The following is a 108,370-nucleotide window of genomic DNA, read 5'->3' on the forward strand; positions in this document are numbered from 1 at the left end:
CTTCCTTGAGTAATGTGCTTACAAACAATTGCTTTGAAACCATAACTCCTGTGAAGTTTTAGGGACCCGATCTGCTCCTTTACTGACAAAAATGTGAAAATTGGAATATTTACAGGACCATCAAGAGAGTTGAAATTCATTAGCATGAAATTCACATCAAATGCAAGGAGAAAACTGAAATAAATGTACTCAGAAGTTTCTGAGCTCTCAGTAAAAGCCAAGACATTCAACACACGGCTTGCGCAGGATGCGCCGTTAGCAGAGATGGGCCACTTCATCAGCTGCTGTATCATAGCAGATATGATGAGCTGGCTCATTATTCTTGCTAAATTATGCATGCTGGATTGGGGAGGGGGAGGGCTGGGGGGGTCAGGAGTGAAGTCAGAAATTCTTCCAGTTCATCATGTGCCAGATCACTGGGAAAGCTTCAGTAGCTCCTGCTGGCAGCAAGCAGTGCACAGACTGTGCAGGCAGGCGTTCCCTTGCACAGATATTTCCCTTTCACCTGCGATTGCCCTGCTGCTAACAGTAGGGATGGATCAGAACCACTAGCAAGCTGGAGAAAGTCCTCTGTATTAATCCCACATTATCACAGTGATCCAGAGTTGCCTGGCTTGATCAGAAATGAGCAAATGCTTTGGGGCCCACCACAGCAGGATTCCTCCCTCCAAGCAGCAGGATTGCTGCCTGCACCCAGCTGGGCACAAGTGGGAGGAGGACTGAATTCTCCTGTCATTTAGCATCTTCACATCAAAGTGTGTGAAGAAAAGGCACACAGGAAGGCTGGGCTGGCTCCTCCTCTGCACAGCCATAGTGGAGTGTCAGGAAAGCTTCAAAGATGTGTGCTGGAGGGAAAAACACAAAAACCACATATATTTTATACATATATATGGTGTTGCTCTGACTTATAAAAATGCATAAGGACTCAAACCCTTGAAACAGCCTGACAGACAGGCTCTCGCTTCCCAGCCACCCCTAGCTTCATGCTGAGGGCTGCAGAGATTGTCTTACCGAGCTGGATAATCCAGTTCCTCTGAAGACCAGCCCAAAATAGATTTCAGGGCATTTGCTTATTTTATTTCATATGCAAGCCCATCTCACAATGGAAATTCTTCCTTTTGGAGATACTTATCTGGTGGCTGGGTGTTTAGTCTTAAAAGCACTGAGTCCCAGAGGAGCTGTTCCCAAAGGTCTGGGATGCAGTGGCTCCCGGCAGACCACCCAGCAGAGGCAGGCGCCCCAGGTGCCATGAGCAGGCTGGGTGGCCAGCCACAGGAGCTGCTGGAATGCCATTTGGTGACTTCCCATCCCTTTTCCCAGCCCCACACGGTGCTGGCACACTGGGTTTGCAAGCAGGCCTGGGCAGCACAGCTACGGAAGGTGCTGGCAGAGGTGGAGCCACCAGCACCTGGCAAAGCAGTCCCACACCCCGGGCTGCTGGCACAGCAGGGATGGCCATGGATCACCTGGCAGCAGGAGCTCACTCAGGCCCTGGGAATCCTGCCAGCAGCCCCAGGAGCTCTGCTCATCCCCTGGGCACCTGGGGCAGCAGCTAAGTGCTCCTTATCAGTGCTGGGAAGATACAGCAGGATGAGAGCAGAATAACAAAAGCCCTGAGACGTGATTTATGGAGAAAAAAAATAAACTTAGTATTAGTTTCCAATGGCATTTAAGTTTGAGAGGCCAGCCAAAATGTCTTTTCTTTTTTTACAAAAAAAATCTACTTCACTGAAATACTCTTTCCTACAGGGACTTCTCTGTGTTGTGCTTAGACAGTGTTATAACGATAAACAGGCATCCTTGCCTTAAGGGACTGGAGATACTGCCAAAGCAGGCAACATTTTAAACCTACAATAACCTTTCACTAATTGCAGAAGTCAAGCCAGACAGCCCAAACAGGCACAGAGCTGGGAGAGCACTTCAACGAAGAGTGACACAGCATGGGCTTTTACCCAGGCACTGCTGCCAGCTGGCTTACAGAGAAACTTTACATCACCCTATAGCCCAGAGCAAGGCCCTGTGGCTGGGAGGAGACCTGGGCTCCCTTCAGGGGCCATGCAGCAGCCCTGAGGTGAGACCACAGCACAAAGTCCAGCCCACACCAAGGCTTCCTTCCCAAAGCCTTTATGGGGCTGTGTACCAAGGCCCTTTCACCTGGCTTACATACTAGAGTGGCTCAGGGAGTTAATTTTAAACCGAGTCAATTTTTAGAGTTATTGTTTATGAGCCAAGAGGATTTAATTTGAAATCCTACATAGTTGTTTTTTTTTTTGTTTTTTGGGGTTTTTTTTAATTAAATTGAGAGCAGCCTTCCCCCAGCCTGGTCCACAACACTTTCCCTGGAGATGCTCAATTGAAAGGATCTGGAACTCATCACCATACCATCTGCCTCTCTCTGAGAGGTGATCAATCATCCTGAAAGTTTAAACACCCACAGTGCCTAATCTATTACAGTGTTCAAATCCACCTATTTTAAACAGTGAAAGGGAGGACATGCTGTCCCCTCATGGCACAGCAGTCAAGCCCCAGCTTCCATGCCTGCCAAGCTGTAAAACCCCAATGTTTCCTAGTTTTGCAGTTAGTACTAAGAGAGGGAACCTTCTTAGGATAGACAGGCAGACAGAGATGGAGAGCTGTGTGTGACACCACCCTGTAACAGGGCTGCAGGAGCAGTGCATCCTAACACACGGGCCAGAGGAGGGCTGGGCACTCCCCAAACCTGCCTTCCTTCTGCCCACATGCAGAAACTTTGCCTGGGAGTAAAGAGCAAAACCAGTGCCTCACCCTACCATGATCAGCTTTGGAGGTGCACGAAGGGCTCCTTCTCCATAGGACACAGGTAAATTCAGAAGTCAGTGGAAACCAAACAGGTATTGATGGCTCCACTCCACTCTGCTAGGAGCAGGTACAAGGCTGGGCCAGACCTACAACACAGCTTTATCCATCCCAAAAGAACAGTGGTCAATCTACAGAAAAAGTGCATGGAAACTCATGTTCCTTGTGCTGTCTGCAAGCTTTGGTCTTGCCCAATGTGGGTGTCTTGGTCCACACGGAATCACTGCCTGAGAATAGGAGTGGCCCCCAGTGCTAGTGAGGTTGGCTTTGCTCTGCCCTGTGTGACTCAGGGCACAGGCTGGGTGTTGCCAATGAAGGTGGCAGAGGCCACAGTTCTGGTCCCCTTGGGTCCCCCTGTCCTGCACAGCCCTTTGTGTCTGAGAGGCATCACTGGCCTGTCGTGGTGGGGCTGTACAGAGACCAAGGGACCCAAAGGAGCTTGCCAGGAGAGCAACAGCCAGCCTTTTAATCTTGCTGGCACCTCTGTCAATAGCAACACATTGCTTCTATGGTTTGAACTGGGGACACACCATGCAAGCCATCAGTGCAGGCACTGCTGTGTGAAACACTGGGGGAAATGGCACAAAGCATTTACTATCATGTCTGTTCCTAGCAGATGAGTAGGCAGACTATTAACAGAGATCAGTTGAATGTAGAACCTCCTATAACAACCCCAGATGACACATGCTGTCATCATTGGCTTAGAACAAGTCCTGATCAAAAAGTCACTGTTTGTCCAGATTGGCAACAAATTGTTTGTTTTCTTAAACAAGAACACCAGGTAGTCCACACGTTCATGATTCATTCTTCACCACGAAGATCTCCACCCCTAGTTTGTCTAACAGACAGTTACTTATTGACCTGCTAAAACCTATTCCTTAGCTTACCTGGAGACACCAGCCAGCTTCATTGTGCCGATCTTCATCTACAAGGAGAAACAGCTGGAGCACCTGAGGGTTCTGCTCATCACTTCACAGTTCAAGCTCCTGGATGTGGCTGTCCCATGTTGGAAATGAGCTGTAGCTATGCAGGCTGCAATTCTAGAAAACAGATGGAGGTTCAAAAAAGCCCCCCAAAGTTGTCTCAGTTGGATCTTAATAGGAAAGGAAGTAATTTATGGTAATGTTGTGGAGTGCATATGCAGTATCTAAAAGAGGGGTGAAAAATAATTCAGGCACACTTACAGACAAGCCTTCCCTGACTCCATTGAGCCTTGTTAAGATAGGGACAAAAGAAGAAAATGGAGTGGCCAGGGGAGGAAGTAGAATAAAGTTGAAATATATAAGGATTTTCTGGATGAGTATGTGATTTAGGGGAAATTTAGGCATTGAAATTTTGTACTAAAACATCCTGGGTTTTCAGTGCAGATGTCCAAGAGACACCTGCACATTGAGCAATTGTCAGAGGGACACCAAGCCATCTCCAAAGAGGCCACAATAGGCACCACAGGATTTGTGAAAACAGAATAAATATGACAGATGCCCTACATTTATAGATTAAAAGAGAAATTTCCCTGACAAGCTCTGAGCCCAAGTCAATTGTGCTGTGCTGCTGTATGCTGACTACAGGGCAACCGAGGCATGAAATGCAGTGTCCATCCCAGACCTTTTGAGCCTCCATCCAGCTGAGGTTCTCTCTGTCCTGGCCATTAGACAGACCAGACTGTAACAGGGATGGATCCAAACCTGGGTGTGACCCCCACTTCAGAGCCACTTCACCTGCCAGAGCATTGCTGGGTAGAAAAGCATTTTCAAAAACACTCACCTGAGTAATAACTCATTGTCACTGGGAGCCAAAGGTGGCAAATGTCCCTGTGCCACTGACAGGCAGCCCTGCTATTCTCAGTTAGTAATGATATGGACAGCCCACAAGACCTGCTGCCTCTCAGGACTTCAACCACAGACCCATGGAACTTGTCTAGGAGACAGTTTTCCTGAAGAAGAGGGCTTTCTTAAGCTAACAAAGCCACATGAGGATTGGCCAATACTGATAATTAAAAACTATGGCAAATGATCCCAAAATTAAAAATACAGTTAAAGCGTGTGCTTTGGGAAAGAGCACAAAGGGCCAAAATTTAATTTTCCTTAAGTCAGCATATAAAACCATTGGCTACTGAGTGAAACACAGTGATGCCCACTGAGACTTCTCTGGAAAAGAGAGGGAGAAGAATGTATTCAAGATGTAAGACAAGTAGTGTGAGCTAAGTTGTTTTAATTCTCTCCTTCCCCATCCCCAGGTTTCACTCCAGTGTCACTCACATTGCTGGGTTTTTACCAACGTCTACATCTGACACATTTTCAAAGCCCAGAAGTGAACAGCATTCAAAACACAGTGCAAGCTGCTTGATAACAGCTTTCCAGTATTTATACAAGCAACCTCGGGGCTTTGAAAACATCTCAAAGCCCCCGTGTCCCACAGAGGCCCTCCATCACAGGCGTGAGCTCTGGGTTTGGCCCGCAGCACAGGAAAAGCCTGCACTGGTGAAGCAGAGGTGAGTCAGATGTGACTGAACATCTGGTCATCGTCAGCGTGGAGAGCAGCGCTCCAAGGTGGGCGTTGGTGGTGCTGGCCCTGAACTGCTGCCATCTCTTACAAAATGGACAAGCTTGTCCTGTGCAAGGCTGTTTGCTGGATTCTGTTGCTGTTTCCATCAGTTCCCTTTCCCAACGCCCATGCTGCAGGAGAAGCAGTGATCACATCCAGCAGACACCTCCCCAGACACCCAGTACAGACCTGGCTCTGTCAGCAGCAGTGGCACTGCCATGCACCCCGTAGGAACAGCTCCACCTCAGGCTGGGAATCCTCTGCTGCTGATCCTGGGCCAGTCCAGGCTGTTTGCAGCACTCTCAGATCAGCTCCATGGGATTAAAAAGAATACCTAGCTCCAATCACAGTGATAGGCTTATGGAGTTTGCAATTATAAAGAAAATGTAGGCCAGCAATTGCATGTTTGACTCTGGCAGCAGGGACTCCCTCTCACCCCTTGAAACGCAGCCATTTTTGTCAGAGGTGCCTTCTTTGAGGCAGTCACGCTGGAAAATCGTTGGCCAGAAATGTGTGAATTAATCAGGAACTCTGTGAGTAACAGGAAGGGAGGTCTCACAACCAGATGAGTGCTGCCTCGTCACTTGGGCTGTGGGGCTCCATGGAAAATGGGAAAAGCATTATTCATCCTGGCACTCACCAGGGGTGCACATGCTCCCTGCAAGGCTGGGGGGGATGGTGTCCACCTCTGGGATGTGTCTGGGCAGTGCCCATGCTGGGGACACTGTGAATACTGCCATGGGCCAAATGGGGAACAGGAGTTGTACTCATGCTGTGTCACCACACATTCCCAATGCACGTAGGAAGCGGAGATTTCTCTTCCTTGGAGAGAGAGAGAGAGAGATTATTTATTGCAGCTGCATGGGGTGACATCCCCAAAACCCAGCTGTTCTCAATAAGACAGCAGCCCTGCCAGTGGGCAGTGCTTATGTGTCCTGTCGTGGTCTCCAGGCCAGCTCAGCCTGTGTCAACATTGCTCCAGAGCAGAGAGCCCCATGTGGCACTGGATTCCTCAGCTGTGGAGAGGCTGTAGATCCCAGCAGAGCCCTCCATCAGACCTCTCTGAGGGACTGCATGGTGCAGGTCCCACTACCTCACACAGACCAGAAGAGCCAACCATACTGAAACCCCTCAGAGGAGAGGCACTGGCTCCCCTGTGTCTCTGAAGAGCCTTGCTGTGCCCATCAGGGTCCTTCCCACACTTTGTACTGAGCCTGAAGGGATTCAGAGCAGAAATACTTGAGCACACACTTTCCTGAATCAAGGTCACAGCTCCAGATTGTTTCTCTGTGTTCAAACAACCAGGTTAATAAATCAAAATAAGTTCTCAGAAGAGTCTTTTTCAAAAAGGATTAAAAACATCAGGGTTTTGCCAGAAATAGGAGGCTCAGATACAGGGTTTGACCCCTCTTCTGCTGAACACACAGAAAACATCTGCCTGGCCAAGCAAAACTAAGGAGTAAACTGGATCAAGATGATTCTGACCATGTTTGTGGGCTCTGAAATCCTTTCTTCAGTTGGAAAATAAAGCTAATTCATATGCAAGTGTTATAAAGTTGGGATATGCATCAATTTATAGGGGGGGGTTTTATGCCTATAAAAGCAATCTACCAAGTGTTTAAAAGAGCACAAGACAGAGAATAGAAGCATTTCCACAGCACAGTGTGAGGCTCTCCATTGTTTGTAGGTTAGATTTAATGCACAAATACAATAAAAAGGAAGTCATGCTGACAAAATACCAAGTTTATCACTGTTCAGCACTAGACACTAAAATTCCAGTATTCACCCATCCCAGAGCAACGTCACCAGCAAGTCACAGCCCCTTGAAATGCAGAACATCACAAACATAGGAAAAGACTCAGTTTTTGCCAAGAGAAGTCACACTGACAAAAGAACATTGGGGCTTGGCTGATTTAGGCAAAGAAGTCACCTATACCAAATCCCAGTTAAACCAGGTATCTCCACCCAAGGTTCTCTACACGTTTCCCTTTGGCCCAAGTTGCTGAATATCCCATAAAATTTGATTTAGCGGTATTGACCTCACACTCTCTGAACATGGGCTAAGAGAAACAGTATTTGTTTACCTTCTGCATAACGCAGATTATATCCCAGAGGATTTACACTGATATCTCATTTCACATTTCCATGACTCGCTGTGAGCTGCCTGCCTACACGGATGGCCCATTCCGGGGCAGATCCCACTGCTCTCCCGGGAGCTCCTCCGCCCCGCCGGCAGCAGCTGCTGGCTGCTGCTGCTGACAGCAGAGGCTTCTGAAAGGTGACGGGCTAAATTCGGTTGTTGTTGCTGAGATTGAGCCACTGAGATCTTATCACCCTGGGAAACACTCTGGGAAGAGATTTAAGCAAACACGGACACACAAAGCCGAGCAGAACATTAGAGCTAAAACTGCACCCGTTAGAAAAACACAGCAATGCCTCATCTTTGACTAAACACAACCTGCAGCGATGTCCTTGGCTCCTAAGTCCTACGGAGGAGGGATGGCCTGACTACCAGCTAGACCAGCAGTGGGCGTGGGTAAGAGAGAAAGCGTGGCTTCAGGCTATCACTGACAGCTCCTAATTTGAGTGATTGTTTACACAACCCACGATCTCCTGAGAGCAGCAGTACTCTGGACTCACCTTTCTTTTGGTACCGTGATGACACAGGCTAAGCCACACTGAAATGGTATGAGGTACTCCCATGTTTTAACTGGAACACTATCATAAGTTTTTAGTTCTTGGCTTGCATTACTCAGTCAGGAGCACTTCTTACAGCACTGGGACACCTTCCAGGCATAACATCTACCAAAGGCACTGAGTATGTCCTAGTTTTTCTCAGAAAACAGCCTAGAGCAAAATGACTACAATTCAGCAAGTGCAGAAGAGAACCAGCAGTGAGGAGGTCAAATACTAATTAAAACCAAACTGGGAAAAGAGCAAACCAAAACTGCCTAATCTATGACCCCAGGAGAAAATTATTGCAAGCAACAAACAAAATCAATTTCAGTCATGCTTTGCAGAACCAGCAGTACATAACTCTGCAGGGCAACACATGAGCAGGGGCAGCCTTGGTATTTCCAAGGCCCAGCACTGCCAGACCAGCATCTGTTTTCTGTCACTGACAGGAGCCTGGGAATGAGCACTCCCCACCTGCACACTGAGAAGGGAACCGACAGGTGGATGTGGGGCTTCCTCAGCACCAGAGCACCTGAAGGATGAGGCAAACCTACTGCAGGTGTGTGACTTCTGAAAGGTAGCACCAACCACTGGCTGAGTGACCTAAACCCACGGGAGACGAGCCCAGCAAAGATACCTTAGGATCTACCCCCTGGAACCCAGGGCACTGCACAGCACACAAGTGGAACTGTGCACCTTCACTGGAAGTGAAGCGCAGTGGAAACTGAATGCTGTTAAGAACTTCATTTCCAAGCACAATCAATGCAAAGTAGGACCGTCCTATCCCCAGGATCTTCCAGCACCCTGTAGTAGTAAGCGCCTCCAAAGACAGGGGAGGAAAAAAAGGACAATAGTAGTTCAATTAATATAAACACTCATTAATTATTTCTGTCCCCACTATGCACATCCCTCCAAGATATCCCGTTGTCTGTGAATGCCCAGATTCACCAAGAAGTGCCTTAACTTTAGTCTAGCTGGCCTCTCAACTCCTACTTCAGATGGAAGGAAGGGAAGATGCACTGAATAGCTCATCACTCCTCCAAGCAAGAAGAACGATGTCTTCACTGTCATCCAAAAGCCCCTTCTCCTCCTACAGGTGCTAAGGCTTCCCTCCCTTCCACCCACCACTGACCAGCCTCCACAGAGCCATTCTCAGCAGCCAGCATCTCCAGTTAAAGGCATCATCATTATTTCAGCACATCCCTGACAAAGAGGAATTCTAAAAACTGAAACAGGGAGTGATGGTGCAGCATAAGAAAACAGAGAATCCAGCCTGAGTACCTGAGATCACTGCAGTTTGTATGTATGCCATACCTCAGCATTCATCCTCTTCCTACTTGTTCTCATCTTTCTTTCTAAACAATAATGTTTTGGGTTGTTTTTTTTTTTTTTTTAAATATCAGATAGGGTTCCAACCTCTGGATGCCTGTTCAGGTGTAAAGCCTTGGCACGCTGTTGAATTTCTATTAAGCCAGCTCATTACTGCTGAACAAGATCTGTGAATTGGCTATTATTCAAAGAAGTCACTTATCAAGGCTATGCCCAACAAAAACAAACTGTTAGTGCAAAGTTTTGAAGTGTATGAAAGAAGGATTAAGGAAGAAGGATGTTGTTACATTTAATCTGTACGATTAGGAGATGAGAGATCTGGTTTTTATTAAAGGGAGTCTCCCTGTGATGTTAGGCAAGCTGTACAAAATCCCTGTTTTTTCATTTCCGTCTGAATAAAACGAGAATAATAGTATTTTCCTATCCAGTGGAGAGGTTTAGATCACTTCAGCCCTAATGCTCACATTGCCGACCACCAAACTGTCTGTGAAGCGTGAGGTGAAAGAAAAAACAACTCAGCCAACCACATCTGATTGACTGAATTTTTAAACTCAAATGAATTGACTTTCATCCAACTTCCAAAACCCAAACCAACTACACACGATTAGGCTAAGAATAAGCATGAGAAATGACACTCCACGGGGTAATTTTCTGGAGAGGCGGGAAGCCCCGGGAGAGGGGCTGGGGACGAGAGCGGCTCCTCAGCCGTGACCGGGCGGCTGCGCCTGTGACAATCTCATTAATTTTGTGCGGCAGGGGCGGCTGGAGCCGGGGCTCGCTCCTCATCCCGCCGGCTCCCAGCTCCTGCCCTCACCCCACGGGCCCGATGGCTTCCACGGCATTAAACTGCAGCTATGCACCCGAGCCCTCCGCAGCCCCGCGGAGGTCACCGGTTTTCGTCCTGTCTCTTCGGAGCAGGCTGGTGCATTGCATCCTTCCCAGCAACAGGAGTGGCTGTGCAGTCTCCATGCTGGGGAAAGGCCATGCTCAGAACCGAGCTCTGTGAGCTGCAGGTGTGCAGGGGCTGGGCACACCTGGGCTGAGAGGGGACGCGGTTGCTCCTCTGACACCTTGGTGGACCAAAGGGCAATTGCATCCAGGGCTTCATTTCCCACATTTCTGGGGAAATTGCTGTGCTGCCTCCTACATGTTTTGAAAAGGATGCTGCACTGAGCGATGCTGCCTCCAGAGCCTGATCCTGTGCTCCACTCTGACACGGCGCAGCTGGAACTGCCAGCCACCGCTGTGAGAAATGGCTTTCAATCATGAAAAGGAAAAAAAAGAAAAGAAAAATTCACTTCAAGCTTGGAAAAGCTTTGTAGTAAATTTTCAATGTTTCTCCCACACAATCTTTGCATCAGCAAGGTTATTATTATTATTATCACAATTTAAGATTACAGGCAAATAGCTTTTAGAACATACAACAGGCAACTGCTTCCAAAAAGCATCCAAAATGTTGATGTTAAAAGGGGCTGCTGCATGCCCAAAACGTCTCCTTTCCCATTACTATCAGCAACCCTGTGCAATCCTCCATAAAGTAAAACCACATGCTGGAGCATTAATGATAATGGATGGACAGGCTGAGGCTGCCAACGTGCATTGCTAGGTGTAGGTCAAGCAAGACAGAGCACAAAACAGACACAGATAGGAGAAATGCTCTCAAATAATCACCCTCCAAGCAGTAACCGTGTGTTGAATCAAAACCATGATAGATTCCCTTGCAAACAAATCCTACCCAGAAGAACAACTGAGAAATGCAGACAAGTCCCTAGGTGGCCAGCACTGCCATCTTCACCCACCTCTCAGAGGCCCAGGATCTCCATGGTGGGTGTGGAGGGAAGAGATCTCCATTCAACCTTTGCATTCAACTTGCAAAGTATTTTCATTGTCAACACAGCTTCCCTCACAAACAACTCAAACACAGATTCTGATGACGAGCCTGGTCTGAAGCTTGTCATTGCTCCTGCCATAAAAGCACAGCAGAACACAGAAAACACAGGAGTCCCTCAAATCTCACAGCTACACCGGAATCAAGAAAAGCTCCAATTAGACCTGGAAAAAAATCCCATCCTGCTCTGCTTTTGCTAAATTGTGTGCAATCCAGCTGCAGCAAGTCCCAGGGGCACCTTGCCAGGCCAGAGCTGTGGCAGCCCAGGGATGCAGCAGCCCCCACCCTCCCTGGGGATCACAGCCATGGAAGCACCACCTTGCCGGCTCACCATGGATGGCTTGAGTCACCAGGGGGATGGAAGTGGTCCCCACGCTTCAAAAGGCTCCAAAACATGCTCTCACGAATCAAACAGCTGAAAATAAAACCCAGCAGCCAGATAAGTGGGGCAAGGGCTGTGAATCTGCAAGACATTAGAAGAAAGTGTTTTATGGGTTTTCCTTCCTTCCTCTCCTCCCTGTTGTTTTTTGGCTAAAGGCTTAAGGTTGTCTCCGGGACACAGCTTTCTCCATCCCCCGTGAGCTGAAGTGACCCAGCTTGTGCTGGCAGGCTGGCTGGTACTGCAAGGGGCTGCCGGCCTGACCTCAGCCCCTGGCCTGGCAGCTCCCACTCTGAAACCTGAATCCCAGGAGCTCCCAGTGCTGTGAGTGCTGCCTCTCGGGTCACACTGGCTGCTGCTGGGTTTGTGTGTGCTGCACTCCCCCCGGCAGATTCAGCAGAGGCAGGCTGTGCCAACAGTACCTGGGGACAATGACAAGTGGCAGGAGCTGTTCCTCAAGGCCAGCCTGCCCTGCTGCATGGAGAGGGACCAACTCCAGCCCCTGGTATGTCCTCCTGCCCCCACCCTGCTCCTGGCAACCTGTCCACCTGAGCCTGCCTGCCAAGTTACTGCACCTCTGACACCCACACACCTCCTGGTCCTACCTCCTGCTCCCATTGATGCCTTGGCAGCAATTCCCTTTTTCCAAACTAAACCTAGGAACCAAACACAACACGGATGGAGCATGAGGGTGCTTCAGGATGCCCATGTCACAGCACCTGCCTTACTGATGCCAGCAAACTACAAATCAAATGAACCTCTTTGAACAAGAGATGCCTCGAAGCACAGACTGAGGGATCCCCTGTGTGGGGAGGCACAGGGATGGTACAAGGTCAGGGTTGTTCACAGCTGAGTTTCATGGCAAGCAGAGCAAGAGAGAGAAAGCTCTTGGTGCTGATGAAGGCAAGCAAAGCCAGCACACTGACACAGGAAGAATTAAATGCTGGGGAGGCTTCTGGCCTGTCATCGCTTAGAACTTGTAAACACAACAGTGGTTATTACCAGAGCTGAACAATGAGACTGGAAAACAGAAGTCTCCACTGAGGCAATTGCTGAATTAAAGCAGCTATAAGAAGTAAAAGATTTGCTCTTCCCTACCAGAAGGCTTGGATTCCCATGGTACCTGTCTGGTCTCAACTGCTTTAACACCTTGTGCCATGTGCTGCAGGATGAGGTGGCTGAGCAGCTCAAGTGGGTGTCAGAGAGCTGCACCTAAGGGTGGCCAAACTTCCAAGTTTGTGAGAAATCTAAGTGTCCTGAAATCTGGTTTCACTCCAACTTGCAAAAAAAGCTAACACTTGTGAAATTTCTCATGACACTGAATGACTTTCCCATCTAAAAAGAATATCTGGTAAACATCAGCATGAGGCATTTCTGCAATCAGCTGTTCTCTCCACAAAGCCCAGTAGCTCTGAATTAAAACAAGATGAGAAAACCACAGTTAAATTCTCAGGGAAACTCTGCTCTCATCCTACCCCTTCCTCTGGGGACCCAGCTCACACAGACTGCCTGGAAACCCTCATAGCCTGTCTTAGGTTGGGTTTGTAGATTTTGGGGAGCTGGACTGCAGAGCCAGGAGCCCAGTGCCTTCCTCAGTGTGAAACCACTGAACCTGCAAGTGAAACCAGCTGGTGGCCAAACCACCCCACCAAGGCCAGTGGCGACCCAGTAGGACCCTCAGTGAAGCCCAGGGAGTGTCACTGTACATCTGCTCCACCAAGACACTTCTGGTGGTGGCAGAACCAGCCTGATAAGTCACCTTCCAACAACTCGCTTCTGGAGAGTGCAGCAGCAGCTCGAAGAGCTGGCTGGACTGGCAGGAGGCCACGTAGGTCACACAACACCCACTATGCCCAGTGGACAAGGAAACTCCTAGGGAAGTGGAGTATCAGTGCCATGAAATGATGCATTTCATCTAAGCACAAGGTTTCATAACACCCATTTATTCATCCCAGTTATGTGCACCCACCCCAGTGACCATTTCCAGCTTCCAGACCAGTGCATCCAAAGGAAGCTGCTCTTGGTGCTGTTCCTAGCACATGTGGTCATCCTGAGAGGATGCTTCTAACTAACACAGCCAACAAATAAGGGAGGGACAGGAACACAACCAAGATCTGCTTGCTTAGTTCTGCTGCCAGACTGGAAATAAAACTTCCAGCCACTGAAATAGCCAAAACACGTTCCCTTTGTACTCACTGCACACTCAGAATTACCGCTTTTGTGTTATCCTGGGAGTTTCCTTTAATATAATCTCCTTTTTCTGTTGTTTTAATTGTGAATCCCTGGAGCATTTAAAGCCAATTCTGGTAAAGCAAAAGCAAAACCACAAACCACACTTCCACTCCAAATATCCACTCATAAAGCTTCAGGTTCAAAAAGCAACAAGGGGACAGGATGGCTCAGGTGCCCCCCCAACACCTGTGAGTGAATTGCTCCCACAGTCACTGCTGCCTTGCTAGGAGGAGGGGGCAGCTGAGAAAGGATCAGGGATGAGCATTTATGGCCCGGGCTCCCAAACCGGGCACTCCTATGAGTGTGGCAGATCCAGTTGGAGGCTGATGACAGCCCTCCTGTGTCTGCAGCCTCTGACCAGGCAGCACCACACCCACCAGGGACAATCCCAGCTCCCAGCACAGCGACACAAGGGCACAAGGGACACAGTGTTAGAAGGACTGGGAGGCTTTGGATGCCTCATCATCCCTCCATCTCTCACACCACTCCCAAGGAGGCAAACTTAAGGCAAGAGTATGAGGAGGGACTTTCTCCTCTTTCTCCCCACCAAGGTGCTGAAACCCAGTGAGGCCAACGGGGGGGGGGGGTTACCTCAGAGCAAGGGACATCTTTCATCTCCAGTCAGTTGTCAGGGTATTTCAAATCCTATCTTTCAGGTTTGGGAACTGAGGATCAGTCTTCACCAGCTGTGGCAGCTAAGAGCCCCAGCAGCTCCTGCTTGTGCCCTGTGAGGCATCTGCTGATGCTGAGATGCTCCTGGAGATGATCCCAATTAAAGAAGTGAGGCTGACACAATTTCAGCTGCACGAGGGAGATGAGAAAATGAACAGTGTCACTGAGTGTCTGCAGGAGCAAATTTACAAACCTAATCACCTCCCAGCATAGCCAGACTGCCAGTGCCTGAAGAAGGGTGATAGGGGAGAAGAAAGCTTTTGGGACTCTTAAAGAATATAAATTCACCCTAATAGGAATTGGATCTGTCCCTGCCTGTAATCAACAGCAGAACTTAGATCCTGAACTGGAATATTAATACAAGTGTTCAATGGGAGATGAAAACCTCTCAAAACGTCCCTCAAATGATGAGAATTAAACATCAGAAGCACAGCACAGCAAACTGCAATGCAGTTGTGCTGTCGGGAGGAGTCTGCTGAAAGGGGAGGTTGAGAAATTCCATGGAAGATATGACTGCCTCCTGGTAGTGCCCAGGACAACACATCCATTCTGACTGCTTCCTGGCACACTGATTTTTCATTCCAGATACCCTCCAAACTTGGGTGTGATCCCTGTTTCTCTTTAAAAAACAGGATAACTGAATTTTTAGTCCAGGTTGATCAGGTGCATCCTCTGGGCTCCTCTGTGCCTAAAGAAGACCAATACATGGGAACAGGAAAGAACCTGTTATTGTAACATCTGCTGTATTTTGTTATTCTGCATTACTGCTGTTATGGTTTGGGGGGTGGGGAGTATCTCTTGACACTTCAGTGAGGTACTAAGTATTTGGGGTGTTCAGTTTAGGATATTGCATTGCAAAAGAGCAGCTTTTCCTTAAAATAAAGTTGATAGGGAACAGCTAACACTGAGAAGGGCACAGTTCCAGGACAGAGCTTGCTGCTGAAGCCCAGGCTGCAGGCACACCTTCCTCTGGCAGAAGAGGGGCCTGACAGAGTGATCACCCCGAGGAACATACTCCAGGTGGCAGGCAGCTCTTGCAAAAGGCATTTTTGTTCTCTCACATTCGGTTTCCCTCCATGGTGTGTTTGGCCACAGGGGTTACAAAGCAGCAGAGACCTCCAGCACACCGAGGCACTGCAGGGTGGGACAGAGCCCACAGCCAGCAGGCACTTGGCCAAATGGAAGCCCATCATACCCCAGGTTCCACCCCGAGGCCCAAGTGGGGCACTCAGGCCATTCCTGTGCATCCTACCCCATCCTCAGGAAGCTTCTCCTGCCAAGGCCCTCTCCCATCTTCCCTGCTGTCCACAAGCAAGCAACACTCTGAGACAGGGGTGTGTCTTCCACACTTACCACATCAGGCCCCTGAAGACTGAAGGAAGAATGAGTTTTCACTTCCCTGAGGACAAAAGAAAGGTGCTGGCAAGCCTTGCAGGAAAACACTGTCTTGAGAAGGGGACAAAGCAGAGCTCCAGCAGGAACATGCACAGGTTGGGCAGCTCCATACCAGCTAAGCCCCCAGCCCTGACATGTGCATGCTCCACTCCTGCATGTCCCAACCCAGGTGCTCTGTCAGACTGGCATGACTAATATTTGGAGGTTTACTCGGCAAAATCCAGCAGCAAGACCTTACATCTTCACCACACAGGCCCAAACAGCTGCTGCAAAGCCGAGTCTGTGTTCAGGAGGTGCCAGGAGGGTGCCAGGGAGTTCCAGGCTGCAGAGGCCTTCCTCCCCTGAGCAGTGTCAGCAGCACCACAAGCAAAAGGGGCTGCTCAGAATTCTCCTGATTTCCAGCCCACACAGAATGATGGGAGGGGAAGAGAAGGATGTGTGCCACACATACAGGGTGCCACAGGGCGACCCCAGACCCTCTGTGTCCCTCTCACAGCCCAGACCTCTCCTTTGGCTTCACTTTGGCTTCAGCAGAAATTTCCTGTTCCTCAGAGAAAAGCAAAACCTCAGGGCCTTTGAGCTTCGTAATTCACTTCGCAAGCGAGGCACAGAGAGAGACAGACATGACCTAGAATGCTCGGTATCTCCTCCTGCTCTGCCCTGTCAAAGCAAAGGTCCCACTCCTCACCCCACTCCCTGCCCTGCTCCATCACGCCTCTCCTAGAGTGATCATTCAGTGCTCAACTACTGAAGAAAAGGGAGAATTCATAGCATTTTTTAGCAAAACATCTTTGTTGCAAGCTTGTCAGTACCATATCAACTCTTCTTACACACAGCAGATGCACAGTAACAACTGCACATGACATTGCAGAGCATCAGTGACTGAGGCTGCCAAAAAACAGTAAAATACATTAAGAAGAACTCTATTTTCCCCTGTCACTTACATGACAGATCTCCTTAATTAACTACTTTGCTGTCAGAGAAAATTAATGAATGAGAGAGAAATGGGCTTTCTTTGTTATTAGTACCTCTATTGCTTTCTAATCTATCAGGTTAATTTCGTGTTAAGGAAAGTGAGGATTAAAAGCCCCAGTTGCTGGAAGGGTGGGGCCAGGGACTGAAGCTCCGTAAGGAGCTAGACCACGGCTGGGCTTAGAGATCTGATGCTGCAGAAAGGCAAAGCCTGGGGAGAGCAGTGCAGAGGGACCTGTGGCTGGGGTTGGCAGGCAGCTCCCATCTTTCTGTCGGGGCAGTGGAGCCATAGAGGCATCATCGCCCAGCCGGTGGGGACTGCTCGGGCCGTGCAGGGCAGGAGGTGAGGGGCAGACTGACGCTGGGACTGAGCTGAAAGGGGGACGAAGACAGCAGCTGCCGCCTGCCCGCAGTCCCCGTGCACCCTGAGCTGCTGCTCCCGAGGGGGCGACAGGGACACACGGCTGGGGGAGGAGGGTGACAGAGACACACCGCCGGGGAGGAGGGTGACGGGGACCCGCGGGAGGAAAGATGCCGGCGGAGCTGGTGCCACAGGGACGGGCGGGACCAGCCCCGCAGCCCCCGCACCCCGGGACCCCGCCCAGCGCAGCCGCGACACGCGGGGACAACAGAATCCCAACAAACCTAACTATAATAACAACAACAATAATAACACCAAAAATAACAATAGCAACAATAATCTGGCAAACTCTGCAATGACCAAGAGGTGACGGGACAATAGAGGAAGTGACCATCGCTGCTCCAGCCCTGCACAGGTGAGCAGTGGGCCCCGATTGCACAGCCTGTGCAGGGGCTGGAGCTGCCACACTCGTCTTCAGCAAACGAGACAATTTCTGGTTTGCGCTCCTGTTACAAACACAAGATTTCTGAAACGCGTGTTTTCCTCTATCAAGCAGCTGCAAAGCTTTGTACTGGGTACAGAGCACGGCACCAGCACAGGTGAAGAGAAGCAAACTCCCGCCCCAGACCCACCAGTGTAAATCTGGGAAGCTCAGCTGTCCTCATAGGACTGCCTTAGGATTTACCAAAGCATTAATGAAAGCTGAAATTGGCCCAGAATTCAGGAAAGAAGAGTGCTTTCAGCATTTTCTTCCCCGAAAGAATCAAGTTTGCCAGCTTCTCTTTAACAAGAGAGGCTGAGCCTGTGATCTCACTGACCATGCCAGTGGTTTCCTGGGTGCCTGCCTGCACCACGGCACCGTGCCAGGAGTGGGGAGCAAGGGAGCACCCCCTGCCTTTGTGCTCGTATCCAGGCATGAGGGAGTGCTCCCGCTGCTCCTGGGCAACTCATCCCTCAGAAATACCACTGTGCTTGCTTCAGCGGAGACAAAAGACACAATTTCTGTTGCCAGGGGCTAAACAACAAAAAAACCCCCCACCAAACCAACAGCAGTCACCTCTTCAGGCTGTGTTAAAGTGACCCCAGAGCAAGTTCTCCTGCTTCTTCTGACCCCCACTGCTCATGACTCCATCCCTCAGCACACACCCTGCTCCTGCAAGAACAGATTTCCTGCCTCCACCACCCAGACTGTGCCAGTGACCCAGTGACCCTTGTCAAACTCCCTCTTCAGTTTCCCACCAAGGCTGTTTTCCCCAATGTGCTTTGCTGGGACCAGCACACAGGATGGGAAGCCCTGGCTGAGCTTGCTGCCAGCCTTGCCAGCCCCACACACCTCATGCATTCACTCCCTCTGGCTGCTTACCAGGAAGCTCCTCTCAGGGTGTGTGGAACACAGACCTTCAGCAGATCCTGCCAACCTGTGCTCCTTATTAGACTGTTTTTAAAAGCCTGAAAGAAATGGCACAGTGTGCAAGGAAGAAGGATAAAATAGAGGCTGCAGAGATATAAACGGTCTGGAAAATGTGAATCTTTGCTTTCCACTACTGAAGCCATCCATGGAGAAATGTGCCCTCTGACCCAATACACCTTGCACACCTGCCTGTGTCATAGAGAATTTGTACTAGATATATCCTGTGCTTAAAATACATAGATTTTACACACTACCTGTTAAAAGCAATATTTTCAGAGCCATTCTCCATTGACTTGAAGCCCTTTTCCACGACCTGCTGCAGGCAGGTGAAACTTGTCCCTTTTTTTTTCCAAATAATGAAGCATTTCCCCCAGGCTAGATACTGACCTTCTATCCCTTTCTTTTAGGTAAAATAAGATTTATGATAAATACTCTCACTCAAGTACCTTTGGCATGAGAGAGTAGAGAGAAGGCCATGAAATCTCTCTTTAAAGCTGTTTCTCCCACTTCTGGCTTTATTCCCAAGTTCATGATTATCCCATCCATGCCCACTGCAGGCCTGTAACCTCGTGTTTGAAGAGCACTGCCCTGCTCTGATCCCCCTCCTCTCCCCATGTGCCTCCAGCCCACCCTTGCACACACCACAGCAGGCCCAGGGATCCAGCCCCTGCAAGCTCCTCTTTGCTGCTTCCCCACTGACCAGACATTTTCTCCAGCTCTGAAAAGACCTGGCTGAGTTTCTAGTGTGCTAGGAAAGATTAAATAATCACCCTTGTAGATATAAAATAGCACAGTATGAGTCATTAAAAAGTCCACAATTTTTGCAGAGCTTGTGAAAACCTGGGGGATGTTTGTAGGTGTCCAGTGGATGAATTGTCCTGTTGTGAAGGTTTTGGCCCCCAAATTGAAGGATTCATGAGTATCACTTGGCAGGATAGCACCAGCTGGGAGGGCCCAGAGCAGGGACTGCCCTATACCCCCAGCAGAATTCAGGTATCTTTAAGGGAGAAAATACCTCTTTGTGGTACTCTTTGGACGGTAAGTATCATCAGATGTGGCTTTTCTTTGAATAATTTCACTCCTCCTTCATATTCTTCCCATCTCTTTCCCTCTGAGATTTATTTAATCCTACTTGAGAAAGAAAACTGATCAAGATGGGAGTTATTTCAGCATCTGTTGATGCTGAATCATGACTACATTTCTCCCGTCCTTTTTACTCTCGAGCATTTAGCAATTCCCTCCAAGACTCTTAACTTCTCTTGTCTTTTGTTAATTAAAACCCAGCTAGGATTGCCTGCTAATTGCACTCTGGTTTAACAAAGCCTGGCCCGTTGCTGTGTTTATTTTAAGTGTCATATGAATAGGCAACAGCAGATTTTACTGGCGCTTCTCTTCAAGTGTGTGGTTTTTTGCATGTACTGTGCCGAGTTGGGAAAGAGGCCTCACAAGAAATATTTTTCTTGAGAAATATTTAAAAGAACATTCTTATGTTTCAAAGCTTGCATAAAATTGACAGCACTGATAGATTTTAAATACCAACAGTAGGGGAAACAAGAAGGAACACAAAGGAAAACCAGCATAAGCCCTGTGACCATGCCACAACCTTGTTCCAGTACATCCTGGCAAGGGATGGTGAGTCCCCACGGCTGGGGGCATCCAGCTGCCTGGGCAGCTCAGGCAAGCTGCACCTTCAAAAACCGTCTGAAGATGTCACTGTCTATTTTTTAGCATCTTAGAACAGCTGTAGGAGTCATATGGCTTATTCCTGTTCATTGCACAACATACCCATCACCTAGTGTGCATTAGAAAAACCAAACCAAAACAACAACTTTCTGTAAACAGTGTTATTTTTCCTGCAGCCTCCTTAGCACCTCTCCATGGAAAGTTAGTGTCTGCCTCGGTGACCGCATTACTGAGGTGTCACAGCTACAGAGGGACAACCTGAGCAGCAGCAGCCACAGGACATCCAAAAGTGCTCTGCTGTCCTTTGGGAAGGATGAGTCCATCTGGCACGTTTGGTTTCAGTCATATAAAGAATTCCTCCTCGTCGTCCTCTGCTGGGTGTGCGGGGCTGGCCCGCGGTGTCTGCGAGTGGCAGCCCGGAGCTCCGTGCGCCGCTGCTTTGCTCCTTCGCAGCAGCCGGGTCCCGTCCTGGGCGGGCAGGGCAGCGCTGGCCCCCGCCCCGGCCCCGGGGGATGGCGGCTCCAGGAGGCTGCTCCGCAGGGCCCTGGGGAAGTGGCTCAGCGGGCAGCGGCTGCTGCTGGGGTTCCCCACGGCGAGCCCGGTGTCCACGTCGGTCTCCGTTCCGCGATGCCGGCGGCTCTCCGGGAGAGAAGCCTGCAGCCTCCCGCCCGCCTGCCTGCGCAGCGATGGCGCTTCCCACCACGGCCGGGCTGCTGCGACACCAGGAGGAGAGCAGGAGTGCCTCTGGAGGTCACTGCTGGCTTGCTCAGAGGCAAGGGCTCCACCTGGGTCAGATTTTGTTTTACTCTTCAGAGCTCTGACCTCCCGGCTCCTCCGCCCAGCATTATCCTGCTTTACATGGAGAGGGGCTGGGATACAGTCCTGCGGGATTTTTCCACTGCCTGTACTATTACACTGCTGGGAAAGCCCGATGCTTGTTTCAAGGGTCTTGGAGCTGTTTGGAACCTGTTGAAAATTAGAGAGAACCCAGTTAACACACAGTTTTAGCTTGACCAGTGATGATGCTCTCGCCCAGCTTCACTGTGCTGAGGTCACCTGCAGCCTGAGTCAGTACACCTGGGGAAGGCCTTGCCGAAGTAGGTTGTGAATACAAAAGATCCACATGCATTCCAGGGAAACCTGGATAAACACCTGGAAAGGAGAGCCACTGCCAGTTACCACAATGGGCTTCAGGGGGGAATGTCAACTCCACGTGGAGTCTACAAGCAGAGCCTTGGATTCAGTTTGCAACGTGGCAGAAAGTCGGGGCAGGGGGGTAAATTGCAGGTACTTAGAATAAAGATTTACAGCTGAAGAGCTGCAAAATAAAGCACTAGGCTGTCAGCCTGCTGAGTGGAGCTTGGACACAAGATATATCCTCAAGTTCAAGTGGATTACGCCTTCCTTTGCGAGAAGCACAGTGCAGCATGGTCACATCCCCAAAAAAGCTTCCAAATTTCCTACCAGTGAATTAATGTACATCTGACAGCTCAAAGACCTTGTATCTACAGCAGGAAGAACCACACAGTAATTTAGGAAGGGACTTTTGGAGGTCACCTGGGCCAGTCCCCTGCTCCAGGTAGGACCAACTTCAAAGCTATGTGAAGATACCCAGGGCCTTGACCAGTCCGAGAGGGTGCAAACCAGTTTATAAAATTGATACTGAGTGAGGCAGCAAGGGCTGCTCTGAGATTAGTGTTCAGAGCAGCATAAAAATAGGCTGAACCGAGTAATTAACTTTATCTGTAACGATTTCTGTAAGGAAAAAGAACAGGATGGGCAAATAATCTAAAATCCAAATTATAAGAAAAAAAAAAAACAGAGGTGGGAGGGGTTGTTACAATGGAAAGAAAGCACACTGAACTAAACTGCCATTCTGCTCACGTGTATACTTCTCACTACATGTCATCTCAGCACTGACTTTGTCTTTTTTAAAATTTGTATTCATATAACCGCTGAACTGCACACTTGAACAGAAAAGGCCGAGATTTCCTAGGACACATCTCTTTGTCACTCTTGCCCAACTGCAACTCACTTGTGAGCTCACAGCCTCTATTGCAGGCGGTGCTGTATCAACATTACACTTACAAAACTTCTGGTTTTGGATGCCAAAAAGCAGCTTTGAAAAACATTTAAACAGCAATGACTTATCAGAAAAAGATTAGGCTGCTACAATCATTTGTTTGAGGCAGAGCAGGGAAGATGTTAAGCTAGTGTACCCTAGAAAGCATTAATAATCTCCATTTCAGGCAAGCAGTAATGATGTTAATTTAACAGTACAAAAACACTCCAAGGATCAGTGCTTATATTTATCAACAGCATCACAGCACTGGCAGACTCCGATTACTGCATTCACAAATTCAAAAGAAAACATGAACAAACAAAATCGTAATTTCCATTTTGAACCAGTCCTGCTTTCCTTGGAAAAACGTAGGTAAATCCCCTCCTCTGAGAGCACCACAGACACATACCTTGAGCAGAATTGTATTTCCTTCATAGTCCTGTGTTTGCCACCTGGTGCTGCTGATGGGAACACACGGGTTGGGCAGGAGGGGCACCAGCTGCCCGATTTCTTGTACCTTGAACTGCAAGGCTGACGAGTCCCTGGGCTCAGCAGCCACCCCGATGGGCAGCTGCTTCAGGCACAGCTGCACGGCCACGTGTGGGGTGGCGTGCAGCACGAAGACACAGAAAGTGGTTTTCTGCAGAGTGGCTTCTTTCTGGAGGATCATCTCGTAGAGCCTCACTGCATCCTCATAGTTATCAAAGCTGCAGTAGAGGGTGATGCGCAGGATTTCGGGGCCGCAGTGCACCCGCCTGATGCCCCACACGGGCAGCTGCTCATCCAGGCCATAGAAGTCCTGGTGGGCTGGGGCATAGCGAGGGCTTTGCCCGTTAGCAAACTGGGCATGCTGGTACCGCCAGGGTGGGCGCTGGAATTGCTCATGGACCTGGACAATCCGTTCTTCTCCCAAGTCCTCGTGCAGAAAAAGGAGGACAGATATTCCAGGAAAGCTGCAGCTCCTCTTGCAGTATCTCTCATAGTATTTCAGTGGAGGAATCCGCTCAGACACCAGGAAAAGGCGAATGTCCAGGCAGAGCCACTCCAAAAGCCGATCCAGAGTTTGCTGCAGAAGAAATGTGTGTCCCAAATGGGTGAGGAGATGCACAGTCATCAGAGACTCTGCTCCATCATCCATTGCAAAGACTCCTGGCAAAAAATTAAAACAGACAAATTGGTGCCTTCCTTCTACTCTTGTGGCCTCAGGAACACAAGGTGTACTCTGAGACTTGAACAGAATGAGTTCAGACTCCTGCAGGCTGTGCAGTAGCCTGATGAAACACGTGGGTAAGCACAGTGAACGTGCAGAGCTGGCAGGTGGAGAATGACAAGGCTTTAAGCAAGCAGTCCCAGGTCACATCCCAGCAGAGCTCGGCTCAGGGCTCATTCCCAGCTCTGGAGCTCTGGTCACTGAGTACGTGCAATCCAAGTGTCCAGACTCAGCTCTGTGTCCTCCTGCTCCTGTCGTTCATGACACAGGACAGCAGAGATGCACAGCATTGGAACACAAGCAGCGATCTTCCAGGATGAGGTGATGCTCACTTGTCTCTCGGCAGTGGAAGCCGTGGCCGCTTTGGACCCAGCCGAGTCCCACCAGTGCAATCACTGCCTTTTGCAAAGCCCATGTAGCACTCATGGCTGAAACCCTCAGCAAGTTTTCTTCTAGTCAGCAGGCTGGCTTTGGCTCATTGTAAAAAGCCTGTGATCTCTGGGAGTCCCACCCTTCTGGGGCACACAGATAAGCTATTCTGTGAAAACAAGGAAGGAAAACAGAATAACAAAAGAAAAACCCCAGCCATGTGAACACAACAGATAACAATAAGGGCAGATATAAATCAGGAAAGAGGAGCTTTGGGAAAAAACCTCGACTCCTAGTTACACCCTTCACAACACAGGTAGCTTGCTGCCTAATTGGAAACCAGGTCCTGGGTACTGTAGCCCATAAAAGCTGGCTTTCCATTTTCAGTGCCCTCTTTGCTTCTTTTTCCTCCTTTATTTTTTTTTTTTCCTGAGATACCCATGTCATCAGCAGCCTTAAGCAAAGTCCAAGGGTTTTTTTTCCTTGCTCCTTGGCTTTACATATTAGTACTTAGCTTAGCTTACTTCATAAGCTACAATAGGAGTGCTGAAAATACACCTCTTTCCAGGTCTCTTCTAGTGTCTGGACAATAAATCACACTGACCCTTCATCTCCCTATTTGCAGCCCAGGAGCAACACAATACAGGTCAAGCCAAACCCACTTCCTATACAGAACTGCCCCCACTGCAGCCAGTATGTAAATCAAAACTGGGGCCTCTGGTGGTCTGTCCAGCTCCATCTAATTGAGAGCAGCACACCTCTCTCTGCTGACATACCAACTTCCCTCTCAAACAGCCAAGCACACAAACCAGTGGTTTACTGTGCAGAAATCCCAGCATTAGTAAGTGTGTTATTCATAACTCTGAACTATTTTTTTAATATGACCCAAACTTCGTAAGTAAAATCTCCAAGGTCTAAAAGTACAAGCAGCAGTGCCTTGGTTTCGTTTAGGGAGATCCCTCTCACTGGTAGAAACTCACATTCATTCTTTAAAAGCTATGCTGGCACCTATGTACAATAAAAATTTAAAAGACTGTCTAGAAAATGAGGAAAAAATTATTTTGCACCCACCTGCAACACTTTGAGCAAGTAACAACTGCTGTTGGGAGGGAGACAAAAACAAAATCCAGCCTTCAGACAATTGCAGGAAGAAAGTGAAGAGTGCAAGTGCTTAAAACATTAAAATGCTCTAGATGAGCTCTGAACAACACAATTTCACTAAAATATGGAAAAGGAAATGATTCATCAACTCCTTGCTACAGGGCAGGGGCAGACAGTCATCTGCCTTCCTGCTTGTGAAGAACAGGGGGATTTTGTCTGTACAGGAAAACCCTGAAACTGAGCAAGTTCATCAGGGCTCAGTTTGTAGCTGGAAGCAGCTCCCATGACAGGTTCCCCTATTCCCACCCCAGGTGAGCACTCCTCGGGCTGCTACTGCACCACAGCCCCAGTGCCTGCTCCCACTCCCCCTTCTCCCTAGGAGCAGGACCCCCACTCCTGCACCTGCAAACTGCTCCCTCTCAGGGCAGTGAAGAGGGAGTGGGGGGACAAGCACTGCTTTCCTTGTGCAGTGCCATCACTGCTGGCTTGGGCAGCTCTCGGCCCCACTCCTGCTCCAATCTGCTGGGTAAAATCCCATGGGCAGCTGCAGCAGTGCGGTGAAGGTGACAGAGGACTGGGTATGCAAATTCCTGCAGAGCAGCCATAGAGAGTAAGGGCTGGTTAGGGAATGATGCAGAAACCTTGGCCCTCTCCAGTTCCTGCTGTGGCCAGTGGGAGCCAAATTGTTTCCCAGATGGGCAGGTGCTTGCTCCAGAGACTGCTGAAGGTGACCAGCATCTATCCTGGTTTTATAACTGCCAAAAACCTGAGCCTTACTCACAAAAAGGGTTAAATCCTTAACCCTCCGCCATGTATTTCTTTTGTGCTTGCTGGGGTGGGACAGGGAAACAATCTCAGCTCTGAAACTCTACCTAATGAAACTGCCTGGAGAACAATTTTAGGCCTGGTTCTCAGCTCTCCAGCAGCTCCAGGTCAGGAGCATGAGATGAGCTGAAGCTCAGCCTTTGCCTGACCCTCTCCCTCAGAGGAGGGGAGCCCCACCACCCAGCCTGAGCACCTCTGCTCCTCTTCCACTTGCTTTGACAACTAAATATCCTTGGGGAAGGGCTCAAACCAGGCTCCTCAGCCTCAGACAAGGGTATCCTCATGCCCTCACTTGGTCCCCAGTTTATTGCCCCCCCCCCCCCCCACCCCCAGCCTTGGAATAAAGCCTGGGTGCCATGGACCTCACTGCTGCAGCCTGGTGAGTTCAGACCCTTCATCCACAGCTCATCTCAGGTGGAAAAGGGATGGCTGCCACGAGAACAAAGTGCTGGCTTTTGCTGGATCTCCTAAGAAAAGCAAAGTGCTCATTTCATTCCGATCCCTGAATGGAATGAGTCCTTGCCCTCCTCTCTGCTTCCCCTTCCCCCAGCTTTCCAGTCTGGCTGCCAAACGGAAAAGCACATTTTTCATAGTGACCTAATGAACACAACAAGAAAGATTTCTTCAGGAGATTAGAAAAATAGCAGTTCAATCTTATGTGAAAAGTCACTTTGCTGAGGGGAGGAGGGGCAGGTAATTCTGATATGGCACTCAAAAAAATTGGGGCCCCATTCCCACATGGCAGTGACTGGTAACACAGCAGAACTTACAGGAAGCTGCTGGGGCACTCCAGCTGTGTGTAAGAGCAAGTCAAAGATGAATATTTGTATCTGGCACTAATACATACACTGGTAAGCCCTGCACAAATTAAAGTCCAAATGTGAACAACTAATAAACACTTTATGATGTGAAGCCTCAGAGAATACTGTCTGCTGTATGTCTAAAATCCTACAGTGGAAAGGTACAGCAAAATAATTAAAAATTCCTTTTCATAATGAATTCCTGAGTTGTGCCTAGTCCTCTCCACTGCTCAGAGCCCTTTGCTTCAGCTGACACCACCAAAACTGATGATGCATCACAGGATTTAAAAGTTCATAGAAACATCTGTAAGGAAGGTCCTTTACAAGGATTATTAGAACATAATTAACTTGAGAGAGGCTGAGTATGTATTACCTAAGCACCTTGGGAGAAGGCCTCATTAAATACATGACTCAGGCTTCCTAATTTCTTTTAAAAACTTTTTTTTTCTTTTTTTGTTTTACACCAATCTGAAGCTCTGCCTATAACAAGGACAAAACTACTAAATTAACCTGCTAGGTGACAGTTATATATAGCATATACAGTACTGAGATAAAAATCAAGATTAAGGCCTTACTTGAATACAAAAGTCTTTTCGGAGTTTGGCTTCAAAACCCATGACTCCAATTCATCACTGCTTTTGAAGAAGCCAAAGACCCAATGACCAAAAGAGCAAAAACCCATCTAACCTACTGCATTTATTTAAGTGGACTTCTCTCCCAAACGATTCTTGTTTCTTCTTTTTAGCCAGCTATCAAAAAGTAAGCATCCAGCAAGGGTCTGTCAGCAGGCAGAAAATACAGAGAGCTCCACCATACACTGTGAGTCAGGATCCGAGCACATACACACACAAGGAGAAGGAAACAAGAACACAGCCGTAAAGACCAGAGGGAGCTGTCTCAGGCTGCAGCCTGTCCTACCTGGCAGAGCTTCTGTAGCGCTGCCCTGGGCTCTGCTGGAGCCGCAGCTCAGCCTGGCAGCACCGCGGCTTCAGGTCCTCCCAGAGACTCCAGCTCCTGCCGGGAGGAACACCTCGCCTGGAGGCGCACGGACAAGGGAGAGCTTAAAGGCTCACAGGAGATAAAATGTAAAGTGAGAGGGGTTCCTCCTGACACTGAGCCACGGCTCCCGGGGGAACAGGGATCCTCGTGGCACTACGGCACACGCTGCAGAGGGACACCCAGGATTAAACCACATCTTCCCTGTGCACCTGGTGATTACAGTAACTAGAGTACAGCAAAGTTATCCTCAGGTGACACAGGCTTTGGGGCAAGGGCAAGGCTGAGAGAGGAGCAATGAGACACAGAGATTAGTGTCCTAGTAGTAACAAGTATGTTGTAAAAAGGCAATGTGTGTCCTTGGCTGGTTTTTATATTCGTCTCCCACCAAACATGGGCTATGTGTCCTCAGCCAGTTATGGGACACTTGCAGATAGTTCCATTCTTCCTCATTTTTCAGTTTGTCTAAAATATTTAAAAAAAAAAAACCAACCAAAACACTCTATGCACCCAAACCAAGATCCACTAAAAATAATGAGCCAATCGCAGGTCATAGCAGAAACAAGTATTCAATAAAAAAAGTGAGATCACAGAATCATAGAATGGGTCAGATTGGAAGGGACCACTGTGGGGAATCTGCTCCAATCTCCCTGCTCAGGCAGCATCATCCCAGAGCATACATGGCACAGGATTGTGTCCAGACGATTGTTCTGGAATATCTCCAGTGAGGGAGACTCCACACCCTGTCAGGACAACCTGATCCAGTGCTCAGAGGAAATTCTTCCTCACATTCAGGTGGAACTTCCTGGGCATCAGTTTCTGCCATTGTCTCTTGTCCTATTGCTTCACACCACAGAGCAGAGCCCAGTCCATTCCCTTGACACCCTTCCTTCAGTCTTTTATAGATACTGATTAGATCCCCTCTCAGCCTTCTGGAGACTGAACAAGCCCAACCTTCTCAGCCTTTCCTGTGGTGACTTGACTTCAAAGAGCCAACATTCAGCACTGACCCAAGATGGCATCTTTGGGATCCCTCTGCCCACATCCCCAGTGTCAGTCCACTTCCACAGAGGTCAGAGTGGGACAAGGGGGAAGTCAGCCTGCCTATGTGTGAATTTAAGTGCCCAGCTTAAGGGACTCATTTCTGAAAGATTCAACCCAGCAATTTTTATATAAATTACACCTCAATTAAAAACCTTCCAGAAAAAGAAAACAGGCAGATCCAAACAAACCCAAGACTTGCAGGAAGCAGCAAAGTGTTTGTTTAATCAGCTTACATTTGGCATTGTTGAAGGCAACTCAAAGCAGACTTCTTGGAAGGCCAGCAGCAGAGCCGGCCGTGACTGCACCCTGCCGGGCGCTAATAAGAGCGAGTCCCCAGGAGATGGTGACCTTGCCAGCGAGGCCAAGCTCCAGCTTAAGGAACAAGTCAGACCCACGCAGTGTGAAGGCTTCTAATTACTCCCTTTCCTGAAGACAACCTTCCTGAGATACAGAATAATACACCCCAACTTCTAATTAAAAAAAAGTGTTGATCCCACATTATGCTGGAATTGAAGATTTGCATAATTAAGTTGATACCAAATGCTGTGACAGACAAGCTGCAGGAGATTATTAGTCTCTTCTTTAACAGAATTTCAAAAGAAGCAAGATCCAAACAGCCAACAAATATTAGCAGAAGTGGTTCTCAAGGTCTAGGAAACTCAGGCATTATTTGGATTTGGGGCGTATGCTGGTAACTTTGCAAAGGAAAATCTGCACATGAACTCAAAAGCCATAGTAAGGCACCACCAGGCTCTGATGTGGCATCACTTTGAGGACTTCAGGAGTTCTTATTGTGAATTTTTCCTCCCAAGAACAGGATTGCTAAAGTTATGAATGCTATTCATAAACAGGGGCTGGAAGCACTTTATCCAACTTCTATACAACTGAAAAATCAGAGTTCATTATCAAATTTCATCACTCAAAGAACATGAAACATGCACAGGAAATACCCTGTTTCCAAGATTTCCAGTAATACTCATTTTGGGAGGGCAAAATCCCTCCCTGATTTCCACAATACCTGTTTCCTTATACAAGTAACAACCAGTGAGCCCAGGTCCTGTCATATCACATAACTGGACATCAGCTTCTGGAACAACAGAGCTCAAGGCACCAGGATTTTAGCCTAGACAGTTGTTAGTATTTTTCTGTTCACTTCTTGAAACCCACTCCAAGTTCAGGATGTGCAAGACTCTCAGTACATGCTAAATCTCATAAGTCACTCCAATGGTGCCACACTTATCTAAAGAAGTGGTTACAGTAAGGGAGAAATAAATAATAAATAATAAACATAACAAATATATGTGTCACTGCAAACTAATCCACATCCTTCTGTGGCCTGTGGAAATCTCAAAGTTTTTTCAGCTTCTAAGAAACATATTCAAGAAATAAAATCTGGCATTATAACTTAAAAAGATGATGTCCCATGACTACATTAAAAAGTCGTGATTTTCAGATTCAATTTGCAGATCTAACAGTGTTTTGTTTCATCATCTGGTGCTGTGTATGTAACTCTCAGTCCTCATTCACCTCAAACATTTTATGCTACATGGGAAGTTGCTTTTCCTGTCACTCCATGCTATTCCAAAACACAGTCTCAAAAGTTTTGAGACACAACCTGCAGGAACACCTTGTTAAAGACGCTACTGGGTGCTTAACATAGCTTCAGTCAAGGAAAGGAGAAGAAAGGAAAGGGGGAGAAAGAAAAGGGAAAGGGAAAAAGAAAGACTGGGAAGCCCTGTGAGACCAGAAGGCAGGTGAGGTCACTGCCCGGGACACGCCCGGCTCGGCTGCCCCGGCTCCCGCCTTCGGATGTTCAGAGCAGGTCTGTACTGCACACTCCGCATCCCCAGTAGTACACGTTTCTTGCTGGCAGTCCCCCACGATGCCCCGAAGCTACCAGCACAGGTTAACGTCTATACGTAGTGAATACAAGTTACTAACCTCGCATTTTGCACCCTCTGCCCCATAAAGCTCAGCACAATCTCAGAACAAGTTTTGCTCCAGCCCTCCGTTGCTCTCCCGAGATGCAGCTGCCTCCCCGCAAGGCAGCCGGCATGATGACAGCCAACAGCCCTGTGGAGCAAACACACCTCACTCGGCTACGTAGACATTTCTCCCCTGAGCATGCACCACATCCTGCACCACCTTTGCTTCAGCTTCAGCTTCTGACAGACCAAACATCACTGCTCTGACAGGATTTGAAGAATACAGCACACAAATGAAGTGAACCGCAGCAGCACGATGTTCACACAGGAGGAAGAGAGTAGCTCTAAGATCGGAGGGTTCCGCTGCATCTGTTGTATCTGGGATAAAAGTTAAGTTTTGAACCGCAGGAGAAAGAATAATTAACAAAACATCACTGATGTATGTTCAAATGTTATTTCTTTTCCTACCCATAAACTCTGTGTTCATCTCAGTGCTACTGAATGCATTAGCTCCCATGGACTTACTCCCCAGGAAAGCTCCAGTTTTGAAGAAAGGAAGAGCAGAAAGGAGGTTGTTTATACAGTTGACACACACTAATGCCAGCACAAAAAGCACTGTCCTGGGGCAAGAGGTCCAGCCATGTCCATACTGTTACACCAAACATGAACCACAGCTGAAAGATTCAGAATATTAAATGCAGTTTGTGGGCACAATATATGAACACTTCCTTGCACAGTGAAGGACAGAAAAGTAGGTGAACTATTGTCCTGTACTTTTATCCAGCTTTCAGTTGGATGGATATATAAGTTCTGCATCTTACAATCTTTTCATATGACACATTCCAGAGGACAAAGGAGCCATTAAAACTCACACTTCAGACTGAGCACAATGGTTATTACATTTACTGTCCAATGTATCAAAATGAGTATCAACAGAAACTCAACTTTGGCCCAGACACACACAAGATGATGCCTGTTACCAGCTGTGCACACTACTGAGTCCAGTTCTAGGCTGCCAAACCCTTGCCCTAAAGCACAGGGCTCTCTGGAAGGGGGAGCTCAGGATCAGAGCCCAGCTCACTGCTAAGCATCATGAGGAACAACGCAGAGCCAAAGGGTTTGATTGAGCTATGGAGGTTCTGGAGGTTCTGGCCAGTTTTGGACATGCAGAGGCCATAAGCAGTTCCAGTTTTTGCTACTTTTGAAAAGATGGGAACTCCATCTCTGTGCAAGCTTATCCCCAAAATTATCCATTATGACAGGCTCTATTACTGTGTGTGTATATATATATATATATATATGAAAGTGCCACCCATCAGGTACTATACAATTTGATTGCAATACATGTAAATAAAAATACTTCAGTCATCCAGCACATTTAGTGCAAGGCTTCTGTTTCCACAGGCAAAGTAAATCTGACACCAGTGGCTCATTCTCAATGAGCAGTGGCAAGGACAACAAATAGTGCTGCCTTGGAAGCTTTAGGGTTGACAGAGCAGTTTGTCCTTGGAAAAAGGGGTGAGGAAAGACATTGCATTCAGGAGTAGCTTAGCATCACAGATTTGGTCTGCTTGGCATTCATTTATTCTGTAGCCAGTGGGAAAATTGTATGGACTAATTCTAGGAGACACAAAGAGTAAATCAAAGCTGTAAAGGTAGCTAACATGGAAAAGAGCAAGAACTGCACCAGGGATCCATAGGATTATATTTGTTATGATGGTAAATGAGGCATACTCTCAATCCTTTTAAATAAACTTGTGTACAGGGAAAGTACATGCCTACACATCTTCAAACAGCTATAAAACTCAAACCCTACTTTTAATTTAAAAAATTCCAAAGTATTAAACTCCATGTTTACTAAGTCCTGTTACTGCATTTAGCTGCACATTAATGCAAACAAACCAAACTTATTAATTGCACTCACACATTTAACTACAATCCTACAAATGAAATTTTAACAAAATTACAAAGAAGCTTTAAGTAGAAATTGAGAAAGAGAAATGAAATTAGATAAGGCACAGCAGAATTCTACTATAGATCGTAAATGGAATCCCATTAACGTACAAATGTGTAAACATCAAACTCACCTTACGCAGTGTTCTAGTGATGTCTTGTTCTCTCTGACAAAATTTTTCATAGTCTCCATTTTTCAATCCTCTACCTCACTGTTCAATGGTAAAGGGCATATTTTAAAAATCTGACTTCAGCAGAAATCCCTTCCTGAATAGTGTCTTCAAAATTCTAGTAAAATGGAAAATATGCTCTTAATATTTGCTACTGAAGATAGCCATCACCGCCTGCTGTTCTTCTGGCAAAAACTCTTGCCCACATAGCTTTTAAAAACACACTTTTCAACACCTAACTATACAGTCATTCATGTAACACTCAGCCTCAGAGCTTCCAAAAGCCACCAGAAGAAAGAAACTTCAGATGATGCACAACAGAAGTACAGAGGCAAAGCAAAGGACAAAGACCTCCTGTCCCAAATCACAACACTCATGGCTCTGTAGACTTCACAGGTAAAAGGACTTGAACCCATTTCTCCCAGCAAAGCACATGGGAAAGCATTAACACGCAGTATCACAACATTCATGCTAATAAAGAGTAAGTTATGCATAAAAGAAAACCTTCATACTGGTACATGGAAGAGCGATTTATATTTTGAGAAAGATGTTTCTGATGACTTTGAACAAAATCAAACCTCCAAATCAGCTCCAGCCTGTATTTAGTACTGTTGTATGGCTAAACAATAACCACATTTCTACTGAAGATTTGCATACACTGTGCAGAGACAGAGGTGCTTTAGTAACAGCCAGCAAACACCTTTTCAGAAGGACCAGTGGCCCAGCTCATTTCTCTTGGGGCTGAATTCTTGATGGACAAGGGCAAGAAAGTTCTTCAGCCACCACCGCCTTCTGCTGATTCAAAAAACTACTGTGTGTGTGTGTAGGTGTGTTGGGGGTGTGCAGTAAATTTAAAGCTTCATTTAAAAAAGCTTCCAAATAGTCAAGCTAAAATCTCATCCTAATTCCAGTCCCTCTCTTTAGAAGATAGATCCTACGCTCTTGAACAATAGCCAGGATTTGTAGCCTAACAGGCTGGAGAGAGATGAAAGTGTGGACACGTTATGAGAAATACTCTCCAGTCACAGTGGACCATTGCACCAGTACCATGCACTTGTTCAGTACAGCCCATCGAGAACTGCTATGGCAGAACTGAAATGCTCTACAACTGAGCTTTTTTTTTTTGCTTCAGTTCCAGCTCTACATATTGGAAAGCCCATCCCAACTATATTTTTCAAGATCTATGGGTGACAGTAATGTGAACCAAGACAAAAATACTGTCTTGAATTAAAGCAGAAAGATAGTTATGGCCAGGAAACCAGGGAATATATGTACTGGAATGCCAGAAATATGGTTTAATAAAAACTGCAGTACAATGCACACTCAAAAATTTCTAACTGTGAGAAGAATGATGCCACCAAAGTGCTATTTTTAATCTATTTTTGCAGCATACTGTCAAGAAGAAAAAAGTTCCAGGGTAAGAACTAAAAATTTCATTACAGTAACAATTTTTTATTGCATGTTTAAAATGCATTTTTAAAAACAAATAGTGCATGCTGACTTCACTTTAATCTCCTGAAATATGCACTTATGATGGGGAGCCCTGGGGCTCCAGATCCATCTATGATGTTTATTAACAAAATATAATCCCAGTACATTTCCCCAGGGGACAGTATTTAGTTCCAAAAGATTGTCAACCCTGTACTCTAACACACTTGAGTTAGTTGTTTGTGTACACTAAGTCCATTTATTTTAAATTTATTTTGTCTACATTTAGTGAAATAAAAACATCGCCCTGTACAATCCACCATCAGCAGTGAGTACAACAGCAAAAATTATTATACAGTTTATACACACTAAAATCTTGTCCTTTTTCCTATAAAGAAACCAGAACAAACCTAATCAATATAGAGTTTAATTTAGAAGAACTCAAATTACAGAAGGGAAAGCCAAAATTATTACGGTCTTTTCTGAGCCCCCAGAAGTTCCTGATTCATGTTGTTGGAACAGTGAGTGCAACTGGAAGAGTGGAACATGCTCAAGTTGTCTTCTCGGGTCTTCAAAAAATTATTAGCAAGTATTTAAATTAAACATGTCTAGTTAAAGAAACATTTGAAGCAGAGCAAGATAAGTGGGAATTTTGCCTTACCACTTGTGGTTTCTTTTAAACCCAACTTATACAATGCGCGAAGTGCTAAGCAACACTACAGAAACACATTTACATCAACACTGAAGATCTGGGGAAATGAAATTCCAACAAATTTATTTTTTTAAATGAGCTGTATTTTCTAAAGTCATTTTTATTTCTCTGTTTTCATACAGTATTGAAAACAAACGCGGCACATTCACATTTCCCGAAGAATTGTAAGGATGATCTCTACAGGGATAACGTTGAAAAGCCTGAAGCTCAATTAATTCATGTCAAAAACTCTCAAAAGGAGTAAAAGGCTTGATCTGAATGGTCTAGAACATGTATTGTAATTTAATAGAGAAGATGGTCGTCTTAATATTAATGATTTAAAAGAACTTCCCAGTTCATGCGAAGAGTATAGTCCAAGAATAAATCAAATTTTCTGAACGCATTTTATGCTACGTAAGTGTATACTTTGCGATCCTCAGGTGTTCGTGCCAAATATTCTCTCTCAATAAGTCCTTCAATACGCTTTTTAATAACAACTGGACTTGGTAAGAATCGGGCCTTCAGCTGCTGAGTTACCTAAAACAAAATAAAACCCGACAATATAAGATCACAGCACAAGTAAGATCTTGAAGCATCCTAACAGAACACAACAAACAGAAAAATGTATTAAGACAGAGATGGTGACAACTATGAAGCATAAAAAGCAGCCTGCAGGCTTCTGACCATCCCTCCACTTGCTTGCTCATGTTGGGGTATGATTCAAAGCTCTACAGAGGCATGGTCACAACCTGAGATTGCTCCCAATTTCACAGCTCTAAGGGAGTTCAGGAGTGCAAAACGTGTAACGTCCTGGAGCTGTGTGAGCTTAGGAGTGAAGAGCAGCAGGACTGTTTGTCTGCTAAGAACTCAAATCTCTCAAACCTGGACCCAAGAGTCAGTAACAAGATCAAAGCAGAAAATAATGTTAAGCACAGTGGTTTGCTTTTCAAGGAATTTAACATCATAACAGCACTAAAAGTAGGAAGGAAAATTAGATATCCTGTGAGTACATCCTAAAGTGAAGGGTAAGGATTTAGGTGTGTCTTCAGACAGGGAGAAAAGAATGGATGGGTTAAATACAGCATCCCTCAAAAGCCTTTCAGCATCATGTTAGCGAGAGCTGTGTAACTTTGATGAGTTACTAGCAAAAGCAACCTCTGTACAAGCATACCTCTGCTACTAGCACGTTGTGTTGCATCTTCTTTCTAGATTTCATTATCCGAACTATAGCAGCTTCTATCTCATGTTTTCTGTCATCATCTACCTTCTGCCTTGTTTCTTTCCTTTCTGGATCAGATTCTCCTTGTTTGGCAGCAACTTAAAGAAAATGGAGAATGTAAATAATGTTAGCAAAATTAACAATTATTTCATTGTGTGTTAGCTTCACTATTTATTTCATCTAGACATCAAGTTATATTTTTGTGAGTTTTGACATTCTCAAAGTCGATGTTTTTTTTTAAATGAAAACCAGCTACAAGAACATATTAACACTTTCTGGTATATTTTGATAGCAACTGACAAGATAACAAACTGTTATTTAATTACTACTATGTTAAAATTTGAACAGTACTCAAATCTGCTTACAGGCACAAGCACCAGCACTTCCATAAGCTAATGAAGTGGTATTATACACTTCGCTTCCCTTATTTGTTCAGCCCAAATCATTGCCCAAAACCATTATAAGCTACCTGGTACTTGAAAATGGCTGTTGTATCATGGGCTAAAAACATCACTCATTTCACAGCAGTACAGCAACTTATGAGGCAATTTTCCTATTTCTGAATCAATCAGTAGCTTATTTTTCATTTTATTATTTAATTTGAATTTTATTTTTCTTTCAGTATTTCCTGTAAGAGATAATTACAAATTTTGTAAAGTAAAAGGCTTAACTGACTTCCACATTTTTCTTGGTATTTGAATTTTCATTTTGATGCAACTAATCATCAAAAAAAAAAAAATCTCTCTTCCTTTCACTTCTATGGACATCAAACCTGTAAAAGATAATTTGAAAGTTTTAAGGCAGTTTTGGGACTGCAAGAGAGTAGAATATAAAGCTCACTTACCCGTCTGAATCTTGACTCTGTGTAGTTTAGATGTGAACTGATCATTCACTGTAAATATATGACCATTTTCTATTTCTTTTGATTTAGGCTCTTTTGTGAGAACACGTTGTGTTGGTTTGCCACATGCAAGGGACTGTAGGGCTCTAACCAGTTCTCTTTCGGGGATATCAGTTTCTTGTTGAATTTCCTAAAGAAGAATACTTAGTTAGCTTATGGCTGTGGCACAAGTATCACCTGCTGCAAACAACATCAGGGACTGCTTAAAAAAGTAATACTGTGACAGTTGTGGCACTTGAAGGGTAAGAACTCATTCAGCAGCAAGGTCTCAGTTGGTACTGTGCAAAATGATCCACCTGGGTCAGTGCACAGACAGTGAATTCTGTCAAATGAACAACGCCATAAGCTGAAAGGAGAAGAATGAATAATCAGCTGTTCCATTTCCCTGCAATTTCTGAGAGGGCTGAAAGGATTTGTTAACTGTTTCCGAGGTTTGTTGAACAGGGTGAAACCAAACCTTCTGACTAACTCAGTATGGAAAACATCCATGACGTTCATGACCATTCCTGACCAAGAGCTGCACAAATGCTTTTGCATTCAGCCATGCTGTTGAAAAGAAGATCTTTACAAATAGAGCAAACAATGTCTGGTTTCACTGTAGCATAGAAATACTCTAGATTCATCATACTTCCTTTCTAAATAACTCAACTTATTTACAGCCCAGATGCCTTTCGCTAGGACTTCTCCAGGTGAAATACAAAAAGACCCCATTATAGTGCAGCAAACATACGAACTTTGAAGACTGTTTGTAAAAACATGTACATAACCTGGTGCACCTCTGTCAGTGTTCTTAAGAGTCAGCTGAGAAATGGATGTTAGGCAAGTCACCAGTGGTCATGAGCTAGTAAATAAATTACACTGGATGCAGAATGATGCTTTAATATGCTCTAGGAGGCCAACTATGTTGCTCTCTCAGACCTAAAGTGTTTACTGAGCTCCCATTCAGTAAAAGTTCATTTTTCCTCATCTCTTTTCTTCCTTTTTCTAGCCTGAGGAAACTGCAGACACTTCTGATTTCACATTCCCATTCAGACTCTTGAGGGACTCATAGCTGCTAAAGAGAAAAAACAAACCTCGCAGACATGCAGCTGTCCACAAGAGCAAATACTGTCTCAGCTTTCCCAGCTTTGGTTCCAAGGGCAGTATCAAGCCCTTACACTGTCCCCATAAATTCCTGATTCTCATGGCACACAAGTCCATGTGATGACCTTAAGTTAAAAAGAGCAGTAACAACTCCAAGTGATCAAAATGCTAAGATCCGTAAAGAACTATAAAGAACTTTTAACAAGTTCTTTAAAGAGTGACCAGAAAAATCAAACTAAATTCTATCAGATAATGTTATTTCTTGAGTATACTCAAGAATTTTTTTTCTAAATTTTCTAAATCAACCCAGAAAAAACAGCCACTTTTCTGTTGTCATCCACCACGGAAAACATGCAATAAAAATAATTTCTCTGTGATGCCAAGGCTCAGACAAAATAGGCATTATTTTTCAACTCGACCAAACACTACACACAGAGTGTTGACTCTGAAACTGTTTTTGACATAAGGTCAAGTTAACTGGAACGAGGTAAAAAGAATAAAATCACTAAGTCCAAAATTTTAAAAATTCAGAATTTTTGGTACCTCCTGCTTAGAGGTGATTTGGAAATACTAAAATGGTCTTAAGAGTATTCTTAGCATAATGCACTCAGAAATACTTACATATTTGAAATAAATTGTGAATATCCACATATTTTAACTATTTGCTAGTATCAAAATGTCTCTTCCCAAGCTGCTCATAGAAAGTTACTATTTCTTCCTTTGCTGTTTTATTTAAAACACAGCTGTCACCTTCATACTTTTTTTTTTAGATTCAGCACAAAGTAGCATTAAAAAAATATCCCAAGAAGCTATAATCCTTTACATGGTCACAACAAAAAAGTCTTTCTGAAATGGACTGATCAGCATAAAATTTAAGAAACCAAGGGAAAGTGCCAGGTTTCAGAGCTTATATAAATGTAAAGCCTTAAAGGCTACAAACCAACCCCAGCTTATTAATGATGTAATGCCAGTGACGTGCAGATTGCCAAACTTTGACTTTTGCTCAACAATTAAAATTAATCCTTTCAAAACTGAATCAGTTCTACAAGGCCATATATATACTCTGCTTTTAACAAAAATGAAATAAAGAGCCAAAAGGAAAATTGAGTGGGGTTTCATGCTACCCGTCCTTATATAAACCACTGTGTATCTGCTATTGTACTTCACTCTGCAGCATTCCAGCTGAGCCATGAACGCACTCAAACCATTTCACTTTTAGAATTTATAAGCCAGCATTAAAGTAAGGACCACAAAGAATTGTACTGCAATATGCTGCCTCAGAAGGAGCCAAAAATTTCGAGCTGAATAAAAAAATAAAAGGTTATGAATGTAAATGGGGATAACAGATGTTCCTGTGCTGTTTCCTTCAGCCTGTAGCATAAAGTTTTCCTAAACATATTTTTCTGAAGATATTTGATGTAGCAGTGAGAAATGTGCATTTCTTCCCCATCTCCAAGAATGCCTTATTTTAAAGGCCACATTAGATTCATGCACAGGAGTAGTGTTGATTACACAATCTCAGTGCTAAAATATTACCAAGTGAGCTCTATCTGGAGGCTACAAAAGAGATCATTCTAGGTATGAACTCTGTCAGTTCTACACAAGAAAACAGAATCAAAATGTGCAGAAAAATCAGAAGGAAAAGAATTTTGTCATTTTGTTGAAATAATAAAAAGTATTTTTAGTTTTATTTACAGACTTCAACTTGTGTGCCTTCCAAAGCAGACATCAGCAAAAGATGAAACAGGTAGCCTAATTTACAGTTCTAATCTCTCACTTTTGTGGAATTATTCCACAACCTAACTTCTACTACAGTCACATTTGTATTTCTTATTTGTTAAACATAAAGAACCACCCTTATTTCTCATGTTATTACAAAAAGTGTGCATTTCATCTTTTAAAATACTGAGCTGCAATGTAAATCAACTGAAAAATATGTTATTACATGAGACTTGATTAGAAGAATTGAATTCTTAGAAAAAAATTAGCATTCTTTGAAGGCTTGAATGAAGGTCATTCCTCTTCCACTTCAGCAGCATTAGCCTATGTGGCCAACAGTTATTTTGCATATACAAATAAAATGTTGCTGTACAGTAATACAATAAATTCATATATTTATTGTGAAGATTTTTTTTTAATGCAACAATCTTTAAAGTTTCCATAACATTTTATGGATAATTTTTGCATTATCAGTATCCCATTTTTTCTTCAATCACATGGCCTAATGGCTATTACGATTATTATGAGGATCTTATCAAGTTTACAATCGATAATCACACTGAATGCAAAATAAAACAGCAAAGTCTGTTCAGCTGCGAAGGCAACTTCAAATGAATCTGTTGAGCTATGAATCTGCAGAAACACTTATGTATCAGACAGTTTTAGGATACACAAGCACACACAAGTCAGCTCACATGCTCTGCTGCACTGAAAGCACTAGTTTGACACAACAGAGAAGGAACGGTTGCCCAGCACTCAGCAGTTAATCAGGGTATTCAATAATCAATGAACAAAGATAAAATTCCTTCTCCTCCAAAGTTTTCATAACCTTTCTTGGCTGGAGTTAAAGACAACTCCCACACACTTCACCAAAGAAACCAAACAACACAAATATGCCTCCTTAATGTTTTAGTTCAAGCGGGACACAAAGGGAGAGCTTAAGAACTCCCAAACCAGAAATAAACAAAACACACAACTTAAAAGCAGATGGACAGATTTCTCTATCATCTGGTCTTGGTAAAATAAAGTATAATTAAGAGCATGTATTAAAAATTGTATTTTTCCCTGCTCTACCAAGTGTTATTTATTCATAGATGGGTAAGGCTCTACTACTCATTAAGCCTGCAATTTGGTGGAATAAGGCAGCCACCAGCCCAATTTCAGAATCAGCTTCAAGAAAAAAAATGAGCCGTAAAGTCTCCCTCCTTGTTTTCACTCCCTCAAATATTCTGCAAAGTACTCAAAGCTGTAATGCTCCTGCAACAGATTTCACAACACACAGGACTTTGTGTTCTAAAATAATGTTTAAATTATCAGTAGTTTATTAATAATCTCTTATCAAATCCTGCCTTCTTTAATCACTACTGAGACCATTTCAAAGAAACTGCTTTATTAACAAGCTAGAAGTGTGCCAAATAAGCTGAAAACACAATCCAAACAAAAAGGCAAATGATTACTATGCATAGCACAGTCAAGAGCAGATGAGAAAACCTGGAAATCTACTCTGTTTCAAACTGCACCCACACTACTTTTCAAGGCTGCCAATGGCCTCTCAAACAGAAGATAATGTCTAAAACAAAACTATCAATTAAAATTAACAATATAATGTTCACACAACAAAGCACATGATACTCCTCCACTCCTAAGGTCGTCTTCTTCATCATCATCTTTTAGCTGACATGCCAGCCTTCCCCAGCAACACCCCTCTAGTCTCCTTGTTAAGAATCTCTCCAGACCCTTCTTCACTGTCCTTTCTGGCTGATCAGCTCAGAGAAGGGCTGAAAGTTCTTTGATTCATCCTCCAGCTCAGTCCAGCCTGCCAATTTTACTTAGGTATTCAGGAAGCCAGGATACAAACCCCTCTCCACCCTTTGGCCTCTAAATCCAGTTTCTCAAAGACAAAATGAGGAAATGGAGCCACCTACTGCATTTCAACTTCAGCTTTTCTACAGCTCAATGGCCTAGAACAACCACACTCACAATTCTCAAACATTTCTGAAACCTTCTGCTTCCAAATAATTTCCTCCCCTAGAACTGCTTCCCAGGTCATTGCTAATGATCTGCTTCTTGCGTTTATTGGCCTGATCCATACTCAAATAGAATGACAGGCACCTGATCTTCAAAGAGGACAAGAAAATGCCTAAAACAGTTATTTAGAATCAGGTAAGAAACCCACACCACTTACCTCAAATGTGTATTTTTCTCTGTTGTTAAATAGCATTAATATTGTCATCTGGAAAGTGGAGACTTGCAATATGTGCTTCCGTGTATTTGAGCCAGTTACTTGGGCACCTCCTACACCAACTTCTGAGCCATCTTCCTATTTTAAAATTCCAAAACTACTATTAGATTATTCTTAACTCAAAAATGTTTTATCCTGGTAAGATGAAACTTAAATTATGAAAAATTTCTCTAGGAGATCAGCCTACAGAAGCGACAGAAAAGCAACCACCTGGGGGCATAACCAGGATGTTCCTCCAGTAGCTGCCTCACAATGCCAGGAGGATTGAGGTCGGAGGCTCATCTGGAGGTCCTGTGGTCCAGCCACCACTCCAGGCCAGGCTATCTACAGCCACCAGTCAAATACTGACCATTGCTAAGGATGGAGACTCCACCACCTCTGTGGCCCCTGTTTCACTACTTGCCCACCCTCCAAGTTTTCTTATGCTTAAAATTACCAACATATTTATCCTACAGAAACACAATTTCAACATCCTCACAAATGCATGTTATTATTAATACTTTGTTATAAGAATTTTGTTTTCGTTTTGGATTGCCTCTTACATTCCCAAGCATCATGCCATTACTAGTTGTAACATGGGATTTTAGTACTGGTCTAATCACTATGAAATTCCTTTCTTGTATGCATACAAATTAAGCATTGTAGTTATATAAACTCTGCTTAGAATCTTGTTTTTGAAAAAATGCTGTCTACACTGCATTCTGCATAGGAAAAGCAGGCTGAAATTGGCTTAGCAAAAAAACTCTAACAAATTTCTTTTCACTTTTGACTAAAAAAACCCAGTCAAAAAACCCAAACCACTCAAACCATTGAGATCCCTTCAAGATCACATTTACTACTTTTCTACAAGTAATGCTGAGCGATGCATTCAAATTAGATTCGGGGGGAGGGAAAAAAGTCAAAGCAAAACTGCTACAAAGAAAGAATCAGACTATAAGGCTGATGGAAGGCATCTTTTTCTCATCCTTACATTCTCAATGGGCTTGCTTTTATTTTACAGAATTCTGAAGTTACTAAAAAATATGCATTTGTTTACTTTTAAAAAGAGATACAATATTTACATAATCTTGATTTCCTACCTTTTTAACAGGCCCATAGAAAGTGGCATTGAGATCTGCAGAGCCCATGTGATGCTGGAGTGTCAGCTGTCGCCCACTGTGTTTGGCTAAATAAAATCTGTAATAGAATTGAATTGAAAATAATATATAGTTCACATTTTGTATTGAAGAATAAATCCCTTTAAAAAGTTACATAGCCTTTTTGAGCTATTGAGGACATTCTTAAAACATTTATAACCTTCCGCTTTTTCAAAACATTAACTTTTGCCAGAATTCTATTTAAAATCTCCCAAAACATCAAGCATTGCATTCTCCAATTTTCACATGAGCTAAAGAAGAGCAGTTTGTCAGCACATCTTTAACAGTAAAACTGTTAAAAAAATCTGTACACGTGAAAAAAAAAAATCTGTACAGGCAAGTTTAAAAAGTTTCTTCTCAAAAGAAGAAACTACCTAAAAATCTGTTTTAATACATACCTTCTAAATATTTCAAAAGCATGTCTGGGAGCTGGAGGGATGTTGCACTTTGGTGTGGCTGACTGGGTAGGCCAGTAACCTGTTGTGAGGACACGCACTGTGAGATCAACACCTCCTAATGAGACCTAAGGGTAATTGGAAGAAAACATACACTATTTTAAAACAAGACCATGTTTCACCACTTTTTCTATATCAGTGTAAAATGCTTGGAATTTTGTCTAACTACGAAAGAAACAGATGTATCTGTCAACATTCTTTTTACAAAACCAGACAAATAAATTAATTTATCACTGTCAGAGTAGATGGTACAGCAAAAATCCTCTACATTATTCCCCTCTGGCATTTAAAAGCATACAGAATTGAACAAAATAAATTCTTAATCAAGAACTAAATGTCTGTGATCATAAACAGAACTTACAATATGTGCAACAAATCTTTCTAAATAGGTTTTCTGATGACATGCAATAAAGCTGGTTTGCACTAAATGTGTCAGTTTCAAAGTAACTCTTTCTAAATGTACTCTCTGGAAGTAGAGAGGAAATACTGAATATCTGATGTTGAACCATAGAGAGCTTACCTGTGGACTGCAATGCCAACAGTTACTCACTTTAACACAGCCCACCTATCCTCTTTCCTTAAAGACAGCCCTGACTGTGAATATGCAGCACTGGTGAGGAAACATGCCCCAGCTGAAGTGCTGATCTATAAAGATGTGTTGGCAGACAGTAAAGATCTGGCTACCAGTGACGCATAATTCCCACTAGGTATCCCAACTAAGCTGAGCATTTTTAAGCTTAAAACTGACTGCTTTCAGCTCTAGGAGGTAGAACCAATACCTTCAAAGAACACACATTATGAACAATAAAAACCAAAGTATACAATATTCAACTTATATAAATCCACTACACAGAAATAGAGCATATTATGTTTTAGAAGGTCAAAAACTGCCACCTGAACTCAGAAACTTTCACTATTCAACAGCAGAGTAGCATCCCCATGCACTACAGCAGAGTTTTTGTATTGTGTGTACTGAATGCCTGTGTGCACCAACCAACTGTGCCCTGGAAACTTCTGAAAAACCTAAACAAGCTTCAACAGTTTTCTTCCTTTAGCCAAAGTGTGGGAAAAGGCCATCAGTGCAGACAGGAGGACACAAAAAATATATTTATCTGGAACTGAAGGATCTGAGCTGCGATGGCAACTGTTTCCCAAAATTTTTTGGTCTTTGCCAGACCAGAACACAGCATTAATTTAGAATGCCTCCCACCTTACATTATTAAGAGCACTAAGCAGTTGGTGACATGAAAAAGTTTTGGAAGCACTTTATTATATAGGACATCTTTTCAGCATAAAAATAGCATGAACTAGTGGAAAGTGCCCTGAAGTGATCCAGTCTTTACAGAGCTCCAGCAAATGTTCCAGGAACACATTGCAGAAATTTCTCAATCTATTAGCCTGGACTTTTCCTGGTGCTAAGCTTTCCACTTCCTGAGAGCAAACCAATCATCTACAAAGACCTTGGCACAGCCTGTATCTCAGGATACAGGATCCAGCAGGAAACTTTGCAGGTAGGATTCTTTAGAGAAAAGCAGACGCCTGACTCCTCTAGGAGGCACTGTACACATTCAAGGTACCCAAATTGTTCAAACCGGAGCAGAACAAACTATTTCATATAAAACACAGTATCACCAGCAATTTAACAGTAACAAAATTGCCCAAATCTTCCTGTATTTCCTCTCAAATATTACTGACACTAATAGAAACACATGTACTTCTGTCATAAACAGTAACTCCAGAAATTTCTATAAAAGGACACGATTAGGTTGACCAAAAGGCAACCATCACATGAACTGGTGTCTTGCCAAGAGAAAGGTGAAGTTTCAAATAAGGCCTAACAGAACATCTGTTAACATTTTAAATTCATCTTCTTAGCTGTACATAGCTAAAAAGAAGATAGAGACATCATTTATTAACTCACTCATTTTAAGACTGTCACGTAAAGTACATGGACCTTTAGCACAATCCCCTTTCCCTCTGCATGTTGAAGTCTAGCATGACACCTAAAAAATGGGAATGCTCTAGCAAGTTTTTATTGAAATTAATATTTCAAGCATTCCAGAAGCAAAACATGACTAGCCTCTAAAGCAAGGAAACCAAACAAACCAGTAGTAAAAGGTGCCTGTCCACAAACACCTTTATCCACATCCTCTCCTCTTCTGAATCCACTTAGAGAACATGCTGCTGTTCTACTCATGATGATTCACAGTATGCTGATGAAGAGGATTTCAGCCAATTGCTTCAAGACTGCAAAGATTTCATATCACCTTGCACAACCAGGGACATTGGACAGAGTAAATCCATGAAAATATTCTTGGCATTCAGACTTCTGAAACCAATTCAAACAGACTTGATGTACAGACCCTGCCTACCTGCACACAGGGAATTACTTGGCTGCTTATTATATACTGTTAGCTGCTGAGTATCAGTACAAAAAAAAAGTGTTTTAGAGAGAGTAAATTGGTATCTCAAAAAGAATGATGTCTCCATAAAATATTCCAGAGGCCTACTTTTACAAGAAGGTGTAATTTTTTCTAATTAAACAACTAAATTCATATTTGACAATTTGCAATAAAATTTGAAAAACTGAATTTTGAAATTTGCAATAAAATGGCAGTTTTGCTTTTAGCAAAGGCATTAATTGTGTCAGGAAAGTTCAATATGAGATGGCGTGCTTTGCAAATACCTGCAGCATGCAGTATTTTTCTTGCTCTTAGCAAAAAATACACGTCACAACTGGCGATTAACTTTGAAGAATGGGAGCGAGACGGCTTTGCTGGCAATGCGGGGTTTGGGAAACACACATGGCAGCTGGCAGTTGGCCCCTGGAGCACGGCACGGCCGGACGGTGCCGCCCGGCAGAGCTGCTGAGCCGCACACCCACGGCCCAGCCCTTTGGGCACACGGATTTTACGGAACGAAACTGGTGCTACTCGAGCTGTGGATCGAGCTCCGAACCGACTCTGGCATTTCAGGCAATGCTAACACAGTTTATAACATAAGAAACACAGTAAAAGGAACAATCTGCACAAGCTGACAAAGTCCTTCTCGGCACACACATTTAGGAACAAATGAAAAACCACAAGCGTGGACAGAAGTGCAGGGTTTGTACTGAACTTAAAGGACAAGCACACAGACCCCAGCACTTACCCCTGTCGCCTGAAGATGTTGCCTAAACTCATCCATCGTTGTGTTTGAGATGCTCATGTCCCTGAACATTCCTTCCAGTTTTGACGTGAATTGACATCCACATTCAGTCTAAAATCACACAAAATAATTTGTTGTACCAGCACTATGAAAATAAAGCTTCTGATAGGCAAACTACAAGACTAAAGCTAGTTTATAAATCCCCAAAATTACATTTCTGTAGTTTTACTGGAATTTCCATTTGCATTACATTCAGATCTTAGAAAAGTTTCCTATCTTATATAAAGATCTAACCCTACACAGCTCTTAACTTGCTTTCCTTCTCTTTTCTCCATTATTGTATCTTTGTTTTAGCTTTCTATATCATATTAAAAAAACTCTGAAAGCTAATCAAATCAAGACATACACTTCCACTTGCTTTGACCACAAGACTGTAAAGGGAAATGAACACTACTTATATCACAAGGAAACTCCTGTTGTCCTAGGACTGTTTCATTTGAAGGCTGTCTGCAGGTTACCCAGCAAGATTCCTAGGCCTCGTGAGAATCAGGGACATCTGCACACAGGCAGATGTGCACAAGCTGATGCATTTCAGTTGCACATACAGGACTGTGCGCCCATTTCTAAGCCATACTGTGATACAATGGAAAAGGAAGCATGTTAGCTTCAGCAGTTCTTAAGAGGGTCCTTCATGTCCACTGATTCATCTTCCAAATGTGTGCCTTCTGAATCACCAGGCTAAAAGTGATGGAGAGGTAATTGAGAAAGAATTAATACTGAGAAATTTGGAGACATCTGATACAAATAGGCTTCACTCACTGATAGAATATAAACATAAAAATTAAGGATCAGTGAAGTTTGATTTTAGGATCCCTCTGCTTCAGAAGTTCTCTAGTTATTTGTCATGCCACTTAGGAAGAAGCTGCAATAGAACTTCCTTTAAGGTCTGTTCAGCTTCAGGCTTTACTTTCTTCTCCATCTCTTGGTCTATTTAATCCATCTCTTGGTATTTAACCAGTTAAGGAAAATGTGTTTCTAGAGACTGATATGAAGGTATTTTTTTTCCAAACTCCTTAACCAAAAAGGAATTGAGTATTATCACCGGTCTGCTGATGGAGGCAACTAAAAAACAACACCACAAGCAATAATAAAATTGCACTGTGAATAACAGAAAACCTGGGATAACACACAGTCTTATCTTCAAATTCAGTCACTGCAGTTGTCCTATTATTGAAAAAGTTTTAAACGTACAAAAAGATTTTATTTTCTAGATTGCACTCATCACAGGGGCTTTTCAGTACTTCCTTCCTTTCAGTTCAATGAAAATATTCGGAAAAACCCTTTGCATTTTCGGTTGAGGCTTTCAAAATCAACTCTGTATTTAGCACCAATCAAGATTAATGTTATCTATACATCTCATGTAAAACCAGAAGGAACCATATCTATCTAAAATAAAAAATAAAGAGAAAACCCCCTAAAAAGAAAGCAAGTACTGTTTTACCTTTAATTTGGAGATCATATTCTTCTCAGAGTCATCTGAAACACTCTTGTTTGTGAGAAGTCTTCTTGCCAAGTGCTGCTTGTAATAGCGTTCAAAAACATCTTTCTCTTGCATAAACCTGAATAATACCATTGCCTTATCCAATATAGTTTCTACTTCTTGCTCTGTTAGCTGTAAAAGAAATAATCTGTTGGGTTTTAATCTTCCAGCACAAGTGTCTTACACAACCTACATACTTAAAGTAATTCATAGCAGCAGGTGGTCTAACAGTAGCCAACAAAACTGGTTCACCATATGACTGACAGCCGAAAGAACAGTGCACAAACTTAATAAAGTGGAGTAAGAAATAAACCTAAAATGAAGGGAAAGGCAAGAGAAAGGGAGAAGGGAAACACTGAATGGGTAGAATGCCTTGATAAATACATTAAAAGTTCCTGTGTAAGTTTTAAAAAGCACTGATAGAAATCAGTATTAGGAGTATGAAAAGTTAATTTGGAATGAAAGCTTTTAAGATTTGTTTTGCAAAGCCCATCTAGTGCCACAACAAATAAAATGATTATTTGTTTTATAAAAAAATAGAATTTATTATTTGATTACCAAAGCGTAAGTTGCATGCTCTAATATTCAGTTTTATTGAGAATAACTGAAGCCTCAGCTGAACCATCCGTCCAGTTCTGGGTTCTGTACCTCAGAAAATTACATGAAAGAAGCAAAGACTGAAGGCAACAGACGTACTTAGATGACAGATACGGTAACAGACCCCTGGTATGTAAAAACAGTAAAAAGCTGAGAAGTCAAACCCTTTTCCCTAACCAAATTAATTTTCAAAAGAAATTATTAGATACTGAGAGCAGCTTCCAAACTATAAATATATTTAAGGAAATTATATGTAAGGTTTCAAAAGAAGGGAGCTGCAGAATCTACTACAACCCGACTGTTTTTTGAGGAAGCATCTGCTAGAAGTAGTTTAGGTATGCTGCTTCAAGAGGGAGGTGACATGCCACACAGATCTTGTGCCTGATTTTTCTGTAAGTTTAGATCTGAAGTATTATGAGCTCAGATGTGTTATACATACCTTTTTAAGGTAGTACTGTCATTTCTCTTAATATAAAAATAATTCTTAGAAAAGTAGCTTAGTTTAATTCAATCCAAGTTTACACAGCAAAAAGCATGATATTTTGAGTTGATTTATACTTACTCCCTTGACTCCCTTTTTCAGCTTATCATCAATAAATAATGAGAGGTACTCTGGAGACCTGGAGTTGAGGTTGAGGAAGTACTCAAAGTCACCCGCAATTGTCTGCTTGAAGAGCCGATCATTATTGAAAGATTCTTGAAGAAAGCGATCAAACCTACTCTTCAAGTCCAGTAAACCCTTTCAAAAAAAACCCAAAAAAAACCCAACAAAACCATTTTCACTGCTATGAAGTTGTAAGCTGGGAAACAATAATAATAGATGAGGCAATAGACAAGACCAGATCTACAGTCAGAGGTTCTGCAATGCTCTCTGTTCAGCATCGTTAGAAACTATCTGAAATTTTGTTTCCATTTTTACATTTCTATTGCTGCCATTAATCTCTTATAGAAGCAATTTTTAGATAAACTGGCTAAATTATTGGTGTCAAATACTGGTGCAGTTTGCTGTAATACACTTCTCAGATTAAGAAAGCTTTTTAAACACCCTTGTTAAACAGGTTGATTTCCTGTATTTTTGAATCTGCAACTTAAAGGAGGTATTTGTTGCACTCATTAAGCCTTTTCTATTTCAAACAACACAGACAAAGTCAGTATCATAAACACAGCATCTGGGAAAGCTGAGGTTAAGCACCCATTAAGTGCATCCCTAGAGCTACTCAACAAGTTTTCTCCTAAAACACAATGCAACAACAGGCCTAAACTTGTCAGCGTTTTTGTTTCCCTCTAATTTAATCCAGGGACATGTTCTGCATTATTCAGTCGCGTGTTTCCTGCTGATTCGGAGTCACTGGGCGCATGTGAAAGTTGGATACAAGCACCAGGAACCTGAACTGAACCACTTCCTCTGAACTAAACCATTGGACTCCTAGCGTCATTTTTAGGGTTTGCACCATCTTCACCCAGGGTTAAAGCAACTGCATATAGAAGGCGAAAGCATCTTAAAATCACCTGAGCACCTTGCTAAGTATATATGACACACAAAGGTTATAACAGACAGTATTTGGCAGGCAGGGGGAGGAAATTTCACTTGAGAGTTAGATTTGTAATGGACAACCACTGCCTGCAAAAACTGTTCAGGTTAAATGGTATTTAAGTCTCTAGGTTTTTAAGAAATTATTCATATGCGGTTACTTAAAGAAGCCATTCAAGAATTACTCAAAGAAGTAGTAATGTTTCTTAGGAACTCACCATCTCACTTAAAGGAATGATCTTTAGACAGGCTAATTAATGCGTATTAGAAATTTTAAATTCAAAGTAAATCTCACTGTCTCTCTGTTTACCAAGGTTAGCTCATGTCTCCTCTCCAGGAGTACACCATCTGAACAACCTGGTGTTAAACAGGAGAAACTATTAGTACCTTGAATTACAAAAGCATTTCAACATCCCTTCAAACTATTCATACAAAGTTTTTAATCTAATCCCCTGGCAATGCTTGTGCAATCATCTCACCAATTATGCTCAGGGTGATGTCATGTTGTGGAAGCAGTGCTGAGCTATGACGGAGCTGTTTTTCTTGATGGTTTAATGCAGCTTCTATGTCTGTCTCCTTAGTGCTATTGTCCATGACAGATTCATGTGAACATGGCTGAGATGAGAAGAGCAAGGTGGTTTCTCAATTCATAGGTATTTCTCTCTGCTTCCATCACCTCAGTGGAAGTGGTGGATAAACCTTTTTGGGGGTTTTTCAGTAACTGAGTGTCAATCCCTGCCCTGGGACATCTTCGTGAGATGCTGGGGTCCATACTGAGGGGCTGAGCTCTGCCAAAGCACATGGGTATGGCTGCAAGTCTTCCTCAGCCTCTTCGCCTTTGTGACAGGAAACCTTGATAACAGCGTTATAATTAAGTTTCTATATCTATCTTTCTCAGTTGAATTTTTTATGATACCTCTTTAGGCCCATGAGGAGTGAAAATTACTTCAAAGTAATCCAGATACTTATTTTCCACATCATTTGCACCCCTCCCCGCCCCCCCTTTTTTTTTTTCCTAAATCACACCACCACAAATGTAAGAGTCCTTAATCATTACACCTAACAATTTTTTCAAGGGCATTCTCTCTTCCTTTTACCAGGCCTTGAAGAGGTGATTCTTGTTCAAGCCTGGTAAGAAGTTTTCTTCAGCATTGCCAGAAAATTAATAATCCAATCAAAAATGTTTTTATACTCAAATGGCTTCTTCAAATAGTAACCAGTTCTAGTGCAGTTACTGTTTTCAAACAGAACACCAGAGACTGACAGACATACAATATTACATGTTTCTCACTAAGAACAGACACAAGGACTTGAACCACACATTTTTAAAAACCTCAATGTTTAATGAATACACACCTTCACATTAAATACAAAACATCTTCCAGCTATAGAAACACAGCTTTAAGGTTCAATGAACTCTAAAGGCTTTATATGCAAATTTCAAACCATCTTCTCAAAGACAATGGAAAAGATGACAAAAAGTTCTGAAGCATATTTTGTGATCTTTATAAATTAATGGTACACATCACTTAGTGAGAGAGAGAACAAGAAAGAACACTCACATCTTTAAACGTGCAGACCTGTTCTGTTTCTCAGGCAGACAGAGAATGGAATGAGTAATTTGTTATGACTGATAAACACTCATCTCTCAGTCACAGTTAAGCTTGCCATGAAATATTGCCATGTGATTTTTGCCTCAATAAACACTGATAGCTAATGTTACATAAAATTAAACAAAGTGGACACTATAAAGCTATTTGCCAGCAGATGTACAACTCACTCTGGAGACACAGCATTTAGGGAAATCCAAGAAGTTCCCAGCAGTTAGATAATTAGGCTGAATATGTTGTTTATTACAAGCAACTACTAAAAGCACAAAAACTTAAGTTGCTTGGAAAGCACACACTAAGTAAGAGTTCTAAACATATCTGAAGGTTCAGGGAATGTACATTAAAAAAATGTTTAAATTTAGCTTATTAATAACAACCCCTTTTGAATCAATACTAAGCTATACCTTATAAATTGTGTAGGTGGTGAACTGCTAATACAGGGAATGTGGGGAAGAGAAGGACGTTAAATACTTTAACTACCTGAATGTAGTCAACTGGATTCTTTCCTTCTCCCTCTTCAGAAACCAGTGCTTTACCTTGCTCTCTCAGGTAGGAGCTCATGCACTCACACATTGTCTTCAGACCATTTGGCACACGGCTGAACAACTTGTACATACAAGCAAGGTCTGCAAACAAGAATGAGACATTATGCAGGACACCTCTGTGTGTTACACTTCTGTAACTCATTCATCTCAGAGCTAAAGCTGATAGAAGTTCAGCCACTTGAGCCACAGAAAGCATCCTGTAACAGCTCAAGCATAAGATTCTTCTAATCTCATCTTTCCTTCAGCCCTGACAACATGCTGACTGCAGCAGCCTCAAAATGAAAAACAAAGACTGTATTCAATTATTCTAGGTTGTCTGTAGCAGGGAATCTGTCATTGCTGACCTCCAGGCAAGCAAAAGATGATGCTAATGCTTCAGGATAGTGAACCTATTAGAACTTCAGCAATATTATGTTTTCCAGTGGTATTTAAGAAGGTAGCTCCAAAGATTATCATTCCCAAAATCAAGCACTGTATCAAAAGTTTGGTGGCTTTTTTTTTCTTGTTTATTTTTGGGTTGGATTTTTTGTTTTTGTTCTTTTAACTAAGTTAAACCAAATAGGACAGGACTAATGAGAAGCTTGTTTTTGCATTAAAAGCAAAACCTGGTAAAAATTTGGAGTATAATGTATATTTGTCTTAAAGCCAGTCATATACTTTTACACTATGTTTCATCCACCTAAAATACTGAGAAGTGGCTTAGGCTAAACATTGCTTTCCAAAAGAACAATCCATTCTTGTACGTTTATGCAAAATCTCATCTTCACAAAGCAGCATTTACACTCTACTATTTACCTGAATCAAACCAAGGCCTATAAAAGTTAAACAAATTCCTGTATTTTATTAATAACCTTCAATATCCTTGCACCCTCAGCCTGAACGTTATCTAAACTGGATATTAAAGAAAAAGCGATTAAGTATGGTAAAATCTCTTTCTCAACACAATAATTCTTTTTTTACAGCTAGGAAATGTGCTCACTTTGTGCTCTGAATATCACCTAGTAATTGTGAAGCTGCTTTAATGAACAAAGGCCATTAATCTACGCAGCAAGGCTGCTCCCCATTCTCATGGCTTTACTGTGAGCACTCATTTCTAAATATAGATACTACAATCACTCTCTTCGTTATGCTGCTTTAGAAACTTATGCTCTATTTCCATAATAGCTTTCATTCAGTCACTCTCTCCCACATTAACGTCTATCAGGGAAAAGCAAATGAAGCCAAGCCCTTCTGTTTCAACCACCTCCTTAGAAACGGCCAACTCCTTTCTGCAACAATGCTCCCTCCCCAAGAATTGGTCCTGCAATACTTCTGTTTAAGTCTTTTACACAAGTATTTCTTAAATAATTGCCTGTGGGCCAAAAAATGTGATGCATTTTTACAAATACATATTAGAGGAATGGAAGTAATAAAATGGCTCATGGACAACTGGTGACAAAAACCACTACAACAGATTTGTGCTTTTCTCATGAGATACTTGGTTTACCAAAAAAGTACCTGTATCCGGTACTAAATAGAAACAAGTGTATGGGCTCTGTTTTAAGAGCCATCTAATAGTCACTGAGTATTCTCAGATGTTTGCAAAACAGAGTCACTAAGTGTTTCCACAATTGCACAGGAACACAAATGTTAAGCTTGACTTATCCCATGTTTAAAAATAATAAACAGTATCAGAAGCATTTGTGTTTCACCAGTGATGCAGTCTTACCTTCTGTCTTCCCATTTTTCAGCATATGAACTAGCCCAGAGTTCTCCATTTCCACTATAGTTTTCATATGCTTGGAAATAAGCTCCCTCTCAACAACTTTCACAATGGGTTCTTCTGTTGATTTATCCAGACAATGCATCACCCGCTCTATTTCTTCATTAATTCTAGCTTCTACTTTCTTTATATATACAGAAGCACTGTTTTCAGCTAAAAATTTCTGACTTTCCATCTGTGATTAACAAAAATTAATACTTTAGACATTTTTGTAAAGGGTAAAAAGAAAACATGTCAGATCAGCATTTACAAGCAAGTTCAAATCAAACACAGCATGTCCAACACATCCAAGACTTACATACACACTTAACACAAAATAAAGGTTCTATTATGCTAAATGTGTTACATAAGGGGGTACATGCAATATAAACAAGGTATTTTTCATACTAAGGCAACCCAAGCCAAGCTGGTTTCTAGTTACTGACTAGGGTGTTAGCCACAGGTTCAAAGAAAACAAAGATGGGGAAAGGGAAGGATCAAAAATTCCTTCCAAACATCAGTTTATGGCTGTTCTCATTTTCTTTACTGACAATGCTGAGCACATTATTTCATGTCAAACTGTTTTTACTCATATTGGTCAGCAGAGTCTTTGGAGAAAAGATGTCTTATTTCTTAGGCAGAGCTAAGTAATAGAACTTAAAAGAAAGTAATTATTTTTCTTAATTTTATATAAGCACTTATGAAAAACAGAACACAATGACATTTAAATGGCTGTGCAACATATACTTCTGCTTTGCAAGGAAGTTTGGAGGATCAGAGCATATGACAGCTGATCCTGCATAAGAACTGGGAGACTCACAAATTACCTTATCTAGGTATATTTTAACATGATTTTAAAATTTCTATCAATTTCCAGCAATAGAAGATCATGATTACACTCAACAAGCACCAACTGGCTTTCCTCCTCCAAGTATCTTACAAAACAAAAACCTCACAAAATATTTGCAATGTATTATTTGGTGGCTGATCAACAATTGCAGAGCCACTTGGATATGCTTAATTCCTTGACTTGGTTTATTTTATTACAAAAAATAACTCACAAATGTAGGAACTATGAAGGAAACAAAGTTTCCTCAAAAGCAGTTTGACAGGTTTCCCAGCCTCAGTTTGAGCCTTTCATGCTACTGGCATTTCAAAAAGACTGGGGGCAAAGCAGAGGTAGACTAAGTTACATGAAACAGCCTAAAGCAGGCACAAGATTAGCATGATGATTACTTTATATGTTATTGGCACCCATGGCTCAAAACTACATTCAAATTACACTAATTCTGTAAAATCTGTGTTACTTTTTCCTGCAAAATTAGTGACTATTTTTCTTATTTCATTTAATGGAGATGGACATACTCTTCAAAAAAGCAACAAGTATGTTAAGTACCACCAAATCTGACAATTCCAGACAGTAATAATAACATTCCAAATATGGTATTAGAATACTGCTGTACCTGAAAAAATTCTGCAGACATCTCCAAAAATGGAGCCTCAAAGTCTTCTTCATAGACTGACCTTCCTTCAAGACCTAGAATCATTAACATCTGGCAAGCATTTCTTATTGCGCCTCTGCCAAAAAGTAAGTTGTTAACAACTTGAGAAATCTACGTGCTTGTAAGACAGAGTACACAGCAGAATAACAACTCATAACACAATATTAGCTTTAATAAAAAGTAGTAATAGAAAGTCCATTCTAATCTGTTCAGTACATGACATTTTCAAGAACACTACAGCAGCAAAATTGTTTGGTTTTGTTCAAAACTAAATAGCTGACAATATTTATTAAGTATTTTAAATGCAATGACAAGGACACAGGTCTCAAGTTCTACTAAGTCATAAAATGATGAAGAATATATTATAACATATAAGAAATTAACCCAAAATACTACTTCAAAGAAAACTGCACACATAGGTCAGAATTGAGCAATTCAAAACAATTGCACACATGGAAGTTGCTATGCAAAGTTTGAAGCTTTTGGATGGTTGGCTGTTTAAAAAAAGCCAACCATACAAAAATCTAAAAAAAAATTTTAAAACCCCCAACTGAACACAAAATAAACACCACCAAAATTCAAATATATCAGCAAGTTAATGAAAACAAAATAACTGCATCTAGAAAAAGATTCCACTTTCTGGCAGCAGGGGACAATACACAGCTGTAGCTGGGGAGTACTTTTCTTTTCCTAAATTGCATGTTAGGCAATCTTAGTCAGAGAACTGCAGCCAGGTTAGCAAGGAGTTTACATATCCCTACATGCAACAGCTGTTCTGAAACTGGAGAAGCACAGGAATACTTGCAAATCTGCAGCTCTTTCAGCTGCAGTATCTGCAGTGGGTGGTACAAAACTTCCACTTCTATTAAACCAACCAATGAAGCTGAGAAACAGACTTAAAACTTAGAGATGCAACTAAACTGCTGAAAAACAAACCGATCAAAACATGAGGAAGAGGAATTGGAATTAAAAGAGGAAACATCATAAATAAACGAAAAGGTACAAGAAAATTAAACAACCTCTAAGTACAGGGGAAATACAAGGTAGCAAGAGGCGGAAAATTGTCAAAACTCTGCTTTGTGATCAAAAGCTCTGGCACAGTGTGATAATGGAGACATTCGATGAAAGTTTTAATAAGAAACCGTGAGATAAATATTGAAAAAAATAGATTATCAAGATTCCCTGTTTACCATTATGCTGAAATATAATATACAAAGAAATATGTTACTCCAGAATACAGAGAAATTTTAGTTGTGATCACAAATGTGGTCTTAAGTAATGAATTATTTGTGTATGTTTCTGAGTCACTCTTTAAAAACTGACAGGTATTATTTACAACCAAAGACATTCACTTACAAACATCTTACCTGTCTACAACTTCTCCTTTCCTCTCTCTTGCAATCATATCCAGCAGAGTTTGCCTCAGGTGATCCCTGATGCAGCCGTAACGTACAACTTGATCTCGAAAAATTATCAGGCCCAAGTTGTAGACATTCTCCACATTGTTTTGTTGCACATATACTCGGTCCTAGAACAAGGGCATAAACAGCAATAAAATTGGGAATTCACTGCATCTATGCTATTGAAAAGCACAAGAGATCAATTATTTCTCTGTTGTGGAACTATGACCAAATATATTTTTTCCCTGTCTTAACAGAAAGAAACTATGTATACCCTCAAAATTCAAAATCAGTCCCATTTTCCAAAACTTCATTTACGCTGGAAGTTCTACTTGGCTTAGGAGCATAAGCCCAGCATTTATGACTAAAGCATGCCAGAACAGATCTACAGCCTTCCCACTTTTTAGTCTGGGTGCAGAGGAATCGCCAACTACTGACTAAATCCATAGCATTATCTGCAGGAGGTTTTACTTACCTACTCAAACTCTTCCATCCATCTCTTTCTGATCTTTAAGAAAAATCATTTAATTTCCCTCACCCTCAGTCTTCCTACCACTCCTTTTAGGCAAAAAATAGTCAATATTCAGTGAAATTTCCTGAAATAGCATCATTAGATAAAGAGCAGCAAATATAGAGCTAAAACAAGAAGAGTTATGATCAAAATCTTTATGGATTAGTACTGCAAAATTGTACATAAGGACTTCTGTAGACATCCTTCCTTCCACCCTCCCCAAACTCACTTTCATTCAACTTGAGCAGTATTTCAAAACCTTATGTTTCATTATAATCTTGCCCATACACACTCCCCCCCCTCAAAAAAAAAAAACAGAAGAGGAAGAGAAAAAAGTATTTTTACGTTTCAATGTAAGTTTAAATTCTATCTCCCTATACAATCTCCGCCTATAGGAAGGATCAAGTTCCTCAACTACCCATTTTTTATCCACCTACCTATAAAAACCAATGCTGATCCTCAGATCAGCATTTAAAGACTGCATAGCCCAAAATCCATCATACAAAATTGACTGAGAGTGCTAAGCAGACCCTGAGTCTCTTACTGCTACCCAAACAAATGCTCCAAAAATTTGTCTCTCCTTTCCTCTTTCCCAAATCAACTCCGAAAAAAGGAAGGCTATTAACAAAGTCACTAGCAGGCAGAAAATGCATGTATTTGATTAATAGCCACAACTAGGTCAGACCACTTACAACAATATTAAGAACAGAAAAACTGAGTTTTTACAACCCCTTTCTGAGATAAGCAATCATTATTTTTGTTAATTTCTGTCAGGGCATAATCCATTCCTCTAATATCATAGTTTGGGCAATTACTAAAAATACTGCTCTGCTACCATTTAAGCATCAGGACAATGACATCAGAAAAAGATGCATGTTTTGTACCCACTCACAAATCTGGCTGGGATGAGGTTTTATAAAAATGTACATAGCTGTAACAAAACAATAATACTAAAAAAAAAAATCAAATTCTATAAAGGATGATGGTCAATTTACTTAATTAAGTATAAAGATTAGCTTCTCCCCTGGTTGTATCACTATCTTAAGTGCTTTATCACATTCAGAATTAAGAGTAAAGCTACTCAAACACCCGGAAAATGAAACCATTAAAAGAAAAAATAATATGCTTCAGACAGTGGAAAAAGTATTTCAAAACTGTGTGTTTACATAAATTCCAGAATTTCAAAAAATAAGAAGGAACAGACAGCACACAATTTAGCAGCTGAATTCACATGGCAAAATTCTTCACATACTAACTATATGCCAGATTCCCACTTGGTGACCAGAGGAAAGCAAAACACTGGGTTCTGCAATTAATGAGTGATTTCCCACTCTCTGCCTTCAGACAGGCAGCACTTAATTTAAATGAAAAAACAAGACGGGAACAGGTCAGATATGCCTATTCTGTGGTTTCTGAAGCACGCTCAGCTCTCAGAGCAGAACATTTACTAATTGGTCTCATGAAGTCAGTTCAGTGACTTGTGGTGGGCTAGGTCTTTGGAATAGGTTACTTTTGGTTTTCTGTTATTTAAAAACAGGGTTGTTTATTTTACTTCCTTATTTACACACTTGCATCAAGAACAGATGTAAATGTGATTCTCAAGTAAGACAAACTTAAAATACATTTTCAAAGAAATGAAAAAGCAAATTAAAAAGTAGCGTCTAATACTATATAACTTGAAGAAAAAAGAATAGAATTATTATTTCAAAAAAATATTCAGCCCTCTGAAGCACAGGCAGCAGGGTATCTAAAAGGATTAAAGCCACAGCCATGACTCATCTACATAGCTTCTGTTGTGGCAGTGCTAAACAGTGCCATTGTGAAATAGTAACTCCTCTCAGTTTATCAGCAGCCTCTGTAGTAAGCCAGACCTCTCTACAATACCCAAACCAGAGCAGCAACATTAACACTTCTAATCCTGCTGATTTGCTCATCCTTGGTAACAGATCACATTTGCGGGAAGCTCTCCCAATCTAAAAAAAGAATCACAGAAAGCCCCATTTGGGAACAGGTTTGACTGACAAGGCTACACACTACTGAACAGAAATCACTTCCCACGGAGAGAAGCAGTGGGTGCGTAAAGGTAAGAGTAACTTTCAGGAGACAAGGATGGAGCTTCAGACAGCAATTATCATAAATTACAATCCTGCTTACACTGCAAAATAATTCTGATCTGAAGTCACTTACTGTAAGGTACCAATAGCCACATTTTACCCATCTCTGCATGGATGCACTGCCTGGAAGATGCAGCAGCCTTCAGTATACCCTTGAGTATATAGTAAGTGTCTTTGATCCTACTTCTGGAAATAAAAATAATACTTCTCCCTATTACCTTGTGTGTAAGCCATGGACAATGAGAGTCATCTCATTAAAACTCACATATCCAACCTGTCAGTGCTGGCCTAAAAAAAAAGACACCAGCTTTGCGCACAGCAGAGATGAGAAGGGAATGCTCTGCCCTCTGAAAAATCCACAGATGTATTTGCAGGAGCAATTGTTCACTTCTGACAGTGTGTAACTGGCACTACTCATACGCCTGTAATGCAGCCAGGGGTGTGACTGCTGAGCTCGCATAGCTGAAATTGCTTTAAATTTAACAAGCATAAGTAGTAAAGAAGAGACACCACAGAATCCAGTTTAACCCAGTTTCCATTAGATATTCTAAGAATACACACACTCACACTGCTTGAAGAAAAGCCCAAACAACTCCACCTCCATTGCTCCCATTCCATAGAGCAGCTGAACAAACCCTATTATAGGTATATTTACCTACACTACTGCTGTGAGGCTGAATTGCAGATATGTCCAAATGTACTTCACTACTTCAACACATCTTAGTACCTCACTTGACTTAGGAAAGACGCTACTTAGCACATGACTTTACTGCTTCGGTGCCTCACTGCTTGTTGCAGACAGTGCCAGAATTTACAGAGTGTATTACGTCTACTTTGGCACCAATTACTGCAGCCTAAACATGTGAAAAGGACGATAGCTCATGCTATATCCTACAAAATCCAGTGAAACTATGTAAACTTGAAATTCAATCAGGGAAACTGGAATGTCTCAAAATAATCAAGACGAATCTTTATTGTGCAAAAGGTTGCAAAACCTCACACTGCACCTGCAACAGAACTGAAACCAACAGACTTTTACCAGAGAGTAATCACAAGAGACAAGGCAATACACAATTTTAAAAACATAAGGCAAACTTGAGAGTGTCTTGTGGAAGAGGTTCTGCATGAACCATAAAATCCTGCCATAACCTCAAACAGCAAGTATTCTAGTCATTAAGCATCATAATGCACAAACCCCACTGTACAAAACAAATGCCTTTCTAAAAAAGATGCATTTGAATTGATTTTTATTTTAAAAGTGGCAAAATTAAACAGGAAAGAAATAAAGGTGGTTTGGAAAGGTGTTTGTTTTGACTTAAATCATACAGGAGCCAATGGGTGAAACAAAGCTGGAAAACAAGCGTGGTAGTAAAACAGATACGGTTTAGTTTAAGATGTAAAATCACTAGGCTGAAGCAGGAATTCAACAGAGTAAGACCAGAATTCAAGAGGATGTTAAATGTTTTACTTTCACTGATGTCACAGTGTGGCCTGTTGGGCAATAGGTGCATTTCCTGAAACTGGTGGGTAATTGAGATGGCCTACAAAATAAGAGAAGGATTGGGTCATGCTTTACTTACAAACAAATGATAATTGCATATACTTCTCCTGGTAGAACACAAGCATATCAATTTACAATGCCTGGTGACCGAGGTTATACAGTGTTTGGTGCTTTTTTTAGGTAAAATATTTTTAATGTCAGTTATATTAGATTTGCTTGAATAAAAATGTATAAATTACTTCTGATATAAGCATATCATTATAAACGTATAGGTCATTCAGACTCAACATCAGAAAATAAGAACAAATCATTCCTTATTTTATAAAGTTCTTGAAAATTGTTTCTTTGAAAAGCAGCCAGGTCTGACCTTTCACAGGTGCTTTGTAATTTTGTGATACTGGCAGCTTTTCCAAACCTTTTGAATGAACACATATTTAAGAATAAGAAACTTCAGTCTTGGTCTCTTTTGAATGAAGAGAATTATGTTTAACTCAAGAGAACATCCTAGTGACAAAGGTGGAACTGCAAATCTCTGAAAATAGTCCTCTTTTAAACCACTGCTTATACTTGAATTTGCAATCAAAGCATGTATTATTGACAATTTGTCTTAAGTACTTTCAAGTCAAAGAAAAGGAGGGAGTCTGCCCATTTGTATTAGGTCTTCACACTAGATAGTTCTACCTAATAAAGATTAAAACTGTAACTATAAACCCCATATTCCATTACAGAAGTTTAACAAACAAACATCAGTGCCCCTAAGTTTAAGTAAGCATTTTGAAAGAAAATTTTGTTCTATTTTTACTATTATCCTATAAATATATTTTATTGTGGATTTTTTTTTTTTCTGTTTCTGTGGGTCTTATTTTGGTACAAGGAAAAAAAAAATCTGTGGGAGGCAAACAATTAGTCAAGCAGAGGCCTCAGCTGAACACCCACTTGAAATAATTAGGAACTGTCAAACAGCACACAGAAGGCTATGTAGTCCTGAGATCCCCAAGCTTGTTTATTATTCTGCTCTGAATCTAAAAGATAACCAATGAAGTTCAATTTACACTTGTAGGAATTTTGCAGGTTTCCATCTCCTGAAATTTTGGTGAAACAGAAAAGGCTTGTTGGATGTTCGAACAGCACTTGCAAGCTTCAAAACAAAGTCAAGGCATTGCTCTTCTGTGCACAAAAAATACTTACGAAATGGCTCTCCTGTCCCTCCAGGAGTGGTAACTGAAGCAGGCAACCCTTCCTCAAAGAAAAAATATTTTGGCCTTTAATATACTGGTCAACCCACTAGAACAAGGAAAGCTTATAAGCCAGTTTTCTCTGCCACTGTTTGAAGGATCAGAAATGTATTGATTTTAAGGGCAGCAGATAACATTGCATTATCAATTACTTTGGACCATCCAGCACCTCCTGTGCTGAACTATAATATTTGGCTAAAATACAACAGCCACTCCCCTAAAAGCTCTGGATTCCATCTTCTAACCTTCCTGAAAATTCACCACTACCTTTGGTAGATTAATCTAATCATTACCTATTCTTGAATATGCCTAGATGCACATAGCAGCAATTGATTTGTATTTGTCCTTCACAAACAGATCAAGGAGTCCAGGATCTCTCACAGCAAAGACAGTACATCTTCAAAATAATCTGTCCATCTGCCTTTTGGCATGATAAGACACACAAATCATTCAGTGTCACTGAAGGCATTTTATCCAGCACTCTATTTTTTGATATGTGGTCTTTTACCTATTGAAATAAAACAAACCAACTCCCCCAACATGAAGGCCAGTAAATCCATTAAAAAAATTATGTTTGTGATTCTGTAATGACTCCAAATTATTTAACTTGTACTAGCTTATTGACCAAAGAGGACTTCACACTGAATACAAACGTGGTCAATGTCACAGCATGAGATCTTTAACAGCAGTAAGGCAAGATCTTAACTCCAGTTGTTCAGCAAATAGAGTACAATTCCAGTCAATCTGCTATTTGGACCAAAAAAGTCCATTATTGTCTGTCCTTCACTGTCAAGTACTGAATCAATTATTATATTCAGGATGATATTTTGGAGGGAAAAAAATTTACACAAAGAACACAGCATCTCAACACTTCCTATTGAAGTCAAAACCTTTGTCTAGAAGCTAAGCAAAAATATTCTTCTGCATCCTAGAACACCCCCAGCATTATGGGAATTTTAATACATACAAACTATCTAAAGCATAACAATCCAGACACAAAAATGTCAGGCCCCCTCTCTTAAAAAAAAAAAGCCTTTTCCATTGGCTACAGGTAAGAAATTGTGAGCATGCAGCCAAAGATCACATTCTATGTACACTGCTTAATCTTCTGCACAAGTTCTTCATGAACAGCAAAGGATCCAACCAGAAATCAACATTCAAGGACACACACTGTACCCAAGTTATCCTCTTCATCCTAAAGCTTAAAGAACAACTACACTTGAAGTTTGAGGAGGCTTTACTTTCCACAGCAAGAAAACATCACGAGCTGAACAAACACCTAAAATCTGCCAGAATGGGTCTGACTAGCTTATTTTGTAAGAACTGCAAAGTTCAACTATTTTTTAGATCAATTTTTCAAGTGATAATGAGATAACCTAAAAGATGAATCCAATTACAATTTTTCGAATGCCTGCAGCAGTCTTGCATGCACACAAAAAATTCTAAACAAGGGACAGAGAGCAGTCTTTGGAAAAAGACTGGTAAGCATGCCTTGGTTTTCACCCCTCTAGTTTATTTGCTTGGATTTGTCAAAGAGTAAATTTACTACACTGTTAAATGTGTGAAATAGCAGAATACCCACCATATACATCAGAATGTCTCTAATCATCACCATTGCTGTTTGATGATCATTCCACGCTTGGTTTAGTGTTTGTAGAAAGTTGTTATTCAAGGAGTTTAACACATCTTCTCGCACCTGAAGGAAAAAAAAAGATGCATTGACATAAACTCAAGTCAGCTTCTCCTGCAGCATTTAAATCTTAAACTTAGCTTCAGCACAAAAATTCTTGCTCCTCTGTGGATGTGAATTGTGCGAAAAAGTTCTTGCTTTTCCTGGGTGCTGACTATCCCTACCTCTTATTTCCCTTCTGTGGAAAAATAAGTAAGAAAAATTATGCTAAAAACAAGAGAAACAAAATAAACACGGGTTTTAAATTTCAAAGGAATTCCTGAAATCTCACATGTTAAAAATAGTCTTTGACAACTCCTCAAAGCTTTTATTTCCTGTGTTGTAATGTTTCAATTGCTGGTAATTTTACTATCACAAGTAATTTCAGAACATTGGGTAGCAGCAGTAAATGCTACAAACAGGAACAAGTACAGGTGGAAAATGGGCCATAATGACATTTAGAGAGACAAGCTGAGATAGCATAAAGATATAGAAACAACAATTCTGAAAGGAACCAATTGCTTTGTGAAGACCAGACTCTTACATTAATACCACCAACAAGAATTCATAGAAAAAAGAAAGTCATCTTTGTTTTTTATGAATCTATTTTCAATTTGCAAGTTGATCTGTCTCCTCAACTTCAGACTTCATGCCTCTCTGCCACTACTCTCCCTACTAATAAAAAAACCCATCCAGTTTCATATTTTGATTTTACACAGTAGGCATACACTGCAGTGCTCAAACTTGAAACTAATGTCAAAGAATGTAAAAAAATTGTATCAGAGTTAACAAAATGTGGGAATTGACTTTAGACATAACATGCAAAATATATTCTGCCCGCTGTTGTAACCAAACAGAATATTCACATTTATAGATTTGCACGGATACTTGGCTGATAGTGTAAATTTCAGTACAGAGGATCATACAAGGAAACAAAACACACATGCCAAGCAGCCACAAGCTGCACCAACATCTCATGCAACTACCTCTTCAACCACAGGCCTCATTCTGTCATTTCAGTTTTATGAAGTTATTAGGCCAAACCAGGGTAACAATTCTGTCTGCTACACTACTAGATACACTCACAAACTCAGATGAGCAAACTAGAGACAGAGCATGGCACATCATCCAACACAATGGTCTCAAGAAGCTCTGGAAACTAATCCCAGTAATATTCACCTTGTTACTGCATCCAGGCAACAAAAGTATGCCTAGGTTGTTGAAAGCTTTCTTACATCTTCAAACACCTACTCTGCAGACCTGAGCAAGGCCTCTCTTCCTTGCTTTTGGAAAACAAAATATGCAGTCATAAGCACTGCTTAGCTGCCTCATTCTTTCTGATCACGATACCCTCTTGTCTCCCAAATGTGTGCTCTGTTGTCACCCAATCTCCATAGTTTTTAGCCAAAACAAATATGCATTAAAAACTTCAGCAGACATACTTGTGAAGAATATGCAGAATCTCCCAGAACAAGAGAAACAAACATGACATGGTTGCTTTCACTTCTTTGGTCAGTTTGGAAAAACATTGGAAACATTATTTGGTAGCTCATCCACACTGATAAAATTTACCAAAGCATGATTAGATCATAAGCACAAATAACCAAGGGTAGTTATTGATCAATTTTATGATACCCTTTATTTTAACAATGCAGAGGCAGTGTGCTTTATAATTGCACACATCCCACATCCATCACACTAATCCTGCTGGGCTAGCCAGTGCCAAATCACACACCAACTGGCAACAAAGGAGTGGATACTTGCCACGAGGTAGCAGTGACAACCTGCTTCCAAGCAGACACCAGCATGCTCTGCAATAGTGGCACTTCTGCTCCATATGGTATGCCACGTGGATTTCTGGAAATGGGCTTGAAATTCAGGAATGGGTGCTGTACAACAGAACTACCGTCAGAGTTTCCCTGTGAAGCTTCTCAATGACATTCTTCTAGGTTTATTTTAAACTGCAGAGAGGTTTGGAAAGCCATTCCTTCAGCTGCTACAAAAGGCAACCAAACTATTGCCAAGCAAATTATTGCTTACAAAAACTTTCTAGTTAACAAGTGTTCAACACACTCCTTGTATGGGCCATTAATTCAGCAATACTACAGGGAAACTGCTATAATGCACAAAACATCTTAGCCGTGCAAAGGTGCAGAGTCACACCACCTTGGTAGAATAAGTGATCTGAAGTAAAAAAATGTGTATGCCCACACTCTTTGAACAAGAGAAGAGACACAGCTGCTACACTGCCAAAGCCTTAGAAAATTTCAGTCTCAAAGATTTTTATCAGCAGAATATTACTTTCAATGAGCTGAGCTGGTAATGATTTCTGTGACAATATTTGCAGTTACAAAGTAAATTGAAGGGAAAGCCAGCTTAAATAGGACAGTCCATTTACAGATTCACTTGAAAATAAATTAGCAACTTCATAATATATGTAAGATCTTCTTACAGTTGGAGCAAGGATGAAATCTTGCGTATAACTTCAGGCTCAACTGTATTTTATACTGGATACAGCTCTTCAGGAAATACAGAACCCTCCCCCCAAATAAGAGTAGCTTGTTGGCATAAGCTTTCAATACCTTTAAATAACTCTTTATTAAGTGTACATAAAGAAGACTTATGGTCTACTATTTCTTTCTTACAGTGCCTGGCCTGATGCAGCAGCACAAATAGTTCAGTTATGTAATTTCTACTACTGTAAAGACAGCTAGAACCTCCTGAGGGGAGCAGCAGTACAGAACAGCACTTTCTGAACTAAGGCCTCAAGCTCTCAGAACTTTTACCATCATTTCTTTTAGAAAAATCCAAGTTGTCTAAAAGATAATATTCTAAAACCTTAGGAGTCCCAAGTAGGTTAATGGATTGACTACCAGAAATGTCTGTTCATCCCTGCTGCTGCTATCCTACTGCTGAAAGGAAAAAACAAATACTGAAGAATACTGAGGATTCTGCACTGTAACGTACTTTTGAGCAATTCCCTCGCATCCTTTTGCCCTCCATATAATAGCAGACTTGCTCAAGATCATCTGAAAACATCATTAAGAGAATATAAAGGCAGATAACACTTCATACATTGTCAGTCAGGCTCACAGTACACTCTAATGCTCAGTAGATAATTTGCCTCCTACACAACTTCTCATGTCATTCCTCCCTATTTCATTGATGTTATGGAAATATTTCAAACTCCCTGATGGAGATGACTCTCATCTCTTCCTTTTCTCTGCAACAGTAAGAGCAAATTTTAAAGCTTGCAAAGAATCCCAGACATAACTTTTTAAGTCCCAGAGTAGACACACTTCTTTCAGCCTATACCTGCACAAGCACCCCACAGCATTCCTTCTGCACTGAACACTGCCACCATGACCAGCTCTGTGCCCTCCTGACCAAATGTGTTCTCACATGCCTGCCTGTACTGTTATTCTGAAATAGCAGGTACTGGACAGACCCCTGAGGGACTGATGGCCATCGGGACTCTGAGCCATTGACCACAGCCAACGGGTGCAACCACCCAACCAATTTCTTATCCATTTAACTCCACTCATTGAATCTATCTCTTTCCAATTTAGACAAAAGAAGGTTTTGGGGGGCCATGTCAAAAGCTTTATGGACATCTAGAGAAATTACATCTGTAATTCACTTATGTGGTCACTCTTCATAGAAGGCCACTGTGCTGGCCAGGCAAGACTTGCCCTTAGTGAACGACTTGCCCAAATCACCTCCCTGTCATCCATGTACCTTAGCATAGCTCCTAGGATCTGTTCCATGATCCTCCCAGACACAAAGGTGAGGCTGACAGGCTGTAGCTCCCAGGTTCCTCCTCTCTACAGTTTTGAAAGACGGGTACAATGTTTCCCCTTTTCCAGTCACCTGGAGCTTCACCTGACTGCCATGACTTCTCAAATATCATGGAGTGGCTTGTCAGCTACATCAGCCAATTCCCCTCAGGACTCTGGGCTGCACCTCATTGGACCCCACTGATTTACGCATAAAAGGAACATTAAAAATATTATCCTGTAAACTTTTTAACTTCAGCTTCTTTTTTTACTGTAACACAAATGATGTTGCTTATCATCCAATGGTTTAGAGAGGTGTAAACTAAGCTCTGTGTGTTTTAAAAACACTTAACAACATTTGTGTGAAGTAATAAGACTAGGCTTGAGAAGTGTGAAGGAAGACCATCCACATCAAACTATAAGATTGTCAATGGGCAAGAAAGGGAGAAATCTGTGAAGTACCAAATGCACAGGAATTAAATACTTGAATTAAGATGAAAAGTTTCAATACTTTCAAAATTCAACAGTATTTTTAAATAGCTCTACATGTACTATACTTAAAAATAATGATGTCAGTACACAGGTAAGGACAAGTTTTAGCATGTTCTTATCCCACAGTAAAAACAGGATAGTTCAAGACAGCTGACTTCTCTCAGTGATGCAGAGTACCTGGCTCACTAGTGCCGTCATCACACAGCCAGAACCTGGTGATTTGGAACTACAAACCATTGGGGTCTGCAAGTCTAAAACCAAGCATACTTGATAGTACCTCACTTGCATCATCTTGTCTTGATCATATTTGCACCTATTATTTTATTTACAATTAAACAAGCTGTAAAGACAGTGCACTGTATAATGTTTTCTTGTTGAGAAGTTAAATACTTCTCATTAGCGTTTGGTTATTAATTAAAACGCTGAATAAGCACAACTTTCACCTGGCAATTAAATAAGCATAAAGCACAAATACAATTCTTAACCGTGCCTAGCCAAAAATGAAGGCTTGTGCTTTCCAAGCTTTAAAACTACTTGTAAAAACAACTGAACATACACACTGCCTCTACCTAGTCTCTTCATCTATTGTAAATTAACCAGCATGACTGGAATACCACAGGAACACAGATTTTTTTCTAAAAAGATAACACGGAGATGTGGGCAGCAAATGACAACTGTGACTCAATGATTAATGCAATTTCAAATTTGGGGTTGGCTCCTCAGCAGTGCTCCCTGAACTGAGTATAGTTCTTCAGTAAAATCTATTCATCTGAGAACACTTCCATTTTTATAAAAATTACGAAATTTAATGAACAATATTTCAGTTGGCAAAATTCCCCTCTTCTAAATTCCAGCATCCATCACTGATTCTCTGAATAGAAGTCTTATGAAGACTTGTGATGAGAGCATTTATTGTTCATTAGCTACTTAAAATTTACCAGAGAATTGCTCTTGGAAAGAGACAGCGAACATAAAAGATTTTGCTAAAATTTCTATGAAAAAAATGTGAGGTTAAACAAAACTTTTATCTATCTTACAACAAGTACTAATGGCACAAACATAAGTTGTCATTATAGAACTGATCCTATTCTTGATAAACAATGCACTTTTTCCCCCATACTTCCATCTGTAAGTGCCTCAAAATAACGTGTCTAAGCAAACATTCAAAAGGGACAAACAGTAGCTTTGATTCTATATAAGTTTTTGTTATTGTTCAGAAATTTTTGGCATAAGTCACATTTTTTTCAGTCTTTTCCTTGGATTATTTAATTTATAGGCTGGCATCATCAGAATAATTCAGCCTCTTTAACTCTACAGCAATTAACTACTAAAACTCAGTTAGCCTTTCAAAAAGCTTTGGTCATCTATTTTTATGTTACCCACACATATGAATATAATTTGATTAATCACATTAAAGATCAGAATACTAGATCATCAGATAGAGAAGATTTTTTTTAAAGCATCAGATACAGGAATATTAAGTATCAGAAAGTCACTTCTCTACACTGCTATCTGTGCAAGTCCCCTCAGCCTCTGCACTGAAAGTACAAACTCAGAATCTTCTGCTCTTTTGTCAGCCTGCCACAATCAGCACTTCAGAATAATTAATTCTGCAAATGCGTAATTTAAAATATACAAAATAGCTAGGAACTAAGATAAGTTGCAGAATACATAGGAACAAAGATAAAAAACCCCCCTCAAATTAAACCGGGATAAACTAAAGCCTAGGAATAATAAAAGTTTAGTGTCATGATTATTAAGTGCATAGGCACATACAAGAACAACGCACAAAAAGCCTCAGCCATTTGCCACATTTTATATGAATAGTACAGATTATGAATGCACAGATAATGAAACCAGAAGTGTTTGAGAGTCACAGATGTGCTACAATTATAGAAAAGAACTGCAAATTATTTAGCCACTTCATACTTCATAGAGGATGTCTCCTCTGGCACAAACAGTAAAAAAGCCCCACATTCAAAGCAGTTTCAGACTGTATTTGTCTGGACCACACCTTTGAAAACTAAGATTGTAGAAAAGAAATAACACATTTCTCTGCCACAGCAGTAACTCCGGTTGGAATGCACGAAAAAGTCCCCAAGCACCCTGCATTATTTAGCCGTAAATCTCCCATCCATTCTCTGTAATTCAGCCAGAAGTAATCATCCAAGACACATGATGGTCTCTGACTTTCCTTCTCAGATCTTGTAAAAACAGGACAAAAACTCAGATACTCCATCTGAACCCACAGCCAGTATATGGGATCAAAGTGGACACGTATCTCCCTGCTATGGATGTTTCCATGAGGAGTAAGGCAGGCATCTCCGATAGGCTTAGAATCCTACTGCCACTAAATATTATCTGGAGTCCTAAAAAGCGAGTGTTAACTTTTTCCACTTACATATTTATTAATCAATTCTAGACTTCTCTCAAAGACTAAAGAGGCTGATTCCATGGTTTAACACAAGACCTGAAGATTCCTTTTCTCAGATGATACATCTTCAGAAACAGGAAGTTTCTGCATGTCATTTTGACTGACTTACATGGTTTTGCAAAGGCTGCCATGGCACTCAGGACTTTTGCTATTGCTGAGCTGCTGGCTTTGAACAGTGCCTACCACCTCTTCAAACAGCATAATCCCAGCACAACTGTCTCATTAACTTGTGAATTAGTTCATTAGCCCATAACAAACAAGCTGTTACATTAGTATTTATTTTGTTCCACAGATGAAAAAACTGACTGGCAAACAACACAAAATTTGGCCTAAGAAAGTCACAAAATGCCACCAAAAATGCCACAAATCTTAAAAAAAAAAAAATTATCAGGTCTTAACAGTTTTTCTTCAAAAAAAGTTGTTTCCTGTTACACATTTTCAAGCGCTTCCTATGGTCTGCCTTCCATCAGTAACTTATAACAAACAGTACCTGGAACATGAAATCATTTGAGCTTGATATTAGCTCCATGCTACCATTTTTGACAGAAGCTACACAACTGCAACACAAGGTAACATAGTAAAGTTAGATTTTCTGTCATTTAAGTAACTGTTCAGAATTCTTCCATATAAAACACTTCTATTTTAATTCATAAATGGACAAACCTTGTTTATTAGATGCTCAGTGACCACTTCTCTTAGTCCAGTGTAGAGTTTCTCACCATGTTTATGCAACACCATCGTATAAGCATTTCTATACAGCTCTTCAAAACTGAGACCACTATTGTTCTTACGCTGAATCTCTTGGATTGCATTTTTCAGAAGATCCCAAATGCTGTTCACATATTTCTCATCCATAGTCATCTGTAAAAACAAAACATTACATTACTGTTTAGAACAAGAAAAAAGAATATAGATAATGAGGTAATTGCTCTGCCCCATCTTGTTGATTCCATTATCACAAGATGTCCCAAACTTTATTAAAAGAAAAACAGTATTTATGAAACTAGTACAGATTTCAAGGAATATTTATAAAAATTGTAATTTGTAAAAGTTTAATGGTTTTTCATATCAGAGCTGGAAATCCCCAGAATCCAACTCCAGAGCCTTTGCAGGTGGAAAGGCAGGTAATCGTGGACATGAGTCTCTTCCCTACTCTTCTTCCACAGTGTTAACACTGATAGATATTTAACTCTCATTCCATATTAATACAGTATTTGGCACCTCATAATCTGTACTGCTTAATCTGTTATTCAAATGCTGTAAACTTCAGTAAATACATGAAAAGAAAGAAAAAAGAACGATTCAGAGGAGAGAAACTCTTACAAGAAATAATCTCAATACAACAGCAAACTTCTATCTAGTACTTAGTGAGAATCATTTCACAGCACTGCTTTACCAATGCAAAGGTGCTTCAGTATATGATGTTTTATAGATAAAGCAGTATCTGGGATTGCAAGTAAGTGTAGCAAAAAAAAATAAATCAGACGTCAGTATTGCTTAAAGTCTGTGATTCAGCCAAGTTTCATCGCCCAAATGAAAAAAAAAACCCAAACACTTTTAAAATGAAGCACTTTAAAAAGCAATGTTTAAAGCTAAGTTTGGTTTAGTTTATACAGAACCAGGAACTGATTTACCATTTTATAGCTAAAGAAAATGGCTGAAGAGAGAAGGGGAAAAAGCTGCTGTTGCCAGAATTACTATGGGAAGTGAAAATATCCCGGAGTCTATCAATACTGTCAAAGTAGCCTTGAAAATAGGAACTGAAAGTATTAAAAGAATAAAGAATAACAGTATGACATTATAGAGGAAAATCATGACCAGCTCTAATCTACCTCTCCTCCTTCCACCAAAACACACTAAGTGAACAGGGGAAAGATACGAAGACTAGATTGACTGCATTTGTAATCAAACCTAATTATTTAGCCGAATTTTTTTCATTCCTAGTATATTTTAACATCTGTTTTCAAAATATCATATCAAGTTTTCTAGGCATGATAAATAACAATACAGCTCACAATAAAGATAAGCCATTCACTTCCTTGGAAGGGAATGGGCTTCTGAATAAAATCAAAACAAGACACACCATCTTCTATCCTGCTCATCTTTTGGAGTTTTGGTTAAAAACAAGGCTTTTTATTATAAAAATAATCCTATGGCTACTTTTTCCACTCCTCTGATACCAGATCCACTTGACTACTAAACTCTATGCACCCCAAACTTAAGAAGTGTCATTATATATCAAAAAGCAAAACCAAAATAAAATCACAAACACGTTGAAAAAATTTTAGCTCCCTATCTCCTAAAAGCCAAGCCTCAAAGTAACAGAGGAATGGTGGATGGAATGTCACAGGTCCTTCCACAGTTCTTCCTCATTCTGCTATGCACAGCATTAAAACGTCAGTAATTTTGGTTTTAATTTGCATTTGCTACATTGGTGCTTCTTCAGGGAAGTTATTTTCTACAGCCTTCCTGAACCAGCAATTTTACACGTACTGATAATGAAGGCAACCATTTAGAGTTGCAGACAGCAATCCAAGTAAAAGCTTTTCAGCTTTCCTTTCAAAAAACCAAGGTTTTGTTTTCAAACAAAGCAGAGACTCCCCTTGCTAATCAAAAAACTCTCAGCCAACACAACCTTTTTATCTCAACTGCAACTTAATTGCACACTGTATTCTAAGAAAAGGTATGATCTGTATAAACCAGGCAAATCACTGTGCACCAGTTTGCAGAGGTTTTACAGTGGTCCTGTTTCTGGGTTGGTCACAGTGAACATCTCTGTATGCTACATACAGAGATAAAGCAGCACATCTGATAATTCAGATCCATTCAGCAAAAAGCTAAAAGTAAACTGTTTAATTCTTGTACTCTTAATCCAAATGCTATTAAAAAGATGAAGGAATGATTGCAACATTATTTCCTCACAAGTCCCTGAATACAAACAAGAAAACAGAGCTCTTTGCCACTTAAAAATTGACACACCACGAACTACTCTGAAAGCACAAGAAAGATCCACAGAAGGTAATTTTAAGGAGTACACATCTCCATAGGATAAATACGCAGAAATATATGAAAAAGTATTATAAAATTATCTTATTACCTTTTAGGATTAAGCATTAAAAACTCTGCTTTTCAATGCAGCTTCCTATTCTGCTTCTGACTCAGATTAACATCTGTGAGGTTGTATGGGAACAGGTTTGCTCAGGTTCTAGGGTATCAAGTTAGAAGAGCACTGCCTTCCAAAAAGATCTAGCATAACTAACTTGTTTGTAGCAGTGTTTTCTAACAAAGCAAAGACTCCTAATACTTTAAATAATTCCATTCTACTTGGCAGAAAGTCACTGCAGTAAAGTTTGAGAAAAAATGTATTATTTCCTCTTTGATGCTGAAAAGTTGTTTAGCATTTCAGCAGAAGAGGTCTTCCTGTATTCTCAAGGGTATGCAAGAATTGCAATGACTAAATCTATTCTTGGATTATTTAACTCTTAGGTTTATCTCTTTTCATTCTCATTCCTTAAATCAGGCTTGTAGGCAGATTTAAAATCCAAACAAATAACCAGTAAGTTTTTGATGCTGCTGGAACACTGGCATTTTTCAGAATTCTCTACAAAAGCATCTCTGAAAACAGAACTGCGATCCTAATCCCCCAGTCTGACCCAACAATGAAGATTTATGCAACTCTCTAGATCCCCAGCAACAAAGTCTGTAAGTGATCCACTTCCACAAATACAAGATCAGAGCCCCGATGTTTTCCTGTGTTCATTCCCAGATTTCTTCTAATAGTTATATTTTAGAAGGGAAATCCACAGCTAGAACACAGTTGCCTTGCTTGCATCCTGTATTCTTGCAGATTTAAGCAGAACCCAGACTGCTGCTTCTGCTGGTCTTTGAAAAAACCACACGTTTGGAAAGGCCTTCAGAAGGAAAATCCCAGTAATTTCAGTAGTGTCTACACCCAGATTCACCAAGATAGTTAAGAAGCCAGTATCCAAGCAGAGGAAATGTGTTAATGTACTCGTGCTTATCTGAACATTACCTTTCTTGGGGAACGGGAAAGCAACCAAGTCTGTTATTGGCAGGAGAGAGAGCTGTTTATAAGAAGCCACTGGTTGGAAAACTTCCACACACTGCTGCCCAAATGCTAATGATTCAAAGATGCAACTCGAGCACAAACATCTGAACTCAGAGTGTAGCACAAGTACATCTTGAGGAAATTAGACTAAAATGTCAGTGTACATGAAAGTGCAATCATTTCACAAAAAAGAGACTGCAAAGGACTCAAAAGGTCCTTTATTCCATAGTGCAGGATCAGAGACACTCAAGCCCCTTCCTTTAACAATGTTTGTCTACCACATTAAAATCAAGTCAAATAAACACTGTCAGCAATCTATTGCCATTATCACCTGTAAAGCAGGTAAAGCTGGTAACAGTCCTGAAGAGACTTCTCAGCCTCTCCCTCCTAGAAGCTCGCAGGCACCACCTCTTCTGAGTAACCTGCCAGCATTCAATCGGAACAAGCAAACAGCAATTCTGATTGTTTTCTGATTAACATGTAACTTTATACAAAATGTTATCTGCCCCCTTCTAGTCATGTAGTTCAACCGGAAGTGCAACATCCCATTCCTGGGGGGAAGGAACAACCCCATGCATTAATAATGCCTGCTGGGGCCAAATGGCTGGAGAGCAGATTTGGCAGAAAAGAACCTGAGGCTCTTGGTGGACATCAAGTTGATGACAACCAATGGGCCCTCGAGGCAAGGAAGATTAATGGTATCCTAGGCTGCATTTGGAAGAGTTGCCAGCAGGCCAAGAGGGGGCACTGCTCAGCACTGTGCTCTACTCAGCACTGAAAAGACACATGTAGAGCACTGTGCCCAGTTCTGGGTTCCCCAGTATAAGAGAGATGTGAACATACTGGAGACAGTCCAGTGAAGGGCCACAAACGACCCTCTAGAGTCAGCCTCTAGAGCAACCCTGCAGGGATCAAACCAGTGTATGTAAAATCCAAAGGAAGGGTGTACTGGAAAGGGAGCAAGCCTGGGCAGTGGTGCCCAGTGACAGGACCAGATACAACGGGCACAAACACAGGAGATTCCTCATGAACATCATGGAAACTTTTTTGTTGAGTGGGTGACCAGGTACTGGCACAGGTTGCCCAGGGAGGCTGCAGAGTCTCCATTCTTGGAGATATTCCAAAGCCATCTGGATACAGTCCTGAGCAATCAGTTCTAGGTGACCCTGCTTGAGCAGCGGGGAGGGAGGACACCATGACCTCATGAAGTGCCTTCCAACCTCAACCCACTGGGTGATCTGGTGATACACATTACAGCTGTAGGCTGAGGAAGCCGGAAAACCAAGGCTTCCTGAGTAAATGTGATCTTTTCAAACTGCCTGTACCAGTCTTCCAACGGAAATGCATTGTAAGATAACAAAGGTGAGCAACAAAATACTTGTGGTCACCAGTAGAACCTGGCATTCGTTCCCTAGCTTATACCAACTACAGTCAAAAAACAACACTAAAACTCCCAGATGCAGGAACATCCAACATACCTGCTGCTGGAAATCCATATTACTTTACAGAGAAATAAATGCTTTGGGGAATAATTTCCATTCTATTTATTTTAACTTTTACAACAGATTCCTCTGAACACAACTTCATTCCATATTCTTGTCAGTTGTTTTATCTTGTCACCATTTTGCCCTTAACACTACAGAGCTTGCTCCTCTTATATAACCATGCTTGAAATGCTGTGAATTGCAAGGAAAAATTACAGGAGTAAGCAGCTAAGAGCCTGCTGAACTCTTGATCGTTTACACCAGATTAAAGTAGCTATTTAGTTTTCTTAACAAGAGGTGGTTAAAAAAGAAGTGAGAAAGAGGTAAATAAACGTCCTACAGAGTGTCAGTAGGAGTATCCACCAGCAACAGCGACACACAAACCAGTACTCTCAAGACTAGTGACCAGACACAGCTTCTCGTCCTTCTTGCAGAAGAAATTTCTAGACAAGTTCCATAAAGTTCCCACAAAGATCTCAGACCAAACAGCCATTGTTAAATCTCAGAAGTTTTAACAGACTGTCAACACACTTGCAGGACATTTTTACTGTTAAAAAGGTTGCAAACACCACTACTCAGTTTTTCTACTGCGTAGCTGCAGAGTGTTTATCACGATTCTACACATCAGCAGGTGAAACACATCAATCTGAAAGTGATTACTGCAGAGCAAGGCTTCTCAAAGTTTTCAAAGAAAGCAACCATCTGCCTCATTCCTTTCCATGACATCCTTCACAGGTCTAATACCACGGAGCACTGGGACAAGAACCAACTGAAATTACAGAATACAAGTGTTTATGTTCTCTACCTTGAAGGAAGTGAGTGGATACCAACAATTCAAGTTAGCTAGCAGTGCTGGGAGTAACACTTCCACCTAATAATTGCAACCTATTCTCACTCCCCCATTTCCTATCCCTCAGCAGAAAAAACAAGAAGGGTCCGACAGCTGTCATCTAAAACTGCCACCACAGGGGTGCAGTCCAAGAGGCAAAGGAGATTGTCACCAACAGTCTTCCCTTCCACTGCAAGACAGGATATTCATCAAGATGGTATTAAATAGTCTGTTACACAATAACTCAGTATCCTTAGCCTTTATCCTTCATTCTGGATGAAGTTTGGCTGAGGTTACCCAGAGAAGGGCAAGAGCAGCACATTTCCTGCCTCAGAACCTAATCACTATTTGAATTTTTATAAACCCTTTGAATATTGTTAATTTAAAAGACAAGAATTTACAATGACAGAGATATATTGTCTAGCATTTGCTCCAAGAATATCTCTGGAAAATGGCATATGGAACTACATTTTTTTCAACTACAGAAAAGATAAAATATACTCCTATTAATGTCAAATGGAGAGCTCAATATCCACACTTTTCTGAGTTCTGAAGTTTTCCTCACTATGTAATGATGAGTATCTGGAAGAGGATGCATGGGCTACACACACTCTCCCACCAAAAAAAAAAAAAAAAAAAATCAACTGATCTCTGAACAACCAAAACCACTATACACAAAGCACAAAGTTCCACAAAGGTCCTCAACAGTGTTATCTGAACAGGTTGACTGTGACACACCAAAAACATGACTGGAAGCTAAGAGAAGGAGCATGAAGAAAGTAAGGGGCACCCTGTCTCACTGCTCTTCTCCTGAATCTGGGCTATTAATCTTAGGACACCTGTCAAGAGTCACAGGGAAATCATAGAAATGTACTACCAAAACTGTCCTAACAAGTAGGACACCTTTTGCTCCTAGGTGACCTTTAGCAACAATCAAAGATGACAATAGAGTATTATCCACATCTCCTAAGGAGTGTCAGGAAATGTCCATTACACTATTATACTCCCTCAGAGGGTGTGTGCGGTGGGAGGAATTAATGCCTATGGCTTGCTTATGACATCTGCCAGTTGTCATTTACAAGATTAAATACTGACACAATTTTTAATATCTGTGTTTTGTTCTTCACTCTTCCATTGATATTCAAGCATTGCCCTTGTTTTTGGGTGGACAAATCCTACAATAAACTTATCCAGATTCCTCCTGCAGGGAAGATTCACAGCCTGCACCATGTTCCATTCCAGGCTCAGAAAATGAGCTGAATAACCAGTGCTGAGTGAAATCCTCTAAAGGCCAAGGGAAGAATCAACTCTAGTCTCACCCTCAGAAAGGCTTGAGCCTCTGCAGGCAGGGCTCCACGACAATACTTAACCAGTAATAAAAATGCAGGAACTGCAATACCCCACCTCTCCTTCCCAGGCTTTACTCAGCAGAAGCAAGCAGAACATGCAATTAAATCAAAGAGGAGTCCTCCTCAACTGAAACCTCCAAGAGCTTCAGGCGAAACCCGTTCCTTCTCCACTTTGCCTGAATTGGTTCGGCAGCACTGAAAAGCTGTTCTGCCAGCACGGGGCAGACGGGTTAAGTAGCCTAAAAGTGATTGCTCCTTAAGAGAAGGAGTCACCTCCCACACAATGATTGACAGCTTTGGTTTACCTCCAAGGCACTGTCTCAGAGCATGCTAGTCTCTTCACGAAAAAAGTGCTACTTTGGGGTAGAGGCTTGAAGAGGAAAGGGGGTTGGCTGCTTGGTTTTAAGCTTTACAGCAAAATGTAATACGCTCCAAGAACTTCCTTTAATAGTAAATCCCAGGGAAATAGATTTGTTTCTTCTCTCAAAATCTAACATTTGCCTGCATAGTAGCTAGGCCTAACAGGAGTTTCATTACACTACAGCAACATTTAACAGCCTATATGAAAAGTTTAAAACAAGTCTTTAATAGAACATGTAATACTGCAGCAACAGTTTTGACATGTTTAGGCAACTGAACAAAATTGAGGATCAGATACTCATTTATCTTTCATATTTTAGGAACCAATTCAGAAGAATGAGACTAATCTTGAACTGCCAACATACCTCTCTTACTCTATTTCAACTTCCCTTTAACACAGTTTGTTTTTCCCAAATTTTTGCCCTTCCTCATCTTTAGTCCTGCAAATCTATGGAACATAAAATGCTGAAGGGGAGAAAATTTAGAAAAACGACTCCTCCCAAACACCTGCTTCATCTGAACTAAGACTATGAACTATGTAAATTTGAGCAGCCATCACTTACCAGATAAACACAAGGCAAAAGATAAATAAAGCTTTTGTTTCATTTCTTTAAAAAAATGCAAAAAACAGAGACACTCTGAAGAGGCAAACAAATAAACTGAAACACATAGTTACACAGTAGTGGTTCTGTGAACAGAGACAACTTTCCTCTTACAGACCTTTACATACTTTCCCAACACTATCCCATACTAATGAGAAACTACAAACTATGTTATACTCCCCAAAAATCAACTTATGAGTTCACTTTGCAATTTATGATGTACAACGTACAAAATCCACCTTCAATCACTCTGTTAATACAGATAAAAAGAACTCTCATTAATACAGACAAAAGCAGAATATTACTTGTCTGAGTGGGCCAATGAAAAATGAATGCTGGCTCACCAATCTCATTTTTCATCCACTTACTGGCATATATAGATTCACCCAGAGCAGTCTTCAAGGTTCTCTATAAAAACTGCATCAGTTGATTAAGTAAAAACTTGGGATAATCAAAGTTGGTACCATCTGCATCTGTGATCACTCACACAAAGCTTAACTCTGTCTCTTCCACACTCATCTGCCTTCTACTTACTTCCCACAAAATCCAATGCTTGAAATAAACATATGCTTAATTCAGCAAGGATTAATGGATGTTGTCCTCCAACAGGACTGGATATTGAGGAAAAGCAAAGAAAACACACCAAAATTAAGTTCTTTTCAACATAAACTTTCTAAGATGCTACTATTTACACTAAAGACTTGATTCTACAGTTGCATGCTTTGCCCAAAGAGGATAGCAGAATAGTGTTTAATTAAAATACAGAAATCCAAGTTTTCATAACATCTTTTTTTTTCCCCCAGCATGTGCAGACAAATCTAAATGCCTTTCAAATATCAAAAGGCATTAGCTGTAAATGAGTAAATCTCCCCTGCCGTGATGCAAGCTTCTGCCCACCTGACATCACATTATGAAACTTGTTTTTAAAAAAATTGTATTTAAAAGAAAACAATTAATTGGTTTTGTTCAAGCTTCTAGAAGAACTGAACTGATAAGAGGCTAAATCTAGGAAATTCTAGCTCAAAAGATAGTTGACACTGATATAGAATGGAAGTGCTTATACAGCCAAAAGAGTGACATTGTCTGTATTATGAACCAAGGCTCTTTCAAAAACATTCAGTGACATTTCTACAGTGCTCATTACTACAGCACCTGAAAATGGAGGACTATAAAACACCTGCAATGAAACAACTCATTACCCAAGAGCACTTCACACTAACAAGGGTAAAGAAGAACTGTCTATACTGCTGTATATATACTATATACTGCTGTATACTGTCTATACTCTTACTTCTTTGGAAACTCAGAGCTGAAGTCCAGATTTAAGTTCACAGTTCACAAACTCTGATCTTTCACTTTTAGCTTTGCAAATTAACAGAAGCATATTCAGGCCTGAAGTAAGTTTTTGACTCATTTTAGTAGATGTACTGTCACCTATGGTGCAAATAATGTGGGGGAAAAAAAAGTGTTTTGTGTCAGGATTCCTTAACTCAAGAAAAACCCATTCTGAATGAAACAGAGGAAGAAATATAAGGATTTGACAGGAAAGATCTGTCTACTTCCTCTGTCCTATCCAAAAGAATAAAAATTATTATCAATATTTTGAAGACTAATGAGAAGTTCAGAGTCCTCTTGACTCACTTCAGAAGTAGTAATCCTAAAACAACTTTCCTCAAATTAAAGCTACGGAAAAAAAAAAATAAAAAGGCTTGTGTAACAGGAGGAAATATGTTCCTGAAAGAAATACAATAGCTTTGTTTCTATGCTAAACAAAGTTGGTGTTAAAAGAAAATATTTGAACCTAATTAGAACAACAGAATATGGAACAAAGAAAAGCTGGATTTCTGGGAGTGAATCATCCCTCTCACATGTCAGTAGGACTCTGGAGGTCTAAAAAGTATGGGGAGGGACAGGTACAGCTCAGCTGTGTATCTGTGGCTGTCAAATAGGCTCTTGGCAAAGGTGAAATGATAAGACAGTGCAAACAGTGGCACGAAGTTTTATAAATTACTGGGCATGCCTTTTCCCATTTACAAACAGGGCCAAATCCTAAAAATTTCATTGAAGTCATTTAGCATTCCACTGCAATTAAAGCTTGTAAGAGCCAAGGACAAGCTTTTCAAAACCTGAGAACTGTGTGACTTTGAGCAAACTACACAAAGTATACTTGCCTGCAAATTTCCTCAAAGCAGCTTATTCGAGATAAGAGGCCATGTGCAGGCTCTTACACTGCAGGAGAAGGTGGCTCATTCCTCTTCCACTGGAGTTACTTCCAATTTACTAAGACTTAAGAGCAAAAAGGGAAGTTGTTTGCTTACATATAACCTAACAAGATTTGCTAGCAAAGACTGAAGATCACTGGAAATCTTAAATTTCAATGGGATTTAGGTCCCTGACACTCTTCACTTCCTTTTACAGCAGTGTGGGACCTCAGCATTGCAGGTAACATGCAGCAGATTGTCTTGACAACAGGTCACTGTCAGCAGAAGCAGCACCTTTATACCCCAGATCATTCCTAACCCTAAACTAATAGAAATACTGTTTTTAACCTAGCCAAAATAGATTAAAACTTTGATTCAGTATGTGGTCATGTGTCGATTTAGTTTTAAGACCATCACCCAACAAACACTATAAAGCAGAACTAAAAAGCCTTAATTTAATAAGGGATTAAATTAATTAGGTTTTTTTGGCACATCTTTTGTATTGATGACTTGTACAATATTAACATTATAATAACCTTAAAAAAAGGTAACAGAGATGCTGCATGCCTCAATCCCAGTTAAGAAGTGTCAAAGGAAAGAGCAATGCTGGTCTGCACATCCATACCTTCTGTGGAGGCACCAAGTCTCCTCAGAGGTATCATTTATCCAAGTGAAAAAAATCAATTAGTTCATTAACTTTCCAGCTTTGATGACCTGACTCCAGAAAGCTTCCCTGAACCACAAATAGCCCATTCCTCACCTACTCAACACTGAAGGCAAATCCCACAAGAATCGTTTCTGGGTTTTTTTTCAATTAACCTACAAGTAGCTCAGTATTTTACAATTGTTCAAAAAATCAACAGTATTTAAAGAGGAAATCTGTGAAATACACACCAGCTCATACAGATTGTAGACACATTTCCTGTAGTCATTTTGAAACAAGGAACACAATGAATGATGAGGGAGATGAAGGAAGAAAGGGAGATGATGGAGCTGAAGGACCTTGAGAGGTTTTGGGGGCTTGATGATAACTCCTCCTCCATAATAACAGCAGCAGAACAATTCGAGAACTTGCATAGGAATTGAAAGACAAAATTGGATGGTGAACAGAGGCCAACACAGGATGATTCTTTTTTCCCCCCTCAGATTACTTCAGGTAGGAGAAGGAAGATACAATTAATAAATCTCTTACAAATTTACAGATAATCAATACCCCTGTGTCCTGACAATAACCTCTCTCTGGGGAATTTCTGTACCACACGGTGCATACACCATGATCAGATGCACAGATCAGCAGTGCCTGGAAAACTTAAGACTAACACCGAAATGATTGCAAGAGAAAAAAATTCACAGGTATACAGAAAATTAAATTCATGTATATAATATAAAATAATAGGTCCACTCAGATGCTATCAACAGTTTAAAAACAAAAGTAGTGTGGAAGTAAACTGTTTAACAATGATTCTTCACATACAAAATGCAGAGAAACAGACATGCATACTCTATGCTCAGATCACATGTAGTCTAGGAAATTAATGTTATGAATTTATTACATAAGCTTGTCTAATTTTATATCATTCACATGTATAATTTAAGTTATTGCATTAGTTTATATTTATTCTCATTAGCATTAAACAAAAGTTGGCATTTCCACAAATGCACCTCATTCATAACCATAAACCAATAAAGCAAGTTATCTGCTCACATCTTGCATAGTATTATACCTTACTTAAACTACAAGCAAGACAGCTTCAGCTCTCAAGCACTGATTTTATACACAGCTAATTAAAGAATGGAGGCCACTCCACTGCAAACACCATCCAAACATACATGTTTATTACAGTGTTGTCCTCCTTGCAGTACTCAGGTATTAAGTGCACTTTTTACCTTTCCTAAAATGTCAAAAAAGTCAATATGAAAGTTCTTTTGTTAAGCCATCTAACAGTATTTACTTATGCTGAGATGCCAGTACTTGTACCCCCAGAAAAGAAACATCAGTAATTAAAAAATTGTACCGGCTTTAGCTGACCTTCAGAAAAATAAAATAATCATGAGATTAAAAGTATGCTTGGCTGTACTGGAGTTTTCTACAATGCTACTTTCCTGCTCTATGTTTCCACAAAACCTGACTCAGAATGAAAAGCATGACCTTACTCCTCAAGAGCTGGTTTTCCACTTGTACAGCTACTAGAAATCAAAGACAACATCCAGTGAACATATGTACAAGGTCAAGAACCTATTTTAGACTGTAACACAATCACTGTGTTTTATGAATGGACTCAATCAAACTATCTTAAGAAAAATCTGTCCCAGTCTATCACAAAATGTTTTCACCACATACAGGGACACTGACACTGCACATCAGTGGTGGTGATGAAAATTTAAAAGCACCTGCACTCAGACCATCTGCCCTACAGATCAAAGCCTAGGACTTCAGAATACCTGTTTGAAATGCTGAAAAATGAGGTCACTTATGCTGTATGTAACTGTCCAGAATAGATTAAAAGGAACATTTTGAAAAATTTTACTCTTCTAGAAAAAAGCCTATTTTTATGTTTCATACTACCATTACAATTATTCATGCAGAATATCAAAAATTCTTCATCAGTTTTATAGCCACTCTCATAAAGTTCTTTTACCTACCACTACCAGGGAAAACTAGTAATTCCTGCTTATTACTATACAAGTAAAATCCTGTGCATTACTATACAAGTCAAGTGAAGGGATGGAGACACCTAATGAAGCCATTTGAAAAAGCTCAGATTGAATTAGCCAGTATAAAAATCCTAACAGAACACTTTAGCTTTAGCCTTGTCATCCTGTGCAAAATCAAGCAAATTTCAAATACAGCAAGCTTCATCAATGGCACTGCTCCTTCCAGTGCCATGCAGAGGCACTGGCTCAAAACTCTAACAATGATTGCTCAGAATTTAAGACCAATTTAGCAAGGAAAAACAAGAAAATTTGCAACTGAAACCTGAACGTCTACAGAACTGAGGAATGCTAACGAGATTAGGTTAGGTGAAAGCTAAAAGATAATATGTACACTGTGTTACAAAAAAACCAACCAAATAAAAAAACCACTTACAACTAACTACTTAGACTACCCTGCAATGAGTGCTGTCACCTCTTAAAAATTCTAAATATATTATTAGGACATTCAGTTTGCTCACAGCATTTCATGAAAGAAAAAAATAATGTGAAAGCTGGAAGGACTTCATAAGTTTACATGTCCAGTAAATAGCAAGTATTTCCTTATTTTTCTTAATTTGCAACAAAAAAACTTCCTTTGAATAAGACAAACAGTGTTTTAATTTTTTGGTCGTTTTGTTTCTAGTTTTTAAGCCTACCAAAATTTCAGCTGTGAATATGAACTTACGACTGCAAATGCTACATGGGTTAAGCTAAGATGCTCTCGTAAATGTCTGAGACTATAAAGTAATCAAGATTCACAAGCCAAGCATGTAAAACATGGAGTTAACCAGGTGATCTTGCGGCACATGGTATGTTCACATTATTTTAGTCAGAGATGAAAAAACCTGCAGTAAACCACCCCCCAATTCCACTCTTTTCCCACCTTCCATGCCTCCCCATGCTCTCCCCAACACTCAGGCTCTGAGGGTTATAAGCCACAGCAGATCCTCACATACTGCTTACATAACCTGAATGCTTCAAAATTTAACCACACTTCAGTGTTTTTTCTTGGGGTTATCTGCTCTAAGATGCTCAAGATGGACAAAATTTACACCAACTTCTGGATCTGATAGATCTACACATTGCAGGCTGAAGTACAAATTTAACAAACTTCATCTCAATTTGCATCATCAATTCCCCAAGACTCAAAACAAACCACAGAAGCAGTTGGTGCTCCTTGAAAAAAAAAGCCTTCTGCCTACACAAAACTCAGAACAAGTGGCTGTTAGAGCGAGGAGAAAGGAGTGCTGGCAATGAAAAGATGAGTCTTAATATTTGCTCATGGAAGAGCTGGAGTTACTTACTTCTAAGTTTATGTAACTTTCCTTGAGGAAGTAACATCAATTGATAAACAGTTGAAAGAAACAAAAGGCTGTCTGTCTTTCTGCAGAAGATTGAACAAAATGAGAATTTTCTTAGGCACTAGTATTTCAAATAAAATTAGTCAGTGAAACATATATTTTTTTAAGACTTGTTCTATATTGCAAGTGCATGTGTAGAACCTCTCTAAATGCTGTGAAGAATTAATAATATAACTATGTAACACTAATCCACCAAAATAGTTCTGAGAACTGGCAAAACATTACTTTGTAGCACTGCTGTAGAGAAGAAAGACAGCTCTGCAGGAAAGGAAAATTATGGAAAGCATTCAAAAAACCCCCTCCAACTGTAATGATCAAACCCAATAACCTACACTGGGTCATGCTGGTTTTCAGAAAGATCTGTTCAACCAATCTTATGGTGACACCTGCATTGAGAGAAGAATGAGCTCTTGTAAAAAAGTTCATTCAACAATGCTTAATGTTACTTGTTTTTAAATTTTGAAAATTAATTCCCCAAATGCTTTCTGAATTCTCACAATCTGTTTATTTCTGTAAGAAAGGTGCATTTTTTTATTATGTATAACTTTTCCATCAAAACACATTTAAGGCTACAGTTTTCCACTGGCTAGCCAGTCACAGCAAAACAGATCAAATATACTTGCAGGAAACATAATTTATACATTCTAGATCTCCCTTATAGAAATCACATCTCTGCAAAAGTTTTAAGTGCAAATCTACCATTTTTGGCACCACTTTTCACAGATCAACTAAAGCATCTTAAAATCAGATTTGCTGCAAATTTGTTTGAGAGCTTTGAAAGTATTCCTGTAGCCAGCAGTAATGGGCTCACTGGGAGTTAAGGAGTGAGAACCAATTTGAGAGCACCTTTAAACCAGGGAATGAAACAACCCCCAACACTTCTTCAAACCAGGTGCAATTAATTCACGTTCTGTAGTTGTATCATACCTGCATTTTCATATGATGCACATGTATTCAGTAGACTACTGCACTCTTCCAAATAATTTTAAAAACCCAACTTACTAACTACAGTCAACTTACATCATGGACAATTATTTGACATTTCTGAAATTTGGTTATTTTTAGCATCCATATTCTTATCTGTTGCAGCGTGTATGAATTTGTAACAACAAAGTTTGAAGATTGCTTAAGAAAAAGGAACCTTCTGTTTCTCAAAAGTTCTCTTCCACTGCTCCATCTCTGGCTTTAACATCACCCTGAATGCTCTCTGGATAGACCTTATATAAATATGGAACAGCTATATTTTATGGAGGTGTTAAAAGTACCAGAATACTGAAAGTAGCACACTGGAAGTCTTCTACAGTGGTACATAAGGATAACTGCACAAGCTTAACCTCATGAGTTTGCTTTCCTGAATATACAACAAACTCTCTTAGAAATGTATTTCTATTATTCTTCCCAGGTTTGAAATATGCTCAAGTCTGAAGCCTCAGAGAATGTAGCCTCATCTGAACTACTTCTGATGCAAAGTTTATCTTTAAGTCACGATGAACAAGAGAATACAAGAAAGTTCTTTTTAGTTAGACAGTTTATAAATGAGGAAAAGAAATACTTTTTTACTATTGTGAAAAGAAAAACTGGTTAAACATACAGAAAGCCATTTTCCTCAGTTACTTTTGATTACTGTACAACTCACTTCAGCAAAACAGTGTACCCCACGTCATTGCCATTGAGGTACGAAAAAGTCCATCACAGCACATACCAGGAGCTAGCAAATCTTAATGGATACTTGGGATGATAGATAATCTGGCACCAATTACAAGAATAATAAAAAAGAAATCTAGAATGAAACAAATTCCTAAGCATTAAGATCTCCAGGTAGAAGACTGGTGCTTGTCCAGTTTTTTGGTCCATTTCTACTAAATTTTTCTTAAGGTAGAAAAGGCAGTCTTAATATTTGGCAAATTACTATTTCTCCCTTCCTTTGGCTATTATAACACATAATAACAGAAGTATGAAATGCATTATAAAAATGTAAAATATTAAAAAACCGGAACCTACTCGGAGGAAGTTATGTTAATATTGCTATGCTCCAGGAACACAACCACTCCAATTTGGCTATTTCTAGCCTAATATAATAGTAAATAGCTACCTCCATGCAAGAAGCAAACTAATCTGAAACAGGAAGACCTCCTGAGGAAACATGATCAATAAGAAGACAAATTGAAGTAGCCTACAAAATCACCTCTGGAAGCACTCTTAATTGAAAGCTGAAGAGCAGAATCACCACATTTGGGACAAAAGAGTGAGGATCCATAGCTGCTGCATGAGTACTACATTTTCTAAATATAGACTCTACCCCCCACAAAAATGACACAAATAATGCCACTGCAGTCACTAGCACCAAGTTATTTCCTGAACCAAGCTTTACAACCACTTAGGCCTACACAAAATGTGTGTTCAGATTTTTACATCAACTACAGCTGCTGACTTCTGCAATTAAGAAAGGGAAACCCCTCCTAATATCTCAACAAAGTACATGCTTCTTTTCTATAAACACTTTATCAACAGGATTGTCAACAAAATGTCTTAGGTAAAAAAAAAAGCTATGAGGGAACACCTGGAAAGTTATTATCAACAGATGTCCCCAAACAGTTGTAGGCCTTGACGACTTGTGACTTACTGAGTTATTTTAGGGAGAAGACACTTTGTTTTTCACATTTTAACCTAGATATTCTTTAAGCAACTGAAAAGAAAGACAATACTAGTTAAAATAGTTTAAAAAAAACTTGACAATATTTAACTTTATGTAAGAACAGGGCTCCATTAGAGCATTTCTCACCCCCACAAAACAAATTTCACATACAGAAGAGGTGAAAAATACAAACTTAAGTTTATCCCATTGTTAAGTCTGCCTTTGTTGTCTGACCCATAGCTACATGTTCACAGTTCGAACACATGAATCTGTTTATCAAATTAAAAGACTGCTATCTTTGGCGCAGTTTGTTACAAAGCATGCACATTGCTTTTGTCATGGCTTATTTTTGTACAGGTTTTCCTACTAGTTGTTAGTAAAACCGTGGCCACATTGCAGCAAGTCTTCTCCTTTATTTCTATAATCCAATACTGATACTCAGAAAAGGCTTTTTAAAGAAATAAATGAAATCTGAAGATGAAAAAACCTATCATCAGCTAAAATTCCTAATTTCATAGTCCACTTTTTTCTTTTTGCTTTTACCACTAAATGCAACTGTCAATGATTAAAAGTAGAGGAAACTGCTGTAAAGTTGTCTTCTCAGAATATAAAGAACCTTCTAATTTCATCAGCAAGAGATTGGATGAAGCAAATATATTGATATATGCCTTGCCAGTGAAATGAGATAAACAGGTATGTCCAGTTCCTCTATAAAGGCACAGCACATTAGTTCTACACCACTGCCTACTGCATCGAAAAGTTAACACTAAACCCTAAAAGCCGACACTAAGCCTTAAAAGCCAGGGACTCAACTAAGTATCTTCTCTTTAACATATACACCGCTGAACGCACACACACACTCTTCCCTGGCCATCCTCCGGCAGACTGAACCTTTCCTATTCCTCTCGTTCCCCAACGCCATTACTCGTGCTGTAGTTGTTATTCTGTTGTAAGCTTTAATTGAACCGACTGTCAAAACACAGCAGCGTTATGGCACTTTAAATTAATAATGTGGCTCCTTCCCCTCTGTAACTCAAAGGGAAGGCACGCTCACGACTCTACCGAACCTGCAACAAAGTTACCTACGCCTACATGTTTATAGTAACACCTCCTGAACAGCTGGCATTGTGCCACCTAAATTTTATAATCACACTACTTATAGCCTCTTCTACGGAGCGGAGAGAGAAATTCAGCAAGAGGAAACTCTGCAGAAGACATAAATAAACACTTCCCCCCACACCTTCCGGGGCTAACTAATTTTGTTAATGAAGGCGCATAAGCTTCGGTTCCCTCTTTGAGGCCTTTTCCTTGAAAACAAAGAAATCAGCCCCCACTGCCCCCCTCCCCAGTGCCGTGCGCGGATCTTCATAATTGATTTGTTTGACTGATGAGGGAGGCGATAATCGCGGGGACCACTTCCTCCGCCTCCCACTCGCCGTGCAGCACAGAGCACCGCTTCCCTAAGGAGCAGCTCCCGCACGCTCCCCCGCCCCGCACGGCGCAGGGGGTGCCCGAGACCGGCTGACAGCTCCCCCCGCCCCGCTCGCACCCGCGGCCGCCCCTGCCCGCGCCCCGCGGCCCCGGCGCACATCGCGGCCCACAGGGCGCCGGGGCCTGCGGAGGCCGCTCGGCCCGGCCCAGGCCCGGTACTCACGGGGAAGGCGCGGATCCGCATCTTGGTGTCCTTCCGGCTGCCCGTCCCCTTGCTCAGGTTCGACATCTTCGGGCCCGGCGGCGCCTCCGGCGCGGGGCGGCAGAGCCGGGGGACGCGCGGCGGGGCGGCAGACCCGGGAACGCGGCCGGGGGAGGCCGCTGGCGACCTTCGCTGCGAGCGCAGCCCCGGGGGGGCACGGAGGGCGCGGGGGCCGGGCCGACCGGGCCGGGCCAGGCGGGAGAGGCGGCGGCGCGGGCCCCTCGCTCCGCTGGCGGCGCTTCCTTCAGCCTCCGCCGCGATGGCGGACAAACATCGCTCACTGCGCAGGGCCGGGAGCCCCCCCTTCCCTTCTCTTCCTTCCCTTGCTCTCCTTCCCTTCCTTCCCTCCCCTCCCACCGCCCGGCACACTCGGATCCGGCCGCGGTGGGGCGGGGGCGGCGGGAGGGCCGGGGGCGGGGGCGGAGGGGGGCCTCGCCGCTCTCGCGAGGCTTCCGCCACTCTCGCGAGATGTCCCGTCTCCGGCGGGCCGTCACCGCCGCGGCGGGCGGGGAGGGCGCCGCTGATTGGCGGAAGGCAGAGCCGCGCGAGGGGGGCGGGGCCAAGGCGGGCGGGCGGTGCGTCCCGTGAGGGGTTGCGGGTGCCCGGGAGAGTTTCCAGCCCCGGCGGTGCTATAGGATCGCGGAGTCATCCGGGTTGGAAGAGACCTGTAGGATCATCCAGTCCAACCGTCCACACAGCGCTGGCACTGTAATCCCATATCCACTAAACCACATTACCCAGCGTCAGATCCAGACGCCTCTTAAACACCTCCAAGGATGGCGACTCCACCAGCTCCCTGGGCAACCTAGTCCAATGCCTGCTCCATATCCCACTTGTCGGGCTTTGTGGCAGTTGTTTCATTAGGCTTAAAGTGCTGGTTTTGGGGCCATTACAGGGAAGCGCCAGTGGGCCCCGCAGCTGCTGCAGCCCCGCGGGCAAACGGGACACGGCCCCGGCCGGGCAGCACCTGCCCCGTGCCTCGTACCTGGTGTCAACCTGGCACTGCGTTCCTTTTCCTGTTCCGTGCCCTTGGAAGTCTCCCGGCTGCCAGGGCTGCCCCTGTGAATCATGTCAGCGGCAGGCGGGTCCTGCCGCCGAGTGCCGTGATGCAAGGCAGGTGTATTCACCGATGCTCCGTGTCTGCACAGTGCCGTGATGCAAGGCAGGTGTATTCACCGATGCTCCGTGTCTGCACAGTGCCGTGATGCAAGGCAGGTGTATTCACCGATGCTCTGTGTCTGCATCGCAGTGCGTGCCTGAGAAATGAGGGTGCCACCTGAGGCAATGCTTACATCTGCCCGGAGTTAAATATAGGTCGTTTAGCAAAGGGCATTTGCTGTAGAAGGGAAGAATGGTTAGAAAATGTCAGATTCTGTAAGTTAGCAGAGAGGCGTCTCTGAAAGTTAGGCTGGTCAGCCAGAAAGAATCTAGGTCCCAGATGCCAGGGGACTGACTGAAAAGTTAGTGGGTTTTAAAGCTGAAATGTGTGTCAAAATATGTGTTGCTCAAGATCCCCCAATGGAAGGAGGTGGCGTAGCCAGGAAGAGAATTTCTTTCGGGTGACTCTTGAACTGGACTCTGAATACCAGGGCATTGTGTGATGCACATTTTGCATCCAGCTCCACGTACCTCCATCATTACTGTTTTCCTACAGGTGCCTGTACACTGCACATGTCCGCAGGGCACAGAAGCAGCATTCCTTCTCTGAGCTAGTTTACCTTCTGTAACAGTGATTTCACCAGTTTTGTCTCTTGGAGTTGGTTACAAACACTTCCTATTGGGACTATGCTTGTTCATATACGATGTATTTTTTTAATCTGATCAGAATTAAGTATATACGCCTAGAGTAGGTGTTATGTAAGAGCAACACAATAAACAATGATTGCAACATGACTATGCACCAGGAACCAGTCCTTTTCAAAATTACAGTATAGTCAAAATGCAAATGAAACAAAGATGAGATGAGAAGGGAAAGATTACGAGTTGTTAATAAGAGGAATATGGCTTACACATCGTTTCAATATAATTTCAATGTCATTTCTCCTCCTAAGTACTTCCTTTGCCAAATGAGGACAACCTCTTATGTTTATATGTTTTTTTTCTCATTCCATGACAGTTAAGATAAAGTAATTTGAAAAAGTTTAATTTTGACTCTTGTAAAAATAGTTTCCAGAACAAAGTAAAAGTAAATTTATACTAAAACACAGATTTTTCATTTTTAAAATGTCACAAGAACACTTTTCAACAAATTTGGTGCTCTTTTCAAAACCCAAAACTTTCCCCGCAAACCATTTTTGAGGAACTGGCATTACTTCTTTCAAGAAAGAAGAAAAAGAACAACTTTTACTGTCCCCATTACTGCAGATGTCTCTGGATTAACTTCTCTAATGATTGCTTCTGTGCTTCCTGACACTAGCTTTATGCTTACAGCAGCCCTGGAACCACCAGCCTCTTGCCTTCTCTTCATCTAAGTTGCTTTTAATGCACATTTTTTATCTAAAAGTGGAAGAGTGCTGACTCACCCTCAGACACTGTTCAGGCTGGCACATTTCATTCAACAAAAAATAAAATTATGCTCCTACCAAGTAATCTCAATTCTCATGTCAAATAGCTTTCTTTTACACATGAGTTTGTAGCTACCACACACTAGCACAAGTGTAATGATAGCTCTAATTTTGTTACTAAAAGCTGAATTTGGAGCCTGAGCCTTCTTTTGGTGCAGATTTGTGACCCAATGTGTCATATCTGCTAACACAGATTCCTCTGTAGTTCCTCCTTTCATGTCTGAAGTCTGTTCTGTGACTGTCCAAGCTAGAGACAATTACCATTTTTTAGTGCAAATTTTCTATTTCCATACATAATGTACAAAATGAGGTTTCACTAAAAGTTATCCTTTGAGCTTACACTGAGAACTAATTGAGATGTTTGTTATGTGCGTATAATGTTATTTCCAAGTGGGTCAAGCCAGAAGGAAGACAGGCAGGTGGAGGAGGACAGATTAGCATAGAAAGAGTGAGGCACCCTATGGCTTACCCGGGTCACCCCAGCTGTGTCCCAAACATCTCATGTCCTTCTGCAGTCCGGCCACAAGGGAAGGGTTCTTGTGCACAAGAGGGTCGCCCCTGTTGGAAAGTTCACAGCTGAGCATTGAGCAGCCTTAAACCCAGCTTACAGCAACCACAACAACATGCACGGCTATGAAGATCCCCAAAATGTACCCTCATGCAGAGAAGAGATCAGCCTTCTCCCAAGCAGTCATTTACAGTTTGCGTGTTTATATTTTCCTGAGGTCCTATCAGTCCTCTGATTTTAGATACTGATGATATCACTAAATGACACTGGACATTGCTTAGGTGCCTGCCAGTCCACACAGAATATCTCCACCTGAATAACACACTACCATCTTGCTGCCAGCAGCAGAAGGATGGCCCTTTGCATTGACCTGTGTATCTTGAAGGTCACAACAAATCTTTAATTACTTAAATACTGGGTTTAGAATCTGATTTATATCTTAACGTATAATCTTAATAATCTGAAAGGCATCAGAAATTTTAGAAGAATGTAAACAGCACATTACATTGGAATCAATCTGAATTTACATTTTTATATATAGACCTTTAAAAGCAGAACATAGCTTGTGTTAACAGAAAAATATTCACTACATACCTGTACGAGTATGATTTTTTAATTTCAAATGGTGACTTTTTGCTTGGTAAGACTTAATTGTGCTTCACCAAAGCCAGGAACCGAGATTTTATTTTTTTTTAAACAACCATCCTTTCCAAGTAATCCTACATGCATATTCTGAGGTCTTCCTTACATAGGGGTAAGGGATTGAAATACAAAAGTATAAAGGAGAAAAGTATTTCTATCACACAAGGATGCAGAATGACCACATCCTGGTCTGCAGAGTACCTAAATGCCTGACTGCAAACTCAGGGGCAAGCATTTCAGGGCTTGAACTCACTGTAAGGTAAAAAATTAATTAAATAAATAAAATAGCATTTGCTTATGTGGTTGGAAAAACAGTGAGATCCCTCCTTGTAAAGCTCAGATTCAGGGGGAGGGCTTCCCTCCCCTGCTTCTCTTTATTATTTTTCACTTTTTTCTGTAAGTGCCTGCATCACTTTGCACATGATGGTTGCGTTCAGATTTACATGACAGATACGTGACACAGTAACCGTATATAAGACAGTTCAAGAATCCAATGAATGATTCCGCCAAAAGCAGAATCTTACTCTAAATCACTGAAAGAACAAAAAATGCTCAGGATGAGTAGATAAATATATACTTTTATTGCCTTAATTCCTTCCCTGCAAATCAAAACCTGGTTTGTGTACAAGGTTCCTAGATTTCAGTAGGTAGAGGGACAATAGCTTCCTGTAAAAACAGGAATAAAATTCAGAAATATGATTTACCAGGACACTATTACATTTCTCTTTGAAGAAACAGAACAATTTCAAGGCATAGTGTTTCACATTATTTCTATCCACTTGGAGATTTTGTTTTTCTTTCCTGTATGTCCTGGGTGAAGAAAAAGCTTGTTTTTATCTTCCTCAATCACTTCTTCAGAGGAGTTTAGGCAGAGGTATAATTCACTGTAATAAAGCTACCTGCACTTCAGTTGGATCTGTAAGTTTGGAGTTGTTTTTTTTCTTATTTCTTCCTTCTCTGGAAATAACATACAGAGTATTTTATTTGCTTTAAGAAGGAGCACAGTTGGGTTTTATTTTTTGTGTTGTTTGGGGTCTTTTTTGACATGGTAGAGGCAGTAGGGGTGGCTGAGAGGCCTGGGGGTGCAGTGAAAGGCTGTGGAGTGGCAAGACAAGAAGGAAAACAAGCAGCATGAAGTTATTCACTTGATCACTCATGGAAACTTGTTGCTTGGAACATTTGGCTAGGATGTGTTTAAATTTAATTTCTGTTGCATTTAAATGCCACCACAAACACAGTGAATGCTAAAGTATGACAGTCTAAATAGCTCAACAGTTTCAAAATTAAACCAGACTAAATTACTTTCAAATATTTTTGCAAGTAGGAAGAAAAAGAGATGTAGAGGTACTGTCTCAACCCTATTTTCTCTGTTACTGACCTGACTTACAGACAAAACCCTTGCTGGTGGGCACAGCTTAAGCCAGGCTCTCCCTCAGAGCTCTGTGCATCGCTTTCCACGCCATCAGCCCGCCAGGAGCAGGCTCCATCAGCACTTGTTGCACAAGACATGCCTGCAGTGCCGGCGGACTCGCAGTGGACTGTTTACAGCAGAGCGCTGAGGGTGGGCAGAAGGAGATGATGAGGTTGCTGTAATGAGCACATCATGTAGTGGCACATTTCAAAAACAGGTCTAACGAGACAATGTACATTATAACCAAAATTAATGCTGTCCAAACAGCACTGGCTTCCCTTTGAGTACCTGACCCACTTCAAGATCGTTGGAATAATACTGAAGTGTCAGTTCCAGTGCAAACTCCCATCTCTGATGTGGTCTTTGGTGGTGATCTTGCACAATGTGACTGCAAAAGACAGCAGCAAACTGATGGCCTGTAATTCCCCAGCACTGCAGCTTCTGTGATGGCAGCAATTGCTGTAACGACTGCACCATCGGCTGCTTTCACACCCTGCCTGGGTCTCTGTCAAACAGGGACTGCAGCAGCGCCGTGGGTGAGTGTCTGTGTTGTCACTGCTACGACTGCTGCAACAGGAGAGGGTGTCCCATCGGGAACAAGCAGGCTCCTGGCTTACAGCCCCATTTTCTGGCCGTGAAACCACTGCTTCACTGTCAAGTGCAGAGTTTAAACAGGCTTTCAGTAGTGTGATGGGAGATTTAGTTGGAGCAAATCGTTAATGCAAGGCTCCCATTAGAAAAAAAAACCCCATGCTACAGCATTCCAACTGAGAATGAAGGCTGCAATGCTGTGGTCAGACAAATGGTTCAGGTTCAGATATTTCCCCTGTCACATCACATCACATCACATCACATCACATCACAACAGTCTGCTCTTAAGAGGTGAACAGATGCAAACATATTGTGTCAGAAGATAGCCTCAAAAAGCCAGATGCTTCAAAACACTCAAGGCAACCTTTCAGGAAAAAAACCCCAACCCAGTTTCTGTAACAAACCATGGATGAAAATATTGTGTACCAACCCAAGTAAAAGTTAAAAAGCTGCACCAGTACCATCATACTACACAAACACCTACCAAAAGGTTAGGGGTAACCTGTTCTTGGTATTTAAAGCACCCACTTGGGAGAGTGGTTTCTGAGAGTACTACCACTTAAATTGAGTAGGAAAAGACAGCCCAACAAACTGGTTGGAAACTGAAGCAAGATCAAAAACAATGCAACACCAAAGATAATTATTCCTTACAACTATTTACCTACATATGTGACAGATCTATCATTATTCAACCTGTCAAATGAAGCTTAGTAACTTGCTAAATACCAAGTCAGAGTCCAAATGGCGTGAGTTCTGTCAGGACTAGCCACTAATGCCACGCTCTTCAGAATCTCTGGATTTATTCACTGTAGTAGTAAGAGCAGCAGCAGCTCTTGCCACCATCTGCAGGTGCAGATGTGTAATGTAGACTTTGGGGAGCATTTACCTGCTGCTTTTTGTGGCACAGACAGTGCTAATGGAGAATGTCTGAGATAGCTGACAAATTTTTCTGCGTATGAGATCTAGTGTCTTAGTTTCTGTGGGATTGGAGGAAGTTACTTTGACGCTTGAGGGAAAAACACATTTCACATTTTTCATGGTTACAGTCACCAGAGATTACTTTATTTGTGGCTGTTACTGACTTTCACGCCTCAACTATTCTGACGTTTCCTGTTTGCTAAGTGACAGAGACTTGCTTGCCTTGCATACTTAAAATGCCTGTACATTTGTGGCCTTTTCACATTCAGGTAAAACTCTAGGTTTCCCACATGGGAATTTTCTTCTTCTAAAATGTACATATTGTTTCAAAAGTTACTTCGGCATGGGAGAAGGCTCTACCCAGGTGTAGTTTTCATCTTTTCCAGGTCCTTTACACTGGCACAGCAAACCTTGCGCAGCAAAGTGACTAATGTTCAGTCTCATGTCAGGTATTTAGTGGCCAAGCAGCTGTGCCAGTTTAAGATGTGGCCAGCATCCAGGTGTTTGTTGTTGCTCTGCAGCAGCTGTACAGTCAGCCCAGAGCATAAAAGTCTGTATAAAAAAAAATCAGTGTTCAAATTCCAGTGGAAAAGTCAAGTGGGGGAATTCACATCACTCCTACCAGCACTTACTAACCTGCTGTCTTTGCACTAAAACCCAGGATGAGTGCCCAGATGATTTATTCTGACATCTAAGCTGTACCAGAAAGAAGGTAATTTCCAGTTTATGGCTGGGGATGGATGTCTTCAACTGCCACAAAGCCATTTCTACAATGACCATGTGACTGAAGCCTCAGAAAACAGTCATTATTTTACAGACAGCTGGTAAACATCCTCTTCCAGACCTGGTTCTGCAGGCTAAAGATGCCAGGCATCTGGAATGGACATTCCCATAAACCAGGGCTCTCCCTGTAGCTCAATGAACTGGAATTGTGCTACTCTTTTCCTAATCTGCCTGAGACAAAGCATGCTGGTTAGTCAAGCCTACCTTTGGCAGCTGTTTGATCTAACCAAGCCGAACTTGCCTGAAACAGAGTACTGTGCATTTTTTGCCCTGGATACACCTTTTTGACAGAGTTGTGCTGTTGGTAACTCCTGGTTGTGGTGAAAATGCAAAACTGGAGGTAGAGAGAGCAAGACTTTTGGCAGTTAAAGGGGTTTGCGAAATGGTAGTGGCACATGACCATCAAGTAGTCAAGCAAGTTGCACAGTACAACTGTCCATTTTATTTTTATTTCTGCTTAAAAAATGCAAAACATCCATGAAAAATGCAACTTTCTTTCAGCCTTTAAACAGCTCTTGAGTTCAATGCAAGAACTAATCTTTTAACAGCTTTTATTCCATGACAATAAATTCAGACGATACCTCTTTAAACCCTAAGATTATTGCTACTATCTTTATTACACTGTCATCTAAGAGCCAACAAACAGTACTTTATCTGGCACTAGACAAGCACAAAAAAATAGGCGATGTTCTGTAAAAAGGTTTGCAAATGATGCAGATAAGGCAGGTTATGGGGAAGGTGTGGTGGGAAGGAAGATGTGTTTTCAGGAATGGGTTGATGGTCCTTGAACTCACAGTCTGAAAGGAGGCCTAAAAGCAAATGAGAAAAAGATCACATAGTAGATATCTTGAACCTGGTGTGAACATGCATGAGATGATGGTATGCATCTCCCTCTTGTGCAGAGTCCAGTGAGTTTGGCAAAGCAGGCCCGTGTGTGCTGCACCTGGCTTTTGGAACAGTCATGACATGGATGCAAGATAAAAATAAACTTTGGATGCCAATGAGTTATTTGTTTGATCTTCAAGAAATACCTAAATAAAGAATGTCCTCATGAGAGGGCATGGTGTGTTGGTAGCACAGATCCATTCCCATTAAATGGCTACAGTTTCTCAAGACATTAAAAGACAAAATGCAGAAAAAACAATGGATGAAGAGCTACATACACCTGAATAAAAGTCTGTATGCAAGACCATCTTCCCAGGATGGATGTATCAGATGTATGGCAAAATTTTCCTAATATAAATACAATGTATTAAGAAAAGTCCGTTGTTACTGATGTTCTTTACACAAGCCTGCTGTGCTGATAAAAAGAAAATAAATATTTGATCAAGCAGTGACACCTTTTCAAGGTGATACTCAAGTTGGCAATCACATTTCTTAGTGTATCTCTCTGACCCAAATTCTTTCTAGGGATTGAAATCAGCTGTGGCCAGATCTCAAGGCTTATTTGACTCCAGCTACATGGCTAGGGGATGTTTTATTCATGTCATTATTGAAATCACTGCTTCAATTTAAAATGCTGTCAGTCTGCAGATTCTGCCCATAGAGGATAAGCCAAGCAATATTCCTCAAATGAGCTGTGTTGCACATAGCACTACTGAAAATCAATTTTTATTGCATATACCATTGATATTTCTTAATTTGAGCAAACAGCAGGTTCGATACCACAGTAAAAAAAAAATCTGGCTCTGTAAAACACTTCTGTTTTAGTATGGAGAGAGAATACTAGTAGTAATTTCAAGACAGATGATAAGAATAATTCCTGGGAGATAATTTTCTTCTTCTCTGTTTAATGGGATCCTTCCAATATCTAACTGGAAGTGGAGGAATAAGAAAAAAACCCGTTCAAATTGCTTAACAAGAATCTCCATCACCAACTTTTCTGGTTCTTCTAATTGAGAAATTATAGCAGCTAGGGATAGGCACATGTTATTATCAGAAACCTTTTGCAACCAGTAACATGGATCCAGTTACATGCTTCAATACTTTCTACTGGTTTTATGACTGTAGTATAAAAAAAAACCAAACAAAAAGGATGTGAAAACACAAAAACCCCTCAATATTCTGGCATTTTCAAAATGCTACAATTTCATTTTTTGGTCAGTATTACTACAAATTTCCTTCCATTTTACTTTAAAGGCCACCGTAAGGGATATTTCTGGCGTCTCCAGTATGCAGGACAACTGTATGTATGCAGATCATACACCATCAATCTACCTGTCTTTAAAAAGGCTCTTAATTAACTTGCAAGGGTTTGGATTCACCTTAGCTAAAGACCTTCAGCAATTCTCCTCCTCAAAGATTTCCAATTTTATTTTATTTTTTAAGTGAAGCAGGCATCTTAGCAGGACACAAATTTAACAAATGTGTGTATTAATGAAGTGCGTGTGGGCTGAACGTTAACTGCAAGCCTTGTCTCTAGTACCAGATTGTTCAGGAAAATAGAAGTAAATTCTAGGGTGGTCCTGAGGTGTTTTAGAAATAACAGGAACAACACTTGTGCTATTTTAGCCATTTTGATGTCGAAATGCTATCACAGTATAGCAACCCCTAGACATCAGGCAACAGCTCAGCAAACCTAGCTTAGTTTACAGATTTCTTAAAACCAGGAATGCCAAAGAGTTTTCTTCTGCCAAATTAGAAAAAGTCAGCCAAATGGAAAGGTGTAAATCCTGTCCTCTTGGGCACCCAGCATCTCTAGCCACCTTCAGGGCCTGGCAGATGTCAAAGTTGTCAGCTATTAGCAGCTGTAAAGAGCATGAGGCATAATGCCAGCTTCTAAATGAAACAAACAAAAATACTTTTCTTGTTAACTTTTAAAGGCATGTATATTTCTTTCACACTTAGTGCTCAGTATATGGTCTTACTTAAGTGAGAGGCTGGAAAAGTACCAAAGACTTATATATACTTACATTGCCAAAAGGAAGACTGCATTTCTGAATGCAGGATCTAGGAAGACATCCCCCGCTCCATCTCTAGGCCAGCTGGACTATTGGAAGTTGGGAAGATTTTTGACCAGAGTGGAAAGTCTTAAAGATAATTTCAGAAGCCCCATCAATCAGCCTAATGCTGGGCCAGTTGCCATAGCAGAAACATGTCTAAAGAATTTTTGATTAGTTAAAAGGGCAATTCATTTAATTGTAGATTCTCACCCAGGGAGAATGGCATGTGTTTGGTTTTTTTATTTTATTCTTTAGATTTTAAATTTTTTTATTATTTAATGATGCTTTCACATTTCAGAACTACCCTGATTTCAAGGATTTATCCCAATGAATGGACATCCCTCATTCAAAAAAATTGTTACCCTTAATAATATATTCCAAACTCTTCTTCACCATGGGTAAGAGTACACATATATAAATGCATTTCCAAAAGGGGGAGAAATTATTAAAAGTGACTCAGTTACTGGAGTTTTGTGTAAGGTATAGCTGGTACATCCTATACAGGAGCTGTGGTGTTACTTACTACACACACTTGGGTTCCAGTAAATACAGTTCTGGGCTGTGGAAAGAGTGACATAAGTGATTATTAACAAAAACCAGGTCCAGTTGCCTGAGAAGAAGTGCTGTGATATTCTAGAGTTGCTTTTTTCCTACAACTTTCCAGTTGTGGGAAAGCATCCAGAAAGAAGAGAGGAGTTTCAAAGTCTGACTCTGCATACCTTCTGCCAAACTTCTAAAATATTCATATGATCTGAAGAGGGCAAAATAGCTGAAAAAAACATGTAGTGAAACAGGTGCTATTCTTTCCACAGGGAACATCAATTTTCTACTTTCCAGAGTTTCCAGAGCACAAAACATTAAACTCTCCATGTCTCTCTTCGCGTCCTTTTCCACTTCTCCTCTTTTTCCTAAATATTCCTCACCAAAAAACCCCAACTAAGCCAGCCTTCCCTCCTAGAAATCTACACCACACCAATCAGTCCTTTGCATAACTCTGCCAAGCTCTTTCCACACATGTCAGCACTAGCTTACAACATTATTTTTAGGATTTTTCTTTCTGATTGAAACTCTTTGCATCAGTGTCTGGGACTCCTCCTCCTGAGCAAACTTCCTGAGCCACCATGGTTTGTGAAACTGCTACAGCACTGAATGCAACCAGAGCAAGGCAGGAGGCTTTCACTGCTGCAGAGGTGTTACTGGGCCAGATGTCTTGCTTTAAAAATATTTTTATATATATACATACACATATACATACACATGTATGTATATTTATTCTCAGTAGGGAAGGACCTACCTTCTTGTTCATAGCACTATACATATTACTGACACATATCTTAAGGAGGCCTTCTAAACCTGAAAGTCAAACATTTAATTAAAAATTAATATGCCTTTCAGGCTCCTTGCACATGAAATCCATTGGAGCCCAGTTGCTGCGTGTAGTGAGGTGGTGCCAGGCTGGCTGTCAGATGCACAGTGCTTGATCAGACTCACTGCTGGCAGGAAATTCATCCAAGGTCCAGTTTCTGCAGCCATAAGGAAAAAAAGTATCTACTTTTAGTTGGCAGGAATTTAATGATTAGAGCAGGATTTTTACTCACAGTGGTTTCTTCTCAGTATTACACAGTGTATGGAATGTAGAGGACTTCATTCTGTGTTTTAATGAAGGCCTGTAGCAATTGCAGAGTTTTTCATTCAAGGATTTCCCAGGCCTGCAAGAATGACTTGGCTTGAAGGATTTGGCATCCAAACACACGGATTACCCAATGCAATCTATTATTTTCCTGGTGTTCATTAATCCTAGTCCTATGAATCAAGAGCTCTGTTGGGTAATCCTGCAGGCATTTTGATGACATGCATGGATTCACAAGATTCTTCAGGGTTACTTTATGCATGGAGTGCTCTGGTACTGGTGGTTGTTGGAGAGCTCTACCTCATCTTCCCTTCTTTTAAAAACTGTGTTAGGAAATATTTGCCGTACACAGGAAGACACATGAATCACAGGAACAATCCTGAATATAGGATGGATTTTCAGACCATCATGCCATAGGCATTACTTGTCAGAAAAGCCTAAAGCCTGGGCAGTTTCCATGACAGCAGTGACCTTGCCGCTTGGGGCTAGTCACTGTTTTGGCATCAGAATATTCCATTGTTATTCCTTTCTCTTTTCTCCGGAGCATGGAAACCAAGGCATATAGTTGAGGATGTTAGCTTATCTTAGAAAAAGAGCCTCAATAATATTTCTTACTCAATTAACAATTCTCTCACTTTAGGCATGGAAGCAGGAAATATCTTCTCTTTAATCCCATTAAAGAGATCACTCTTCCATGTGAGAAAAGAGGTGTTGCCTAGAACCTCAGCAAGTTCCATACATAAAACTGCGTTAGAAATTTTGGTAGCTGGATGTTGGCCACAGGGAAAATGAGGCTGTTGGCTTACAGGCAGCAAATGGAAGTCTGGTAAGCAGTGGAAGCCCACGTAACTTAGAGTCTGTCATCCTAATGGCCAATCTTTGAAAAGACTTGTCACTATAGATTTGGGTTGGCTTTACCTGTGATATTCATTCCTGCATCTCTGCTTTCAGCTGCAGTTAAGATTCTAGTAACTAGCCTGTACATGTTACTGGACAGCAGGATTATTGTTGTTTTCAATGTATTACACCATCAGGCAAGCTGTTGGGACAGAACAGCTGTACAAGTTAGAGCTAGCCTCCTCCCAATTAGCTGCTTGGTGGTTCTGCTTCTCAGTTAGAAGCTCACATCTCTCCAGCTTTACATTTGTTCTTACTTATTTCAGCTAATTAAAACAGGTCCAGAGTACAGATCCCATGGCCAGCAGCTCTGAAGCTACATGCTGGATCATCACCCCTGTGTCTCATTGCACATTGCACTGCACTTCTGTTTTCCCCTGGGAAAATGTGGACATCACCATTCACCCGCATTACAAGCACTGCTTGTGCAAGGCTTTGAAGAGAGGCACAGCATACTCTGGTAACTGATGTTGACTTCATACACTACTCACACCCATCAAGCATGGATAAAATGAACATTTTTTAATTAATTCACAAATTAGTTTTAATCTATTTCTTAAAAACACCATCACCATCAAAGAACTGAAGTCCTTCAGGTCCTTCAGGCTCTTCACCTGCCTGGCAGTCTTTTCTTGCAGCTCATAGATACTGCACACTGTGATGGCCACACTGTGCAGCACAGATTTTCCCAGTCAAGCCTCAGTTGGAGCTGGTTTGTTTGCATTCCAGTGCTTCAGAAACACACAGCTTTGCTTTCCCCACAAGGCTGCTCTGTCAGGGTAGGGAAAAGAAGGGAGAAAAGAAAGGGGAAACTAGCCAAGCAGCAAGAAAGGAGGTGAGCAAAGCCCCAGCACACTCCTTGAGGGGCTGCAGGTGCTGCTGTGCATGCAGCAGGGAAGACAAATTGCTCCAGCAGCAGTGTGATCCTGCACAATTTGAAATGGTTCCATCCACACAAACAAGCTGCAGTGTGCTCACTGGCCACACAGACAAATGCAGGGGCTTTGCTGTATCCGTGTAATTCTGTGCAGCCAAAGATAGCACTGCACCTCTGAGCTGTAGTTCTTGCTGCAGCACAGCTCCTGTTTTACATGTGCATGTACACATCATCCCACTGCACTAAATCCACAGCCAGCTCCCACACTAATTCCTGTCCCTCCGCGTCCATGAAAGACCAGGATTTGGATTTCCCTTCTTCCAGCATCAGTCCTAGTCACGACAAAAAAATGCAGCAAAGCTGGCATTCAAACAGCAACAAGGAGTTAGCTGTATTTGCAAACCATTTTTGTAAAGGCCAGTGATGTCCAGATTTGGGCAGCTTTCTGCTGTATCCATTGTGAGGACAATGCCAGTTTCCCAGTGTGTGACACATCTACACCGGAGCATGGCACACACATACACTGATTGTCTGCTTCTGATCCTACTGGTAGCCCAGAGGTGAGCACAAACAATTTATCCTGCTTCTTGGACAGATCTTTGGACACTCTTTGTCAAGTTCTTTGTAGCTACAACTAAACTGCTTCATCCATCTGGGGCAGAACTAGTTCAAGCAGACTAGATAGTGGTGCAGATACAGGTTCTTATTCTAAAAAAAAAATAGCCTTTCAACAAAATAATTCATCTTAAAATAAGAGAGAGACAGTTACCCCCTAGCCTCAAAGACACACTATATAAAACCAGTTTTGATGAAACCAAGACGGTTCAAGTTAAGAATGGAAAACACTGGTTTCGGCACAACAAATTATCAGAGGAAAAATCAATCTCAAGGGAAATGCTGGAGATCTCAAATAGATGTAACTCCACATTTAACATTAAAAACCTCAAAATCTCAATTTTAGTATATCTAGTGTTCATATCAGTGCAGAGCCATGCACAAAACCAAAACCAGAATAAAGACCAGTATTGTCCCCAAATTAATCCACAAGAGCTATTAGATGGCTACAGCAGAGGTCAGAAAGATGCAGTGCATTTTTGGTAGCTAGCCTAAGATAGAAAGACTTTTTTTTTTTTTTTTTTTTTTAATTGCTGTTTTACAGAAAGGTATTTTCTGATCCCGAGGATGAGCGTAACCAGACACAGCAGAAGTCAGACCAATAATTGAAACTATGTAGTGAATCTTTTTAAACATCTAATGCTGTCTGTTTGGCTCTATTGTTTTCATTGGAGAGGGAAGAAAGGACCTTCCTGCATTACAATATAATTTCACTATATAGAAATACACAGGGAAGTCAGAATACACAGTAATCATCAGCAAGTGCACCACAGGGATCATTTCTCAGGTTTTCTTAGTAGTATAGAGTTTAGCTCTTGTCCACTCTGCACAATAGCTCAACACACTGGGCCTTTCAAGTTCATTCATTGTTGGTTGGATGAAAGTGGGTGGTATAAAGCTGAAAGGAAAATAACTGAGATTTTGGTGCAATCCTCTGAAGGGATTTGCCAGGGTGCCAGCCACTCTCCCCATCGCACGATCCAGCTGCCCTCCAAGTACAAATGTCTGGCTAGTCAGGTGCTGGTTAGATCATCACCAACACCTCCAGTTTCGAAAGGAGAGATCAAAAAGGAGATTGCAGTTGTCGGCAAAGACACAGGAAACACAGGGTTACCTGTGTTTCTTACTAGCTGCTCTCAGCTAGTCTGCGTCTGAGTTTCTCAGCCCCTCAGCTCACCCTACCAGAGACAGGTGGGTCACTTTAGTTCTCCAGCTAAGCCATTACCCCTTGTAGAGCCCATTACAAAAAATAAAGCTGCTCTAACATCCAGCAAGCACCTATCACCTTCCTCACTCCTGATCACAGCATCCTCCCTGTGCAGGAGGAAGAGGAACCTTCATTCCATTGTGCGCAACTGACATACACTGGGCACAGAGATAAGCACTTCATGCTTTCAGTCTTCCTTTTCCTTTCACTTCACTAGAATTTACATTTCTTCTTTAGAACTCACATTCTTTTAAGTCATTAACCATCCTGGCTTTGACATTTATAAATTTGTGGCTAAGAGCCCTTCTACTCAACAAATCAACAGGGTTCCCTTAGAGCTTTAGCCTTTGAACCTCTCTCATATTACCATCACAGATCTCCATTTGGATTTTCCAACAGAGTTTACTATTCCCTATTTTGCATTCCCTACTAAATTACAAACTTTACTTCTCTTGCTTAAACAACAGAATTGTTTTTTGTTTACTTCCTCCTTTTCATAAAGTGCATCGCTGTCAAAGCTCAGGTCCAATCCTTCTTGGGGATCATGGGAGCTGTAGTCCTCTGGAAACTCAGACCTAAAGCTGTAGAACAGTTTGTCCCTAGTGACAAAAAAGGATATTAAACTTTACCTTTGCACAGAATGGATCCAAGTATTTTTCAAAGATACCACATGGGATATAGCTCACAGATTCAGTTCAAACAAGGAAAGCTAGAGTAAACATGTATTTGCTAATAATGGTATGAGAAATCTAACCACGCCATATAATTAGTATTATTGCAAAATATTACTTGGAGGAGTAAAAGCAACAAGGAAGCTGAATATTACCTCTGAAGCACCAAGAGAGCATCAGTGGTAGGTGGTTCAGTGGGAAAGGGTAGCCAAGGAGAAAGCTCACTGGACCATCAATATATTCAGTAAGATTTGCAATTTAACAGTTACAGGTCTTGATATCCACAGCTGCAGGAAACCTGGGCCCACCTCTTAAGCACAAACCCCAGATATTTAATATGCCACAATGGAGGATATCTGTATTATAATTTCCAAAAGTAAAGGAGCAATCTCTCACAATATGAAAGACAAATAAAGCTACAGCCAGCATTTACCATTTGTTTGAAATTATCAGGGATGTGCTGCTAAACTGCTTTGGGTTCTCGAACTGGGCTTTTGGAGTTACATTGAGTTACATAGCAGATGATAGGTGACATGGATATTGCAGGAAATTAAAAGCACAGGGGAGGGAAATACACAACAGACCCCTCAGATACCCCTTGTTTAGCAGTACCTCCTGCATGGGCTGGCACTACACTAGTTCTCATTTGGCACAACCACCTTGCCATTTGGAGTTACTTTTCCAAAGAACCAAGATTCCAGAAAGCAACCAAACAGCTCCATAGGCTAATATGTTGGAGCTATGAGGCTGAAGTACAATACAGATACAATAGCAAAGCACCAAAGATTGATGAGCCTTGGCTTTTACCCATTTTTGCATTATTCTTGACTGCATTCTTCCAGTCTCCTGGATAACTGTGCCATCTGTGAGCTGTAGCTGAAAGGAGCCTGGCCCAAGCAATTGAGACAAGTGATTCTTTGTAGCTCATTGCAGCAATGTTACAGCTGGAACCAATTTCATTAACTAGCAATCAGAGGGGGAAAATACAAGCAATGAGCTGTTTTCTTTGTAGAAAACAAAGATATTAGACACTAGCTCTTGAATGTGAGCAGTCATACAAGAAGCAAGCTAAAGAAAATACCCAGAGGAACATGTACAAAGACTTTAACCAGAAAGTTTCACGCAAATGTACCTCCAGGGTCTGTTCCTCCTTCACATGAGACCTTTCCACGGATGCCGCCCTGACTCCCACAGATCGGAGGAGTGCTGAGGAAGGGAAGAGTTGGTGAATCACGCACAGGGAGAGCAGAGCTCCATGGCAGCAGACATGGAAAGCTGGGGGAGAGGGAATGATGCCGGTGACCATCCAGCTCTTGGAGGAATCATTAATTTCTTAAGTTCCCTCCCTATCTGTGTGCTCAAGGGCACCCGTGAATAGGTTTTGGACCTGAGCTGGTGACTTTTCCCAACTTAATTCCCATTTAAAATATTATTGACGACAATATTGATGGTCTCCCATCTCCAGCTCAGCGTAACAGAGGAGCTGGGGTTTTGAAAGCTTGCTTGAGGACAAAGCCTGCACTTGTGCAGTTTCACTGCTGTTAAGTTAGTCTACATTCATGTCATTTAAATTTTGCCCAGGGTCTTTAATAAGAATTCAAATATAACTGCTGGGGGTTTAAAATATGTGTTTTGAAAATTGGAGCCATCCAAACTATGCAGGGCAGAATATCTCCTGTGTTTATTTTTATTCCTAATCTAGACTCTGCATCAGCTGTCTTCATGGTTTGGTAGTGTGAAGTACTGGAAGCCTACCAATGCATATATATATATAAGTTCCTTTTTG

At 41.6% G+C, this 108,370-nt stretch overlaps 2 protein-coding genes and 1 long non-coding RNA gene across 3 annotated transcripts; 1 reads left to right on the plus strand and 2 right to left on the minus strand.

The window, feature by feature from the left end:
* Window positions 1-20,006: 20,006 nt before the first annotated feature.
* On the minus strand, window positions 20,007-25,197 carry FAM124B (family with sequence similarity 124 member B). Its single transcript, XM_042042354.1, has 3 exons — window positions 25,090-25,197; window positions 22,849-24,187; window positions 20,007-21,343 (listed from the first exon to the last, which is right to left on the minus strand). Exons 2-3 carry the CDS (start codon window positions 23,575-23,577, stop codon window positions 20,720-20,722), a joined length of 1,353 nt encoding a protein of 450 aa, XP_041898288.1. The 5' UTR covers window positions 23,578-24,187; window positions 25,090-25,197; the 3' UTR covers window positions 20,007-20,719.
* A 9,811-nt stretch (window positions 25,198-35,008) lies between these two features.
* Window positions 35,009-90,745, minus strand: CUL3 (cullin 3). The gene is made up of 16 exons (XM_042041867.1): window positions 90,290-90,745; window positions 71,715-71,912; window positions 64,263-64,376; window positions 57,287-57,447; window positions 55,881-55,995; window positions 54,385-54,613; window positions 52,612-52,757; window positions 49,553-49,729; window positions 48,355-48,525; window positions 46,857-46,964; window positions 43,650-43,774; window positions 43,195-43,291; window positions 42,059-42,193; window positions 37,015-37,201; window positions 36,123-36,268; window positions 35,009-35,488 (listed from the first exon to the last, which is right to left on the minus strand). The coding sequence occupies exons 1-16, from the start codon at window positions 90,353-90,355 to the stop codon at window positions 35,357-35,359; spliced, it is 2,307 nt and encodes a 768-aa protein (XP_041897801.1). The 5' UTR covers window positions 90,356-90,745; the 3' UTR covers window positions 35,009-35,356.
* Window positions 90,746-90,872: 127 nt separating this feature from the next.
* Window positions 90,873-99,006, plus strand: LOC121670918. Its single transcript, XR_006018327.1, has 2 exons — window positions 90,873-91,494; window positions 91,544-99,006. It is a non-coding gene; the product is annotated as an uncharacterized LOC121670918 (long non-coding RNA).
* The last annotated feature ends 9,364 nt before the right edge of the window (window positions 99,007-108,370 follow it).

Source organism: Corvus kubaryi, unplaced genomic scaffold (assembly GCF_017639235.1).
Source record: "Corvus kubaryi isolate FWS band 111438036 unplaced genomic scaffold, C.kubaryi_AGA036_p1.0 37397, whole genome shotgun sequence".
In the NCBI taxonomy this organism is placed as follows: Eukaryota; Metazoa; Chordata; class Aves; order Passeriformes; family Corvidae; genus Corvus; species Corvus kubaryi.

Bases quoted from the DNA above. Each gene is read 5' to 3' on its own strand.
- CUL3 (XM_042041867.1), bottom strand. From the start codon at position 90,355: ATGTCGAACCTGAGCAAGGGGACGGGCAGCCGGAAGGACACCAAGATG. The intron at 64,377-71,714 runs GTTTGTCCATTT...TTTTTCCTTCAG, and splicing joins CTGAGCATCTAATAAACAAG to GTGCGAGAAGATGTGTTAAA. The intron at 35,489-36,122 runs GTATGCTTGTAC...ATTTTGTTTTAG, and splicing joins ACAACGTGCTAGTAGCAGAG to GTAACTCAGCAGCTGAAGGC.
- FAM124B (XM_042042354.1), bottom strand. From the start codon at position 23,577: ATGGATGATGGAGCAGAGTCTCTGATGACTGTGCATCTCCTCACCCAT. The intron at 21,344-22,848 runs GTATGTGTCTGT...AATTTTCAACAG, and splicing joins GAAATACAATTCTGCTCAAG to GTTCCAAACAGCTCCAAGAC.